We start from the raw sequence: 115743 nt of genomic DNA on the forward strand, positions 1-115743 counted from the left end.
CCATTTGCCCATTCAATATATTGGTGTTGCTCATAAAATGTATCATAACTTCAAAAGTAGCAGAGAACCAACTCTGGAAATGTTATGCACTTGTAGAGTATATTGTTTAAAACAATATGCCAAAAAATGAAAATCAAAAAGGGTACCTAAGAAATGTAGGTTTATATTTTTAATGAACCATAAATTAATGTACAGAAATGGTATTCTTAATCTCAACACTACTCATATTTCAGAGCACACAGTACTGTTTCAAATGACACTAAGTCTGGCTTTGTAGCATCTATAGACTCATTGTTGTAGTGTCTTAAAGAAGACCTAGGTAAATCCAAAATGTAAAAAATGTCCCAATTTGAATTAGTTATTTCTCAATAGTTATTTTGGATACAGATTTCAATAGGTACGCCAAACATACATCCCACAAAGGACCTTTCTACGGATTTTATTTCAGGAAGATCCAAAACATTATAAATATTTTTGGGCCAATCTCGTCTGGAATCACCCGTATACCATGTTGGATCTTACCTCTCCATGTCCAGATCACAGAGCTGGTAGAACATCTGCCTGTGGGGAGGCAGGGTCCCATCTCGGAATATATATGAGGACTCCTGGACAAACAAGAGACATGGTAGAGGGGGGTTAGCATATGATGTCTTATTACTGTGACATTATTTTTGTAAGTACAGTGTATCATGTAGAATGTGAAAAAGTTGTGGGGAAGTCTTTAGTCTCTTACCTTGAGCTGGCACCTGGTTATATTTGCACTACGTCCACCAGCAGGGCCCTCAGGGGGTAAATCTGTCACATTAGCAGCCTGGGGCACTGAACAACAAAGAGGGACATTAGTGAGACAATCCTCACTAATACACAAACACACAAACACACACACACACACACACACACACACACACACACACACACACACACACACACACACACACACACACACACACACACACACACACACACACACACACACACACACACACACACACACACACACACACACACACACACACACACACACAGCCCCAGTCACACAAACACCCCAGACATATGCCCAGTTGCTCACCTGCTTTGTTAAGTGTGATTGGCAGGGTATAGTTGAAAGTGCTCCTCTTGGCCTTCACTGGCATGTCATTTATAGTATATCCTGAAGACATTCACAGAGGGGGAAACATGCTCATGAAACAAAGCATGATGACTGGACTAACAAAGCTGTGAGATTAGATTGTATAATGTCCCTCCAGATAAATTTGAACCAAACATCCACCCTGCCCCCACTCCTCACTGTGCTTAGTGCTGCAGCGGATCTTGAAGTCCAGCACCTGGTATTCTGGGTCTCTGGTGTCATAGTCAAATCTCACCTAGAGGCTCCTCCAGGAGAGGTTTTCGATGGAATTTGAATAGCATATAAGAACAATGGGTTGTTCCGTTGACTCAATCTTGATGTCGACCCAAGCATCAGTGCCCAACCTCACTACTGCTATTGTGGCTGAATGGAAGCAAGTCCCCACAGCAATGTTCAAACATCTAGTGGAAAGCCTTCCCAGATGAGTGGAGGCTGTTATAGCAGCAAAGGGGGGGACCAACTCCATATAAATGCTAATGATTTTGGAATGAGATGTTCGACGAGCAGGTGTCCACATACTTTTGGTCATGTAGTGTATTGATCAAATAGATTTTCGTGTTTGCGTCTTCTTTCTCTCTTGCCACCATCCACTTCTACTTCTCTCAAGAGGTTAATTTCAAGTCAAGTGAATTGAATAGGACATGGCATGTAAATAGAGAGATGCCCTATTTCCCTTTATTGACCCCCTGCTGGTCTGGGTCTGCTCACCATATAGATCAGTTAGGTGTCAGAGAATATGCAGACAGCCAAACAATTGGCATCCTGATGAATGGTATACAGGTATGTGACCTTGGGCTGTAGTATCCATGGTGACAGTTAGATAGCAGACATATGCTATTTGTGGAGGTGTGTTTCCTGTTGCTTTTTCCATTGGCTGGTCTAGGTCTCCTCACCATATAGTAGGCCATGATAGGGAGCAGCAGCTTCAGTTTATCAGGGTGGAGGTCCAGGTTGGCCTTGACCGCGTACCCGGACCAGATGGGCCGGCTCTCAAACATCTACACACAGTGTGGTTTGGGAAAAGACAACACAGATGGGATATCAAAGCAATGTAAGTAACATTTCCCATGTGTATATTTTCCATATCACGTCTCAACAACTGCTTCTCTTTGACATATTTTTATTTCTCTTAAAGAGCCTTTATGAGAGAGAAGTCAGACATGAACGAGAACTACATGATTTAAAATAGATCCAATTTATCTCAGGAGATCAGAAAAATACCTTATTGAGCAACACATTTCTCATATGTGCAGACAAATACCTTAGGAACATTCTCTGTACATGGTGATGTAAAGAATATAGGCTAGGTGGGCAGGTAACGTCAGTGATGTAGTGGTAAAACAAGTAGGTGGGTAAACGCTCCCTTTATTTTCAATGCATTTTTTCCCCCACAGAAAACGTCATCAAGGTCTGAGAGCATCCATTGTAATTTCCTCTAAATCATAGAGATAAAATACAAACTGGCCTATAGGCTAGGGATCATCAACTAAATTCAGCCGTCGGCGGATTTTTATCTTGAGCTGTTCGTCAGAGGGCAGAAAGATAATGACAAATAATTTGTAGACTCCAAATATAATATTTGACTAAAACATAATAATTTCAAATCGTGTTTACATTTGTATATGATCACATCTCTCTATTATGTGTGGGAATACTTTGGAACAGATTTCCAAAATTTTAATCACAGATGATTTGCTGGTGTTTTTACAATGTTGTATGTCAGAAACTCTGGAGAGCTCAGAAAACTTTGGGGGCCAAATAAAATCCCCTACTGGCCAAATAAAATCACCTACTGGCCAAATTCGTCCCACGGGCCACCAGTCGGGGAACCCTGCTATTGCCTAACACCCAAGTAAATGTTTCAGTCTTGAAATAGCATTAGGATTAAAAAGCAAAGGCTCAAACTGAAAAAAAGCTATGTTCCTATGCATATGTAATTAACACATCTGTGATTAACAATAATACAAATAGTTTAAAATATCACCCGCTGTGTGTGACTTCCTGCAGTCTTCACAATAACCTCAGAAGCCCAATGCAAAGTGTACTAACCTCCTTCAGTTGTTCCTCTGCCTTTATGTCACTGGGGTGAACACACACTCTCTTCCAGTTGACCTTGGCAGCCTCCAGTTGCTCCGTGGGGATGTTCTGGTCGTTAAAAGTGAGGAAGATGGCATTATGAGGCCGACGGGCTCGACTCAAACCAATCAGATTATCCCTGGAGACTGTTGGGGGACAATGGCCTTCTCTGCACGGAAGACACAAGACCACAATGGTTTAGCTAATAACCCTTATGGGTTGGCCAATGGCCAAATCTATTAGCACCTGCATCTTTATAACTAAATAAGGGGCTTCCTGTCTTGCTCCTCTTGTTGAACACACCATTTTGTAAAGTTGTTGTTGTTGGGAATTCCTACGCATAATTGCTGACACACATGTTGACTTCCATTGGCATATTTGTTTCTGAGCTGAACACACTACCGCTGATGAGGGTGAAAATGTGTAGCGTAACACTGCTCCAATGCCCCTGCTTACTTGTGTTGGATTTCAGGTCGGTAGTTATAGTCCACAGCACTGTCCAGGCGAGAGAAGATGGGTGGAGGAAGGAAGAGGGGCACAGGCTGCTCAAAGAACTCATTATTCTCTGGTTTACGCAAGATGATCTTATCGTAGAGGGATGTGTGTGAGCCGTCCTTTGCTGAATGCACCGCAAGATACTGGAAGTCTGTCACCCCTGCAACAATTAACAATATAAAATTGCACCCCCCCCCCCCTTGCCCTCAGAACAGCCTCAGTTTGTTGTGGCATGTACTCAACAATGTTTTCGAAAGCATTCCACAGTGATGCTGGCCCATGTTTGACTCCAATACATCCCACAGTTGTGTCCAGTTGGCTCGATGTCCTTTGGGTGGTGGACCATTCTTGATACACACGGGAAGCTGCGTTGCCGTTCTTGACACAAACCGGTGCGCCTGGCACCTACTACCATACCCGTTCAAAGGCATAGAGATATTCAACGTCAGATTTTTTTATTTTTACCCATCTACCAGTAGGTGCCCTTTTTTTGCAAGGCATTAGAAAACCTCCCTGGTCTTTGTGGTTGAATCTGTGTTTGAAAATCCCTGCTCGACTGAGACACCTTACAGATAATTGTATGTGCGGGGTACAGAAGTGAGGTAGTCATTCAAAAGTCATGTTTAACATTATTATTGCACACAGAGTGAATCCATGCAAATTATTATGTGACTTGTTAGGCACATTTTTACCCCTGAACTTATTTAGGCTTGCCATAACAAAGGGCTTGAATGTTTATCGACCATAAGATGCCCAAAAGCCTTTTCTCCATCTTTGAACTGGCATAGCATGGGCATCTTATGGTGTGGCATGGCAATGACACACGATTATTGATATACTCGTGGCACACATGCCACAAATATTTACCATGCATTTTAACTGTTTTATACTTGAATTATGTTCCCTCAAAGTTCACTGGAATAGGAAGAGAAAAGCTTTTGTCCATTCTTTGAGCTGGCATAATATGGCAATATTATGGTGTGCCATGGTAATGACAATGGATTATTGATCTACCTCTCCCACACATCTCACAAAATGTCTACCAGCCATTTTGACAGTGCCATTTTTGAGGTAAGGCTCGTCAACATTCACTTTAATGGTAATAACTAGATTTTTTTTTATATGTAAGGAACGTGGAGATAGTAAAATGTTGTTATTTTACAATCATTTACTTCAAATTTTCTTTATTTCTTTAATGAAATACAAAGAAAACATAGAAAAACCTATCAAGCTGACTTATCTTGCTGTCAAGCTGTGTGTGTGTGTGTTTGTATGTCATGACCGTAAACACATGTAAACACAATTTAACATTTGCTAAACAGCACCCCATGTAGTTTACTGCAGCTTCTAGTCTATGCTCACTCTACTGGTGATATAAAAGTTTTTGATAAGGTGTGAAAAGGAAAAAAGCTTTGATATAATTTTTATCATGTAAGATTGAATAAGTGTGCTTCAAACTGTTTGCTTGGAATTACTTGTAGCTATCATCTCTATTTGTGCATATCTTCTTAATCTGTGCTACAACTCAGTTTCCCCACCAGAAAACACACCTAAATTCAGGAGGGGACTGAGGCATGGATAGCTTGACTGCCTTTTGCAAAAGTTGGCTCCAGTGCCGGTTTAATGCAGGGGCTTAAGCTCCTAAGCCCAGGCCTGTGGGGGGACCAAGAGGCAGCAAAACATTTGATTAATTAATTAATTAATAATAAAGGAAATATATACTGTATACAGTGAATTCGGAAAGTATTCAGACCCTGTGACCTTTTCCACAATTTGTTACATTACAGCTGTCACGCCCTGACCTTAGAGATCCTTTTTATGTCTCTTTTTTGGTTTGGTCAGGGCGTGAGTTGGGGTGGGTATTCTATGTTCTATGTTTTGTAGTTCTATGTTTTGGCCTGGTAGGGTTCTCAATCAGGGACAGCTGTCTATCGTTGTCTCTGATTGAGAACCATACTTAGGCTGCCCTTTTTCCCACCTGTGTTTGTGGGAGGTTGACTTTGTTTATGGCACATAGTCTTTAGCTTCACGGTTTGTTTTGTAGTGTTTAGTGTGTTGTCGGCGTATTCACTTAAATAAAGGAATATGTACGCTGACCACGCTGCACCTTGGTCCTCTTCTTTTAACGGCCGTGACAACAGCCTTATTCTAAAATGGATTAAATGGATTTTTTCCCCTCATAATTCTGATGATAATGGCATCGACGGATATGGCTGCCATGCTTCAAGCTCTTAGTAAACTTTGCAATATTTTGTTTTTTATGTGTTATTTCTTACATTATTAGCCCAGAAAATGTTTTGTGTTATTACATACAGCCGGGAAGAACTTTTGGATATCAGAGCGACGGTAACTCACCAGCATTACCAGCAATGCGACCAGGAATACGAATTTCCCCGAACCATTTGTATCCCCCAGGGCAATTAAACTGATCCCAGAGGCTGTTTCAAATCTTCACCGGCAGAAAAGACAGACTCAGAGCTGACTTTTAGTCCGACTCAGGAGGCGGGCACACCACCAACCGCTTCCAAGTATATTACTCGCTAATGTTCAGTTTCTGGAAAATAAAGTAGATGAGCTCAGGGAGAGGATTTTCTTCCAGAGAGCCATCATGGATTGTAACATACTCTGTTTCACGGAAACATGGCTCTCTCGGGATGTACTGTCTGAGTCCGTTCAGCCAGTTGGGTTCTCAGTTCATCGCACAGACTGGAATAAATATCTCTCTGGGAAGAAGAAGGCCAGGGGTGTATGTTTCATGATTAACTACACATGGTGTGATTGTGATACCATACAATAACAAGTCCTTTTGTTCACCTGACCTAGAAAACCTCACAATCAAATGCCAACCATATTACCTCCCAAGAAAATTATCTTTGGTTATAGTCACAGCCGTGTATATTCCCCCTCAAGCCGATACCACAACGGCCATCAAAGATCTCACTGGACATTATGCAAACTGGAAACCACATTTCCTGAGGCTGTATTTATTGTGGCTGGGGATTTTAACACAGCAAATTTGAGGAAAACGTTACCTCGACTACACTCGACTACTGCCACTCCAACTTACAGGATGCCTCCCCACCCTCCCTTAGACAAATCTGACTACGACTCGATTTTGCTTCTCCCTTCCTATAGGCAGAAACTCAAACAGGAAGTACCCGTACAAGGACTATTCAATGCTGGTCTGACCAATCGGAATCCACACTTGTTTTGATCACGCGAACTGGGATATGTTCCGAGAACAATATAGACGAATATACTGATACGGTGACTGAGTTTATCAGGAAGTGGATAGGAGATGTTATATCCAATGTGACTATTAAAACGTACCCTAACCAGAAACCATGGACAGATGGCAGCATTCGCGCAAAACTGAAAGCGCAAGCCATTGCAAGGTGACTGGGAATATGGCAGTGTAGTTATTCCCTCTGTAAGGCAATCAAACAGGCAAAACGTCAATATAAAGACAAAGTGGAGTCGCAATTCAACGGCTCAGACACAAGACTTATGTGGCAGGATCTACAGACAATCACAGACTACAAAGGGAAATCCAGCCACGTCGCAGACACTGACTTCTTGCTTCCAGACAAGCTAAACACCTTCTTTGCTTCCAGACAAGCTAAACACCTTCTTTTAACAAAGTGCCACAGCCGCGGCCCACTACAAAGGACTGTGGGCTCTCCTTCTCCGTGGTTGACGTTAGTAAGACATTTAAGCGTGTTAACCCTAGCAAGGCTGCCGGCCCAGACGGCATCTCTAGCCGCGTCCTCAGAGCATACACAGACCAGCTGTCTGGAGTGTTTAAGGACATAGTCAATCTCTCCGTATCCCAATCAGTTGTCCCCACATGCTTCAAGATGTCCACCATTGTTCCTGTGCCCAAGAAAGCAAAGGTAACTGAACTAAATGACCATCGCCCGTAGCACTCACTTCTGTCATCATGAAGTGCTTTGATAGACTAGTCAAGGATCATATCACCGCCACGTTACCTGACAACCTAGACCCACTTTAATTTTCTTGCCGCCCCAACAGATCCACAGACGATGCAATCGCCATCACACTGCACACTGCACTATCCTATCTGGACAAGATACCTATGTAAGAATGCTGTTCACTGACTACAGCTCAGCATTCAACACCATAGTACCCTCCAAGCTCATCATTATGCTCAAGGCCCTGGGTCTGAACCCCGCCCTGTGCGACTGGGTCCTGGACTTCCTGACGAGCCGTCCCCGGATGGTGAAGGTAGGAAACAACATCTCCACTTTGCTGATACTCAACACTGGGGCCCCACAAGGATGTGTCCTCAGCCCTCTCCTGTACTCCCTGTTCACCCATGACTGTGTGGCCACTCACGCCTCCAACTCAATCATCAAGTTTGCAGATGACACAACAGTAGTAGGCCTGATTACCAACAATGACAAGACAGCCTACAGGGAGGAGGTGAGGGTCTTGGGAGTGTGGTGCCAGGAAAACAACATCTAACCCAACGTCAACAAAACAAAGGAGATGATTGTGGACTTCAGGACACAGCAGAGGGAGCACCCTCCTATCCACATCAACAGGACGGCAGTGGAGAAGGTGGAAAGCTTCAAGTTCCTCAGCGTACACATTGACAAACTGAAATGGCCCACCCTCACAGACAGTGTGGTGAAGAAGGCGCCTCAGAGCCTCTTCAACTTCAGGAGGCAGAAGAAATTTGGCTTGTCACCTAAAACCTCACAAACTTTTACAGATGCACAATTGAGAGAATCCTGTCGGGCTGTATCACCGCCTGGTACGGCAACTGCACCGCCCGCAACCGCAGGGCTCTCCAGAGGGTAGTGCAGTCTGCCCAACGCATCATCAGGGACAAACTACCTGCCCTCCAGGACACCTATAGCACTTGTCACAGGAAAGCCAAAAATATCATCAAGGACAACAACCACCCGAACCACTGCCTGTTCACCCCGCTATCATCCAGAAGGAGAAGTCAGTACAGGTGCATCAAAGCTGGGACCGAGAAACTGAAAAACAGCTTCTATCTCAAGGCCATCAGACTGTTAAACAACCATCACTAGCACATTAGAGGCTGCTGCCCTATAGATAGAGTTGAAACACTGGCCACTTTAATAATTGGAACACTAGTCACTTTAATAATGTTTACATAATTGCATTACTCATCTCATATGTATATACCGTATTCTATCCTATTCTACTGTATCTTAGTCTATGCCGCTCTGACATTACTCGTCCAATTATTTATATATTCTTAATTCCATTCCTTTAGATTGTGTGTATTGTTAGATATTAATTGTTAGATATTACTGCTCTGCTGGAGCTAGAAACATAAGCATTTCGTTACACCCGCAATAACATCTGCTAAACACGTGTATGTGACAAACAAAATTGTGGCCACTCAAGGACATTCAGAGACTTGTCCCGAAGCCACTCCTGCGTTGTCTTGGCTGTATGCTTAGGGTCCTTGTCCTGTTGGAAGGTGAACCTTTGCCCCAGTCTCAGGTTCTGAGCACTCTGGAGCAGATTTTCATGAAGGATCTCTCTGTACTTTGCTCCATTCATCTTTCCCTCGATCCTGACTGATCTCCCAGTCCCTGCCGTTGAAAAACATTCCCACAGCATGATGCTGCCACCACAATGCTTCACTGTAGGGATGGTGCCAGGTTTCCTCCAGACGTGACGCTTGGCATTCAGGCTAAAGAGTTCAATCTTGGTTTCATCAGACCAAATAATCTTGTTTCTCATGGTCTGAGTCTTTAGGTGTCTTTTGGCAAACTCTAAGGAGGCTGCCTTGTGCCTTTTACTGAGGAGTGGCTTCCATCTTGCCACTCTACCATAAAGGCCTGATTGGTGGAGTGCTGCATAGATGGTTGTCCTTCTGGAAGGTTCTCCCATCTCCACAGAGGAACTCTAGAGCTCTATCAGAGTGACCATCGGTTTCTTTGTCACCTCTCTGACCAAGGCCTTTCTCCCCCGATTGTTCAGTTTGGCCGGAAGGCTAGCTCTAGGAAGAGTCTTGGTTGTTCCAAACTTCTTCCATTTAAGAATGATGGAGGCCACTGTGTTCTTGGGGACCTTCAATGCTGCAGAAATGTGTTGGTACAGTTCCCCAGATCTGTGCCTCGCAACAATCCTGTCTCGGAGCTCTACAGACAATTCCTTCGACTTCATGGCTTGGTTTTTGCTCTGACATGCATTGTCAACTGTGGGACCTTATATAGACAGGTAAGTGCCTTTCCAAATCATGTGCAATCAATTGATTTTACCACAGATGGACTCCAATCAAGTTGTAGAAACATCTCAAGGATGATCAGTGGAAACAGGATGCACCTGAGCTCAATTTCGAGTCTCATAGCAAACTATCTGAATACTTATTTTTTAACATTTTTGTTTTATTTCACCTTTATTTAACCAGGTAGGCTAGTTGAGAACAAGTTCTCATTTGCAACTGCGACCTGGCCAAGATAAAGCAAAGCAGTTCGACACATACAACAACACAGAGTTACACATGGAATAAACAAACACAATCAACAATACAGTAGAAAAATATATATACAGCATGTGCAAATGAGGTAGGATAAGAGAGATAAGGCAATAAATAGGCTATGGTGGCAAATAAACACTGGAATGGTAGGATGTGCAGAAGATAAATGTGTAAGTTGAGATACTGTGGTGCAAAGGAGCAAGATAAATAAATAAATTAATACAGTATGGGGATGGGGTAGATTGGATGGGTTATTTACAGATGAGCTAGGTACAGGTGCAGTGATCTGTGAGCTGCTCTGACAGCTGGTGCTTAAAACCTCTAACGAGTCACAAACCCGGATCCGGGATCCCCCCATCAAAAAAGCTGACTAGCATAGCCTAGCCTAAAGCCACAGGGATATCATATAATAAAATGTTCATGAAATCACAAGTCCAAGACACCAAATGAAAGATACACATCTTGTGAATCCAGCCATCATTTCTGATTTTTAAAATGTTTTACAGGGAAGACACAATATGTATTTCTATTAGCTAACCACCATAGCAAAAGACACAACTTTTTTTTCCACCATTTCTTTGCTGCATAGGTAGCTATCACAAATTCGACCAAATAAAGATATAAATAGTCACTAACCAAGAAACAACTTCATCAGATGACAGTCTGATAACATATTTATTGTATAGCATATGTTTTGTTCGAAAAATGTGCATATTTCAGGTATAAATCATAGTTTTACATTGCAGCCACCATCACAACTCTCACCAAAGCAACTAGAATAACTACAGAGAGCAACGTGAATTACCTAAATACTCATCATAACACATTTATGAAAAATACACAGCGTACAGCAAATGAAAGACAAAGATCTTGTGAATCCAGCCAATATTTCAGATTCTTTAAGTGTTTTACAGCGAAAACACAATTTAGCATTATATTAGCTTACTACAATAGCCAACCACACAGCAGCATTGATTCATGCACGTTAGCGATAGCGAATAAACCAGCAAAAGATATTACATTTTTCACTAACCTTCTCAAAACTTCATCAGATGACAGTCCTATAACATCATATTACACAATACATAGATTGTTTGTTCGAAAATGTGCATATTAAGCGGCACAAATCGTGGTTATACAATGAGAATAGTAGCCAAGCTGCCAACAAAATGTCGTGAGAAATCTTGGGAGAGGCACCTAATCTAATCAATAACTAATCATAAACTTGACTAAAAAATACAGGTTGGACAGCAAATGAAAGATACATTAGTTCTTAATGCAACCGCTGTGTTAGATTTTTAAAATTAACGTTACTACAACATACAGCGTGCGTTAAAGCGAGACCGCACCGAAATTAATGGCGGAATAGTAGTTTTACATTTTTCAACAGAACAACGAATTAACATCATAAATAGTTCTTACTTTTTGATGAGCTTCCATCAGAATCTTGTGCAAGTTGTCCTTTGTCCAGAATCATCGTTGCTCGGTTGTAGATTGTCGTCTTCAACTTAGGAATTAGCAGCAAACATTAGCTATGTGGCCCAGACGTGTCCAACTCTTCATAACGCAGCACAAAGAAAGCACAAAGAAAATTCCGAAAATCGCAATATACTGATATAAACTGATATAACTCGGTTTAAAATAACTACATTATGATGTTTTTAACACCTATATCGAATAAAATCAGAGCCGGATATATCTAAGGCCTATAACGAGAGCTTTTCAGAATGCCATCCTGAGGTCTGTCTTGCGCCATGACGAACGTTGAAAAGAGTGCACCCCCGGTTCCAAGAGCCTTTATATGGCCTCAGATCTGCCTAGCAACACCATTCCAATTCTCACTGCTTACTGACATCTAGGGGAAATCGTATGCAGTGCATGTCGACTCATAGATTACATGCAAATTAATAAACTGACCCTGGAACAGAGTGCCCGATTTCAGATTTCTCACTTCCTGACAGGAAGTTAGCTGCAACTTGAGTTCTGTTTTACTCACAGATATAATTCAAACGGTTTTAGAAACTAGAGAGTGTTTTCTATCCTATAGTAATAATAATATGCATATTGTACGAGCAAGAATTGAGTACGAGGCAGTTTAATTTGGGAACGACTTTTTACAAAGTCGAAATGGCGCCCCCCTATTGACAAGAAGTTTTAAAGCTAGTGAGGGAGGTAAGAGTCTCCAGCTTCAGAGATTTTTGCAGTTCGTTCCATTGGCAGCAGAGAACTGGAAGGAGAGGCGGCCAAAGGAAGAATTGGCTTTGGGGGTGACCAGGGAAATATACCTGCTGGAGCTCGTGCTACGGGTGGGTGCTGCTATGGTGACCAGTGAGCTGAGATAAGGCGGGGCTTTAACTAGCAGAGACCTGTAGATGACCTGGAGCCAGTGGGTTTGGCGACGAGTATGAAGCGAGGGCCAGCCAACGAGAGCATACAGGTCGCAGTGGTGGGTAGTATATGGGGCTTTGGTGACAAAACGGATGGCACTGTGATAGACTGCATCCAATTTGTTGAGTAGAGTGTTGGAGGTTAGTTAACACAGTGTCCAATGAAGGGCCATGTAAATAAGGTATTTCTGTTTTTTATTTGTAATACATTTTTTTTTAAATGGAAATTCCACAAATTAACTTATAACAAGGCACATCTGTTAATTTAAATACATTCCAGGTGACTTCCTAATGAAGCTGCTTGAGAGAATGCCAAGAGTGTGCAAAGCTGTCATCAAGGCAAAGGGTGGCTACTTTTGAATAATCTCAAATATATTTTGATTCGTTTAACACCTTTTTGGTTACTACATGATTCCATGTGTTATTTCATAGTTTTGATGTCTTCACTATTATTCTACATTGTAGAAAATAGTACAAATAAAGAAAAACCCTGGAATGAGTAGGTGTGTCCAAAGTTTTGACTGGTACTGTATATATCACAATCTGTTGCTTCATTGGCCCGTGCTTTTGTTTGAATTCAAGACCAGATTGATCTCAGTTTGTCATTGTCAGAGTAGCCACTCATTTCGGCCAATTATGTGGTATAAAAAAAAATCTGTATCTGGTGGGCTCACTTGACCACGGTAAAAAAATCCTACTGATGTAATATTTTGCAGGCTTTTCGTCAGGTGTGGCATACATGTTCTATAGGTCTTGAGGCAGAGTGCCTTGGAAACGAGCTGCAACACTTGGGAGATGGGCCACGCCTCCTACAAGTGAGAAGTCAAGCTTGGGATGAGTCCAACACAATCATCTTTACACCATTGCTTTTACTTTCTGCTTTCATCTCCCCTTTCTATACCCAGCATTGGTGGGTGCTTCTTATTGATAAATGGATCTAAACTCTGATGTGTGAGTGGTTGTCTGAAGTAGGCTATAAAGATGCCACTGGTAAAGTTCCTATACAATAGTTGCAGCTTTTCTCAGTTTCTAGGCTCCGGTTCTACCTGATCCTTCATCCCAACAAATGTCAACCTGCTCCTGGTGACTGTGAGCTACTCATCTAATGTCTGGAACACTATTGGAGGGATGCAACACCATTCTTCCATGATAAATTCCATCATTTGGTGTTTTGTTGATGGAAAACTCTGTTTCAGTCGCCGCTCCAGAATCTCCCAGAGCTATTCAATTGGGTTGAGACCTGCTGATTGACTGACACACACGTTAAACCCCCTATGCTCCTTTGAGACCCCTCTTTCAAAGTCACTTAGCGCTCTTCTTCTAGCCATGGTAGTAGCCAAAACAATCGGCAACTGGGTATTTTTACACATTACCCTAAGCAGAGGTGGAAAAAGTACTCAATTGTCATACTTGAGTAAAAGTAAAAAGTAAAAGCTATACATCCAAATCCTTATATTAAGCAAATCAGACTGCACAATTTCCTTTTTTTGTATTTTTTTGACAGACAGTTAGTGAAGTAAATGTTTTGTCAAAAATATAAATAGTAAAGTACAGATACCCCAGAAAACATATTTAGTACTTTCATTAGTACTTTCAAGTAATTTTACATAAGTACTTTATACCACCGACCCTAAGCATGATGGGATGTTAATTGCTTAATTTACTCAGGAACCGCACCTGCTTTCAACAAACTTTGTATCCCTAATTTACTCAACTGTATCCTTTATTTTGGGAGTTACCTGTCGCGTCAGTGATCTCTGGTGGCAAAACTATTTAATGCAACTAATCAGAGAAAAACAACTCCAATGTAAATTCTGATGACAGAACTTCGATGTATAAGTTTACCCCAACATATTGTTTCTTTCTTTCACCATCGGGCTTTGATACAAATGTGTATATTACTTGGTAGGAGTTCATAATGTTCATTTAAGATAATTTCTTGACAAATACATACAAAATACTTTTCACTGGTGGACAGAGTGGTATACTAGCAAGCAGGATCAATGAGTTAGTCAGCAAACTTGCCTAAATATATGTTTTATTCTTTTGAAAGATAAGCTTGAAATGGGCATGGTCTAATTGACTCAACAACCAAAAACACATATATACGTTTAGATGTATAAATGAACCAGAAAATCTGGTTGTTTCTCAGTTAGCTGGCTAACTCATTGATCCTGATTTGTCGTATACCCCTCTGGATAGTATTAAAAACAGAAGACAGGATAGACTTCTTAATTGCATTAATTTATTTTGCCAACGAAAAAATGGTTACAATGAGAAATGCATCTGGTGATACTGGTAGCCTTGCATTTGTGACATGACAAGACCAATCTGTATATCTGTGAATGATGCATCAGGGAGCCTGTGCTCAGTGAGAGCTTCCTCAGACGGAGGGCAGGCTGGGAAAGATGTTAGACCACCAGTTCACAAAGCGCACCCTCATCTTCTCATGGACGTAGTTCTTGTTCATGTGTGCATTGATCTCCAGGTATTTTTGCCCAGAGGTGGTGTATGCAGGCCAGGTCACAGGCACCTTCGACTCTCCGTTGTTGGGGTCTCTGTGGTGGGAAAGGGGTTGATGGTAAGAAAACATAACGGTGAGAACATTAGATACATTATAGTTTTTGTGAGGAAAACATCACTTATACAGTAATCACATCCAGTGGGGGAGAGATATACATGATTGCATTGCAGCTCTTTTTTACCCGGTCCTGGCGAAGTTGGTCCAGTAGGCAATCAAGTATCTGGAGACGTCACGGTGGCTGGGCCAGTATGCCAGGGGCGTGGTGAAGGGCTTGCCGAACACATACTGCAGGTCATCAGCATGGTCCGCCTCCATCCAGCTGGGGTAAGGTTGGACTATTCCGGGTTGGCTCCAAAAAGAGGTAGGAGTAGGTGCGTGCAGATCTGGGGTAGGGCAAGGAGAGGAGAAATTACTAGATATCAGATATGTAATGCTAGGATGGGAAACAAACTGGGTGAGAAGGGCTGTGCTACAGAAACAATGAGGAAGACTCACTGGGCATTAGAGGCGTGCAGGTAGAGAGCAACCTGGGTAGGAACCAGGAAAATGTAGTCAGTTTCGATCATAACAACGGTCTTCTTGATTGTCTTCTGGCTTGGCTCATCTCCCCAGTCAGCCGTGTACTCTGCGAAAGCGTTGTTTGTAGCGGCCTCTCCCTTTTTAGTCAAAGAACTCAAGAGCAGTTTCACGTCTGACCTGTAGTGAGAAAGAGAAAGAGAGATGCACTATATATACAAAAGTATGCGGAGACCCCTTCATATTACTGGATTTGGCTATTTCAGCCATACCCATTGCTGACAGGTGTATAAAATCGAGCACGCTGCCATGCAGTCTCCATACACAAACATTGACAGTAGAATGGCCTTACTGAAGAGCTTAGTGATTTTCATTGTGGCAGTCAACGTAGGATGCTACCTTTCCAACTAGTCAGTTCGTAAAATTTCTGCCCTGCTAGAGCTGCCCCGTTCAACTGTAAGTGCTGTTATTGTGAAGTGGAAATGTCTAAGAGCAACAACGGCTCAGCCTTGAAGTGGTAGGCCACACAAGCTCACAGAATGGGACAGCCGACTGCTGCAGTGCATGGCGTGTAAAAACTCTGTCCTCGGTTGCAACACATACTACCGAGTTCCAAACTGCCTCTGGAAGCAACGTCAACACAATAACTGTTTATTGGGAGCTTCATGAATTGGGTTTCCATGGCCGAGCAGCCGCACACAAGCCTAAGATTGCTATGCGCAATGCCAAGCGTCGGCTAGAGTGGTCTGAAGCTCGACGCCATTGGACTCTGGAGCAGTGGAAATGTGTGATGAATCACGCTTCACCATCTGGCAGTCTGACGGATGAATCTGTGTTTGGCAGATGCCAGGAGAACGCTACCTGCCCGAATGCATAGTGCCAACTGTAAGGTTTGGTGGAGGAGGAATAACGGTCTGGGCTGTTTTTCATGGTTTGGGCTAGGCCCCTAATTTCCAGTGAAGGGAAATCGTAATACTACATAAAAAATAACATACTAGAAGATTCTGTGCTTCCAACTTGGGGGCAACAGTTTGGGGAAGGCTCTTTCCTGTTTCAGCATGACAATACCCCCGTACACAAAGCGAAGTCCATACAGAAATGGTTTGTCGAGATCGAGTTGGAAAAACTTGACTGGCCTTGACTGGAGGCTATTATAGCAGCAAAGGGGAGACCAACTCCATATTAATGCCTATGATTTTGGAATGAGATGTTCGACGGGCTGGTGTCCACATACTTCTGGTCATGTAGTGTACCTCTATATTGTTTTATGTCCTACGGATTCGTGAAGAATAATGACGAGTTAAACGGAAAGTGACCCTGTCAGGTAGACTTCATTCATACATAGCATCCAGCCTAGCTGATGCGATGCTGTGCAATATTCCTTATTTTTTATAACTTTTTTTCTCTTGCCTCCATTGATTTAGTCATCCTAATGTTGGCCATCCTACAAGGGTAAAAATGTCAATTACTTTTGAATGGATGATGCTAGAAACATGAGGTTTGGACCATTGGTTTTCTTAGAGGAGTTTCTACAAAATTTACACATTATGCATTTTTGATTGGATACCCTAGAGATAAGGCTCAACAGATATAACAACCTCTTCTGAATCTCACTGTGTTAGGGACCTGGCTGAACTGATAACCCTGTCCTTTATTATTTGATTCTACTACCACTTGTTAGACTCAGTTGGTTCTGTAAAATCTGCAGTCCCATTTAAGCTACACCATGCACATGGCCAACGACAAACAGAGTGCCCTCTTCCGCCCAGGGAACCAATCAGCCCTCTTCCTCCCAGGAAAATAATCAGCCCATAGCATAGCCACTCACACAGGGACGTTTGCGCTTGGATTGTTGATGTCCTGGCCAGTGAAGAGGTGGGCATCCATGCTGTTGACCCCGGCGAGGTAGTCAATGTCAGCGGCGTTGTGGAACAGGTTACCTGGGTGATCAGGCAGGAAGTCTCCATCGATCACAGGGGAGAGGACCAGGTTGTCTACCATGGGGGCTAGAGAAAACAGGCAGAGACAGACATACCTCTTGATGCTATCGGCAGGACATGGCCATCACCAAATTACTGTGTAAAATGGTTGGCTGAGGAGACGTGAGCATCAGGCTAATGCTCATCTATACAGGTATCATTACAGGCATCAATGCATGCAAATCACATCCTCCTCAGCGTCTTTCTCACAGTGTGCCACAGCCCCGTACATTAATCAAAGTGAACACTCACTGGAGGGAGAACCACTCAGGGACGTGGAACCGGCCAGAGTGAGAACCTTAGCGTCAATAAGTTTCAGGCAGGCCATCATCTGATCATCCTTGGAGCAGCCCACCTTCTCAGCAACCTAAAGAGACAGAAAGGGGGATGAGACATCCCTTTAACAGCCAATATCCCTCTCTGTCAGTCCATATTCCACCTCATTGTTACAGAAGTACACATACGTTCTCTGCAAAGGCACGGGGGTTCCTGTTGATAGCCCAGGGGCAGAGAGCAACACCACTCTGGGAGATTGCCCTGCGGATCAGCCCTTTGTTATGGGGAGAGAGTGTCTGTGTGGCGGTAAAGTACATTCAAACTCGAATTAGTACATCTGTACCTATCTTTGCTTACAATCATAACAGGAGAACCCTGCTTAATGCTTACACATATCTAACTATCTAAAAAGTTCAACGTTAACAAGGTCTGAAATACAAGTGTTTTCCATCAACCTTTTTAGACACAGGACACAGAGTTCTCCGAGGTCTCAGGAACTTGTGACAAACAGCTGACTATGTAGCGTACAGGACATCATGGTCCAGAATAAAGAAGCAGAAATCTCACTGTTCTCATTGTTAAATGTATCACCACCCTACCAACTAACTTCACAGACACAACAGTTAACAGAAACTAGACACTTTGACAATTAACGTATGCTTTATGGCAGGAAGACACTGAATAATCATGACATTTTAATGAAGAGTATATAACATTGAGACTGAAGAAACATCATTCTACTAGACTTTCTTTGTATTTTTACATCACTACCTTTGCCCTGAGACCTCTGTATTAAAACTGTTACTCTCCTTTTTTAGTCCCACACCTGGAAGCTGGAGCTAACAGCGCCGGCAGACTCCCCGAAGATGGTGAGGTTGTTGGGGTCTCCTCCGAAGGCACGGATGTTCCTGTTTACCCAAGCAATGGCAGCGTGCTGGTCCCACAAACCATAGTTACCTGACATGGAAGACGGCTCTGTTAGCCAGCTGCAGTACTCTACCTACTAATTTCCCGTGGGCAGATTCTGCGTGTCAGGGCCGGCTCCAGGCATAAGCGGTCGCCAAATCCACTGGCTCCAGGTCATCTATAAGTCTTTACTAGGTAAAGCCCCGCCTTATCTCAGCTCACTGGTCACCATAGCAACACCCACCCGTAGCACGCGCTCCATCAGGTATATTTCACTGGTCATCCCCAAAGCCAACACTTCCTTTGGCCGCCTCTCCTTCCAGTTCTCTGCTGCCAATGACTGGAACGAATTGTGGATGAAAGACAAGGGCTGATGCCTTATTAGCTGATGTCCTACTCTAGTGACAGGTAAAGACACAGGCACAGGTGTAGGATCTTAATTTGAGCCAGTTAGCTACAGCAGGAAAATAATTCTGCAGCAACAGCAAATGTAAATTCTTATGTGGATTATAGTCAATGGACATTTTCGTGGGGTTTAATACAATTTTTGTAAGGGAAAATCAAGTCTGAAATTTCTAAGTGAAAATTACAAAAATTTTAAACCTCAAATGGATTACAAGTTTTAGTTCACTGCAACTGGGTGATCAAATTAAGATCCTACATTTGTACATAATATACATCTGATACATGTCTGATACATGCCTGTCCAATATTTATTTTACAATCTGCTTCAGTATTAGTACATTGTTTTGTACAAATAACATGATATTCCTTGCTGAATGGATAGACATCTGAGGCATTTAGTTTTTTGGTACCCACCATCCCATCCAGGGTGACGCTTGGACTTCTCAAACTTGCTGGGCTTGTCAGCGAAGGGGATTCCTTTGAAGACGTCCATGGTGCCGAAGAGTCCATCAGATTTGATGTTCCATGCCTCCCTCAGTGTACACCACTCCAAGCTACACATCCACACCCAAAGGTCAGATACTAACTCATTAAACTTTCAGTAATACAGTGGGGCAAAAAAGTATTTAGTCAGCCACATAACAAGGTGTCTTTTATACTGATAACAAGTTCAAACAGGTGCCATTAATACAGGTAACGAGTGGAGGACAGAAGAGCCTCTTAAAGAAGAAGTTACAGGTCTGTGAGAGACAGAAATCTTGCTTGTTTGTAGGTGACCAAATACTTATTTTCCACCATAATTTGCAAATAAATTCATAAAAAATCCTACAATGTGATTTTCTGGATTTTTCCCCCTCATTTTGTCTGTCATAGTTGAAGTGTACCTATGATGAAAATTACAGGCCTCTCTCATCTTTTTAAGTGGGAGAACTTGCACAATTGGTGGCTGACTAAATACTTTTTTGCCCCACTGTATGTGCATGTGTAAAGTGTGAAACTGTTTTTATAATAGGCACCAATCTATTCAGTGTTGCTGTTTTATGGATGTAGTGTCATTGTTTTTTGTTGTTCATGAGTACGAACTGTTGCAAAAAAGATGTTCAGCTGTTGAATTCACACTGCTTGTCAACCCATTGCTGATAAACATGTGAAAAACCTGCAGCGTGAGTACAAACGCAGGAGATGTTTTTAACTCTCTGATGTTTTAAGCCTTTGTGTTTTACTATTGTTTACCTTCTCAGTATAAACTAAATACTTAGTAGCCTTTTTTTGTCCAACTACATTTCTATAGTATCTTCTTCACCTCAACGAGGTGATCAAAACCACAGATAGTAAGAAAAAACACAGCTACATTAAAACAGCTACATTAACAAATATGATATTTGGACATTTGTTTTACTAAAAAATATAATTATTTATTTAATTACAGTAAAGATGAAATGATCAAAACCAAATCAACTAAAATGGACTTACAGTGGCAGCAGAGGCGGACCCCAGGAACAGGGCAGCAGAAACCAAAATCCGCAGCGTCTTCATAACGGTCATCCAAAGACACCTGTAAGCAGGAGACCCCTCCCATCTCTCTAGCCATATTACACGATCACAGAGCATGTTCTGTTCCAGACAGAGTTTCACAATGTCCATAAAGGCGGTGCAGATTAGGTTCTCACTGCTTGTAGCAGAACTCGACGAAGCTAAAGTGAACATCTGTGCTCGCTAGTGCAGAGCAATTAGTGCTTTTTGAGTTTGGTTTCTGTTCGATTATGAAAAGATTTGCACGGTTTTTGATTTCAATAATTGTTTTATTTTTTATTAAGTGCACTATGCATTATGTGAGTTAACAGTCATTTATTCACATTACTTTAAATTACTTCACTTTAATAACATATTTCAGTTGTGTATATTACATTTTATTTTATTTCAATAATATTATTTCATTCCAAGTCATCATCTCATTTCTATAGAGCTGCTGCCCAGTGTTTCCGCTGCAGGCATTTATATGTGGCATTGCACCACGGGAAAATTATTGCCGCCACGGCAAAGAAAATATGGAACATGAAAAAATATTTCTGCAGAGGTGCACATTGAAGATGCTAGAACAGTTCTCATTTACTCAGGATTATCCGTAATTATGGCGGCATCCACATTAATGTAGAAGTGTTTAGAAACATATTCTATTTTTAACTTGAATAAAAGTGACTCCAAAATTACACAATACATTATTTAACATTAATTTCTATAGAACACAAAATAATCTGAAACACAACCAAAATAAACAGTAAATGCATCCAAAAAGCTTGACATAATCATTGTGTGCTAGGAATATGGGATCATTTCAAATCCAGAGCTAAAACAACGAAAAAAGTTGTCACTCTCCCAATACTTTTGGAGCTCACTGTATTTACCTAGTCAGCTTATTGTTGTGTGTTTTATACAAGATAAATATTCCTCTCGAGGCGCATTCAGGAGTGCCACAGGGAGGGAGACATGCATTCTGACAAACAGTCAATGCACTACAATTCTTGAAATAGAGGAGGAAAAAACAGCAGTTTTAACAGCCTTTGTTGAAAGGAGGGGGATACCAGCTTTCCATTCCTACTTGATTTATTTCTCAACTCATAAATATGCTGGAACTGCACCATCTTAAAGTGGGAGTTGTTAGCAGCAGTGTAACAATTGTCATCTGGAGAAGGAGAGGAGGACCAAGGTGCAGCGTGGTAAGTGGTCATATTTTTTTAATAAAATACGAAAACACTTGACAAGCAATAAAAAAAACGACAAAACGAACAGTCCTGAAAGGTGAAACAAAACACTAAACAGGAAACAACCACCCACAAACAAAAGTGGGAAAACAGGCTACCTAAATATGGCTCCCAGTCAGAGACAACGATAGACAGCTGCCTCTGATTGGGAACCACACCAGGCCAAACACACAGAAACAGAAAACCTAGACCTATAACATAGAATACCCAGACATAGAATACCCACCCACATCACACCCTGAAAAATAGAAACATACAAAGCAATCTACGGTCAGGGCGTGACAAGCAGCATGGTTGTGAGTGCATAGGGGAGAGTGGGGCTAAATGTAACAGGGGTCAATTGTAGAGTAAATTGGGTTCAAATACCTCCTACTTTTTTTTGCTGCCTATGCTGTCTGACAAAATCACTATTTTAGTTGTTTTTCTAAAGTAAATAAGGCATACTTTTATGACTGCTGAATAAAAAATAGCAATCACTTAGATCATGTATTTTCAGGTAGAGATATCACAAAGCCACTGCTGTCTATTGCGTGTCTGCCTCCACACAGACCGGACAAGTAAGAGCACAATTACTTATGGTCATTGTAGTTAATAACCATGTTTTTTCCGCTAAACTATGTAGAATATTGGCCTGTTGGAAACTACAACTCCCTACTATATTGCACAGGTCGGGCTTGATCTGATTTATATCTAGAGAAACTACACATTGAGCTCACAGGGAAAAAAAATACGAAATGGTATTCAAATAATTGAACCCAATGTTGGTCAATTAATTGTTTCAAAAAAAGAAATAATGTGATTTCGGTTAATCGCTCAGCACTAGTGCTTCCATACTCCCTTAAAAGACAACTTAAAAAAATTGAAAAAAGCTCAAATATTACTGTAGCAACATAGCCAGTAACACTTCCTCAAAATAGTCAGAATTGATCTAAGATAGATCGAGAAATCTGTAATAAATGTTGAAATTGTGACAAGGAGGTCTTAGTCACACAATTTTACATCTAAGATGTTTGATGCAGTATTTCTCAAGTGAAAAGATTTGCATGAAAACTAGTAGTCTCTCTTTGAATGACAACAAATACCTCATTAAAGAATTCCGTCCATAGTTCCCACACCTACTAGGAGTAGTACTGTTGACCAATCACCAACGAAAGGGCATAGACTTCAGCTACCGAAATTCGACTTGCCTCAAGAAAAAATGTTGTGCAAGAACAACCGGGGAAAGAAACTGCCGAAGACCAAAACGAACAAAAACGTCACTAAATGGCGTCATGATATACAGTACCAGTCAAAAGTTTGGACACACCTACTCATTCCAGGGTTTTTCTTTATTTTTACTATTATTCTACATTGTAGAATAATAATGAAGACATGAAAACTATGAAATAACACATATGGAATCATGTAGTAACCAAAATAGTGTTAACAAATCAAAATATATTTTATATTTGAGATTCTTCAAAGTAGCCACACTTTCACACTCTTGGCATTCTCTCAACCAGCTACATGAGGTAGTCACCTGGAATGCATTTCAAGTAACAGGTGTACCTTGTTAAAAGTTAATTTGTGGAATTCCTTTCCTTCTTAATGTGTTTTAGCCAATCAGTTGTGTTGTGACACAGAAGATAGCCCTATTTGGTAAAAGACCAAGTCCACATAATGGCAAGAACATCTCAAATAAGCAAAGAGAAACGACAGTCCATCATTACTTTAAGACATGAAGGTTAGTCAATACGGAAAATTTCAAGAACTTTGAAAGTTACTTCCAGTGCACTCGTAAAAACCATCAAGCGCTATGATGTAACTGGCTCTCATGAGCACCGCCATAGGAAAGGAAGAGCCAGAGTTACCTCTGCTGCAGAGGATAAATTCAGTAAAGTTAACTGCACCTCAGATTGCAGCCCAAATAAATGCTTCAGAGAGTTCAAGTAACAGACACGTCTGAACATCAACTGTTCAGAGGAGACTTCTTGACTCAGGCCCTTCATGGTCGAATTGCCGCAATGAAACCACTACTAAAGGACACCAATAAGAACAGACTTGCTTGGGCTGAGAAACACGAGCAATGGACATTAGACCGGTGGAAATCTGTCCTTTGGTCTGATGAGTCCAAATTTCAGATTTTTGGCTCCAAACGCTGTGTCTTTGTGAAACCCAGAATAGGTGAACGGATGATCTCCACATGTGTGGTTCCCACCGTGAAGCATGGAGGTGGTGGAAAGATTGTGTGGGGGTGCTTTGCTGGTGACACTGTCTGTGATTTATTTAGAATTCAAGGAATACTTAACCAGCATGGCTACCACATCATTCTGCAGCGATGCTCCATCCCATCTAGATTGCACTTAGTGGGACTATCATTTGTTTTTCAACAGGACAATGACCCAACACACCTCCAGGTTGTGTAAGGGCTATTTGACCAAGAAGGAGAGTGATGGAGTGCTGCATCAGATGACCTGGCCTCCACAATCCCCTGACCTCAATCCAATTTAAACGAGTATCAACCCCGTATCCGGGATCACCCCCCACCCCCCCCACACTGATTAGCATCGCTAGCATAGCTTCACAAGTAAATAGTAGCATCTAAATATCATTAAATCACAAGTCCAAGACACCAGATGAAAGATACAGATCTTGTGAATAAACCCATCATTTCTGTTTTTTAAAATGTTTTACAGGGAAGACACAATATGTAAATCTATTAGCTAACCACGTTAGCAAAATACACCATCTTTCTTTGTCCACCATTTTCTCTCTCCACCACTAGCTATCACCAATTCGGCTAAACTAAGATATTGATAGCAACAAACCAAGACAAAAACTCATCAGATGACAGTCTGATAACATATTTATGGTATAGGATAGGTGTTGTTAGAAAAAAGTGCATATTTCAGGTAGAAATCACAGTTTACAATTGCACCGACCATCACAAATCGACTAGAATTACTAGATAGAGCAACGTGTATGACCAATTTACTCATCATAAAACATTTCATAAAAATAGACAAAGCATAGCAATGGAAAGACACAGTTCTTGTGATTTCAGACCATATTTCAGATTTTCTAAGCGTTTTTCAGCGAAAACACAATAAATCGATAAGTTAGCATACCACATGTGAAAACGTTAGTAGAGTATGAATTCAAGGCAAAGGGAGCTATAACGTTATCATCGCCAAAATATATTAATTTTTTCACTAACCTTCTCAGAATTCTTCCGATGACACTCCTGTAACATCATTTTACAACATACATATACAGTTTGTTCGAAAAGGTGCATATTTAGCCATACAAAACCGTGGTTATACAATGGAAATAGTCACAACTCAAGCATCAAAATGAGGGACGTCAGCTTTCAGAGTGATCTAGTTTAATCGAAAGCTAATCATATACTTGACTAAAAAATACAGAGTTGACAGGAATCGAAAGACAAATTAGTTCTTAATGCAACCGCTGACTTACATTTTTAAAATTATCCTTACTTTTCAATACAGGGTTCGCCAAGTGAAGCTATACCAAACAAAATGGCGAAATATGCGTTTAAAATATTTCGACAGAACAACGATTTATCATATTAAATATTGCTTACTTTGAGCTGTTCTTCCATCAGATTCTTGGGCAATGTATTCTTTCTTGGGTTTAATCTTCTTTTGGTCGAAAGATGTCCTTTGTCCGTCTAAATGCCCGCTAACGTTCGACCGGGACCCCGAAATGTGCCCGGTGCTTCACATAGAAATGCATCAAAATCGCACTAAACGGATATAAATTGCTATAAAACGGTTTAAATTAACTACCTTATGATGTTTCTAAGTCCTATATCGAATTAAATTACAGACGGATACATTTTACGTTGATAACCGAGCCTTTGAAAATGGCATCCGGAGGTGTCTTCCTGCGTAAAGGCGAGCGTCGAAAGGGGGGCTACCCTCACTCCTTGGTCCTTTATAACCTCTGAGAGCTACGCAGAAGGCCCATTCCACTTCTCATTGGTTACTGACATCCAGGGGAAGGCGGGTGCAGTTCGTGTCGTTCCATAGGATATACACAGACTTTTAAAACTGATCTGAAATCAGAGCTTCGCTCTCAGACCTTTCACTGTCTGTCATGGATTTCGCTGTAGAAAGAGTTCTGGGTCACCCACAGACATCATTCCAACTTTGTATGAAACTAGAAAGTGTTTTCTATCCAATAGAATTAATAATATGCATATTGTACGAGCAAGAATTGAGTACTAGGCAGTTTAATTTGGAGACGACAAAATGCTAATTCGGAACAGCACCCCCTGTAGTCGCAAGAAGTTAAATGGTTTGGGATGAGTTGGACCGCAGAGTGAAGGAAAAGCAGCCAACAAGTGCTCAGCATGTGGGAACTCCTTCAAGAGTGTTGGAAAAGCATTCCAGGTGAAGCTGGTTGAGAGAATGCCAAGAGTGTGCAAAGCTGTCATCAAAGCAAAAGGGTGGCTACTTTGAAGAATGTAAAATCTAACATATTTTGATTTGATTAACACTTTTTTTAGTTACTACATGATTTCATGTGTTATTTCATCTTTTTGATGTATTAACTATTATTCTACAATGTAGAAAATAGTCCAAATGAAAACCCTTGAATGAGTAAGTATGTCCAAACTTTTGACTGGTACTGTATGTGCCAACTGTTTTGACTGAGAGCCATACGGTATCTTCCCCTAAACCCATACAGTTGGTAACAGAGAAACATAAAATATGGGAGGGACGCTGTCACTGTAGCTTCCATGGTGGGCTCTGGTATATAACATGTTTATTTTCAACTGATTCAAGATGACCATTTATACTAGTCTACCCTCAAGTTCAAATCTGGACCTCGAAGGCGTTTTTTCATTGTTCCCCTCTAATCAGGGACGAATTTAGACCTGTGATACCAGGAGGGGGCAATAATTATCAGGTAGAACAGAAAGACCTTAGGGTAACATTTGAATACCCCTGGTCTATAAGATGTTCAGTCACACACACAATAACGTAATTTCCTGTCACAAACTCAGATACCTCCAGCGCCTCGAGCTGTTGTTTCTGAAGTTTCACTTTTTATTTTATTTTTTATAAGTGTTTGTGTCAACACCTTATACCAACTAGTCAGCTAGGTTGCAATGGAGCCCGCATTGCCTGGAATAGCTAACAAACGTTTCCTGCGCTGTAGAAGGTGTGTTTATTACACAATATTGACAATCCAGAGTTCCAATGTGGCAATTGTTTGCTATTGGAGGATTACAGGAATGAGGTGGCTACGCTTATCAAGCAAATCTCAATTCTGTCCAAATATATGGGAAAAACGCAAATTGTAACTTTCTCGTTCTCAACTCCTACGGCTGGACGCTGCTCGGGCCTTATGGATGTTTCCCCGCCTTGTCATTTGTCCCTATCCGAATGGCCTGTGCTACCTGGAACTCGCCTGCCAAGGAAGTCGCCTCCATCTGCTTATCCTGCTGACTCCAACTACGCTGACAGTAGCGGCTTTGTCGTTGAGTTTGGCTCTTTTCCCTCTTTCTGGATCTGACGGGGCACTGCCTGCTGTGGGAGGTCTGGACCTATCGCCGGGATCAGCGGCCGTACGCTATCCTGCTTCTCGTGGACCCTTGAAAGATTCAACAAATTATGTGAGGGGTAGGAATGGGCAGATTTCTCTATTCCCTTCTCAGGCAGTTGTATTGGGCAGTTCAATGGTGAGAAATGTCTCAGTCCCTGGAGTAAAAACACTGTGCTATCCAGGAGCACGAGTACAGGACATCAATAAGCTGCTCCCCAACATTTTAAACCAGCATCAGGAAATGTTGTCTATAATAGTTCAGATGACATTATGAAGGGCAGCTGGATTTTAAAGAACTGATTGGGTCCCTGCTTGACACCAACAAACACCCCATAATATCTGGCCCTCCCTAAATCATGGCATTGAACGTTTGAGCAGACTTATAGCTCTCCATAACAGGCTACGAGACTATTGCAGCTCTGTGGGTGTAACATTTATTGACAATTGTGATACTTTCTGGAAACAAAGTACACTTTATAAGGAGGATGGGATCCACCTAAATCATTTGGGTTCCTGGATTCTTTCACAGAATTATAAGGCTGCGTTTAGACAATGACTTACCAATGACCCAAACCCAGCTCAATTAATTCCTACCATTGTATTGCTGAGTTATCATAATGCCTCAGCAAATGTACATTATCCCAGGGACGTTGGAAGACACAATGTAAGTAACCTAATTCATGTCCCTCTAACTGCCCTGAATGCCTCTGCTGGTCCCACAGCTAAAGTATGCAGTATGTGTGCCTATATCATGTGCATATGAACTAGCTATACTGTTAGCACTGAGGCGGTGTGCCCTAGTAGGAAGTCCACTCTGTGCAGCACACTGGCACTAACATAAATATTACGAGCATGTCTACTTCTGCTAAGCTTTCCAGTAAACCAATGAAAACAATCAAGCATCTCAGAAAAGTGCTAAAAATAGCCCACGTTAACATATGTAGCCTAAGAAATAAGGTTCATGAAGTCAATAACTTGCTAGTAACTGATGACATTCATATTCTGACAATCTCTGAAACACCTTTGATGATACAGTGGTAGCAATATGGTTCTAACATACACAGAAATGACAGAAATGCCAATGGGGCGGTGTTGCAGTCTATATTAAGAACCACATACCTGTAAAGCTTAGAGAGGATCTAATGTTAAATACTGTTGAAGTAATATGGCTACAGGTTCATCTGCCCCACTTAAAGCCCATTTTTGTGGGAAGCTACCATCGACCACCAAGTGCTAACAGTCAATATGTGGAGAATACGTGTGAAATGCTTGATAATGTGATCCCAACAGAGAGGTATATTTTCTGGGTGATTTCAATATTGACTGGCTTTCAACAAGCTGCCCACCCCCCAAGAAAAAGATTCAAACTGTAACCAGTGCCTGCAACCTGATTCAGATTATCAGTCAACCTACCAGGGTATTTACAAACAGCACAGGAATTAAATCATCAACATGCATTAATCACGTTTACTAATACTGCAGAAATTGCAGAAACAAATCGATCGGATGTAGTGATCACAATATAGTAGCCATATCTAGGAAAACCACATTTCCAAAGGCTGGGCCTAATAGTGTATAAGAGGTCGTTAAATAAGTTTTGTAGCGATTCTTATGTTGATGATGCAAATAATATTTGCTGGTCTGTGGTGTGTTATGAGGAGCAATCAGACGCTGCACTTGACACATTTATGAAATTGCTTATTAGTTACTAAAACATGAACCTACTGTATTAAGAAAATGACAAAAAAAACTTTTGAATCGACTTGGATTGATGAGGAATTGAAAAATGTAATGGTTGAGATGGATGAGACAAAAGGTATGGCAAATACAGTGCATTCGGAAAGTATTCAGACCCCTTGATTATTTCCACATTGTGTTACGTTACAGCCTTATTCTGAAATGGATTACATTGTTTTTTCCCCCAATCTACACACAATACCCCATAACGACAGAGCAAAAACAGGTTTAGAAATTTTTGCAAATGTATTCAAATTAAATAACTGAAATATCACATTTACATAAGTATTCAGACCCTTTACTCAGTACTTTGTTGAATCACCTTTGGCAGCGATTACAGCCTCGAGTCTTCTTGGGTATGACATTACAAGCTTGGCACACCTGTATTTGGCGAGTTTCTCCCATTCATCTCTGCAAATCCTCTCAAGCTCTGTCAGGTTGGATGGGGAGCGTCACTGCACAGCTATTTTCAGGTCTCTCCAGAGATGTACGACCAGGTTCAAGTCCGGGCTCTGGCTGGGCCATTCAAGGACATTCAGAGACTTGTCCCAAAGCCACTCCTGCATTGTCATGGCTGTGTGCTTAGGGTCGTTGTCTTGCTGGAAAGTGAACCTTTGCCCCAGTCTGGGTCCTGAGCACTCTGGAGCAGATTTTCATCAAAGGATCTCTCTGTACTTTGCTCCGTTCATCTTTCCCTTGATCCTGACTGGTCTCCCAGTCCCTGAAGAAAAAAAACATTCTGCCACCACCATGCTTCACCGTAGGGATGGTGCCAGGTTTCCTCCAGATGTGACGCTTGGCATTCAGGCCAAAGAGTTCAATCTTGGTTTCATTAGACCAGAGAATCTTGTTTATCATGGTCTGAGAGTCATTTAGGGTGCCCTTTTGCAAACTCCAAGCAAGCTGTATGTGCCTTTTACTGAGAAGTGGCTTCCATCTGGCCACTCTACCATTAAGGCCTAATTGGTGGAGTGCTGAAGAGATGGTTGTCCTTCTGGAAGGTTCTCCCATCTCCACAGAGGAACTCTGGAGCTCCCTGACAAAGGCCCTTCTCCCCCGATTGCTAAGTTTGGCCATGCAGCCAGCACTAGGAAGAATCTTGGTGGTTCCAAACTTCTTCCATTTAAGAATGATGGTGGCCACTGTGTTCTTGGGGACCTTCAATGCTGCAGAAATGTTTTAGTACGCTCTGTGCCTCGACAATCCTGTCTTGGAGCTCTAGGGACAATTCCTTCGACCTCATGGCTTGGTTTTTGCTCTGACATGTACTGTCAACTGTGGGACCTTATATAGACAGGTGTGTGCCTTTCCAAATCATGTCCAATCAATTGAATTTACCACAGGTGGACTCCAATCAAGTTGTAGAAACATATCAAGGCTGATCAATGGAAACAGGATGCACCAGAATAATTATGTAAATAAGGTATGTTTTTTATTTTTAATAAATTACCTAAAACTTAAAAAAAAAAAATATATATATATTTGTCATTATGGTATATTGTGTGTAGATTGATGAGGGGAAAATGTATGTAACCAATTTTAGAATAAGGCTGTAACGTAACAAAATGTGGCAAATATGGTCTAAATACTTCCCGAATGCACTGTAAGGCTGGCTGCACAACCGATTTTCAAAAGTACTGCAAATTGAGAAATTATGTGACTAAACTGAATAAAAAGAAGAAACTATACGATGAAACAAATATTAATGATATAACGAATGATAGTAAAAAGCTTTGGAACACCTTAAATTACATTTGGGGCATAAAGGCAAACTCCGCGCCATTATTCATTGAATCAGGTGGCTCATTTATGACAAAACCCACTGATATTGCCAACTACTTTAATGATTTTTTCATTGTCAAGATTAGCAAAGTTAGGCATGACATGCCAGCAAGAAAACGATGACACTATACATCCAAGTATATTTGACCAAATTATGAAAGACAAGCATTGCAATTTTCAATTCCATAAAAAGGAAGAGGTGAAAATATTATTGTTGTCTATCAACAATGACAAGCCACCTGGGTCTGACAATTTAAATGGAAAATTACTGAGGATAATAGTGGACAATATCTTCAATTTAAGCCTACTAGAAAGTGTGTGCCCTCAGGCCTGGAAAGAAGCAAAAGTTATTACGCTACCTAAGAATAGTAAAGCCCCCTTTACTGGCTCAAATACCCAACCAATCAGCCTGTTATCAACCCTGAGCAAACTTTTGGAAAAAATTGTGTTTGACCAGATACAATATTGTGGTGGCTGTTTTATTAGACTTCAGTGCGGCTTTTGACATTATCGATCATAGTCTACTGTTGGAAAAACTTATTTAGGACTAACTTATTCCTTGCCAGCCATTCTTTAGCAAACTGCAGCTCTTTGTGAAATGTTGCAGTCATTTCAGTTGCTGCAGTAGCTGACGTGTATAGTGTTGAGTCATCTAGATACATAGCGACATTGGCTTTACTCAAAGCCAGTGTCATGTCGTTAGTAAAGATTGAAAAAAAGTAAAGGGGCCTAGACAGCTGCCCTGGGGAATTCCTGATTCTACCTGGATTATGTTGGGAAAGGCTTCCATTAAAGAACACCCTCTGTGAACTGTTAGAAAGGTAACTCCTTATCCACAATATAGTGGGTCTATCGGATGACTCAACACTATATACGTCAGCTACTACAGCAACTGAAATGATTGCAACATTAAACAAAGAGCTGCAGTTAGTTTCAGAATGGGTGGCAAGGAATACGTTAGTCCTAAATATTTCAAAAAACTAAAAGCATTGTACATGGGACAAATTATTCACTAAACCCTAAATCTCAACTAAATCTTGTAATGAAATAATGTGGAAATTGAGCAAGTTGAGGTGACTAAACTGCTTGGAGTAACCCTGGATTGTAAACTGTTATTATCGAAACATATTGATACAATAGTAGCTAAGATGTGGAGAAGCCTGTCCATAATATAGCACTTGTCTGTTTTTTTAACAACACTATCAACAAGGCACTAGAGGCCCTAGTTTTGTTGCACCTGGACTACTGTTCAGTCGTGTGGTCATGGTGCCACAAAGAGGGACTTAGGGAAATTGCAATTGACTCAGAACAAGGTAGCATGGCTGGTTCTTGGATGTACAGAGAGCTAACAATAATAATATGCATGTCAATCTCTCCTGGCTCAAAGTGGAGGAGATTGACTTCATCACTACTTCTTGACATGTTGAATGCACCGAGATGTCTGTTTGAACTACTGTCACACCGCTCAGACACCCATGCATACCCCACAAGAAATGCCTCCATAGGTCTTTTCACAGTCCCCAAGGCCAGAACAGACTATGGGAGGCGCACAGTGCTACATAGAGCCATGACTACATGGAACTCTCCCACATCAAGTAACTCATGCAAGCAGTAAAATTATTTTAAAAAACAGATAAAAATACACATTATGGAACAGCGGGGACTGTGAAGAGACACAAACACAGGCACTTGCACACACGTAGATTTTGTGTCGTAGATCTGTGGTAGTAGTGGCCTGAGGGCACACAATGTGTTGTGAATGTATTGTAATGTTTTAAAAATTGTATTACTGACAATTTTGCTGGACCCCAGGAATCCATAATAAATACAAATCAGAGCTTATCGCGTTACTAAATATTTTGCAGCTCATGTAACTCAATCTATACAATTTAGAGATTAGTTAGGTGTCAGAGAATATGCAGACAAGCAGCAAAACAAATGGCATCCTGGTGGATGGTATACAGGTATATGACCTTGGGTGTAGGCAGCAGTATGCATGGTGACAGAGTTAGATAGCAGACACATGCTATTTTTGGAGGTGTGTTGAAAGTGTTTCCTGTCACTTTTTCCATTGGTTATGTGTACAGCAAGAAACTAACCAACTGATAGCATATTGATAACTGATACACTTCTCCTGAATACATTTTTCCATTGTGGACAATAAAAGGGGGAAAGATCACTCAACTTAAAAACACATTTATTCACACTAATTTGCAAATACACAAAAATGTACGTTTGTATAGTGAACGAAGCAAGTTTGTACAATTCCAGTCCATTTCTCAGGGCAGGGATAGACCGTGTCCATCCTCACATATAATCCAGCATCTCTGTCTGCATCTCATTGTCACTCCCCTCTGAGGGATGAAACTCATCTTCCTCATTCTCCTCTTCATCATCCTCTCCACTTTCTGGGGTCTTTCGCCTGGTAATAGAACTCTCAGGTCCAGAAGAGTGTGGATCTGCAGAAAGCACAGATATACTGTATGATGGACTAAAACATTCATGATCCCCATAATTGATTAAAATCTTACAGCAACAAGTCAAAAGATACACACAAACTCACTTATTTAATGGATTCATTTCATTTATGGATTCAATTCATTTATGCACACGTTATCTAACATACTATACTGAACAAAAATATAAAACACAACATGTAAAGTGTTGGTCCCATGTTTCATGAGCTGAAATAAAAGATCACAGAAATGTTCCATACGTACAAAAACATTATTACTCTCAAATGCTGTGCACAAATTTGTTTAAATCCCTGTTAGTTAACATTTCTCCATTGCCAAGTTAATCCATCTACCTGACAGGTGTGGCATGTCAAGAAGCTGATTAAACAGCACGATCATTACACAGGCGCACCTTGTGCTGGGGACAAAAGGCCACTCGGAAATGTGCAGTTTGTCACACAACGCCACAGATGTCTCAAGTTGAGGGAGTGTGCAATTGGCATGCTGACTGCAGGAATGTCCAACCAGCTGTTGCCAGAATTTGTAATATTCATTTCTCTACAGTAACTTGCCTCCAATGTCATTTTAGAGAATTTGCAGTACGTCCAACTGGCCTCACAACAGCAGACCACGTGTATGGCGTCAAGTGGGCGAGATTTTTGCGGATGTCAACATTGTGAACAGAGTGCCCCATGGTGGCGGTGAAGTAATGGTATGGGCGCGGCCTAAGCTACAGACAACGAACACAACTGCATTCTAGCAATGGCAATTTGAATACACAGAGACCATGACGAGATCCTGAGGCCCTTGTCGTGCATGGGTCTGTGCATGATAATGCATGTCGCAATTAACTGTACACAATTCCTGGAAGCTGAAAATGTCCCAGTTCTTCCATGGCCTGCATACTCAGACATGTTACCCATTTAGCATGTTTTCACAGTGTACGACAGCGTGTTCCAGTTCCCGTCAATATTCAGCAACTTCGTACAGCCATTGAAGAGGAGTGGGACAACATAGTACAGGCCACAATCAACAGCCTGATCAACTCTATGCAAAGGAGATGTGTCGTGCTGCATGAGGCAAATGGTGGTCACATCAGATACAGACTGGTTTTCTGATCCATGCCCCTAAGGTATCTATGACCAACAGATGCATACAAACTCAGCAAAAATAGAAACGTCCTCTCACTGTCAACTGTGTTTATTTTCAGCAAACTTAACATGTGTAAATATTTGTATGAACAAAAGATTCAACATCTTTCTTATTTCACCTTTATTTAACCAGGTAGGCAAGTTGAGAACAAGTTCTCATTTACAACTGTGACCTGGTCAAGATAAAGCAAAGCAACACAAACAACAGAGTTACACAGGGAATAAACAAACATACAGTCAATAATACAGTAAAAAAAAGTCTATATACAGTGTGTGCAAATGAGGTAGGATAACGGAGGTAAGGCAATAAATAGGCCATAGTGGCGAAATAATTATAATATAGCAATTAAACACTGGCGTGATAGATGTGCAGAAGATGAGTGTACAAGTAGAGATACTGGGGTGCAAAGGAGCAAAAATAAATAAAATAGATAACAGTATGGGGATGAGGTAGTTGGATGGGCTATTTACAGATAGGCTATGTACAGGTGCAGTGATCTGTGAGCTGCTCTGACAGCTGGTGCTTAAAGCTAGTGAGGGAGATATGAGTCTCCAGCTTCAGAGATTTTTGCAGTTCTTTCCAGTCATTGGCAGCAGAGAACTGGAAGGCGGCCGAAGGAGGAATTGGCTTTGGGGGTGAACAGTGAAATATACCTGCTGGAGCGGGTGCTACGGGTGGGTGCTGCTATGGTGACCAGTGATCAAAGACTTATAGATGATGACCTGGAGCCAGTGGGTTTGGCGACGAATATGAAGCGAGGGCCAGCCAACGAGAGCATACAGGTCGCAGTGGTGGGTGGTATATGGGGCTTTGGTGACAAAACGGATGGCACTGTGATAAGTCAAGGATCGGTAGGATAGTCAGTTTTACGAGGGTGTTTGGCAGCATGATTGAAGGATGCTTTGTTGCGAAATAGGAAGCTGATTCTAGATGTAATTTTGGATTGGAGATGCTTAATGTGAGTCTCTCACTCTCTTAAGGAGAGTTTACAGTCTAACCAGTCACCTAGGTATTTGTAGTTGTCCACATATTCTAAGTCAGAACCGCCCAGAGTAGTGATGCTGGGCAGGCGGGCAGCGATCGGTTGAAGAGCATGCATTTAGTTTTACTTGCATTTAAGAGCAGTTGGAGGCCACGAAGGAGAGTTGTATGGCATTGAAGCTCGTCTGAAGGTTAGTTAACACAGTGTCCAAAGAAGGGCCAGAAGCATACAGAATGGTGTCGTCCCAGTAGAGGTGGATCAGAGAATCACCAGCAGCAAGAGCGACATCATTGATGTATTCAGAGAAGAGAGTCTGCCCGAGGATTGTACCCTGTGGCACCCCCATAGACTGTCAGAGGTCCGGAAAACAGGCCCTCCAATTTGACACACTGAGCTCTATCTGAGAAGTAGTTGGTGAACCAGGCGAGGCAGTCATTTGAGAAAACAAGGCTGTTTAGTCTGCCGATAAGAATGTGGTGATTGACAGAGTCGAAAGCCTTGTCCAGGTCGATGAATACGGCTGCACAGTAGTCTCTTATCGATGGCGGTTATGATATCGTTTAGTACCTTGAGCGTGGCTAAAGCCGGAAACCAGATTGCATAGCGGAGAAGGTACGGTGGGATTCGGAATGGTCGGTGATCTGTTTGTTAACTTGGCTTTCAAAGACTTTAGAAAGGCAGGGTAGGATAGATATAGGTCTGTAGCAGTTTGGGTCTAAAGTGTCTCCCCCTTTGAAGAGGGGGATGACCGCGGCAGCTTTCCAATCTTTGGGGATCTCAGACGATACGAAAGAGAGGTTGAACAGGCTAGTAATAGGGGTTGCAACAATTTCGGTGAATAATTTTAGAAAGAGAGAGTCTAGATTATCTAGCCCGGCTGATTTGTAGGGGTCCAGATTTTGCAGCTCTTTCAGAACATCAGCCATCTGGAACTGAGACAAACTGAACAAGTTCCACAGACATGTGACTAATAGAAATGGAATAATGTGTCCCTGAACAAAGGGGGGGGGGGGGGGGGGGGGTCAAAATCAAAAGTAACAGTCAGTATCTAGTGTGGCCACCAGCTGCATTAAGTACTGCAGTGCATCTCCTCCTCATGGACTGCACCAGATTTGCCAGTTCTTGCTGTAAGATGTTACCCCACTCTTCCACCAAGGCACCTGCAAGTTCCGGGACATTTCTGGGGGGAATGGCCCTAGCCCTCACCCTCCAAAACAACAGGTCCCAGCCGTGTTCAATGGGATTGAGATCCAGGCTCTTCGCTGGCCATGGCAGAACACTGACATTCATGTCTTGCAGGAAATTATGCACAGAACGATCAGTATTGCTGGTGGCATTGTCATGCTGGAGGGTCATGTCAGGGTGAGCCTGCAGGAAGGGTACCACATGAGGGAGGAGGATTGTCTTCCCTGTAACGTACAGCGTTGAGATTGCCTGCAATGACAACAAGCTCAGTCCGATGATGCTGTGACACACCGCCCCAGACCATGCCGGACCCTCCACCTCCAAATTGATCCCGTTCCAGAGTACAGGCCTCGGTGTAACATTCATTCCTTCGACAATAAACGCGAATTTGATCATCACCCCTGGTGAAACAAAACCGTGGCTCGTCAGTGAAGAGCACTTTTTGCCAGTCCTGTCTGGTCCAGCGACGGTGGGGTTGTGCCCATAGGCGACGTTTTTGCCGGTGATGTCTGGTGAGGAACTGCCTTACAACTGGCCTACAAGCCCTCAGTCCAGCCTCTCTCAGCCTATTGCGGACAGTCTGAGCACTGATGGAGGGATTGTGCATTCCTGGTGTAACTCGGGCAGTTGTTGCCATCCTGTAACTGTCTCGCAGGTGTGATGTTCAGATGTACCAATCCTGTGCAGATGTTGTTACACGTAGTCTGCCACTGCGAGGACGATCAGCTGTCCATTATGTAGCGCTGTCTTAGGCGTCTCACAGTACGGACATTGCAATTTATTGCTCTGGCCGCATCTGCAGTCCTCATGCCTCCTTGCAGCATGCCTAAGGCACGTTCACGCAGATGGGACGGGACCCTGGGCATCTTTCTTTTGGTGTTTTTCCAGAGTCAGTAGAAAGGCCTCTTTAGTGTCCTAAGTTTTCATAACTGTGACCTTAATTGCCTACCGTCTGTAAACTGTTACTATCTTAACGTCCGTTCCACAGATGCCTGTTCATTAATTGTTTCATCGAACAAGCATGAGAAACAGTGTTTAAACCCTTTACAATGAAGATCTGTGAAGTTATTTGGATTTTTACGAATTATCATTGAAAGACAGGGTCCTGAAAAAGGGATGTTTCTTTTTTTGATGAGTTTATGTATTCCCAGTTATGTGAAATCCATAGATTAGGGCCTAATGAATGTATTTCAATTGACTGATTTGAAACTGTTTGAAGTTGCCCGTTGCATTTATATTTTTCTTCAGTATAGATGCACTCATTGTGCCCACACTTGCACACCGGCAGTGGGGAAGTAACCAAAACCTCAGACAGACAGACTGTTGTGACCAGAGCTAGAGGAAAGTATTCTCATGGTGACTGGGCCTACAGTATGGTTAATCTTGGACCACACTAGTTCACTTCACATCAGCAATAGCGTTAGTAGGGTCGCTGAAGGTGTGGCCGAACCCCCTGGTCAGCGAACCGTTGAAGTTCAGATGGGTGAAATGGACATCGACTGTAGGCCTATAACCTCTCACATGAAGCATAACATAATATTAACTCCTGCTGAATTATGCATTTCTTGCAGTAAATTCATAAACCAAATGTTAATTTTGTCTCGGGAGCAGGAGTGTAGAAATGCTATCTTTTTCAGCAATATAAAAGCTGACAGTATTCCAACCAACCACATAAAATATGCATCCAAGTAGAACTTAATATTATCAGAAACAAGTTGGATCGTTTTCCCAGCCTTTCATTTCCTTAAAACCAGTCAAACTGAGGTTATTTGGAAATTTTGAACAGAAAATCTTTCCGCTATTTTAGAGTTATTGCATTTTCTCCCCAATCACTTAATGCCCTCGCTCCGTGAGAGAAGCAGGAATGAAAGAGAATCCGATCGATTTTACATTACTCGGGTGAGCAAGCCTTTATTTAGTCGTCTAGGGCAGGGTTTCACAAACTCGGTCCTGGGTTGTTGGTTTTTTTTTTGGAGGGGGGGGGGGGGCTGAGTTTTGGAAACTCTGGTCCAGGACAGGGAGAAATGGTAGAAGAGAAGCTGCATCTATTTAAATATAGGCAAGTTGAGTAAAAAAATTGCCTACCAAATGTCGGAAATGATATGCAAAAAAATATCTAAATTAGGCATAACAACTATTTTTCCTGCACTACATCTGAACATTAATAAAAAGCAGCTTGACCTATGAGAAAGACTGTAGTCATCACTTGTTGTGTATTGTAACAGTTTTATCCCTCCCCAGGGGGTTCTCCTTCAACTCTTATGAAAGAACTGCAATTCAACACACACTCAAAACCACCTAAACACCATTAAGTCAAACTCTGCCAGGTCGATCATAGGTGAATGCTGCACCAGTGTTAGAGAGAGAGGTCTCACCTGACCTCTTGGCACGGATAACCTGCTTGATCATAGAGGACATGATATCTCGGAGGTCATCAGAGGTGTGGGACAGACACCAGCCATCCCTCTCGTCACACTCCTCCTCCTGGCCATCGTTCCGACTGATCACGTTCCTTATGCTGAGCCAGGAGCAGGGTCATAACATTAGACACAAATGGACAACATGCAGAGACCTTTGCCACTGCAATTCCAAAGGAGATTGGTCCAAATATACAGTGCCTTCAGAAAGTATTCTCTCCCCTTGACTTTTTCCACATTTTGTTGTTACAGCTGGAATTTAAAATTGATTAACTTAAGATTATTTTTGTCACTGGCCTACACACCAAAACCCATAATGTCAAAGTGGAATTATGTTTTTCAAAATGTTTACAAATTACTTACAAACGAAAAGTTGAAATGTCTTGAGTCAATAAGTATTCAACCCCTTTGTTATGGCAAGCCTAAATAAGTTCAGGAGTAAACATTAGTTTAACAAGTCACATAAATAGCATGGACTCACTGTGTGCAATAATAGTGTTCAACATGATTTTTTAATGACTACCTCATCTCTGTACCCCACACACTCCAGAGTGGCGCAGCAGTCTAAGGCACTGCATCTTAGTGGTAGAGGTGTCACTAGACCCTGGTTCGATTCCAGGCTGTATCACAACCGGCCGTGATTGGGAGTCCCATAGGGAAGCACACAATTGGCCCAGCGTCATCCGGGTTAGGGTTTGGCCGGGGTAGGCAGTCATTGTAAATAAGAATTTGTTCTTAACTGACTTGCCTAGTTAAATAAAGGTTAAATACGAGAAAAAAAAACACAGATAATTGTTAGGTCCCTCAGTCGAGCAGTGAATTTCAAAACAGATTCAACCACAAAGATCAGGGAGGTTTTCCAAAGCCTCTCAAGGAAGGTCACCTATTGGTAGATGGGTAAAAAAAAAAGAAAAGCAGACAATGAATATCCTTTTGAGCATGGTAAAGTTATGAATTACACTTTTGATGGTGTATCAAAACACCCAGTCACTACAAGGATACAGGCATTGTTCCTAACTCAGTTGCCAGAGGGGAAGGAAACCGCTTAGGGATTTCACCATGTGGCCAATGGTGACTTTAAAACAGTTACAGGGTTTAATGGCTGTGTTCGGGGAAAACTGAAGATGGATCAACATTGTTGTTACTCTACAATTCTAACCTAATTGACAGAGTGAAAAGGAGGAAGCATGTACAGAACAAAATCAAATAAAAATCAAACCTTGCATCTCGTTTGCAACATGGCACTAAAGTAATACTGCAAAAATAATTAACTTTTTGTCCTGAATACAAAGTTTGGGACAAATCCAATACATTACAGAGTACCACTCTCCATATTTTCAAGCAGTGGCTGTTGCATCATGTTATGGGTATGCTTGTAATTGTTAAGGACTGGGGAGTTATTCCAGGAAAAAGAAAGAATGGAGCTAAGCACAGGCAAATTCCTAGAGGAAATCCTGCTTCAGTTTGCTTAACCAACAGACACTGGGAGATGAAATCACCTTTCAACAGGACAATAACCTAAAACACAACGTCAAACCTACACTGGAGTTGCTTCCCAAGAAGAATGTGCATAGTGTGGCCGAGTTACAGTTTTTACTTAAATCTACTTGAAAATCTATGACAAGACCTGAAAATGTTTATCTAGCAATGATCAACAACCAATTTGACAGAGCTTGAAGAATTTTGAAAATAATAAAAATGGGGAAATGTTGCACAATCCAGGTGTGGAAAGCACTTAGAGACTTACCCAGAAAGACTCACAGCTGTAATCAATGCCAAAGATGCGTCTACAAAGTACGGACCCAGGATTGTGAATACTTATGTAAATTAGATATTTCTGTATTTTTCCACAACAAAAAAATGTATGACTGTCATTATGGGGTATTGTGTGTAGATGGTTGAGAAAAATAATACATTTAATTCCTTTTGAATTCAGGCTGTAAAACAACAAAATGTGGAATAATTCAAGGGGTACGATTACTTGCTGAAGGCACTGTAGTTATGTTTAGAATCTATTAAATAAATCCATAGAAAGGTCCCTTGGGGGAAGGATGTTTGGCATACCTTAGAATAATTGATTAAGTTAGGCAATTTTTCACATTTTGGCCTTACACACACCTTATTTTAGACGCTACAACAATGACTCTGTAGATGCTAAAAACACATTATTGGTGTCATTTAAAATCTTACCGTGTGATCAAACCCATTTTATTTATTGAATTTATAGGCCAATCAGAGCTCTACTTTAGGATTGCATATTTAGTAAGTCACCAGCAGAGGGAGTTCCTTTGAATCCATTTTCCCATTCAATGTGTTGGTGTTGCTCATAAAATGTATCATAACTTCAAAAGTAGCAGAGAACCAACTCTGGAAATGTTATGCACTTGTAGAGTATATTGTTTAAAACAATATGCCAAAAAATGAAAATCAAAAAGGGTACCTAAGAAATGTAGGTTTATATTTTTAATGAACCATAAATTAATGTACAGAAATGGTATTCTTAATCTCAACACTACTCATATTTCAGAGCACACAGTACTGTTTCAAATGACACTAAGTCTGGCTTTGTAGCATCTATAGACTCATTGTTGTAGTGTCTTAAAGAAGACTTGGTAAGGCTAAAATGTTAAACATAATTATTTTGGATACAGATTTAAAAAAGGTATGCCAAACATCCTTTCCCCAAAGGACCTTTCTATGGATTTCATTTCAGGAAGATCAAAAACAAATATTTTTGGGCCAATCTCGTCTGGAATCACCCGTATACCATGTTGGATTTTACCTCTCCACATCCAGATCACAGAGCTGGTAGAACATCTGCCTGTGGGGGGGCAGGGTCCCATCTCGGAATATGTATGAGGAATCCTGGACAAACAGGAGACAGGGTAAAAGGAGGTTGGTATCTGAGGTCTTATTACTGTGACATTCTTGTTAGTACAGTATAATATGTATAGTGAGTAAGTCTTCAGTTCCTTACCTTGAGCTGGTATCTGGTTATATTAGCACTACGTCCACCAGCAGGGCCCTCGGGGGGTAAATCTGTCACATTAGCAGCCTGGGGCACTGAACAACAAAGAGGGACATTAGTGAGACAATCATCACTAATACACACGGACACACACACGTACGCATGCAAGCACAGACACAGTCACACACACCAGACATATGCCCAGTTACCCACCTGCTTTGTTAAGTGTGATTGGCAGGGTATAGTTGAAAGTGCTCCTCTTGGCCTTCACTGGCATGTCATTTATAGTATATCCTAAAGACAGTCACAGGGAGGAAAACACAGTCTCATAAAACAACGCATGATTAACAAAGGCTGTGGAATTAAATTGTCCCTCCAGATTAGATTGAACCAAACCTCCACCCTAACCCCACTCCTCACCGTGCTTGGTACTGCAGCGGATCCTGAAGTCCAGCACCTGGTATTTCTTGGCCTCTGGTGTCTTGCAAGGGTCGTAGCCAAATCTCACCCAGAGGCTCCTCCAGGGGCCTGTCACCTAGAGGATACACATATCAGATTTCAATGGAATTTGTATGGCAAATAAGAACAATGGGCTGTTCTGTTGACTCACTCAATGATTATATTGCGAGGACTCGTTCTGTTTTTCCTACTACACTTTTATTTAATATTCTATTGATCAAATAGATTTTTATGTTTGCGTCTTCTTTCTCTCTTGCCACCATCCACTTCTACTTCTCTCAAGAGGTTAATTTCAAGTCAAGTGAATTGAATAGGACATGGCATGTAAATAGAGAGATGCCCTATTTCCCTTTATTGACCCCCTGCTGGTCTGGGTCTGCTCACCATATAGATTAGTTAGGTGTCAGAGAATATGCAGACAGCCAAACAATTGGCATCCTGATGAATGGTATACAGGTATGTGACCTTGGGCTGTAGTATCCATGGTGACAGTTAGATAGCAGACATATGCTATTTTTGGAGGTGTGTTTCCTGTTGCTTTTTCCATTGGCTGGTCTAGGTCTCCTCACCATATAGTAGGCCATGATAGGGAGCAGCAGCTTCAGTTTATCAGGGTGGAGGTCCAGGTTGGCCTTGACCGCGTACCCGGACCAGATGGGCCGGCTCTCAAACATCTACACACAGTGTGGTTTGGGGAAAGTTAACAGAGGGTATATCAAAGCAATAGACTTAACATTTCCGATGTGTACATTTTCCATAGAAAAATACCATAGGAACATCCTTTGTACATGGTGATGTAAAAAAAAAAAATAGGTGGGCAGGTAACGCCAGTGATGTAGTTGAATTTTTTTAAATAATAAGTGGGTAAACTCTGATCACCGGTCACAGTGAAAGAAGTTACGCTCCCTATACTTTCAATGTACAGTACCAGTCAAAAGTTAACACACCTACTCAATCAAGGGTTTCTTTATTTTTAGTATTTTCTACATTGTAGAATAGTGAAGCATCAAAACTACACATGCGGAGATCATCCGTTCACCTACTCTGCGTCTCACAAAGACACGATGGTTTGAACCAAAAATCAGACCAAAGGACAGATTTCCACTGGTCTAATGTCCATTGCTCGTGTTACCTGGCCCAAGCAAGTCTCTTCTTATTGGTGTCCTTTAGCTGTGGTTTCTTTGCAGCAATTCAACCATAAAGGTCTGATTCAGTCTGCTCTGAACAGTTAATATTGAGATGTGTCTTACTTGAACTCTATGAAGTATTTACTTGGGCTGAAATTTCTGAGGCTGGTAACTTTAATGAACTTATCCTCTGCAGCAGAGGTAACTCTGGGTCTTCCTTTCCTGTGGCGGTCCTCATGAGAGCCAGTTTCATCATGGTGCTTGATGGTGTTTGCGACTGCACTTGAAATAACTCAATGTTCTTGATGATGGACTGTTGTTTCTCTTTGCCTATTTGAGCTGTTCTTGCCATAATATGGACAAGGTCTTTTACCAAATAGGGCTATCTTCTGTATACCAACCCTACCTTGTCACAACACAACTAATTGGCTCAAGCGCATTAAGGAAAGAAATTCCACAAATTAACATAAGGCACACCTGTTAATTGAAATGCATTCCAGGTGAATACCTCATGAAGCTGGTTGAGAGAATGCCAAGCGTGTGCAAAGCTGTCATCAAGGCAACAGGTGGCTACTTTGAAGAATCTCAAATATAAAATACATTTTGATTTGTTTAACACTTTTTTGGTTACTACATGATTACATATGTGTTATTTCATTGTTTGTCTTCACTATTATTCTACAATGTAGAAAACAGTAAAAATAAAGAAAAACCCTTGAATCAGTAGGTGTGTCCAAACTTTTGACTGGTACTGTATTTCTCAACAAAAGGTGGGTAAACTGTTGGGCAACAACAACAAAAAACTGTGTAAACTGTGTTCACCCTCCACTAGCACACTGGGTATCGTCATCAAGGTCTGAGAGTGTCCATTGTAATTCCATCTAAATCAGAGAGACCAAATACAAACTACCCTACAGGCTAACACTTAAGTAAACACTTGTCTTGAAATAGCATTAGAATTTAAAAAAATGCTCAAACAGAAAAAAATGCTATGTTCCTATGCATATGTGATTAACATAATAAAAAATTGTTTCAAACATGAGAACATCCCCCCTGATTTTGACTTCATGCAGTCTTCACAAGGGCTTGTGAATAAACCTCAGTAGCCCAATGCAAAGTATACTAACCTCCTTCAGTTGTTCCTCTGCCTTTATGTCACTGGGGTGAACACACACTCTCTTCCAGTTGACCTTGGCAGCCTCCATGGGCTCCGTGGGGATGTTCTGGTCGTTAAAAGTGAGGAAGATGGCATTATGAGGCCGACGGGCTCGACTCAAACCAATAAGATTATCCCTGGAGACTGTTGGGGGACAATGGCCTTCTCTGCACAGAAGACACAAGACCACAATGGTTTAGCTAATAACCCTTATGGGTTGGCCAATGGCCAAATCTATTAGCACCTGCATCTTTATAACTAAATAAGGGGCTTCCTGTCTTGCTCCTCTTGTTGAACACACCATTTTGTAAAGTTTATGTTGTTGGGAATTCCTACGCATAATTGCTGACACAAATGTTGACTTCCATTTGCATATTTGTTTCTGAGCTGAACACACTACCTCTGAGGAGGGTGAAACTGTGTAGTGTAACACTGCTCCAATGCCCCTGCTTACTTGTGTTGGATTTCAGGTCGGTAGTTATAGTCCACAGCACTGTCCAGGCGAGAGAAGATGGGTGGAGGAAGGAAGAGGGGCACAGGCTGCTCAAAGAACTCATTATTCTCTGGTTTACGCAAGATGATCTTATCGTAGAGGGATGTGTGTGAGCCGTCCTTTGCTGAATGCACTGCAAGATACTGGAAGTCTGCCATCCCTGCAACAATTAACAATATACACTGAGTGTACAAACATTAAGAACACCTTCCTAATATTGAGCAGCGCAACCCACCCCGGCCTAAACCGGATTTGTCGTAAGCATTCTACAGGGATGCTGGCCCAGGTTTTAGTCCAATGCTTCCCACAGTTGTGTCAAGTTGGCTCGAAATCCTTTGGGTGGTGGACCATTCTTGATACACACAGGAAGCTGTTGAGAGTGAAAAACCCAGCAGTGTTGTAGTTCTTGACACATACCTACGACCATACCCCCGTTCAAGGGCACTAAAATCTGTTGTCTTGCACCTTCAACCTCAATTGAGACATACAATCCGTCTCAAGGCTTAAAATTCCTTCTTTAACCCATCTCCTCCTCTTCATCTACACTCACTGAAGTGGATTTAACAAGTGACATCAATAAGGGATCATAGCTTTAGCCTGGATTCACCTGGTCAGTCTGCCATGGAAAGAGCAGGTGTTGTTAATGTTTTGTACACTCAGTGTACAACTTACATCAACAACAAATACACAATTAAGAGTAATAGCAGCACAGATCAGAGTAGGGAGGCAATGGGAAGCAATCATAAAGGGGTCACAGACACTCAAGTGTTTGAAGTTTAAGAAGTTGAACCTTGGAATTTGTATGTTGTCCCGATGACACCCAGGATGTCCATGTTGATTTGGGCTTCCTTGGGGTTGCCTTTACGCACCCTCCTTTTCATGCGCAGCAGCAGGTTGGTGGAGGGGTAACGGTTTCCACAGACAGGGTGACAGAACGGGTCCTGGGGACGAAAGCGAAGTTCCAACCGTCTGCTGGGGTCAGCATAGGTCTGTGGAGAAGCACTTCCTTTTTAGTTCATCATCATTATTATGAACAACGCAAAGTGGTGAATTATGGGAACAACAACATGTGAGTAGGTATGTATGTCTGAAGTAGCTAGCACCTGTTACCTACAGTAAACTAATATGATGTGAATGATCAAAAGTATCATTAAAACATGTCGCTAGCTAGTTATATATATATATATAGATGTGGGTTTTTCACTCTCAACAGCTTACTGTGTGTATCATATATATATATATATAACTAGCTAGCGACATGTTTTAATGAGAAATGTATATATATATATATATATATGAATAAACATTGCAAGCAGAGTAACGTAGCTAGCAAGTGACTAGTCGCGCATGCGCTGATCGGCGTGTGTAGCTAGCTAGAATTGCTGGCTCACCTTGGACATCCCTTGTATACCCCCAATACTTTCCAGCATCTTGTCCACATTGGAGATAATACCTGGATATTCCACACAGACGAGTTTATTGTCCTCTGATAGGGAAAGAGTCGACGAACTCTCAGGCACAACACTGGCAGTGAACGTCTCATCACTTGTGCTGCCCGAGACAGACTGGCGCGTGCCGGTTATCTCTTTCATTGTAAAATTCAAATCGTCTAACCCGGATGCTGCCATCTCACCTTTAGATAAATAACTGTCACAGTTTGAGTTGATTGCGTTATTTGAATGCACTTAAGTTGACTAATTAGCGAAACAATTTACAGATTAAAGTGTGGTTTTCTGGTTCGTAAAAAGCTCAAACATTTTGACCAATAAATCCCTACGGGTGGAAACAATTGGACGTGTTTATAGTTCCGGCCGGCCAGAGAGAATGATTAGACTTGACGAATATAGGCTATGGAAGAAGCATGTTTGATGTCAGCCACAATATTTAGTTTATCCATATAAACCCCTTAGGCTATATTCAGCCAGGTCTAATAATTCTCACTACGGTCAGTATTATGCGTGATCCTTGGAACAGCCCAAACTAGATCTGAAGTCTAAGCAATTTCAAGCCAGAAGGGGGCAGGAGAGACAGACTAGTGTAACGAGTCTGTACTGCAAGAAAAAGGCTATACAATTAAGTTAAGGTCAGGTTTTGGTTTAAGCATCAGGTGTGTGTCCTTGTAGTCTCTCTCGTGTTGCTAACAGCTTAGTTTCCTTCACCTACCCCATACTGGGCTTAAACCAGTGATCCTCTACTTGACATTCCAACAGGTTGAACCACCTGAAAGCTATCAACTGGATGGCTCCATCCAGAACATTTCAAGCTAGCTGTGGAGTGAGTGTATGGCACGTTCTTAATTGCGTTACACTAGCAACAAGTCAAAAGGACAAGTCCACCACTTAATAAACAGTTATTATGCTTTTAATATATATGCGATAAAGACTTCGTACACATTTTGATGTTTTATCGTTTTTGTTAGTCATACTGCACGATTCCTCGGACAGAAAGATGGCGGCGATATCTTACGAGCTCCAACCCAACTTTGCTATTAAGTGACTTTTTTCGTGTTTAGGTGGGCCATCTGGTACTCACTTCCGGTGTGCTCCCACGCAAGTCAAGTACTGTACTTTGGTAAAAAGACAAATAAGGTTCCGTTTGCAACACTGATGTAAAAATGGTATCCACAAGTTAATTTGACTCTGGGGAAGTAGATAAAGAGCCTAACTGCCAAAATCCTGAAATCTCCCTTTAATGTATACTTCTGTCTTACACATAAAATTGAAATGTTTGGATATTGTCTCAGATTGATAAAGCCACTTGTAATTTGCCTCACCCTATTGATACAACTGCTATATCAGTTGTATCACCATTTTAAAAGTTTACTTTATGCTAAACTCCAATTTGGGATCCTGCCCCCAGGGTTTCCTTGTTATTTAGAAAAGGAGTGATCTGGTCTTGCTGTTAGGAACTTTGAAACAGTGGTTTGTGCATTTGTATCATGTCCTCCCCCCTCAAGTGGTGTAATTTGTATAATCTCATAACATCCTCCATCAGAAAGAGAGAATCTGATTCTACAGAGGAGAAGTAATATTAGATCAGCAAAGCAAGTTGTGTTAGAATATGTTGGAAAGGCCTACAATTTAGCAATGTTCTATTTAGTGATAGACATTTCTGTTTACTTTTGAAAAATCCGACTTCTGTGCCTTAAGGGCAATATAAGATAATATGATGTGACTCAAGATAAACAGTATATGTTTTCCATTGGCTTCTTGTTTTTTTTGTAGGCTTGATGATGGCTGGTGTCCTTCTGATAGTCAAGTCGTGAAACTTTTGTTTTGACATCCTGTTTCAGTTTTACCACTTTAGATCCATTCCAACACAGTCACAGTGTATATTACAAATAACTACATTTCACTCCATCCCCTGAAATGGAGAGGAATTTGGTGTGTAACAGCTATTTGAATAAGAACCCTAGTGCCATGCTTTTCTAGAGTAGAGCCAGATAAGGCATTTGTGCTTCCTGAGTCGGGACGTATTATGAAGTTCTGTGCTTTGCGGGAGATGATGAGACAGCAGAAGAGGTCATGCTGGGAGAAACAATTTGTCATGTGGTGTGGTGGAGCCGGGGTGTCACACGGAGTGGGATCTAGCACCTCTGTCTATTGGTCCGTGCTCCTGTGTCTCCCAGATTACGGCTGTGTTGGGTGCTATCTCTGTGGAGGGACTGTTCACTCCTCCCTGTCGAGACTCTGGCATGTTTCCGACCGTTACAGTGTGGGGCAGCCATGATAAGACTATCATACACCCACCATTGCCCGGCTTGCCCAGCAAGGCCTGCTGCATAGCCCCAGATTTCACCCTCTCTCTTTCCACCTCTTTCTCTATATCTCTTTTTAATTTTCACTCTCTTTCCTGGTTGACCCTGCTCAGTCCTTCTCACTCCTTTTTCAACTTCTCTCCCTTCCCTTCCCTCTCTCCTCTTCTCTCTCTCAGTGCATCATGTGCAGTCAGAAGCCCATGCTTTGCAGCTGATTGTGTGGCGGTTGGAAAGGCAAAGCCATTTTTGGATGATGAACTGCCTCAGAGCTGCAGCGAAGATGGCTGCTGCCATTATTGTCATTCTGATCCACTACACTCTTCCCCCTGCTAACTGTCATTCAAATGGTATCACCAGCCCGCCACTCTCATGTGATCAGAGACCTACTTCCTGTGTTTAGGCAAATGGAAGAAAGCTGCCTCAGTTTGGCTTCTTCTTTAGTTCACTAGTCCAATAGCATTGAGAGTCAAGGCTAAACATAAACATGTAAACGTCAAATAAATTTATCAAAAGGATGATATGAATGTTGTATTAGCAAAAGTAGATCAAATCAAGCTTCATGCCTCTTCAATGTTTTACCTCTTCAGCTTTCCCAGCTAGGTTCTGGAGAAGAGCATGACTTTACCTCTAATTTGACGCTTTACACAAACAAATACACCACTCCCTGGATTTAAATAATGATTGCCTTTTATCTTCTCTTCTTTGGTAATCTGCGTGTGTTAGACTTGGCCTGGTCACTCCTCTCCTTCTCTGTCTCTTCTCTATCTCATACCATCCAGTACCTGGCTCTGAGGTCATAAACATGGATGATAGGGTTCTTTGTCCTTCAGTTGATTTGGAGCGGGGCAGTTCATGTAGCTAGGGGTGTGTAACTTAAAAATATATATATATTGTCAATTAATACTTTCCATGGACTTTCTATGTCAAGCATTGCTAACTGTAAATATAATACTATATGTCTGTACATCGATGTTATAGCTTCCATTGCTTGAAATAGTAAATACTCAGTGTATGCTAATTAAAGTAGTACATAAAATAGTACATATTTCTTAAGATAGAGCAGCCCATGGGAGATATCCGTTCTTCAACATGTCTCCCCTAGCTTTTAGCCTCGGGCTGGCACACCTTTCCACCTTCCAACCCTTTACCAGGGCACAGACCAGGGATATTTTGCATACTCATTTGCAAGACAAATTTAAATTCATCTTCTGGCCTACTCTACCTGTGTGTGTGTGTATGTGAGTGTGTGAGTGTGTGTGTGTGTGAGTGCTTGGTATGGTTAGATTAAGAGTGTGTGCAGATGTGTGCCATGATTTTCTTGTGCTTTACAGGGTCTTGGCTGGGTGGAACAGATTTTGAGTTTTTTTCTTGTTTTCTGTTAATGTGTTTGTCAGTGTTAAGTCGGTTTCTGGTATCTGATTCCTCCACAAGCTTGCTGGCAAGGCAGCAGGCATGGGCCGTTAGACGAATTAGTGCTGCACAATTGAAAAGAAAGCAGTTTGCTTTGTTGATTTCACCTTTTGTTTCATTATCTTGTAGTTAAAAAAATTAAATAAAAAAATGAGGGGAAAATAATTTGTCTTGATTTAGCTTAAGTTTGTTGTTGAGCTGGAAGTGTTTAAAGATGTTAATTTTATCTTTACTTTGAGTGGACAGTTTAACATTGAAGTTCTAGAGAAACGTACAGTTTAGTTCTTTGAAGGATTAGGATGCCACTGTGCCCCAGGCCGGCACAGGAGATGCAAATGAAGAGGGGGAGGAGAGAGAGAGAGCATAAAAGCATACAATAATTAATATATGCTATTGAGACGTTACTATATTGTGCTGTTTTAATTAAAACCCTGCGTTGTGTTGTACTAAATGATAAGAAGCACAGACACACACCTGTATGCGAATGTTGAAAAGGGAAGTTCAGCTCAGGTGCGTGTGGGTGGACCTGGTCCCCTAATTTCCCCAGTTTCCCCCCAGGCTACAGTCTGGGCCCCACCCCTCCAATGCAGGACCCATGTCCTGTTTGTTTAGGCCCGCTCGTCCTGCTCCTCTCTCTGCCATTGGCTGCCTGTGCAGCATTTTGTTTTGCTCTGTACCCTCACACCAGGATGCAACCCTAACTGTTTCTCCTGAGCACAACGGACCCTGTTGCCTGGGTTATATAAACACTCATTTGCATGGCACCACAGATTTGTTTACCAACTGTACCAGACAGTGGACAGGATGTATGTTTCATTCCGCACCTAGACACTGATTTCTGTAACAAACCCGCAACATAAACTCATACTGCTGTTGTGACCATGTACGGGTGTTTTATTTTTCACCTACTGATTTAACTCAGGTTGAAATAAAAAAAATTAGGCAAATCTGGAACCCTCCAAACAGGATTTCCGGAACACCAGGGAATTTATTGAAAGTTCATGGAATTCTTCTACCCTGCAGCATAAAGTGGGAATTTAATATATTTTTGTTAGAAATTAGCAAACAGTTGTGGACAGTGGTAGGTCTAAAACCTCAAAACCTGATTCAACCCATAGTTGTACTTGGCCAGCTACTTATACAGTATTTGATAACAGATTTTACTAAGAAATGGTCTGATTTGACTAACAGCTTAAATGGCCTAACTGGATTTGGTGTTTGAGGAAGGTGTTGTGTCTTCATGAGAAGTGCAATGTGTATGTCAAAGCAAACCTGTCAGAATGGATGGGTGTGGTACGGTCACAACTTGCAGACTTGTTTACGTGCTGCTGTGCGTTTTGTTGCCAACCCTACTTTGCTACCTGACAACTTTACGGTTTTTACTTTTTAATTACCGTTTATATTTTTAGTTTTTCCCTCACTCAACTTTTTTCCATTCAACTTTTTCACTCCGGACGTTTGATCTGGACATGGTTCGCCAGGACTTCCAGCAGCTGAAGCTAAGTAGTAACATTAACATGATGCCTTCTACTTGCAGTCGCTGTAATCATAATATACAGGAGAACGATCGCCTTGCGGCGAGGATAGCTGTGCTGCAAGCCCAGCTTCAGACGCAATCGTTAGGCAAGGGTAATTTCAGTGTAGGAAAGGAGGAAACAGCGTCTGTGCCACCAATAAGTACAGATAGTAACGTTAGTATAAATCCCCTCGCACAGTCCCCGCAGCCGGACAACTTTCTCATGGCTTCTGGAGGGAAATGCTGTAGGAATGCTCAACTGGTGTCGCTCATTCAGCCGACAGAAACTTTCAACCTGTTCTCCCCATTAAGCAGCGAGTCGGAGTCAGAGGCCGAGCCTTCTCTGGTCTCTACTCCTCCCGTTACGGGGTCTGAGACGCTGAAGGCTCCCACCATTAGCTCTGACAAATTGAAAACCCTAGTCATTGGCGACTCCATTACCCGCAGTATTAGACTTAAAACGAATCATCCAGCGATCATACACTGTTTACCAGGGGGCAGGGCTACCGACGTTAAGGATAATCTGAAGATAGTGCTGACTAAAGTTAAAACTGGCGAGTATAGAGATATTGTTATCCACGTCGGCACCAACGATGTTAGGATGAAACAGTCAGAGGTCACCAAGTGCAACATAGCTTCAGCGTGTAAATCAGCTAGAAAGATGTGTCGGCATCGAGTAATTGTCTCTGGCCCCCTCCCAGTCAGGGGGAGTGATGAGCCCTACAGCAGAGTCTCACAACTCAATCGCTGGTTGAAAACTGTTTTCTGCCCCTCCCAAAAGATAGAATTTGTAGATAATTGGCCCTCTTTCTGGGACTCACCCACAAACAGGACCAAGCCTGGCCTGTTGAGGAGTGACGGAATCCATCCTAGCTGGAGGGGTGCTCTCATTTTATCTACGGACATAGACAGGGCTCTAACTCCCCTAGCTCCAGAATGAAATAGGGTGCAGGCCAGGCAGCAGGCTGTTAGCCAGCCTGCCAGCTTAGTGGAGTCTGCCACTAGCACAGTCAGTGTAGTCAGCTCAGCTATCCCCATTGAGACTGTGTCTGTGCCTCGACCTAGGTTGGGCAAAACTAAACATGGCGGTGTTCGCCTTAGCAATCTCACTAGAATAAAGACCTCTATTCCTGCCATTATTGAAAGAGATCGTGATACCTCACATCTCAAAATAGGGCTACTTAATGTTAGATCCCTCACTTCAAAGGCAGTTATAGTCAATGAACTAATCACTGATCATAATCTTGATGTGATTGGCCTGACTGAAACATGGCTTAAACCAAATGAATTTACTGTGTTAAATGAGGCCTCACGTCCTGGTTACACTAGTGACCATACCCCCTGCGCATCCCGCAAAGGCGGAGGTGTTGCTAACATTTACGATAGCAAATTTCAATTTACAAAAAAAAACGGCGTTTTCGTCTTTTGAGCTTCTAGTCATGAAATCTATGCAGCCTACCCAATCACTTTTTATAGCTACTGTTTACAGGCCTCCTGGGCCATATACAGCGTTCCTCACTGAGTTCCCTGAATTCCTATCGGACCTTGTAGTCATAGCAGATAATATTCACATTTTTGGTGACTTTAATTTTCACATGGAAAAGTCCACAGACCCACTCCAAAAGGCTTTCGGAGCCATCATCGACTCAGTGGGTTTTGTCCAACATGTCTCTGGACCTACTCACTGCCACAGTCATACTCTGGACCTAGTTTTGTCCCGTGGAATAAATGTTGTGGATGTTTTTCCTCATAACCCTGGACTATCGGACCACCATTTTATTACGTTTGCAATCGCAACAAATAATCTGCTCAAACCCCAACCAAGGAGCATCAAAAGTCGTGCTATAAATTCTCAGACAACCCAAAGATTTCTTGATGCCCTTCCAGACTCCCTCTGCCTACCCAAGGACGTCAGAGGACAAAAATCGGTTAACCACCAAACTGAGGAACTCAATTTAACCTTGCGCAATACCCTAGATGCAGTTGCACCCCTAAAAACTAAAAACATTTGTCATAAGAAACTAGCTCCCTGGTATGCAGAAAATACCCGAGCTCTGAAGCAAGCTTCCAGAAAATTGGAACGGAAATGGCGCCACACCAAACTGGAAGTCTTCCGACTAGCTTGGAAAGACAGTACCAGTACCGTGCAGTATTGAAGAGCCCTCACTGCTGCTCGATCATCCTATTTTTCCAACCTAATTGAGGAAAATAAGAACAATCTGAAATTTATTTTTGATACTGTCGCAAAGCTAACTAAAAAGCAGCATTCCCCACGAGAGGATGGCTTTCACTTCAGCAGTAATACATTCATGAACTTCTTTGAGGAAAAGATCATGATCATTAGAAAGCAAATTATGGACTCCTCTTTAAATCTGCGTATTCCTCCAAAGCTCAGTTGTCTTGAGTCTGCACAACTCTGCCAGGACCTAGGATCAAGGGAGACACTCAAGTGTTTTAGTATTATATCTCTTGACACAATGATGAAAATAATCATGGCCTCTAAACCTTCAAGCTGCATACTGGACCCTATTCCAACTAAACTACTGAAAGAGCTGCTTCCTGTGCTTGGCCCTTCTATGTTGAACATAATAAACGGCTCTCTATCCACCGGATGTGTACCAAACTCACTAAAAGTGGCAGTAATAAAGCCTCTCTTGAAAAAGCCAAACCTTGACCCATTAAATTTATATAAAAAACTATCGGCCTATATCGAATCTCCCATTCCTTTCAAAAGTTGCGCAGCAACTCACTGCCTTCCTGAAGACAAACAATGTATACGAAATGCTTCAGTTTGGTTTTAGACCCCATCATAACACTGAGACTGCACTTGTGAAGGTGGTAAATGACCTTTTAATGGCGTCAGACTGAGGCTCTGCATCTGTCCTCGTGCTCCTAGACCTTAGTGCTGCTTTTGTTACCATCAATCACCACATTCTTTTGGAGAGATTGGAAACCCAAATTGGTCTACACGGACAAGTTCTGGCCTGGTTTAGATCTTATCTGTCGGAAAGATATCAATTTGTCTCTGTGAATGGTTTGTCCTCTGACAAATCAACTGTAAATGTTGGTGTTCCTCAAGGTTCCGTTTTAGGACCACTATTGTTTTCACTATACATTTTACCTCTTGGGCATGTCATTCGAAAACATAATGTTAACTTTCACTGCTATGCGGATGACACACAGCTGTACATTTCAATGAAACATGTGTAACCGATGTGAAATGGCTAGCTAGTTAGCGGTGGTGTGTGCTAATAGCGTTTCAATCGGTGACGTCACTCGCTCTGAGACCTGAAGTAGATGTTCCCCTTGCTCTGCAAGAGCCGTGGCTTTTGTGGCGCGATGCTTCGTGGGTGTCAGTTGTCTATGTGTGCAGAGGGTCCCTGGTTCGAGCCCGGGGCGAGGGGACGGACGAAAGTTATACTGTTACACATGGTGAAGCCCCAAAATTGCCCTCGCTAGATGCCTGTGTTTCAGACATAAGGAAGTGGATGGCTGAAAACTTTCTACTTTTAAACTCGGACAAAACAGAGATGCTTGTTCTAGGTCCCAAGAAACAAAGAGATCTTCTGTTGAATCTGACAATTAATCTTGATGGCTGTACAGTCGTCTCAAATAAAACTGTGAAGGACCTCTGCGTTACTCTGGACCCTGATCTCTCTTTTGACGAACATATCAAGACTGTTTCAAGGACAGCTTTTTTCCATCTGCGTAACATTGCAAAAATCTGAAATGTTCTGTCCAAAAATGATGCAGAAAAATTTATCCATGCTTTTGTTACTTCTAGGTTAGACTACTGCAATGCTCTACTTTCCGGCTACCCGGATAACCACTAAATAAACTTCAGTTTGTGCTAAGTACGGCTGCTAGAATCCTGACAAGAACCAAAAAATGTGATCATATTACTCCAGTGCTAGCCTCCCTACACTGGCTTCCTGTTAAGGCAAGGGCTGATTTCAAGGTTTTACTGCTAACCTACAAAGCATTACATGGGCTTGATCCTACATATCTTTCCGATTTGGTCCTGCCGTACATACCTACACGTACGCTACGGTCACAAGACGCAGGCCTCCTAATTGTCCCTAGAATTTCTAAGCAAACAGCTGGAGGCAGTGCTTTCTCCTATAGAGCTCCATTTTTATGGAATGTCTGCCTACCCATGTGAGAGATGCAGACTCGGTCTCAACCTTTAAGTCTTTATTGAAGACTCATCTCTTCAGTAGGTCCTATGATTGAGTGTAGTCTGGCCCAGGAGTGTGAAGGTGAACGGAAAGGCTCTGGAGCAACAAACCGCCCTTGCTGTCTCTGTCTGGCCAGTTCCCCTCTCTCCACTGGGATTCGCTGCCTCTAACCCTATTACAGCAGCTGAGTCACTGGCTTACTGGTGCTCTTCCATGCCGTCCCTAGGAGGGGTGCATCACTTGAGTGGGTTGAGTCGCTGACGTGGTCTTCCTGTCTGGGTTGTCTCAGGATGGTAAATTGGTAGTTGAAGATATCTCTCTAGTGGTGTGGGGGCTGTGCTTTGGCAAAGTGGGTGGGGTTATATCCTGCCTGTTTGGCCCTGTCCGGGGGTATCATCGGATGGGGCCACAGTGTCCCCTGACCCCTCCTGTCTCAGCCTCCAGTATTTATGCTGCAGTAGTTTATGTGTCGGGGGGCTAGGGTCAGTCTGTTATATCTGGAGTATTTCTTCTGTCTTATCCGGTGTCCTGTGTGAACCTAAGTATGCTCTCTCTAATTCTCTCTTTCTTTCTTTCTCTCTCCCGGAGGAACTGAGCCCTAGGACCATGCCTCAGGACTACCTGGCATGATGACTCCTTGCTGTCCCCAGTCCATCTGGCCGTGCTGCTGCTCCAGTTTCAACTGTTCTGCCTGCGGCTATGGAACCCTGACCTGTTCACCGGACGTGCTATCTGTCCCAGACCTGTTGTTTTCAACTCTCTAGAGACAGCAGGAGCAGTAGAGATAGTCTCAATGATCGGCTATGAAAGCCAACTGACATTTACTCCTGAGGTGCTGACTTGTTGCACCCTCGACAACTACTGTGAGACAACTACTGTGATTATTATTATTTGACCATGCTGGTCATTTATGAACATTTGAACATCTTGGCCATGTTCTGTTATAATCTCCACGCGGCACAGCCAGAAGAGGACTGGCCACCCCTCATAGCCTGGTTCCTCTCTAGGTTTCTTCCTAGGTTTTGGCCTTTCTAGGGAGTTTTTCCTAGCCACCGTGCTTCTACATCTGCATTGCTTGCTGTTTGGGGTTTTAGGCTGGGTTTCTGTACAGCACTTTGAAATATCAGCTGATGTAAGAAGGGCTATATAAATACATTTGATTTGATATGGGGACAGGCTGTTTGAGTACTCCATGCTCTGTCTGTTGTCATACAGTATATCCAATATCATAATACAGAGGGAATACACTTCTTCTTCCCACTTGAAGACCAACAGTGTGACTAACTAGAGATGAAGCTGAATGTGCAGACCTTTGCTTACGGGTGTGAAGAACTGCATCATACATGGGGAAGGCCTAAGCAGTTTGTATATTAGTGATTGAGATTTTGGAAGGATTGGGGAGATTGATCCTCCCTCTCCGCTCTTTGGTGGGCAGTCCATTCCTCTGTGTGACATTTGAAAGCCTGGCGGACTTGAGATTTGCATGGTTTTCCAGGTATAGATTTGAATTATCTCTGACTGGTCATGCTAGAGATTTCAGCCCCAGACAACATGAGCTCAGCCTTGCAGAGGACTGCTACAGAGCCAGTTGGAAGACAGTCTGCATGCAACCTGCGCCATGAGTAAACGGTCACACATAAAGGCTTACCATGAGCCATCTCATCTTACTAAGCTAACATGCTGCTTGTATTTGACCTTTTGACTGTTTTTTTCCCTCTTCTTTCACAATGTTTGTCAACTTGTCACATGACAGTGAATGCATGATTATGTTAAATATGGGCGGAGTGTGAGTTGTCTTTTCTCCGCAAACCACAATGATTACGAGGATTATAATAAAATCTCACCGTTATTTGGAGAGCATTTGTTCATTCATACCATTGCTTCCTTTTATTTGACATAAGATTAATTTATAACTATAGTATGAATGGCAAACAAACTCTTTGTGAACATATAAAGCTTTTTCTTAAATACATTATGCAACAAAATCATGAGACCTATCTCTCTTCACATTTGACTTTAAAGGCCTCTGTCATAAGTATACAACATCACAATGCACCCAAAGGATATCAGTTGAATTAGATTTTATTCCAAAGGGCTGTTCCTCCTTAAGTGATAGCAAATACTTTATGAAAAAAGTATATTCATAATTTGCCTTGTCTAAAGTCTGATTCTTAAAAATGCCTTTTCACAAGAAGGATAAGATTCAATACGATATGTGTAAAACAAAATGATTGTGTCCATAGTGGCCATTTTGTGTCATGATGCTCACCACTAAAGGACATGTTTGGTCGTTCTTTCTCTTTCTTTGCTATGTTGTTTTGCTAAGGCACTCTTTCCTCTTCTTCTCTATCCATTGTTCTCAACCTCGTCACTTCAGGCCATGCTGGCTCTCATGGTGTCTGCGGAGGTCCACCTTGCGTTGGAAGCCCTTGACACAGATCTCACAGCCAAAGGGCTTAAAGCCTGTGTGTTTACGACTGTGTGTGATGAGGTTGGAGCTCTGGCTAAATGCCTTGCCACACACCTGGCATTTGTGGGGCTTCTCACCTAAATAGACACATACAAAGACATGTTTAAACAGTGGCATTATCAAATCTATCAGAATCAAATATCACAGTTTCATTTTGTATTGATGCTCTTGCTGTACAAGTATAAAAAGTATGAAAACGGATAACATGTAACGCATGAGGTATATCTGTGCGGTAAAGTCAGTATCAGTGACTGGGAGGAAAGAATCGTGCCATTGTTAAGATTTGTCAAACATTCATTAGAGACATATTCCACCTGCACAGAGTTCCTTTCACAGAGGCCTTGGCAAAGTAGGAAAACCAGATATGCAAATCAGATGGACATTTGTTTAAGTTTATTTTTCTGATTCATCAGCAGTTATATTACTCTAGGAAACAATTCATGTTAACAGCACCTAGAAAGCAGAGAACTACAGTGTGAGGCAATCACTAACGTTGCTTTTTAGTTTTCTGAGAAATTACAATACAATCAAATCAGTGGTTGGATCCCTAACTTTGGTGCTCTGTGGATGCTCTTCTCTCCTCACCTGTGTGGATGTAGGTGTGTTTCTTCATGTCCGACTTCTGGTGGAACCTCTTTCCACAGTACTGACAGGGGTAGGGCCTGGTGTCGGAGTGGATGAGTAGATGGGTGGAGAGGGTGGAAGAGCGCTTGAATGTCTTTCCACACATCTTGCATTCAAAACTTCTTTCCTTTGTTTAAGGAAACATGTACTTAATTTATCATCTCATCTCAAATATCATTGTCATGAAAGTATGTACGTTAGGCTACTTTTCTATAGAAGTATACACATAATTTAGGGCAATTTGGACAATGTGCCAGATTACACATCTCTGGTTGTCTGTCTTGTCTCCTTAACCATCTCCAACAGGACACTGTGCATTGTGGGTACCTGTGAGTGAACGTTCATGTGTTGCTCCAGACTGACAGCATGGCCAAAGGTTTTCCTGCAGATGCTGCAGCCGAATGGTCTGGTCCCGCTGTGGGAGCGTCTGACATGCACCTCCAAACCATGAGGGGTTGAGAACACCTGCCGTGGCAGAGGAGGACAGGGCTAGGAGGAGCTTTTCATGAAGTCACATGTGTAGTCTTTTAAACAAGTGTTCTGGCAGTCTAATTCTGTATAGGCCCATTAGTTATTGTCAGTTACACAGTGTAAAGAGAAAGCTATGACACCACTCCTGCATATGTACCTTGTCACAGGTGATGCAGTGATAAGTTCCCGAGGTGGGGTAGTAGTGTGTGCTGCAGTCCAGAGGTTGCTGGGGCTCAGGGCTGTGGCTGACTTTAGCCCCAAATAGGCTCCTGGAGTGCTGCAGGAGGGAGGGGAGGAAGCCCATCGTACAAAGGTCATAGGGCGCAGGTACAGAGTCCCAGGTGTAGGAGGGCTTGTAGTATGCAGGGAGCTCTGCCATGTGAGCCTCTGAGGGTAGAAGTAATAAGAAAATTGACTCAATGAACACTTCCTCTGAAAAAACCTGAATCATATGTTGTCCCATTTAGGACCAATAAGGTCCTAAATGTTCTATTATATTCTATTCCCAACGATTTTTGTCTCTTCACAACATCCCAGCCCAGTTGGAGGGTCTCTCACCTGATAAGTAGTATGGTGGTGGAGCAGGGGTAACAGGGTGTCCTGTTGGGTCAGGGTGAAAGGGGACTGGCCGTTCAGGCTCCTGTTCATTTTTCATGTAAGAATAGGTGTCAGGATGAGTGGGCTGACTCAGTGACTGAGGCCTGACTGGAGACTCTGGACTCTTTGGTTCTGACAAGATCAAATCAAATAGAATGTTTTTTGTCACATGGACCGAATACAACAGGTATGGAGTCCTTTTCCAACAATGGAGAGTTAAAAAGTAATAAAATATATTTTTTTATATGAGAAAGGTTTATCTATGAAAATGTACATAAATGTACAGGTAACTGCGAAAATAAAGGAAACACTTGAGTAAATGATGGATAGAAGGTATATTAAAAGCAGGTTCTTCCACACAGATGTGGCTGTGGTTCCGGAGTTAATTGAGCAATTAAAACATCCCATTATGCTAAGGTTCATGTATAAAAATTCCCAGTTTCCCATTATGTTGGCTATCATGGCTAGAAGAAGACATCTCAGTGGTCATGTCCTAATACCCATACTAGCGTACTAAATAGTATGCAAAAAACATTTTTTTTATAGTGTGCGAAATTTAGAAAATAGTATTCCCAATGCATCATCTAATGCACGATTGCGTTGACTCCCGCCATTCGTTCATTTTGGTACAGTGCATCAATTTATCTGATTATCAGCTGTTGTCAAACTGTTGAGTTGGAAAAGACAAGTGAATTAAATTAGATTAAACACCGAAATGAGTATGCAGTTTAAGTATGTACACTGAACTAAAATATAAACGCAGCATGTAAAGTGTTGGTCCCATTCTGATTGGTGGGGCCTGGCTCCCCAGTGGGTGGGCCTAAGCCCTCCCAGGCCCACCCATGGCTGCAGTCATGTGAAATCCATAGATTAGGGCCTAATAAATGTATTTCAATGAACTGATTTCCTTGTATGAACTGTAACTCAGTAAAACATTTGAAAATGTTGCATGCTGCGTTTATATTTTTCTTCAGTATAGTACACTAGTATGGGTATTCGGACACGGCAAATGACTTTGAAACAGGGGTCTCAAAGGGTTTAAAGTGTGTGTGTGTGTGTGTCACCAGATCTCAAGCTAATTGAACACTATGGGAGATTCTGAAGTGGCGCCTGAGACATAGTTTTCCACCACCAACAAAACACAAAATGATGGTATTTATCGTGAAAGAATGGTGTCGCATCCCTCCAATAGAGATCCAGACACGTGTATCACAATCTATGCCAAGGCGCATTGAAGCTGTTCTGGCGGTTCGTGGTGGCCCAACGCCCTATTAAAACGCTTTATGTTGTGTTTCCTTTATTTTGGCAGTTACCTGTACAGTGCATACTCTGACGGCTATTCTTCAGAATTATTTCTCTTTTGCATATCCGTGAAACCAGCCCTAACCGCTCAGTTTCAATAGGCGAATTCCTATGAATTCAAAGAATTCAGTGAATTGTGAACGCATTGACAAATCTGACCATCAATAACAGTCGGAGCATATTTCCCTTGCTTTGGACGATACTTCGTCTAATAGTTCAACAGGTGTTGCCTCTGTCCTCAATTGTATTTATTTTCTATGATGATGTTTAACATACATTTATAAAAGTCCCACTGCATGCTGCAACTCATCATTATGGTTTCACTTTCCTCAAGTCAAATAAATGTAATTTGTTTTTCATTTTTTTTGCAATAGCCTATAGTGGTGCAGATAGAAAAAATACTGATGTCTGTAATGCACAGGGGTGTGAATAAAGGAAATGTAAACTTGTCATTGTCAATTGATGAATTATAAACTGTGGCAATGCATGAAATAACTGGCAAATCATTATACACTTCTCATAATACACTTGTAAAAGTATTGATGAGTCTCCATGATAATCTTGGCATTCTAACTAACCTGTAAATGCAGGGTCCCTCGATTCGGCTTCATCTTCGTGAGATTGGTGCACATTGTAAGATGTGCACCTCTTGTTTTTCACCAAAAAGGATCGTGGCATGACAACGCTGTTGGAAAAAATAATTATGGCAAATGCTTATAGGCATCTCAAAATATTTGAGGTATTATGGAGGCCTAGGCCTAACATGTTATAATGCAGTTTACGAGTCTGTGAACTTTCAAAATGTTTAGGTGGGCTGATATAACATTTTTGAAGGAGTGAGTTTGAGCGAGGGAAACAATGGGCTAAATAAATTATTATATATTTAGGTAGGTTGTTTGACTTTATGCTAACACTAATGTTTTAAATGTAGGCTAAATAAACTGTTGTCCTACATGAATTGTACATTTAAAATAACCAAGCCATACCAACTAATTCCCAGAATATGCCACAAATAAATATGCTGTCAAGTCCAATACAATAGAATGATCAATCAGTATTTGAGTTACCTATTTAAGTATGTAGGCTTATCATGAAATAACGCTGTAAAAGACTGAAAAAAAAGCATATGATAGGCTTGTGATGTTTAAAATAATAATAATACATTACTGACTTGGATCGGCTAATTGTAAAATGCATAAATTTATTTATAACCTAAATTAATCTATCGTAATTTTCTTTATTCGAATTATCAATACACATTTACATAAATTATGCTACAGGAAAAATTCGTTATAATAACATGCACTTGCTGCACTTACCGTTAGTTTATAACAAGTAGGCTAGGTAGGATAGTTGTCATATTACTGTATATTACTGTATATTGGCAATGCTTACTTATTAAAACAATATCCAATAAGTCGAAGTAAAAATATTTCCTAAAATCCTTTCGCAAAACTCAGAATCCAAACCACTGTAAAACATCGCACTTTTTGCTCTTTTCTTTTGCTCCCCTCCCTGATTTTCAATCAGATAGTGTTGTGTTGGAATCTGACTGTGGTTTCAACCAATGAGAGCGCCAACTCGCAGGTGGCAATTTGCGTAGAAAAAACATATATGAATGTTGACACAGCTCCTCGAACTGTTACAAACGATTTTACGTTTCAAACAGTTCACAAATAAATTGAAATAATTATTGAACATCATGTCTCTCACGTGATTATATTTTGTTTGGCATATAATGGTTTTCAAATTGGAAGGAACAAAGGTAATTTCACCAATTACAGAATACTTTACAACTATTAAAATCGATTAGAGAAACAAAAAGAAATCCAATCCAAAAGTTTCACTCATTAGCCTACAACTTGTAATATTTGATTTACAAGATTTACAGTAGTCGTTACATTCTCTGTGTTGTGTAAATAAAATTGCCAATACATAGTCTTGGGTGATTTAAGATTTAAATAAGCAAACTAGACACCAGCTCCTCCATAGATACACACACCAAACCAGTCTCCGATTATTCATGTTTACACAGTCTTGTTTGCACTGGACTGTATTTTGTGTACCTGTCCATCAGTTACTGACATAGCCTAGATTTTTTTTCTCATAACTTTTGTCAGACAGTAGGTCTACTCTATCCAAACTGTCATACATATGTATCTTAATGGATCAGTGCGTTGAAAATAATGAAAATATTATTTTGAATAAAACAAATACAAAGAAGTTATTTTGTGTTACAATAACAGTAAAACAATGAATGTCATCTTTGTAAACTACACTAATATACTGAATCTTGCCAAGACGAGTATTTAAGTGCATGAACTCACACCGTAATGAAGTGTAGAGGCACACTTGCGACATCACGTGGCAGTTTCTCGTCAATACATTTTTCTCATGCAGGACCCTCACATAGAGAATTACACAGATATCATGTTTGTTTTTGTCCCACTCGGGCGTCTGTGAGCGCACGGGGAGCGCCATTGAGGGAGTCTCCTTGTCGAAGTAGTCAATTTTCTACTACTCAGTTGGCAAATAAACTGAAAGAGTGCCTAGTGTTTGCTGGCTAGTATAATTAATTGGCTGATCCCTCCTAATGACCCGGATGGAATCATGTGATCCTGCCTTAACCCAAAGGAAGTCCCACCCAGTTGACTACTTTAAAATGCTTGAAGCCCTCAATGGCGACGTCCATGCCAGAATAGGTTTTATCCATCTGAAGTCCTCTATCTAACTCTATAGAGCCTTCACAAGTCTCTAGTCTAGCGTCTAGATCACCAGTGGTGGTAGTTTGTTAGCTTTCATTCTTGAAAGAACAGCCAGCTGCCACCCGATATAAGCCCAGGCAGGGTAAATGCACTCTGCGAATACCCGTTATAGATCAAGGTTTAATTAGAGCAACCACTCAACTTCAGGACAAATTAAATATAAGGAGAAATAACATCAGCAGAGCTATGGCACCAAACTCTAGACTGAAGAGCTATCCCAGCAACCCCTGCTATTTATACCCAAAGCAACAGTTCAAGTTCAAGTTCAAGATTGATTATTAATCATATATGATATATGTGGAATACACAGTGCAACGAAATTCTTACCTGCATCTTTACCTCTTGACAATGCAACAACAGTAGAATAGTAGGCTAATTAAGTGAATAAAAGAGTACAAAAAATGTAAGCTCAATGGATAGAAATAGGATTATAAGGAGCTCAAATATAATACAAGAAGGCACTCAAACGAATTGAAGTAAGATATTTACACGTGCCGGGGAATTGTGTAATAGATTGTGCAATATTAAATAGACATAGTGTTGTAAAATAAATAGGTGTCCAGTTGCAGCATTCATGTGGTGTGTTGTGTTCGTGCTTATGTGTGAGGGAGTGCATGTGTGTAAAATGCAGGGAGTCAGTGCAAGAGACTGTTGTGCCTGTGGTCAGTCCCGGTTCAACAGCATCCGCTATCAAAATAAAAGTCATCCAATTACAGCCCCACAATAGAAATGTACCTAAGATGATGATAATAATAATTTGGGGGGTGCTTACATTTGTCCTGTTACACGTAATTGTGTAGTGGAAATGTCTAACCCAACTCCCCCAGAGATACCCACAGAGAGTGGGGTCACAGCCAGGGTCCCCATTGTCCACCGCCCCTGGAGCAATTGGGGTTTAATGCCTTGCTCAAGGGCACAGTGGCAGATTTTTTGGCACCTTGTCAGGACCAGGATTTGAACCAGCAACCTTTTGGTTACTTGCTCAAGAAAATGTTTGTGGTTGCTTATGTTTTTCCTATATCACACATATATGTATTATACATATCCCAGTGGGGTCAAAGCCAGGGTCTACCTGAAGCAATTTGGGTTAAGTGCGTTGCTCAAAGGGCCAAGAGCAGCTCAATAGATTTTTCACCTTGTCGGCTAGGATATTGCAAACTAGCAACCTTTCGATCACTGGCCCAACACTCTAACTGCTAGGCTACCTGTCGTCTCATACTGCCATTGTTCGTTCCATAACACGTGTGGACTGCAGCAACTCTAATAGGTTAACAGGACTGTGTATTTTATCCCTTGCCTACTTTGCACTTTTCAGGACACAATTTAGTTAATAAAATGAAGTGTCTATAAAAAGCTAATAGAAAGAGGCTAGAAAGAGGGGAGGCATGGTTTACGGGTGGTTGGTAGCCTAGTGGTTAGAGCGTTGTGCCAGTAACAGAAAGGTACCTGGATCGAATCCCAGAGCTGACAAGATAAAAATCTGTCCTTCTACCCCTGAACAAGGCAGTTAACCCACTGTTCTCTGATAGGCTGTCATTGTAAATAAGAATTTGTTCTTAACTGACTTGCCTAGTTTTATATAAACATAAAACCATGTCTTCTCTCTTTCCAGCAATTTTTTAGGTTGTGAAATAGGGGACCCTGTGTGAAATAGGTTGGGAACTCCTGAATTAGATTGATGTTCACAAATCTTTCTTAATCATATCTGTAGTAACGGTAGTCAAGGAAATCATATTGATGGGCCCCAAAAAGTAGTTCAACTGCTTTGAGTGGAATGCTTGGTTTATGTTGGGTAATGTTTGATCTGTATAAATATGCCTAAGTAGGCTAATAACACCATCAGCTAACATTTTGAAAATATTTCTGTGTTGCATATTTCAATTTGTGAGGTGAGAATGGGATATGATATTGGAGTTATTCAATATAGTGCTACAGATAACTCCTAATGCGTCCATTCTGTTGAGCGCATGCGCTCACTACCTGAGTCACGCGAAAACGCATTACATATAAACTCATCCCTCCACCTGAGAAAAACAATGCTTAATTTCTCGTAGAGTGAGGAAATTAGTAGTTTGGTGCACTAAAATATGATTACAGCAGAATGGAAAAATTTGAATAAGCGTAGCTGTAGCGTTATTTAGATAAATTGACTAGGCAGTGTGCAACTGCAGAGTCTGAATGTCTCAGGGATTACTTTGCGTGCGAGTCAGCGGAGGCTGCTTGCAGAGGAAGGGGCTGTGAGGTGTTCAAGATGGCGGCGCCCTGTGGAGTGCAGCGACTCTGACAGGTAAACAGGTCCATGTATTAAGGTACTTAAATATATAATGGTGAATTTCAGATGTTAAAATGTCATTAATATAAGGCGTGGGCATTATTATGTGTTTCTGATGCTCTTTCATGACTGTCAAATGCATGTTTTGTTTCCCTTCGCCGTAGCTGTTTATAATGACTTGTTTGTTTGGACTGTCAGCTAACGTTAATTCTATTTCTGTAGACGCTGACAATAATGGTTTGAGTCATAGCTAGCTACTTTCATGACCATGCATCTGTTGAAATAGTTTTCAGCTTGCCAAGATTAACTAATGTAAAATACTCGGATACAACAAACCGAGCCCTGCCCATTGTTCCTCCTGAGTTGTTTACGACAGTAAGTGGTCGTTCCAGATAACGTTAGCTAGCTACAGTAGTCTGCATGCTGGCGACACATCTAGCTGGCGTTTAGCCAATAATTCTCAACTCCTCCATAGTGTAGTTGAGAATTCTTGGCTAGTTTGCGTTTGACTGCATAGTGATTTTTACATGGTCAGTTACAGGTGAATGATGTAACGTTCGCTAGCTAGCTATATTTGTTGTATTCAGCTGCAACTTCTTGCAATCTTGCAGCTGCTTTCTGTATCACATTTTGAGCAAAGCTTGAGGCGTAGGCGTCATATGTACTAATTTACCTAGCTAACGTTATATCTCGTTGTATTTGATATTACAGGTACAGTACATTCCTACTTGTAGGCATATTCTGTTGTATAACTAGATGGCCATAGGTAATTCATCACATGCAACCGTAAATAAAAAGGAATAACATAACATTATCTTGTATTTGCTACCTAGCTACTGTACTACTCTAAATTATGATACAAGTTGCATTACTAGGCTAGATAGGGTGTCCCTTTGCAGTTGGCTATTTAGTGCAATAGACTAACTCATTATCCTCCCTCCTGAGCACTAGCATCGAATAGTCCCTGCGATATGCTACTTTTCAGGGAAGTCAGGAACCAATATACACAGTCAGTTAGGAAAGCAAAGGCTATCTTTTTCAAACATCCTGCAGCACTAGTTGCAAAAAGTTTTGGGACACTAAAGTCCACCCCTGCATCAACTGGCCCAAACCCCCGCCTGCTTCTCCTTCACCCAAAATCCAGACAGCTGATGTTCTAAGAAAGCTGCAAAACCTGGACCTGTACAACTTAGCTGGGCTAAACAATCTGGAAAATTATCCGCTGCCATTGTTGCAACCCCTATTACTAGTCTGTTCATCCTCTCTTTCGTATCGTCTGGGATTCCTAAAGATTGGAAAGCGGCGGTCATCCCCCTCTTCAAAGGGGGAGACACTCTAGACCCAAACTGTTACAGACCTGTATCTATCCTACCCTGCCTTTCTAAAGCCTTTGAAAGCCAAGTGAACAAACAGATCACTGACCATTTCGAATCCCACCGTACCTTCTCCGCTATGCAAATCCGGTTTCCGAGCTGGTCACGGGTGCACCTCAGCCACCCTCAAGGTCCTAAACGATATCATAACTGCCATCGATAAAAGATAGTACTGTGCAGCCGTCTTCATCGACCTGGCCAAGGCTTTCGACTCGGTCAATCACCATATTCTCATCGGCAGACTCAACAACCGTGGTTTCTCTGACTGCCTTGCCTGGTTCACTAACTACTTCTCTGATAGAGTTCAGTGTGTCAAATCGGAGGGCCTATTGTCCGGACCTCTGGCAGTCTCTGGGGGTGCCACAGGGTTCAATTCTCAGGCTGACTCTTTTCTCTGTATATATCAATGATGTCGCTCTTGCTCCGGGTGATTCCTTGATCCACCTCTACGCAGAAGACACCATTCTGTATACATTTGGCCCTTCTTTGGACACTGTGTTAACAAACCTCCAAACAAGCTACAATGCCATACAACACTCCTTCCGTGGCCTCCAACTGCTCTTAAATGCTAGTAAAACGAAATGCATGCTCTTCAACCGATCACTGCCTCCACCCGCCCGACTAGCATCACTACTCTGGACGGTTCTGACTTAGAATATGTGGACAACTATAAATACCTAGGTGTCTGGCTAGACTTCCCGACTTATGTCCAATCCAAAATTAAATATAGAATCGTCTTCCTATTTCGCAACAAAGCTTCCTTCACTCATGCTGCCAAACACACCCTCGTAATACTGACTATCCTACCGATCCTTGACTTCAGTGACGTCATTTACAAAATAGCCTCCAACACTACTCAGCAAATTGGATGCAGTCTATCACAGTGTCATCCGTTTTGTCACCAAAGCCCCATATACCACCCACCATTGTGACCTGTATGCTCTCGTTGGCTGGTCCTCACTACATATTTGTTGCCAAACCCACTGGCTCCAGGTCATCTTTAAGTCTTTGCTAGGTAAAGCTCCGCCTTATCTCAGCTCACTGGTCACCATAGCAACACCTACCCGTAGCAGGAGCTCCAGCAGGTATATTTCACTGGTCATCCCCAAAGCCAACACCTCCTTTGGCCGCCTTTCCTTCCAGTTCTCTGCTGTCAATGACTGGAACGAACTGCAAAAATCACTGAAGTTGGAGACTTCTATTTCCCTCACTAACTTTAAGCGTCAGCTGTCAGAGCAGCTTACCGATCGCTGCAGCTGTACACAGCCAATCTGTAAATAGCCCATCCAACCAACTACCTACCTCATCCCCATATTTGTTTTAGTTTCTGCTCTTTTGCACACCAGTATTTCTACTTGCACATCCTCATCTGCACATATCACTCCAGTGTAAATTGTAATTACTTCGCCACTATGGCTTATTTATTGCTTTACTTCCTTACTTCATTTGCACACACTGTATACAGATGTTTCTATTGTGTTATTGACTGTACGTTTGTTTATTCCATGCCTAACTCTGTTGTTTTTGTCGCACTGCTTTGCTTTATCTTGGCCAGGTCGCAGTTGTAAATGAGAACTTGTTCTCAACTGGCCTACCTGGTTAAATAAAGGTGAAATTAAAAAATCAGGTCCATTGTTGCAGATTGTGTTGAGGACTAGGGAACAATGACAGAATTATTATAAAATCCTAGTCCAGTTGAGTCCATAGATCTAGCCTCAGGCTTCAAATGGATTTTGTTTGTGAAATGATTTGTGAGAGAATGGGGGTGGCGCTTAACGGCTTGCACACAGCCAAATGTAATTTCCAGTGTTTACATGGAAGTGCATGGGGATGCATAAAGGCTCTTTGTGTTCTCCAGAGCTGCTGCTGCTTGAGGTCACTCTGAGGGTTGTTCCTGGTTGTGCCACTGACTGTGGCTCTGGCCCTGCAAGTTTGAAAACACCCTAATTCAACACACCCGTTAGGCTCCCGAGTGGCGCAGCGGTCTAAGGCACTGCATCTCAGTGCTAGAGGCGTCACTACAGACACCCTGGTTCGAATCCAGGCTGTATCACAACCGGCCATGATTGGGAGTCCCATAGGGCGGTGCACAATTGGCCCTGCGTTGTCCGGGTTTGGCCGGTGTAGGCCAACATGAAAAATAATTTGTTCTTAATTGACTTGCCTAGTTAAATAAAGTAAAACAAAAAAATATTAAAACCCTAGACCAATGCTAAGACCAAGGAGCTAATTGATCCCTTGGGAGACTAGTGGGGGAGAGCCTCAGTAACAGAGTAGTCTATAGGCTAACAGTTGTGCCTGCCTTCTCAGCAGGGCCACACACTAAAGATCAAAACGGGAGTAGCCTAGTTTCAAGATGGAGTGTCAGAAATAGGTTAGGCCTATAGCCTTCCTCCTCTAAGGTAATGCTGTCATTGGAATGGGAGTAGGAGTTAAGAAAACAATAACATGCTTGCCGTTTTTCTCCCACATATAGGAAGAAGAGGATACCTAGTCATTTGTACAACTGAAATGTGTCTTCCGCATTTAACCCAACCCCTCTGAATCAGAGGTGCGGTGGCTGTGTGGTGTCAGCTCGGGGATTTGATCTTGCAACCTTTTAGGTTACTGGCCCAATGCTTCTACCCACCAGGGACCATGGGTGATTGACATCCGGGTGATATTGACCTGCCTATCATAATTATTTATGCCCACTTGTCAGCTGGAGATTTGGATGCCTCCTTTGGCCTCTTTTCCTTTGAAAGTTTGAGTCACTGAGATGGAGAGAGATTATGTGAACACTCAGAATATTATGTCAAACCACTGTTAGCTGGAGAGGAGATTATTTTCTCTGACTCGTGTATTAAGCATGGTTGTTTAAGTTGTGGGCACAGAGATAACTAAGATTGTGTTTTTGTCTGTTCCATTGGGCCAAGTGTGGTCTGATAAATGTATTTAAATTTGTCAGTGTTTCACTGCTTTGAAACGATTGTGCTAGATTTCTCATGGCTATATTAAAAGCACACTGTGTACCTATCGGTGGCCTTATTTATACCCTTAGCAATTAGGAGATACATATTGGTATTATTAGGCTTGTTACAATGTATCTAGCTACAGTAGGCTAAGTGCCATTAATAACATTGCTATTTTCCTTCATTTTGTCTGTGCTCTGTATGACTTTTTTAGATTAGGCTTTACGAGGGTCATATTCATATGTTAATACAATTGATGCTTTTCTAGAATCCCGGCGGTGTGAAGTTGTATCTAATAACCTACATATCACTGAAGTTCTCTGACTTGTGTTGAGTCAGGTTTGACCCTGTCCTGTTGCTTGCTCTGTCCTGTAGTGGTGCCTGGAGACTGTATTGGCCGGAGGCTCAGGGAGCCCTCCAGGCAGGGCAGCAGGACACTGTGAGAGACACGACTGGGACACCCCCCCCCCCCCCCCCCCCCCCCCCCTCCTACCTCCCCCTCCACCACTGTCACCATGGCGAGAGAGCAGCCCAACGTAGGGGACCTCCTCCCTCTCCTGGAGTCCTCTGACATCCACCAACTGGAGGAGATTAAAGGCCTTATCAATGAGAATCTCAGCACTGGTGATAACTTGGCTTTTTAATACGTTGTTTTTGGACTTGGACAGTCAGCCTTTTATCCTGTACTCTGATTGTATTAGAGGGCTCTGGTCATTTCAATTATGCAGCCATATTGTGGATGTTGGGACTACGTTAAATATTTCCTCCTCTCTGTGCAGAGCGAGGGGCCATGCTGCTGAATGGACTGGTGGACTACTTCCTGGAGACTAATTCGGCCCAGGCCATTCATATTCTCTCCTCTGTCAGAGAGCCACATGATAAGGTGAGATCTGTCGAAACCCACCATCACCTTATATTGCAAAAGTCTGTAACCCCATTTTTTTCATCAGATGTTAATTCAATAACTTAAACTCATGTATTCATTGTTTCACAATGCATATGATTGTCTTATAGCTCAATGTTTTTCATTTACCCACCACAGCACCTACTGGACAAGATGAACGAGTGTATGACCAAACAGGCCTGCCGGCTGCCTACCCTCACCCTGCTAGGCCACGTGGTCCGCAAGCAGCCTTCCTGGATCCACAAGATCGCCCGCTACCCGCTGCTTCTCTCACTGCTTAAATGCCTCAAGGTAAGAGGGAAAGATGGGCCATTAGCCACAGAGGTCTCCTATATAGATGGCTTTTGTAAAATAAAATATATAAAAAAATACTTGGAAGCACAAGCTTATTAAATCAAGTGTCCTGGACATCTTTCATATGTATGCTAATGTTGAATGTTTTTCTTCCCGTTGTGTACAGACGGATTTAGACGTGGTGGTCCTCATAACTGGAGTCCTGGTGTTGATCACTCTGCTCCCCATGATCCCCCAGGCTGGCAAACAACACCTGTATGAGTTCTTTGACATCTTTGGTCGCCTGGCTTCCTGGAACCTGAAGAACCCAGGTAATCCCTGAGAAAAGACTCCGAGGAGCTATTTTATTAAGATAGAAGACAATAAAAATATTGGAAATGGTTGAGAGCCATGCATGGTTTTAGATGGACTGTTTTTGTTCACACTGCCTCTGACCTGACATCATGTTACTCTTGCTTCCCCCAGGGCACATCTCCGAGGTGTACCTCATCCACCTACACGCCAGTATCTACTCGCTTTTCCACCGTCTCTACGGCATGTACCCCTGCAACTTTGTGTCCTACCTGCGCTCCCACTACAACATGAAGGAGAACATGGACACCTTTGAGGAAGTGGTGAAGGTGAGACTTGAGATTTTGCATTTGAGCAATCTTTAATTTAGTTTTTTATTCTATTAATTTTGGCTTCAGGAAGATGTTCTACCCATAGAAATTGATCTAATCCTTTGTGCTTTCCCCAAAATGTTTCAATGTATTTTTTTGCAGCCAATGCTGGAACATGTCCGTATACATCCAGAACTAGTGACTGGAACTAAAGACCATGAGCTTGATCCCACCAGGTCAGTCAATCACAGCTCTCCAGCTTCACTCGTTTATGCACCATATTCTGTCAACCAAAAAAAGCGCTTATCTGCTGACAAATTAGAGATTAATATTATTACATAGTTTTCCTCAATGTGATTGACCGTGCTGGACCTCTGCAGGTGGAAGAAGTTTGAGATTCATGACATCGTTATAGAGTGTGCCAAAGTGTCTCTGGACCCCAAGGAGGCGTCGTGTGAGGAGGGCTATGCGACCATGCCCGGGAACTTCTACCCCCACCCGGAGCTTCGCCCACAAGAGTCCGTCTCCAGCCCCTACACAGACTTCCTCAACAGCTATGGTGAGAACACACCCCCTCCCTCACCTCCCATTGGTGGATAGGAATGTCATAAGTTTGCTTGGTGTTCTCACTGTTCATTGTTCATGTCTAAAATGTGTTGTGTTTTTTTTTCACTGAGTCACGTGAATTCTCAGACTATCAATCATCTGAAATGTGTCTAATGTTGTTTGGCTGCCAGACGCATTAGTTGGATTGTAATTATGACTTGTCATGAGGTGATGGTGTTGTTGATAACAATGGTGAATGAATGGAAGATTTAACACATGGATATGTGAGTCAGACTGATTTGATTATTTTCCTCTCCTCCCCACAGGAAGCTCCTCTTCAACCCCTTTCTCTACCCCCCACCAGCCACTGGCACCTCCCCTGTCCCTGGCCCCTCTCCCAGGGACACAGTCCTTGTATCGCAGCCCCCAGACGTCCAGAAGTCAGGTAACATATAGTCACACAGCATTTCTGTTGCCCAACATTTCACTGCACTGACCTATAGTAATTGTGTCCAGATTAGTCCCTAGATGGAAACAGGGTTGGTTGGAGAGTGTCAGCCTGAGTGGGCAGCCACTGCTATCTGCTGCTTCTCTATTCACTTCTTCTTGTTTTGCAGAGTTTGTTTACACTTGATATATTGGCTGTGTCAGACGCTGGTTAGTCAATTGTCCCTGATCCCACTGCACCCCCCCCCCCCCCTCCTGTCCGGGCCTATGAATTGCCCCCTTTATTTCAGAGAGTGGTGGGAGCGAGTGCTTCGGGGGGGGGGGGGCTTTGAATCATTGGCGCAGGCGGTGGTGTCAGGCCTTAGAAAGCAGAAAACATGCCCTCACGCCCCCGCCCTGCCACTCTACTGTGGTCTGTCACAGGGGCTGGTTGCCCTGGCGACACTGTCTGTCCCTCTCTTTGTGAGCCACCCACGCAGGGGGTTCTGGTGTTGTTCAGCCCTCTGGGTCTGTCTGAGGATTCGTTGGTAGGAAACTGAGATCCTGGAAAACACTAGCCTAATTTCCAGATACAATTTTATAGTATACTACATCTGTCATTATCAAACATTTAATTATGCTTATGTGTAATTATCACTTAACCTGTAACATTGAATGTCTTCCTATAGAACTCTAGCTGTGAACTCGACTCCACCTGTGGGGTAAAGGAACTTTGGAGTCCCTCCTCCCTGTGTGGCATGGCCACTCCCCCTTCCTCTAGGGGCATGTCACCCAACCAAGAGCTCTCCCATAGTGCCTCTCACCTCCCAGGCCACCGCCTCCACAGCACATCAGGTGACAAGGGATCATATTACAACATAGTCAGGTCCATCATTATTTGTACCCTTGATGAAGAGGACAAAAAATACTACAATAAATAATACAAATACTGAGCTATTTTGTATGCTTTTAAAAAAATTGTTTAACAAGTAATAATAAAAAAGATATGGGTCAATGATTGCCTCTCCTGCTTTCAGTAATCTAGCACCCTCCCCTTGCGATAAATGGTTTATTCAATTGGAGAACACTTTGGGAGGGATATTAGACCATTCCTCCATACAGAATCTTTCCAGATCCTTCATTTGTTCTTATGGACTGCCCTCTTCAATTCAAACCACAGGTTTACAATGAGGCTCAAGTCTGGAGACTGAGATGGCCATTGCAAAATGTTGATTTTTTTTTTGTGGACAATTAACCATTTATTTGGATTTTGATTAGTGCTTGGGATGATTGTCTTGTTGAAAGATTCACTTGCGGCCAAGTGTCATCCTCCTGGCAGAGGCAACCAGGTTTTTGGCTACTTGTTAAGGTCAACAGCATCATGAACTTTACCAAGGGCCCCCCCAGGACCAATGGTCTAATATCCCTCCCAATGTGTTCTCCAATCTCATAAGAGATTTTAGAAAAAGTCTGTCTTTACCCTCGCAGGGTGTATTGAAAACAGGGGTGCCAATAAGTTTGACCCTTATCTTTTTTTTAAATATTACTTGTCAAACAAAATATTTCTCTGAGCAGTTGTGTTAGCATAAAATATAATTTCCCCCTTTTTTTGCATACAAAATAGCGCAGTATTTATTTTTTGCTCATCTTTATCAGGTCGATAACTAATGGTTCCCTTGACTGGATTAAGTGTTGTGGGATTTATATAGATTGAATAAACAATATTGATTTGTATGATATAACATGCTGTAGAAAATGATCCCAACATGCGTCTTTACACCTTTTATACTATGACGTACGATCTGTCTTCAACTTTTCTGTGTACACTATTTGTATTGATTAAGGATCCCCATTAGGTCCTGCCAAGGCAGCACCTACTCTTCCTGGGATCCTGCAACGTTAAGGCAGTTAAACAGTTTAAAATATTATGACATTTCATAACACTTTACCCAATACATTTAATGTGTTCCCTCAGGCCACTACTATAGGGTGGCAGGTAGCCTAGTGGTTAGAGCTTTGGACTAGTAACCGAAAGGTTGCAAGATCGAATCCCCGAGCTGACAAGGTAAAAATCTGTCGTTCTGCCCTGAACAACGCAGTTAACCCACTGTTCCTCGGCCGTCATTGAAAATAAGAATTTGTTCTTCTCTGACTTGCCTAGTTAAATAAAGGTAAGATAAAATACTCCACGATCACATATTTACAATACAACATCCGTGTGTGTGTGTAATCGTGTGTGTGTCCACAGTCCCAGCTTTTCCATAAGGTGTATTTTTATGTTTAAAAAAAATCTGATTCTACTGCTTGCATCAGTTACCTGATGTGGAATAGAGTTCCATGTAGTCATGGCTCTATGTAGTACAGTGTGCCTCCCATAGTCTGTTCTGGACTTGGGGAATATGAAGAGACCTCTGGTGGTATGCATGGGTGTCTGAGCTGTGTGCTAGTAGTTTAAACAGACACCTCGGTGCACTTCTTACAAAAACAAGTAGTGATGAAGTTAATCTCTCCGCCACTTTGAGCCATGAGAGATTTAAATGCATAGTATTGTTAGCTTTCCGTGTATATTTAAGGGCCAGCCGTGCTACCCTGTTCTGAGCCAATTGTAATTTTCTGAGGTCCCTCTTTGTGGCACCTGACCACACGACTGAACAGTATTCCAGGTGTGACACAACTAGAGCCTGTTAAAAAGGCAGAGCAGCGCTTGATAACGGACAGACTTCTCCCCATCTCAGGTACTGTTGTATCAACATGTTTTGACCATGACAGTACACAATCCAGGGTTACTCCAAGTGGTTCAGTCACCTCATCTTGCTCAATTTCCAAATTATTTATTACAAGATTGTTGTGGTTTAGTGAATGATTTGTCCCAAATACAATGCTTTTAGTTTTTTAAATATTTAGGTTGAACTTATTCCTTGTCACTCAGTCTAAAACTAACTGCAGCTCTTAAGTGTTGCAGTGATTTCACTCGCTGTAGTCGCTGATGTGCATAGTGTAGTAATCGACATACGTAGACACACTGGCTTTACTCAATGCCAATGGTATGTATTTAGTTTAAGTTTGAAAAAAGTAAGGGGCCTAGACAGCTACCCTGGGGAATTCCATTTAAAAATATATATATATAATAAAAATTGCATGCCCTCCGAAAACTGGTTCTAACTTTGTGATATTAATATTCTGACACTGACAGTATGTAGACTTATTCAGGAAAAGTCACGGATGGAGGGGAACTTAAAAAATGACGGTGTAAAAAAAAAAAAAAGGATATTAATGAGCAGTGAAAATGACTGCTTTAGCAGTTCTAGTGTTAATCCTACATGACATTTTGGTTGTTATTTTCTCCTAATTGCTGGGTTCTGTCAGCAGGTGGCAAAGGCACGCCTGCCTCCAGCACTCCTGTCACCTCCTCCCCACCCCACACCCCCTCTGATTTCCCTATCATCCCCCTGCTCTCCAACACCACCAGTCCACCACAGAAGGTACAATATGACATCAATTCCCACAATGGGCATTCTGGCCTTTTGTAGTGTAGAGAACTTGGGAGGACTTCCTTGTTAAATTAAACTTGCGAATAACACAACTGTTCACTTTCAGGATGGTCACCCTGTAGAAGCAGCCAAACACAGCCTGGTGAGGCAGGAACCAATCAGAGATCCTGAAAAAGATCCTGAAAAAGGGGGAGAAGTCATCAACAGAGGTCTGTGATCATGAAAAAATGTGAAAATGGATATTACAATTTGTATGCTTTTTACAAAGTCCTTGGTTTTTAAACATTGTCAGTCCATGTTCTCTGTTTTACATAAAACAATGTTTATTGGCTGTCTTTTGCATACTAGATGTAGGTGGTGGTGGTGAGATCGTTTCCATGACGCTGTCAGTCTTTATGAAGGAGCATGAGCTTCAGCAGAGGACAGAGAGGGAAGAGAGTGAGTACAAGGATTGAGAATCAGAGTGAGCTGGTCTAAATGAGGTTGACATAACATTTCAGTTAAATGAGAGTGAACCATATACACTACATTACCAAAAGTATGTGGACACCTGCTCGTCGACCATCTCATTCCAAAATCATGGGCATTGATATGGAGATGCCCCCCCCCCTTTGCTGCTATAACAGCCTCCACTCTTATGGGAAGGCTTTCCACTAGATGTTTGGACATTGCTGCGGGGACTTACTTCCATTCAGCCATGAGCATTCGTGAGGTCGGGCACTGATATTAGGCCTGGCTTGCAGTCAGCGTTCCAATTCATGGGTGGCCCCATGTTCAATGGGGCCACCCTGTAGAAGCAGCCAAGGTCAGGGCTCTGTGCAGGCCAGTCAAGTTCTTCCACACCAAACTCGACAAACCATTTCTGTATGGAACTTGCTTTGTGCACAGGGGAATTGTCATACTGAAACAGGAAAGAACCTTCCCCAGACTTTTGCCACCAAGTTGCTCCATAGTCTAATCTTCTAGAATGTCATTGTGTGCTGTAGCTTTAAGATTTCTCTTTACTGGAACTAAGGGGCCTGAAAAACAGCCCCAGACCATTATTCCTCCTCCACCAAACTTGACAGTTGGTACTATGCATTGGGGAAGGTAGCGTTCTCCTGGCATCTGCCAAACCCAGATTTGTCTGTCGGACTGCCAGATGGTGAACCGTGATTCAACACTCCAGAGAATGCGTTTTCACTGCTCCAGAGTCCAAGCTTTACACCACTCCAGCTGACGCTTTGCATTGCACATGGTTATCTTAGGCTTGTGTGTGTCTGCTCGGCCATGGAAACCCATCTCATAAAGCTCCCAACAAACAGTTCTTGTGCTGACGTTTCTTCCAGAGGCCGTTTGGAACTCGGTGTGTGTTGCAACCAAGGACGGACCATTTTTACACGCTTCAGCACTCGGCGGTCCTGTTCTGTGAGCTTGTGTGGCCAACCACTTCGTGGCTGAGCCGTTGTTTCCACTTCACAATAACAGCACTTACAGTTGACCGGGGCAGCTCTAGCAGGGCAGAAATTTGACGAACTGACCTGTTGGAAATGTGGCATCCTATGACGGTGCCATGTTGAAACTCACAAAGCTCTTCAGTGAGGCCATTCTATTGCCAATGTTTGTCTCTGGAGATTGCGTGCCTGTGTGCTCGATTTTTATACACCTGTCAGTAACGGGTGTGGCTGAACTAGCCGAATTCACTCATTTGAAGCGGTGTCCATATACTTTTGTGTGTGTACATTTCATAGAAATAATCACCATTGACTCAAAAGCCTGTTCCACTACAAGCCTCATGTCTCCCGTTTTACTTCTCCAAAAACTCACCAGCTGCCATCTCAGAGGAGCTCCTGAAAATCACGGAGGACAAGCGGGACTTGGCCGGCCTGAGGGGCTTTGATTCCCTGTTCTACCGCACCACCGAGACCCTGACAGGTACCCAGGAGAAGCCCCTGCTCAACCCCCCACTGGGCGGCCCCGTGCCGCCCCGGGACCCCCACAATGCTGTGTCGACCTCAGACAATGCACTGGAGAATACCCAGGGGGCTATTGGTGGAGATGGGGACAGTAGTAGGGGCTCGGCCCTGGACCAGTCCTGGTCTATTGAACCTGTGTGTCCTTTCAGCCCCATCCAACACCATCTCCACCAGAGCCTCTCTGCCCTGGAGGATGAGGTGGCCAAGTTCGGTGGCCTTTTCTCGCCAAGCCGCCCAATGAAGAACCCCTCCCTGCCCTATGAGGCCCTGTTTGACCTGGCTCTGCCCCGGGCTGCATCCCTCTTCGTTGGGAGGAGGACGTCGGAAGCCCGGGGCAGAGCTGCCCTGGAGAGGCTGTGCCAGCGGCAGGAGAGACTGGAGGACCGGGAGGAGGAGGGCGAGGGGATGGTGTCTGCTTCCCCCCTGGAGGTGCTAGATCACCTTGTTCAGCAGGGCAGCGACACCCACGACAAGGTGCTCAAGAGGTGAGGGGGCCAGCTTTTACTATCTATCAGGTCACAACTGTCTGATCAACTTTATGCCAATCAGTCTCTATCAAAACCATTAATAATGGGTTGCCTTAGTACCTAGTCCAAGAACATGAGTTTCTGTGTGCTGGAGGCAAGGGGAAGACCGAGTGTATGTGATGTGAACCTCACTGTGTGGAATTGGGCTGGGTTCTTTCCAGTCCATTGCCCTAGCCCACAGGAAATGCTCAGTGGAGAACTACAGGCATTGTCTGACACTCTCCACTCCCCTCCTGCACGCACACACACACACCGTCCTCGCTCCTAAGCCAATAATACAACAGCAGAGTTGGCGTTCTGTGCAGAACGATCTGGCTTTGCACGTTTCCCCCCCACCTCTTTAGTATCTTCCCCAAAGATGAATGGCAGGCCATGCCCTGTTTGAGGGATGTAATTCACTGGGACAGAGGGCCTACACACACAAAAGTGTGTCTCCAAGCCCAGATGGGTCGAGAAGGCCGGGATCTACCATTCAGGTCTTTTATATGGGGTCTGATGTACTGTCCCAATGCTGCCCCTGTTGAGCTGCCCCTGTTTTTTTTCTCTTACAGATTACCTTTGCCAAGCAAGTCAGCTGACTGGACACATTTTGGAGGTAAAGAACCAGCACCAGAGCACTGCAGGAACACTGGACTAGCTAGTGCAACAGGGGAATGCTGAAAGCTTTCAGCTTATTTAGGCCTCATGATGTGTTTACCATACAATGACGACAATGTAGTTTTCCTACATCATACAGAAACAGAGGGCATCTTACAATATGCTCACACTTTTCTGCCATTGAAATCCTTTGGTGGGCTTCTGAAACGTTTATTTTATTATTATACATTTTTGGGATGGAAACGCCTTCAGTAAACTTAAACAACTAAAACCTGATATAAAGTATGTAGAAAAGATAATGGATCACCAAAGTAAAATCTGGACAGTCATGGAGAATTTTAAAATAAAATAATCCAAAAACACGGCATCCAGCTAAGCCCCTTTTTGATCCTGGAAAAAACCTGGACTCATTAAGTACCTTGGAGGTAGAATAGCAATAATAAAGACAAGCAGAGTTCACATGATCCTAGATGCTATATGAGAATCAGATCCTCTCTGGATGGGTACAAGGGGCTCTGTCTTAACCATCTCTAGCTGCTGAGCACTGTATAACAGCCTTGTCTGGGCCAAAACTCCCTCTCTGCTTGCCAAATATTGGAATTGAATAAGATCCCCTGGTTATACAACTTATAGAAGTAATGTATAAGTGATTGTGAAGCCAACTCCACCAAGAGCTTATGTAAGCTCCCGGAGCCAGTATATTTTATGTACACCTACTCAGTTCCCTCTTTCCTCTTAGTTTGACTACATAGAGTGCACTAGTCATACAGCTTTCATTCATTAATAAAAGATGATGAATAATCAATGTTCAAGATATTTTAGCCCAGAATAGCATTAGAGATGGAACTGTGAGTAGGAATAATCAGAAATAAGGTCAGAAATACAATCAAGCAACTCAATATTAGGTGTTCTTAATGTTTGGTACACTCTGTGTAAATACAGTCTATCCTGATTTATCTGTCTATGACCACACCATTTTCCTGGTCATTAACCCTGTCCTCCCTGCCCCAGGCTCTGCTCCGCTGGACGAGCTGCACACGTTGCGTAGCCAGCTGCTCCTGCTGCACAGCCAGCTGCTGTACGAGCGCTACAAGAGGGAGCAGCACGCCGTCCGCAACCGACGTCTACTGCGCCGCGTCATCAACGCCACTGCACTGGAAGAGCAGAACAATGCTATGGCAAGAACGCTCCTCCCTTCCCTGGATTTGTCCCGTAGCTTCTCAGAACCAGCTCAAATCTGTTTGGAGATTCCAACCTCCCTAACTGAAAGCGGTTATCATTCAAAGAAGCAGGAGCCTGCTCTTGACCCATTTCACTCGCTGACTTTGTTATACTCACTCACACATGCATGTGAGGGTTCAGTAGATTATTGTAGGTTTTCCTCTGTGTTGCATATGGTGGAGGGGGGGGGAAACATGTTTTATTAAATCATATGACATTGTAGATTACTTCAGAAACAGTGAGTGGTGTGTCATCCTGGCTCCCTGTTTTGTGTGTCCGCCTGAAGAAGGACCAGCTGGACCTGCAGAGTGTGGACGTGGTGACTCTGAAGGAGAGTCTGCAGGTGGAGCAGCAGCGCTGCAGACAGCTGTGGGATGACAGAGAGACTGTGGTCACCAGACTACACAGCCAGGTCCGCCAGCTACAGCAGGGCCGGGACGACTACTACACCAAGAACCAGGAACTGCAGGTAGACGCATGACCACATTTACACACACACAGAAGACCGTATATCATATCTTCCATGCACTGTGTTGAATTCTCTCTGCTCTGGAATGTCCTCTCCAGAGTCAGTTGAATGAGTATCAGAAGAAGATGACTGACCTGGAGGCAGACCTACAGAGAGCCAACAACAAGGTGTGTCACACAGGGCACCTTCTCAACCAGATGACCATCAAGGTGAGGCACCTCACCTTGCTCTGCTCTGTAAAGTATCAGTCAGCTGCTTTATGTGCATAGATTAAAGGACTAAGAAGCTTGTTTTTTGTTTCCATAAATCAACCAAACAGAGGGCTTTGTGGGTGTTTGTCTCCCTTCTGATTGGTTATGTGTGTTCTTCAGCTGAGCACCAGTGAGAGCACCCAGCAGCAGATGAGTTTCTTGAACAAGCAGCTGCTGCTCCTGGGGGAGGCCCACAAGCTGGATGTACTGCAGCAGCAGCATACGGGCTCAGACAACACCAAGGTAGGGGGGGGCCACAGACGGGGGGAAAAATAACCGACTCGATAGCATGTGTAGAATCTGAATCAGTGAAAAGTTGCTATGGATTTCTCTTTCTGTAACCACCATGAGAGAATACCCGTCTTCCATATTGTGTTCCATTGTAGTAAAAGTTGTCTGAGGCCTGTTCCCATACGTATGTATTTGGAAAAGAACAACAACCTACAGATACCAGACAATACCAAACTAGTTTACAGTCCCCTGCCACCACCATCTCTCTATCCCTGCAGGAGGCCCAGATGGTGCAGGCGTCCTGGGGGAAGGAGGTTGAGAGGCTGAGGCAGAGCCTGCTGCAGCAGGGCCAGAAGCTGGAGGCAGCGCAGCAGAGGGTGGGTGAGCTGGAGACTCAGCTCACCAAGAAGGAACACCTCATCGTGGAGCAGAAGAAGTTCCTGGAGGATGTCAAGGGCCAGGCCAAGTATGTGCGCTCTGGGTTTAAAGGTGGAAAAGGCCTCAGACTTATTTGGATCAAAGCAGTTGGATTGTGTTTTTCTGTACAAATATATGTGTTAGCATAGCAGCTTGTCTCTGTAAGCGTGTGATATGAACATATCTGTCTGTGCAGGGGTGAGCTGCAGGCGTCAGAGAGCAGGTACCAGGCCCAGAGGAGAGCGACGCAGCTCCTGCAAACGGAGCTGCTGCACCTCTATAGCAGGCTAGAGATGGAGGGTCATGCCTGCCTTACCACAGCCTCAGCAGCAGGGGGCAGCAGTACCGATCCTGGCCCTCCTATAGACTCTAGGTGAGATGGCAGTCAAACTGTTAAAGTTACATTTTCTTACTTTATTGCTGTGAATGCACATGCAGAAATGTGTGTTTATGCCATTGGAAGCCAAATGTATATTAAAGTAATCACCCATGTTTTCCTCTGTTGCTATGGTAATGGCAGTATCATGGAACCAGATGGACCTGTCACATTGGGGACCAATGAGTGGTCTGATGACAGCAGACCATCTCAGTCCCCACGGGGCAACGGCAGCACTTTATTGCCAGGGCAACCAAAGGCGAACAACCAACCCAAAGCGTCCCCTGTCAACTCCGCCAGCAGCATCCAGGACATCCCCCCGCCTCTCCTTGTGGAGCCCTCTTTTTTCTGTCCCCATGCTCCCCTGGCCACCCCGCTGCCCCCTGACGCCGCCCCCCTCACCGTTGGCTCCTACCCCAGCGCCAACAGCTTCCTGGGCATGAGGGCGCGGGAGCTGTTCCGGAACAAGAGCGAAAGCCAGTGTGACGAGGAGCCCCCCCACCTGGCCGGCCTTTCACAGGGCCTGAAGACTGAGCTGTGTGTGGAGCCCTTATTTCCCCCACTGGGGAATGCTCTGACATGTCCTGTCTCTGTCCCTACCCTTGCCCCTGTCCCTGCCCCTGCCCCTACCCTTGCCACTGTCCCTGCCTCTATAGTAGGGGCCCCTCTCACTGTGCCTGCCAAGGAGCACCCGCCTGAAACCAGGCAAAGGGCTATCAAGCAGGAGAGTCCTAGGAGGAAAATGGGAGGAGCAAGGGGAGGGGAAGCGGAAGCGGCAGCGGCCAGCGCAGCACAACCCAAACAGCAATTTAGGATTATGGACTACAACGAAACACAACAAGAGCACAATTAAAGAGACACCAAACTGAGAGAGAAGAGGTTGTCTGGAGCAAGAGCTACAAGCAGTAGAACCATAAGAGTTGAAGACAAAGCTCTGTTAAATTCAGTGTTATCCCATTCCCTCAAGTGGACAACAGGATTTGAACCACTGATTGATTTAATCCCAGATTTAAAGATGGGAATGAAGGTTTAAATAAGGTCATTTAACAATCTACCAGCAGAGACCACATTATATATCTGGTCTGATTGCAGTTATACTTAGACATTTATATACTTAGACATTTGGGAGTTATATTTTCAGGAAACAATTTCATATAAATAGAGACCCTATTTCCAAATTTGTTGTTTGAAGTTATAAGAATATGCCATATTGGGTCCAAAACAAGTTAGACAAGTATAAAACACTAAAAGTATGAGAGGGCCTTTTCATTAGTCTTGTAGGGTGTGAGAAAGGGATGGTTATGAAAGCCTGGTTTTGGTTGGCTATTGTCTTGAGCACCTGTACTGATGTTGTATGAGGGAGGTGGGTTGGGGTGGTGTGATCCTCAAGGCTTGGGGAGTAGCTGTGCCAAGTATGAGATGTTGTCAATGATTCCAACTCCTCTGCTATGCTTGGGGAGGAACCTGGGAGTTTGACTGTTTTCATTGTAGATAAAATATAGGAGGAGGATTGCTTTTTTCCATGCTGGTTTCATTATGTTCCTGACAGAAATGACCTTTAGTATGCGTTGAAGAGGGAGAGTGTGTATGCATGCATGCAAGTGTATGTTTAAGTCATGTTTCAATCATTTAGAAATGCTTTTTTATGAGTAGTGACAAATATGATACTTAAAGTACTTGTAACTTTCTGCAACTAATGTTGCTCATGATAACCACTTATCTTGACTTTAAATCACACGTGTTATGTTAGTTCTGACAAATCATTTGCATTACATCAACCTGTGTGAAGCAGTATTTTCTGTTCGAGTTCACTAACCGAAAGTGAACAGAAAGACAGTGCCAAACATTTACCAGATATTGAATACAACCATTTCAAAATGACTCATTGACCTCACCAAGTGCTCCTATTCTAGTTCGGTGTCTGGGTGTCTCTCAAAAGGGCTGATTGCTGTATAAAAGGTTTGCATGTGTCCTCTTGTCATAGCTACAGTGAGTCTGAAAAGAAAACAAAAAACAAGTCTCTGCCAATTGATTCTTATTGGTCCTACTGACCTATGACAGTCAGAATTGCCTCTTTCTTTTGGGTTCTTCCATGTGTTTAAATGGTCATAAATCCTGTTGTCCACTGTGAACTTCAGCTGTTATTCCCTCTGCCTTGCTATCTAAAGCATGTTCAACAATCCACTTTAATGCCAACAGTATAGTAGTAGGAACTACAACAAACCCAAGATAGAAGGTACAATCAAGCGTGGACTGAATGGAAAGCTTGAACTGGGATTCCTTTTGGAGCTGGAGATTTTGAAAAAAGGCAAAAAAAACAAAGTTCTTAAGCAGTTGCTTGTGTTTAACTGTGAACAATAAAAATCCTCTTCAATGTTTTGCACTACAGATCCTCTGAATGTTTTTCATTTTCTATAGTCACACCACTCGACTTCAAGGCTCAAACGGACCCCTAAACCATTTTCTGTCTCATTCCCCACTAGAGAGCACTGTTGTTCTAAATACTCAGCCTTTTCCTGCAGTGGTTCAATCAACAGGTACGCCAGTCTGGTAGATTGGAGCGAACAAGTCCATAGACAATTATTTTTAAGGTCAAATACTGTCAGTGGGAGCTACAGAATGTATTTGTGTAAATACTATATATATATATATATGTGCAATTATGTTATCTGTTGCATTATTACTCGTCAAATATATGAAATGGCTAGTGGTACAAAGACACAGCATAGAATGTAATAGTCATGTATCAAACTAGCTCAATCCTAACACTTCAACCTTGCTGAAATATACTGATCAAAAATATAAATGCAACGTGCAACTTTTCAAATATTTCTTTACTGGGTTACAGTTCATTTGAGAAAATCAGTCAATTGAAATACAATTTATTAGGCCCTAATCTATTGAGTTCAAATGACTGGGAATCCTGACACTTTAAAAGAAAGTGTCAGGAGTGTCAGGGTCTCATCACGGTATTTTTGTGCATTCAAATTGCCATTGATTAAAAACACAATTGTGTTTGTGCGTAGCTTATGCCTGCCCATACCATAACCCTACCGCCACCATGGGGCACTCTGTTCACAACTTTGACATCAGCAAACCACTCGAACACACGAAGCTGTACACATGGTCTGCGGTTGTGGGGCCGTTTGGAAGTACTGCCAAAATCTCAAAAATTATGGAGGTGGCTTATGGTAGAGAAATTAACATTCAATTATCTGGCAACAGCTCTGGTGGACATTCTTGCAGGCAGCATGCCAATTGCACATTCCCTCAACTTGAGACATCTGTGGCATTGTGTTGTGTAATGAAACTGCACATTTTAGAGTGGCCTTTAATTGTACCCAGCACAAGGTGCATCTGTGATCATGCTTTTTAATCAGCTTCTTCTTATGCCACACCTGTCAGGTGGATGGATTATCTTGGCAAAGTAGAAATGTTCACTAACAGGGATGTAAACAAATTTGTTCACAAAATGTAAGAGAAATAAGCTTTTTGTGTGTATGGAACATTTCTGGGATCTTTTATTTCAGCTCATGAAACATGGGAACAACATTTTGTTGCATTTATATTTTTGTTCAGTGTAGTCCGCCCATTCTGACTATTTCCTAAGCATCAAATAGTTCTAAATTCTTCTCCTTCCTATTACCTAAAACTGTTTTTTGTAGTACATTTCTAATCCATGTATGAATATATTGGGCAAAGCCATAAAATGAATAGTGACCGTTTTATGCAGATATTGTGTGTCGTCGACAATGCTTAGTTCCCTGGGTTAATACTACTTGGTTCTATATCAGTTTGTGAAAGGAAAGGAATCATTGTGGGTATAACTGAGCAAGTATGATTAGTTTATCAAACATGTTCCTATGTATTTCATGAGTGAGTAAAAAAAAAAAGGTGGTATGATTAATTCACCAGTCCTCCACGGGGTCAGGGAAATTGATGCAGGATAATTGGGCACAGAGGGAATCCTTGGCAATTTGTGATTTCAAATTTATTGAGAAATTCGATGTCAGTGCAAATGTGAAATTGCTCCTCAATGTTCTCATAGATTCCATGAACATTTTAATATAAATCTAAAGTATTTCCAGCAAAGGGATTTTTCTCTCTTTGCCAACTTAAAATGAAGCCCTGTGAAAATGATCTGAATGAGGAAAAGAGTTGCAGAGAGGCTATGCAAAGTTAGAATTGGGCTCTAAGGAGAATGTCTATCTCTTGCCAACAGTAAAGCCCTGTGGATAATATTTTTTTTAGAGACAAAAATAGTAAAGTTTAAATTATTTCATAACAATTTTCAGAAATACACCTGTAATGCAGAGTATTACTTTGCTACATTGATTCTTACACAGTTACATTTTAGTTATTTAGCAGACACTCTTATCCAGAATGACTTTCAAGAGCAATTAGGGTTAAGTGCCTTGCTGAAGGGTACATAATGAGTTTTTTCCGCTAGTCAGCTCGGGGATTGTAACCAGCGACCTTTCGGTTTCTGGCCCAACGCACTTAACCACTAGGCTACCTGCCACCATTAATTTCCAAACCTCAATTATACACTACATTACAGATTTTTCTAAATAAGTTAATACAGGGGTGCTAGTTTAAGCAACAGAAAATATTTATGTATAAAATTGCAAGCAGACATAGTTGCATTTACACGGGAAGCACAATTCTGATATTTTTTCCACTAGTTGGTATTTTTTCATATCAGATCTTTTTCAGAGCTGATCTGATTGGTCAAAATACCAATTAGTGAAAAAAATATCAGAATGGGCTGCCTTGTGTAAATGCAGCCCATCAATCTATAAATACAGGCGAACACATCTCTCTTTTACAGCAACTATCTCCTGAATAATATCCACATTTTTAATGAACAGGAGCATCTGTTACATTCATGTGGCCAGTAAAGTTTTTAACTTTTCAATACTTAATGTCCTCCTTTTCCTAATAATATCATAATGACATATTTAATGACCAGGAAATATTCTTTGAAGTTGCCCAGAAGAAGGGTTTCCTCAAGTAAGACTTTGTTTGAAAGTCTATAGGCACTTGACAACATTCTATCCTATTAATATAATGAGTTTGAAATTGTTCTTTCTGTCAATTGCACTGGACATCAAACTCAAAGTTTTGTTAATTCAAAATTATTGCAATAATCTACATGAATTGAAATCTAATTTAGAGACAGAAAATACCGTGCAGCTGTTAAGTATCATAATTTGAATTTGATAAGAATTTATAGGAGAAATATTAAGATAAGGAATTTATGCAGGATCAAGTTAGAATCATGATCATTTTAAGTCTCCCTTTCAAAAGCCTAGTTCTATTTAAATGTTTGTGTTTATTCCACAGTCACACACTGGATGAAAAATCCAAAACAAGAACATTTTTGGTAAGCATACTACATACTGACACTGTGGAAAACGGCTTCATTTGTCCTCATTAAAAGCTTAAAAGTCTATGAATAAATAATCATTAAAGAATATACTTTTTCCTTTTTTTAATACGAGGCCTTATGCAAAACACCCTAAAATAGACTAAATAAATATGCACTATAAAGTCTGTTTAGAACATGTGCCCTTCCCCCACTATCACATTTAGACAGCTGACATGCACCTCCACATCAGACTCTATATTGGTTGCTGTTTTTGGATGAAAAAAATTTGACCTCTGAGAGGAGAGTTAATGCAATTAAATGAGGGTGGTGAGTGTCTCTCTCTCTCTCTCTCTCTCTCTCTCTCTCTCTTGAATCAGTAAGCAAAGCAGATTCAAAACTTAAAAAAGGAGAGAAGAAAAGAAAAGAGAGAGAGAGAAGAGGAGCATGCACAGGCCAATCCCTATGGTTTAATTATTTTAATTATCTTTCCTCTTTCAGCTTTCCTAAAAAAGAGGCCATTAAAGGAAGCCCGTTTGGGTTAATGTGATTTTAAAAAACAAGATGGAGGGAAAGATGAAAGGCTGCAGATGTCAGAGCTAATCAGGGGAGTTAAAACTGCCATTTGTGAACTGGGACGTTTTTTTAAGTGGGTAGAAAGATTTTCTATTTTATTTCCTCACTTCAAAACACCTCTTTCCTCATTCTCTGTTAAACTTCCCTCATACCCGAGAAGCTCTCTTCATTCTCTCGCAGCACACTGCCAGTGTAATGACTGACACAGTGCTTGATATTCTGGTGTGCTCTACAACACTGAGTCTTGGCAGGAGGGAGGGACATGGGAAGATTGCTAAAAGATTTTGAAAGAATGTGTTTTTCCCCTAATGATACTGACTTTTCATTAAAAAAGCAATTATGTGGGCAAGTGAGTAACATTAGCTTAGCAATTAGCATCACTGAAATAGATTTAGTTTATGATAGCAGTATTATCAAATGGAGTGTACACCCCTTAATTCAAGTTATCTCCAACTAATAAGTACACTGAACAAAAATATAAACGCAACATGTAAAGTGTTGGTCCCATGTTTCATGAGCTGAAATAATATACATTTTATAAACGCACAAAAAGCTTATTTCTCTCAAATTTTGTGCAAATAATTGTTTACATCCCTGTTAGTGAGCATTTTTACTTTGCCAAGATAATCCATCCACCTGACAGGTGTGGCATATGAAGAAGCTGATTAAACAGCATGAACACTACACAGGTGAACCTTGTGCTGGGTACAATTAAAGGCCACTCTAAAATGTGCAGTTTTGTTACACAACACAATGCCACAAATGTCTCAAGTTTTGAGGGAATGTGCAATTGGTATGCTGACTGCAGGAATGTCCACCAGAGCTTTTGCCAGATAATTGAATGTTAATTTCTCTACCATATGCCGCCTCCAATGTCGTTTTAGAGTATTTGGTATTAGGTCCGACCGGCCTCACAACCGCAGACTACGTGTGCGGCGTTGTGTTGTTGAGCGGTTTCCTGATGTCAACGTTGTGAACAGAGTGCCCCATAGTGGCGGTGGGGTTATGGTATGGGCAGGCATAAACTACGGACAACAAACACAATTGCATTTTATCGATGGCAATTTCAATGCACAGAGATACCGTGACGAAATCCTGAGGCCCATTGTCGTGCTATTAATTTGCCGCCATCACCTCATGTTTCAGCATGATAATGCACGGCCCCATGTCGTAAGGATCTGTACACAATTCCTGGAAGCTGAAAATGTCCCAGTTCTTCCATGGCCTGCATACTCACCAGACATGTCACCCTTTGAGCATGTTTGGGATGCTCTGGATCAGCGTGTACGACAGCGTGTTCCAGTTCCTGCCAATATTCAGCAACTTCGTACAGCCATTGAAGAGGAGTGGGACAACATTCCACAGGCCACAATCAACAGCCTGATCAACTCTATGAGAAGGAGATGTCTCGCTGCTTGAGGCAAATGGTGGTCACACCAGATACTGACTGGTTTTCTGATCCACGCCCCTACCTTTTTTTTAAGGTATCTGTGACCAACAGATGCATATCTATATTCCCAGTCATCTGAAATCCATAGATTAGGGCCTAAAAATTTGATTTAAATTGACAAATTTCCTTATATGAACTGTAACTCAGTAAAATCTTTGAAATTGTTGCATGGACCAAGCAGACACCATTAACATAGATGGGGCAGGTAGAGAGTGGAGCGGGTAGAGAGTGGAGCGGGTAGAGGGTGGAGCGGGTAGAGAGTGGAGCGGGTAGAGGGTGGAGCGGGTAGAGAGTGGAGCGGGTAGAGGGTGGAGCGGGTAGAGAGTGGAGCGGGTAGAGAGTTTCAAGTTCCTTGGTGTCCACATCACCTCGTTATTGTTATGTAATTTTCTTGTGTTACTTAAAAAAAAATATATATACTTTAGTTTATTTAGTAAATATTCTCTTAACTCTATTTCTTGAACTGCATTGTTGGTTAAGGGCTTGTAAGTAAGCATTTCAAGCATTTCACCTGTTGTATTCGGCGCATGTGACAAATAACATTTGATTTGATTTGAATTGATGTTGCGTTTACGTTTTTGTTCAGTATAGTTTTCTAGTCCGTTATGTTGCCTCTGCTGCCAACTTACATGTTTGGTTCAAGCCTACTTTCTTGTAGAAATACTGTACATCTGTTGATCAGAATATAAGCACCTAGTCATACATTATTGACCATTTGGTGTTATGCTGAATGATATTATGCCTTACTAAATATATTCCGTTTTGAGAGCTTGACATTTGTTCAGGCCAGGGTGGACACAGAACCAGCACAGGTGTTGAGCCACAGCACGGTGAGGAGAAAAACTCCAAAGATCTACTTTCAAACTAAATCAAGCAGAAGGAATTTTCTATGTGTGTAGAGAGATGGACGGGAGCCCATGTAATATTAAAACGCCGTGTCTGCCAATGCCAACAGTGCCACTCCTTTCCACGGCTCCCGCCCTCCCTGCTTCCCGGCCATCGGCTCTTCCCTCAAGGTGACACTTCAAAGCAGGCACACAGACGTGGCAGGCTTGGTTGCCGGCATGGAGCCAGCCCCCACGACTTCGCTTCTCTCCTTTCTGCCACCCTCTATCTTCCCCCCTCCTCAAAGACGCAGCGAGTACCCCCGCTGGGCTAGGTCAGCGCCAAGAATCACACCGCTTTGCACTCTGGAGCCCCTGTCAAAAACTCTACCCACAACCTTAATTAATAACAGCCCATTCCTATTGCAAACACTTGGAATCTAGCTGCATCTTATGGGGAATTCTGGAGCCTCTTCAACAGAAGGCAGGCAAGGGAAAGGGGGATGGTTGGAGGGATGGCTCCAAATCATTATAATTTTTATGATTGGATTTCATATGCATTATTCTCAGTATTTCCATGGCCTATTTTAGATATCTTTCCCTCTAGTCATTCTCTTTGGGGTGTCTGTGTCTGGATGATTGGAACATATTGGGTAGCAGCATCTGAGAGAGACACACACACACACACACACACACACACACACACACACACACACACACACACACACACACACACACACACCACTGTCTGCATCAGCTGGGCCTCGGTCTATAATCACCTCTCAAACCTGGAGAGAGAATTTTACGGAGCACACCATGATCGATATTTGACGATCCGTCCTCCCACATCAACCCCAAATAAAAGGGGAGAGCATGAGACAGGGCAGTGGAGGGAAGTCGCTGGGAGGTCTGTCACGGCCTGTTTGATGTTTGTGCTCATCAGTCTGTAGAGCCGGCCTCACCTTGGCTGTGCAGGAAACAGCGGGTCATCCCTGTGTCACGCCGCCCAGAGCACGGCTGATGGTATCACTGTCAGGGCGGGTGGATTGGTTTTTCCTTGACAGGAAAACATGTATCCTTACGGCAAGCTGCGCTCCAGGTTTATTAGGGCCTGGGCTCCAGCCCTCTCCCCCCTCCCCTTTTGACTTTCACCCTTGCTGCGGTCCCAAACGTCATATATTGATTCTGATAACTATCTGTTTACTCCTCGTAGGCCTCCACTCCAAATAAAGGCCTCCACTCCACCTTGCAGGTCACTCTGCTCATTGCTCAGTTCAGACCTGCAGGTTGATGAGGATTAGAGCTCGTACAGTTTGGGCTGCTTGTAACCTGGAATCTGCAGCCAAACCTTGGCTCGTGTTGTTACTGTGTTTTTATTCACTGCATGCAGCTCAGCTACCTGGAAATTCTTATTTCATTGCATTTTTTGAGGCTCCATTTGCAAGGCTCAATGGAAGTGGTGCTCATGTGAATCAATAGCCATGGTTAATTGTGTTATGACCTATAGACGGGGGCGGACTGGGACCGGAAATTGGCCCTGGCATTTCTAACACATTTGACCGAAATGCCAGATGGCCAATCTGCCCATGACTATAGAGGCTGCCTTTTCACATGATAACCAAAAGGTTGACCATGAGATAATTTATGGTATTTAGGGCAGGATGATGGGCATATAGACACCTTAGCTAATGTCTAATTAGGTCATAATAAGCGTGTAGGTGTACCAGCTCAACAGCACAACAGTGGCCAATGGAGAGAACACCCCCCCCCCCCCCGCCCCGGTAGGGCACCGTGTCCCACTTCCACAGCCATTCAGCCTATCAGGCTGCATTCTCAGCTCTTCCCAAAAGCCCCAGCCCTTAAATGAGTTCCTCTAGCTAGTGCAGACAAACAGTGGAGACTGTAGTAGGCCCTTATCACTGCAATTAGTACACTTACTTCACAGCTAGGGCTGGCATGACAGAGAGCCAGATGCACCCCTGCACTGCAGTGTATTTTATAGTAGTCCCATTTTAGCCAGCATGAACACTTAGAAAATGATTGACTTAATTCACTTTTTGCTTTGTCTGTTTTGAATGTACGCTGTTTTCTTCTATCTGGCATGCATGTGGATGAGAGGCGGCATACTGAATCAGCCATGGAGTTGGAATAAGCACAGTTTTACCTACAGACATCCATCCACCATTAGGATCTATGTTGAGCAAGAGACGTAAACTACGGCCATTGATTCATGGGGCTCATCCCATATTGGAGGGAAAGAGGGGAGCCCATAGATTTATGATCAGGCACGGTGACAAACTGGAGGAAGAGAGCGTGCATATGTTAATCCTCTGACTGAACGATGATCAAAGTCTGGAACAAGCCGGGCCCCGCTGATTGCCTCGGGGCAAACAATGCTCCTCTCCTGCAGCTGGGAGGGAGTGGAGGCCTACGAGGAGTAAACAGATAGTTATCAGAATCAATATGTGACGTTTGGGACCGCAGCAAGGGTGAAAGTCAAAAGGGGAGGGGGGAGAGGGCTGGAGGCCCAGGGCAATTTGCTAGTCAATTTCGGGGGAGTTATGTGTTTAAGTGAAACTGCACTGGGTTTAGAGATAGGAGAGTTGAAGCTTTCCTGGTCAGTTTATTGCGGGAAAAAATATATACGAGCTGCCACGTTACAGTTTCCACCAAGTGGATTAACTCTAATGGCGCGATGAGTAGGGTGTTTGCCTTTCACGTTAACAACTCAGGTTCACTTCCCTTCCACTTCGTTCACTACATTGGTGTCAGAAATGGGATGGCGGCTGTGAGGCCATCGGAATGTACGGTCTGGACATCTGAGGGGGCTTTGGTAGGTCAAAACACAGGGACGTGCCTTCCCGCTCGCAGAGGGCAATGTAGCAATTCTTGCTATATAAGCCACGTTACAATTCCCACCAACTGGGTTGCCGTGATAGTGGTGTTTTTTTCCTTTCATGCCAGCGACTTGGGCTCGCTGTCTTGCCGTTCGCTGCAATACAGTATCTGTTTCAAAGGCAAAACATGTGTGAAAGGACTACAACCCGAGTGCAGTCCAACGGCAGTTCAGCGGGTTTTGATTACTACACATCTTAGTTATTGGACGGAAGACTATCGGCTCATTTGAATTTCAAAGAAAATGGGATTTATTTGAAAATGTTGCACACTGTATGGGATTCAATTTATTCCCTGTCTGTTTTCTCTTGCATTCTTCTGTAGAATTCCCTCCAGAATACTACCTCTGGTTTCTTCACTGGTAGGCTGCTCAGGGAATAAGGGCTGTCCTTGTGGGTAGGTTTTGGGCAGGTTTTGTAGTCCACCCCTCAAATATGACGAGCCTGAAACCACAGTAATGGCATGATGGATAGGTATTCTGTCAGTAGCACTAATCTGTCATCAAGAATAATCATCATCCGTCTGGTGTCTAACTGTTTCTGTTTAAAGAATTTGCTGTCATTCAATTCTGCCCATGATGCTTTTCGTGGTTCCCTAATGAATTCAGGGCATTGCTTTGTCCCAGAGTTAAATAATTAAGACGGTTAAGACAATTTACTTTTTCTACTTTTGAAGATGATTGTTTTGTTTAATCTAGTAGTGATGCTATTGCCTCAGGCTAAAAGCCTGATAGTAGTTATCTGTTTATTTCATTTTAAAGTCTTTATCTACATAAAGGCATGGAGCTCCACCAGGAAACCTCTCTGATGTCTCTTTGTACTTGTCAATCACAACAGGCAACTCTCAGAGCGACGGCTGAATCTGACCTGTTATCACCTTATCAGAGCAGAGGTCTGCCTGACAGTACCCATCCACCTCCTCCCTTTCCTATCACACACTGAGGGAGAGATTGAACACCACTTAATTATCACAATAAATCAACCTTAATACACTACAAGTACTAGTAACTGAATCTAAGAGAAGCTCTTAGCAATCTTCAGTTGAGGGAATGTATATTATTTATAATGAGGGATACCTGGAGAAAATCTAATCTCTCTGGAATTAAACTAATGGTGTTTTCTAATGCAAGAAATAAACCTCTGAACCTTTCACCTATTACTACCTGTCAGGGCAAGGAGATTGAGGTTGTAACCTCATATAAATATCTTGGAATTCGAATTGATGACGGCCTCTCTTTTAAATTACATATTCAACAATTTACAAAAAAATTGAAACTGAAATTGGGATTTTATTTTAGGAATAAGGCCTGTTTTTCTTTTGAAGCCAGAAGGAGGCTAGTATCAGCTACATTTTTGCCTTTACTAGACTATGGGGATATTTTATATATGAATTATTCCGCTCAGTGTTTGAGATCAATTGACACTCTTTACCATGGCACTTTGAGATTTATTTTAAACTGCAAAACCCTTACGCACCTCTGCACTTTGTATACCAGGGTTGCCTGGCGTTCTCTAGTCACTCGTAGGCTCAGTCACTGGTATACTTTTATTTACAAAGCCATTTTGGGTTGACTACCTTTTTATTTGGGCATTTTTATTGTTCAGAAATGTGGTGGGTACTCTCTTCGTTCGCTGGACTTTATCCTGCTAACTGTTCCAAATGTCCGAACTGAATTTGGTAAAAGGTCTTTTATGTACTCTGCGCCATCGTCTTGGAACACCTTACAAAATAATTTTAAACTGGAAGAACTTGTCCCGATTGGTGTTTTTAAATCACTGATGAAGGATTTTGAGGCTGATTCCCTGACCTGTCAATGTTTTTAATTTGCTGTTTTTGATTTTGTTATACTCTTGTGAATTCAATGGTTTTTACTGGATTACTGTCACGCCCTGACCGTAGATTGCTTTGTATGTTTCTATTTTTAGTTTGGTCAGGGTGTGATGTGGGTGGGTATTCTATGTTGTAGGTCTAGGTTTTCTATTTCTATGTGTTTGGCCTGGTATGGTTCTCAATCAGAGGCAGCTGTCTATCATTGTCTCTGATTGAGAGCCATACTTAGGTAGCCCGTTTTCCCACTTTTGTTTGTGGGTGGTTATTTTCTGTTTAGTGTTTTTCGTCACCTTACAGGACTGTTCGTTTGTCGTTTTTGTTGTTTTGTTCAGTGTTCAGTTGTTTTATTAAAATAATGAACACTTACCACGCTGCACCTTGGTCCTCCTCTCTTCCTCCAGACGGCAATCGTTACAATTACTTGTAGTTTTTCATGTTGTCTGTCTGTAATTTTTGTAATGACTTGGTGCTGCCTATCTTGGCCAGGACGCTCTTGAAAAATAGATTTTAAATCTCAATGAGACCTTCCTGGTTAAATAAAGGTTAAAAAAATATATAATAAAAAAAATAAAAAAAATAATGGATGGCCCTCCCTCCAGTAAAATGTATTTTTACCCAACCCTCCCTGAACACTTAAAAAGAAGTGACACTCCCCTATACCCAAAATAATCATTAAAATGTAAAGTGGATAGCAGAGAACATGCCTACCATTTACCCTCACTCTTAGGACTGACCAGAGCCTTAGATATGCAGTTTAGAAACTGTTCTTCATTTTGTAAGCATTACATGGCGAAGTAGCCAAAAGGTTGTGGATTCGCAGACCACTGCAGACAAGGGGGTGAAAAGACTTCCATTCGAATAAAAGTGCTGTATGAATCATCTTTCTTAGAAATCTAACTTTGCCCTGTGCTTCTCCAAGCATGCTCTTCATATAAACTAGACCTATAGCCTGTAGTATAGGCTATGGATCAATATGATATTTAATCGATCACAAATTACATCACCCTCCCCTGGACTAAAAAACTAAACCCTCCCCCATTTTCCTACAGGTAACTATTGTGTAAATGTCAATCTCTCTTAGAGAACATATTGACTGAGGAAAGTCTTCCAACTTCAGACGTGAGGAGGAGTGGGGAGAATTTACATTAGCCTATATACTGTAGCTAAAATGTAACTGACTAGCCCTCCTTCCTGACAAGCAGCCTAGTCATTAGTAAATCCCCAGAATGTTGTCAGGGACCTGTTATTTAGTGTGGTGCTTCAAGCCACTATCCCCTACAGCTGGCCTCTGGTCATTTCATGTACATTTTTACAAATAAAGTGAATGGGAAATATCAACAGCCTCTGAGTAATTGCGACTGATAAAAAATGCATGGAGTGGTGGTGGACTGACTCGCAATGCACTCACTACATCCGTGGTGAGGAAGTTATCTCTCATTACCCACACTGTAATAATGTGCCATAGTGCCCTTACCAGCTATATGTTGCTGTATCTAATAAAGGTTGCTTCCCACAATACACATACACTTGCACTTGTTCACCATATGTGCTGGTTTGTTATCGAGGAGAAAGATAGTGTCTACAACAACCATTAATTATCTCTCTCTGAGGTTTGATGCTTTTCTTGATAGTTAAGAATCACTGCTTCAATGTTTTATTCATGGTTCAATGGTAAATGTAATATGTATACAAATGTGTACGCATATAGCCACTTACTGTATGCCAATCTTTCCTAATTACACTACCTCTGAAACAATGTTTTTGACAAACAACCACCATACTTTCAACCATGAGTATTGTGCTCTGTCCTCTTGTTGATATGTTATCTCACCTGAGCAAATGCTAGACCTCTGTCCTCCTCCTATCTCTCTCCTCTGTGTGAGAAGAACAAACCCTTATTTATTCTGCCATAGAAAACAGCTGTTTGGAGCCAGCGCTTCACTGTATGACAAAATAAATGTGAATGGTAATGAGGATAACACAACGGCTGTCTCTGCGTGCACCGTGGGGGGCCACAACTCCACCAGACAAATACAGAAAACAAAACGAACAGAATCGGGAGAGGAGGATAGAGGATGGTGTTGTGGCAAAGTTGAACATTCTTTGTAATTTCATCTGTGGAGGAGAGATGAGGAGAAATGGAGGGATGGAGGGAAGAGAAAGGAAGCGGGGATATTTGGCTGGTCTCTCTGTCTCAGACCTTTGGGGAAAGGTCAGTCAAGCAGGTTTTTCCCTTCATTCCCATTGAGCAGCCTGGCCCAGGCTTCCCAAACTTTCAGGATTAGATACAGTAGCATACTTTCCTCTGTAAACAAGTGAGCTCAGAGCCTAAGCACTCCCATCATGAGCACAGAAATGGTAGCTGCGAAATCTAAACTGAATCACGTATCAAGATTTAGTTCAGCTATAGAAGTGTGAACATTTTGGGAACTCGTTCAGTAGAAGAGGCATAGAAAGAAAAACTCACTCCAGGCCAAAGGCTTGTGGTTATTTCTGAAAACAAAACCCCCCGCTCATCTCAGTCAAACTTCTTCTCTGTCCTGGGCCCCAAATGGTGGAACAAGCCTTCCCCTAACGTCAGGACAGCTAAGTCCCTGCCAATCTTCCAAAAACGTCTGAAAGCCTACCTCTTAGAACCTACCTTTGCCTTTCTTGCTCTAACACTTGCACTTGTCTTTTCTTACTAGCACTGACAACGTCAAACTCACCACTGGGGTGCATGGATAAGAGCTCTCTTTTCATGTTATCCAACAAATGTAAACGGCTGGAGTTTGCTAAAAGACATTGGCACTTGGATTACAACCGATGCTATGGTCAGATGACATGAAAATAGAGCTCTTTGGCCTTGCACACCATTGGAAGGTTGGCGTTGAAAGGATGCATATGCAGAAAATAACCCCATACCTACTGTAAAATATGGTGGTGGATCTTTAATGTTATGGGGCTATTTTGCTTCCACTGGTCCTGGGGCCCTTGTTAAGGTCAACCGCATCATGAACTTTACCCAGTACTAGGACATTTTTGCCAAATCCTGGTTGCCTGCCAGGAGATTGAAACTTAGCTGCAAGTGGATCTTGCAGCAAGACCAAGAACACACAATGTAAAAAAATGTAAAAAAGCAACATTTGGGCATATATCTGAACCAATGTAAAGCCTACAGTGTTGCCTTCAAAGGGAAAACAAGCCTTTTCAAATTAAATTTTTGGGAGTATACAATATAGCTCAGTATTTTTCTTATTTATTTCATAGTCTTTTTTGCTCATCTTTATCAAGGGTGCCAATCATTTTGGAACTGACTGTATTTTCAACAGAACCCTTTGATGACTCATTGACAGTGAGCGCTCCTGATTGCCACTTGTTCTAAGTGGGGAAACGCCAGTGTTGCACAGGACAGATCATATTCAACCCACCTCAGCTCTGGGGCTGAGGCCAGGAGGAGGAAACAGTCTTGGTATTAATGGATGTGAGAGCCACTCTGACCCTTTCCAAAGACGAGTCTCTCTGTCACAATTAAAGGGTGGCCTTTATATGTGCTGGTGGATCAGTGTTGGCTCTCTCTGTGCCACAGGAAGTGCTGAGACAAAGGCCCTGCATACCTCTATCTCTGCTCTGCTACCTCTGTGTCCCCACACCGCAGCTCTGCGACAGGAACCCCACCACCTCTGTGTCCCCACAGTGCAGCTCTGCGACAGGATCCCCACCACCTCTGTGTCCCTACACCGCAGCTCCACGACAGGAAAAGGAAAGGAAAGGACCCCCACCCTCAGGGAGCACCCATGGAGGACAAGGCTTTTGTAATAGAAAAAACACACTGATAATGATTAGCTTATTAGCACTGGGGTGACTAATTATCTAATTGGACTGTCAAAGGGGGCAGAGGGGGGGGGGGGGGGGGGGCATTGCTGGAGGGCCAGTAGGGGAGGGGTGTATGTGACAGGACTGGGGGGTTTCTCTCTACCCCGCTCTCTCTCCTCTCTCTTTCTCTAGACTTGGCTAGAGGTGGGTGGGTGGTGACAGTCCCTCTCGCTCTCCCTGCGGCCTACCCCTAACCTGCTGTTCAGGTCCCTGTGACATCTGCTCTGCACTCGCCGTACCCCCCCCCCCCCCCCTCCCCCTTCAGAGGCCAGTGTCCCCCACACACCTCCCTGTGCAGATGTTGTTGTCCCTGGGTCCGGCCCGCACGGCGCAAAGAGCGTCAGGCCTGTTTGATGTGTGATGAAACGGAATGGAGCGAGCCGCTCAGAGGCTCAGGGAGCTGTGGGGGGTGTAGAGGGAGAGTCATGTTGAAATGGTGTGGCAGAGATGGGGATGTAGAGGGGATACTGAAACAGGGGATCAGGGTTGGGATGTCAGGATCCTGGGTCCCCCTGGATTAGACGAGAGAGAGGTGTGAGGAGAGGAGCTGGCCACCACTCTACTTCTCTCAAGCTCTTCATCTCTGACTCTCCGAAGTCTTTCTCTTCCATCTCTCTCCTCTTCTGTCTGTACGCACAGAACAGTATCTCCCTGGCTCTCCATACAGTATGCTAATGAATTTTGAGGAAGCAAGCAAGGAAAATAATAATGTTAATGATGATGATAATGATTACCAATTAGGGAAGCAATGCCATGGCATGCTAAAAAGTTGGATATAGGAGGAAGTGGGTGAAGCGTTATCAGGGGATCGGGTGAAACGATGGATAGGTTAGGAGTTAAATATCAAAGTGGAAAACAAAGGCAGATTTCAAACGGGCCCGGAGAGCTTGGAAACAAACCTGCAGCTCCTCTGATAATACTTAGATCTATAAATGTTTATTTTTTTATTTTTTTATTCCCTTATTTATTTTTAAAGTTATTCATCGCCATAATAATTTGGGCCTAACAAGCACTTGAGGGAGACGGTTTCCTTTTGCATCTTTCTCCCCCATTTCTTTATTTCCCACTCCATGTTGCAGGGAGCTTGGGGATTTGGGGGCACTATTCGAAAGAATTTCTTTTATTTGCTGCTAATGAATGATATGCATGCTATTTTCTTTTTTCTTGTGTACTTTGTGAGGGTAACTGCAAGAATTGAGGAAGGAGCTAGAGAATTAGACTAGGTTTTGTTCATTTAACTCGCATCCTGCCTTCCCTGTGAGTGCATAAGGTTGTTATCATCATTACAGTTTGTCATTGTTTGTCTATATTATTGTTGGGGTTGAAAATATTTCTGAGATTGAACCCATGGGTCCAGTGTTGTGTTCGAGACCATGTAAAGCGAGGCCGGTTCAAGACCAAGACCGGCGCAAATCGAGTCCGAGTCAAGTCCAAGACCGGGGGGGGACTGAGTCTATACCAAGATCCGGAGGGGGACAAAGGATGTGAGACCGGGTCAAGACCAAAACCAGAAAAATGCGAGTCCAATCCAAGACCATGATTGTTATTTTGTCAAATCACCACCATAATAATTCAAAATGTCCAGTATTTCTGTGTTCAGATTTCAGAACAACATATGAATTCTTTAGACATTGAGAATAAATGCATGCTGAAGGAAAATAGAGCCACTGTCAAGGGTGTGCGTACTGGTAGCGAAGTCAGGTGCAGGAGAGCAGAGGGTTGTGAACAAGCGCACACTTTATTGAGGCAGGAGAAACCAACAGACGGATGCAACTGTGTCAAAACCTCCAGCCAATTGGCAAAAGTGCAAAAACGAGCAAACAGTCACAAAATATATGATTAACAAATAAACATACCTCGTGAACAACACAGAATATAAGAACACCAGTCTGGCGCGTCACAAAATAACACGTAACACAAACAATATCACACAAAGACATGAGGGGGAACAGAGGAATAAATACATGCAGTGTGATTGGGGAATGTAAACCAGGTGCACAGGGAACAAGACTAAACAAATGGATCAATGAAACATGGAGCGGCGATGGCTAGAAAGCCGGTGACGTCGACCGCCGAATGCCCGAACAAGGAGAGGAGCCGACTTCGGCGGAAGTCGTGACAGCCACTCTACAAATGATTACTAACCCAAATACAGTGGGGGAGCAATGGGCCTTCTACGCCTTCAGAGAAGGGCTAAGGATTTATAAAATAATGATTATAATAATATAATAATAATGATGATAATATTTACATTATTATTTTCAATAATGTTCTGATTTAATCTCTTCAGTTTTTCAGGGGAAAGGAATGGGTTAACACTAAAGAGAAAAAAGATCCAATCAGGATATTTCTTTGCTGGTCTCTGGCGAGATAAATCTAGCTAGCTAAGTCAGCCATTGGCTAGGCCATCATAAGCTAGATAAAGGCATCTGCCATTCAACTGTATTTGGGCAACATTTTGGAGTGGCAGTGGAATCAACCAATCTCATTTTGACTTCATGGGGGGGACCGTTTTTACAAAAAGTAAGGAAACTTCTGCCTTCTTAAAGGCCAACAGGTCAGTAGTTTTCCTACGGTCTAGCTAGCTAGCTTTTGTTGTTGGTTAGTTTGTAGCAGCTGCAGCAGGAGTTATCAAAGGATATTGTTGCTAATTTGTTAGCTTCTCCCTTTTCAAGAATAACTTTCAACAAGAAGTTAAGTTTCAAATGATCATCATGAGTGGAACTTTGTTTTTAATTGCAGTGCGCTTGCTGTTGTTAGCCATCTCTTTGAAAATAACATATGTGTGTGAAACATGGTAGCATTTAACTGGCAGCATTTTAGAAACATGCAATATTATTCAAATCTGTTCATATACACCCCCAGGAAGAATATGACACTTAAATACTTTAGATCATTAGAACGCAATTGACAAAAGCCACAAAATAAACCTGTATGGATTTCTGCAAATATGTAAACACCACAGGAGTCCTCTTACATTTGAGAACTTTACAGTCCTATTGATCAAACAACCATGAAAATGTAGCCTCTCTCTCCCTCAGTTATGCACATCAGGAACAACAAGATGAACAACTAATGCTAGTCAGAGCAAGATGAGCTCAAATCTAACAAAAGAACCTCTGAAACTTTTTCAGCTAGTTGGTCGTCAAAATTGCACTGATAAATGATGGGGAATTGTAGCTTCCTTATCCTTCTGCAGCTTGCCTGCCAATGCATGCTTGTCCCAACCAAGCACCCAAGCTAACTGGCTTGCTAGCTAGTTACTTTCAGACACAAATAAGAGAACGCCTCACTCTGACCATTTTACTCGCCGTAGCAGAGCTGATTAGGCTGTTTACATGTTATCTAGAGCGTTCTTGACTAACTATTACTTTTTCTGCCTACGTTTACTGACACCGGAAATATTCAGCGGGTGTTACGCGTTCGTAAATTCACAAGTTGTTTTGCACTCTGGCACACTCAGACGAGAGTGCTCTGATGTCGGGGGTAGATAGCCAGACTGAATTTGCAAACGCAATAGATATGTTAACTAGATAACAGTTGTTCAAGTTCTTGCTAGCTAATAAAATGACACCTGCATCTCTAGCTGTGTAGCCACCAAAAAACAACATGAGGGGAAAAGTCAGTCACTCACCCTCCAATGACATGACATCCTCCTATTAGGTTCAGTGTTTTTAGCTTGCTACAGAAATACACTGCTCAAAAAAATAAAGGGAACACTTAAACAACACAATGTAACTCCAAGTCAATCACACTTCTGTGAAATCAAACTGTCCACTTAGGAAGCAACACGGATTGACAATAAATTTCACATGCTGTTGTGCAAATGGAATAGACAACAGGTGGAAATTATAGGCAATTAGCAAGACACCCCCAATAAAGGAGTGGTTCTGCAGGTGGTGACCACAGACCACTTCTCAGTTCCTATGCTTCCTGGCTGATGTTTTGGTCACTTTTGAATGCTGGCGGTGCTTTCACTCTAGTGGTAGCATGAGACGGAGTCTACAACCCACACAAGTGGCTCAGGTAGTGCAGCTCATCCAGGATGGCACATCAATGCGAGCTGTGGCAAGAAGGTTTGCTGTGACTGTCAGCGTAGTGTCCAGAGCATGGAGGCGCTACCAGGAGACAGGCCAGTACATCAGGAGACGTGGAGGAGGCCGTAGGAGGGCAACAACCCAGCAGCAGGACCGCTACCTCCGCCTTTGTGCAAGGAGGAGCAGGAGGAGCACTGCCAGAGCCCTGCAAAATGACCTCCAGCAGGCCACAAATGTGCATGTGTCTGCTCAAACGGTCAGAAATAGACTCCATGAGGGTGGTATGAGGGCCAGACGTCCACAGGTGGGGGTTGTGCTTACAGCCCAACACCGTGCAGGACGTTTGGCATTTGCCAGAGAACACCAAGATTGGCAAATTCGCCACTGGCGCCCTGTGCTCTTCACAGATGAAAGCAGGTTCACACTGAGCACATGAGCACATGTGACAGACGTGACAGAGTCTGGAGACGCCGTGGAGAACGTTCTGCTGCCTGCAACATCCTCCAGCATGACCGGTTTGGCGGTGGGTCAGTCATGGTGTGGGGTGGCATTTCTTTGGGGGGCCGCACAGCCCTCCATGTGCTCGCCAGAGGTAGCCTGACTGCCATTAGGTACCGAGATGAGATCCTCAGACCCCTTGTGAGACCATATGCTGGTGCGGTTGGCCCTTGGTTCCTCCTAATGCAAGACAATGCTAGACCTCATGTGGCTGGAGTGTGTCAGCAGTTCCTACAAGAGGAAGACATTGATGCTATGGACTGGCCCGCCCGTTCCCCAGACCTAAATCCAATTGAGCACATCTGGGACATCATGTCTCGCTCCATCCACCAACGCCACGTTGCACCACAGACTGTCCAGGAGTTGGCGGATGCTTTAGTCAAGGTCTGGGAGGAGATCCCTCAGGAGACCATCCGCCACCTCATCAGGAGCATGCCCAAGCGTTGTAGGGAGGTCATACAGGCACGTGGAGGCCACACACACTACTGAGCCTCATTTTGACTTGTTTTAAGGACATTACATCAAAGTTGGATCAGCCTGTAGTGTGGTTTTCCACTTTAATTTTGAGTTTGACTCCAAATCCAGACCTCCATGGGTTGATAAATTTGATTTCCATTGATAATTTTTGTGTGATTTAGTTGTCAGCACATTCAACTATGTAAAGAAAAAAGTATTTAATAAGAATATTTCATTCATTCAGATCTAGGATGTGTTATTTTAGTGTTCCCTTTATTTTTTTGAGCAGTGTATATACAGTGGGCCAAAAAAGTATTTAGTCAGCCACCAATTGTGCAAGTTCTCCCACTTAAAAAGATGAGAGAGGCCTGTAATTTTCATCATAGGTAATACTTATTTTCCACCATAATTTGCAAATAAATTCATTAAAAATCCTACAATGTGATTTTCTGGATTTTTTTTTCTCATTTTGTCTGTCATAGTTGAAGTGTACCTATGATGAAAATTACAGGCCTCTCTCATCTTTTTAAGTGGGAGAACTTGCACAATTGGTGGCTGACTAAATACTTTTTTGCCCCACTGTATACTAGCCTATTAGCCATATTATGGCTGACTTGTGATCATTGCCCTTGCTAGTTTGATTGTATTGACATTCCCAGCCTTAGTTATATTTGTCCGTTTTTGTCCAGAATATTGAGTAATTGAAACTGAAAAAGTGCATCCCGAATGGAGGCAGCAAACAATGTACCAGGCCAGGTGCGATTTATAACCTGATAGTAATATTTTTTGGACTACCAAGAAATGTATTGGTGAATTATATTAATCATGTATTGAACTGCATCCATCTATTCTGACAGCAATGCCTTCGTGTACGTCATGGAACGTTGAGTCAAATAGAACCTATTTTTAAACCTCTTATAAAGTCGTTTTTTTTTAGCATAAACTGGGAATTTTATATTTTTATTGATATTAAGATTGTCTGTTTGTTTCATATCATCAAAGTATGTTAAATCGCTGTCAGTTCCACTTTAAACTTTAGGTCACTGGTTACTTTGTGTGCTAAGCGTGAAATGTGTTTTTTGCAATAGGAAGTAATAGTTGTACATTTTGATTGGGTAATGCTTAATGGTTGTGTTTTTGTATTCTTATGATTGGGACCTACTAGCTTATTGTCAGAGTTTATGAACAGCTTATCCTTTAACATCATGCTGTGTGTGACTGCTTTCTTTCCAACGGCCCTATGGAGTGGTTTAGTGGTGCCTGGAGAAGTGGGTATACTATAATTTTGCCAAAAAGTTCCCAAACGGCCCGCCCAGCAAAGGAAAGGCAGCCTGTGTCCTATGGTTTGTTATTAGTTTTCCTATACATTTTTCAGATTTTCACTCTCAAATTCACACGTTTTTGTATAGAAAAAAGACAGACATTTGATGGTCTAGGTCCACAACAACGCTTAAAACACATTGGAGGTATTTGATGAAAGTCTGTGATAAATACGCCATTTGAAGTGTCTTGTAGAATAATGGCTCTATTTAATTGATGTCAATTATCTGTGTATAGCATCCCTAACCGAGCAGTACTACCCTACCTGCATTTCATTGTATAGTATGACATTGTTCAAGTACAATTCTCACTAACTTTGAGACATTTAGCCTGACTCTCCATGAATGGACACTCCCCTGCTCTGCCCTGCAAGAGGAAAAACCATAATCATCTCTCACACAATCATCCTCTGTGTCTACTATGGCTCACTCAGTACTACCAACAAAAACCACAGCTATAGCAACAACACACACACCACAACATAAGGTATTTTGACTGCAAGGGATGTATATGGAAGCGGGAAATTCCAAATGTTAAAACAGCAACAGACATCAGTGCTTAGACGTAAACATAGCCCGGTAATGACCTCCCAGCTGAATAGAGAGTGCTGCTCCCGGGGTGTCCCTCCACTGTGATGTATGTGGACCTGAACCCGGGGCCCTAACTTTGAAGTTTCCTCCCTGCCATCTCTGTGTAAATAGGATGCTTAAGTGAGAGAGGCTGAAAGCTGGAGAGGCAGCATTGTCTCCCTTTGGAACACACTGCAGGAGAGCGGTGTAATGAATGTTTGAACAGCAGTGATAAAGAGGCAGTTTTCCCCTGCTGAGAGTCATGGCAGAGGCGCCACACACTAGTGGCGTGTATCCATGGATGCCAAGGGAAGCCAGGCCTCCTAAAAAATGGACCAATAAAAAAACATATAAAACAATCTATCTTTTTTCTCCCTGTGTTTCATAATTTTCCTTCATTTCACAAGAGGCTGAAAGCATCCGAGCATCTCTGTATGCGTAGCCCATCTATCTGATGCTGTCTGATCAAAAATAATATGATGTTGTTGCTACCCATAGCATTGAATGCAAAGGAAGCCAGCAGGAATTTGGCCTCCCTTGATAAAAATATTAAATAATAGACAATCAGCGTTGAGCTAAACTGAGTGAGCTTGAGCTGTGAATGGTGCTGGCGCATCAAAAAAAGGTGTCAAGGGAAGTCAGTTTGGATTTTGCTTCACACCAATCACATCACATCAAAAGCCAAATGTCATTACTGACAACAAAAAAATTAATTGTTGCAAATTGTGTGTTGTGCTAGCTAAAATGGACCCTTTCCTAAATTAGCAATGGATGGAGATAGGGATTTGGACTTGTGGTTTTACTTAATTCTCCATACTGACCAATGATTATAACGACGCTTCTGATCCAACCATAAATTCATACATTGTGCTCCTTGCCTAAGAAGATGAAAGTTCAATATGATCAAGTATTTTAGCCAGGTAGCCTAGGACAACAAAAACTAAAAGCGTGTACTGTATGACAGAGTCATAGACCATTTAGGCTACATGAAAGAGGAGGATGGCATTGGCGTTTCTCTACAAGTATGTTGAGGCAACATGTTTTTCTACTTGCACACACACACACACACACACACACACACACACACACACACACACACACACACACACACACACACACACACACACACACACACACACACACACACACACACACACACACATACACATATAAATCATTACCATGGACAGCAACATCATATTTAGCTGATGTTGATTGGACTAAACTGTTTTCGGTATCTTTTAGTTGTCACTGTATTAGACTAAGCAGAGGTGATTCGATGATGTTGAAGTTGAAATGGTGCTGGAGTAGTGGAGGCAGCTCCTGTTTGTTTGAGACTTGCAGTAACTCTTCGTGGTTCTAAATCAATAGTTGTTTAGTGGTCCTAAAATGTCAGAAACATGACCTTGCTTGACCATGCTGTAGGTTATGTAACTGTTTGTTACATTCAATATGTTTTGTGGACTTCACTGGAAAGATGTTGCTCTCCGGTTTTATGATGAAACTAAGGTGTAGTTGAATTTATTCTGCCACTGTGTCTTCTTATTGCCTCGGCCTTAGGTATATATCATGGTCGCAAGGCATATGAACTAACAGGTTGTGGAGCAAACAACGCAATTGTCACAACACATAGGTTGTAATATGGATATTTTTCCTGGCTTGGCTTCCCCAGTGATTTAACCCACGCACCGCTACTTCCACACACAGATCCAGGGCCCAGTCAGGAGGGGAGAGCTGGGGCAGCCCCCTCTGATCTGCACCTCATAGGGTTGGAAGGTTGGAGGGGTTAGGGGGCAGCCCCCTCTGATCTGCACCTCATAGGGTTGGAAGGTTGGAGGGGTTAGGGGGCAGCCCCCTCTGATCTGCACCTCATAGGGTTGGAAGGTTGGAGGGGTTAGGGGGCAGCGGTGTACAAGTCCAAAACAGACATAGTCAAAGAGAGTGGACTTTATAAACGTGTGTGTGTGTGTGTGTGTGTGTGTGTGTGTAAATACACGTGCGCTCACACAAATAGACACACGCCTATGGGTTGCCCTGCACACACACAAGAATACTGTACTTTAAACATGCATCGAGTTAAGAGGCAGACACAAATTCATTTTTAATTCATGTCTATAAATGACCATAGATAATTTGATATTAATTTATTAATATGAACTCTAAACTTCAAAGCCCTCTCCATGTTGCATGAGAAAACATTTTACTTTTAATCTTGCAGGGTGAGTGTAAACACGTGCTTAAAATGTGAATTAAAACATAGTAGAGCTCAAGGCATGTAATTTTGTTTCACAAAAATATTGCTCTTGTTTGCTTGGGATATGTTTTTATTTTTGTTTGATTGTGAAAACATTTTTTTAAGTACATAATGTCTCAGTTCTTTCTGTTTTGATGTCTTCCATTGAAAATGAATAGCGTCAAATCACAGTGTCTTTATTTGTACATGCCACAGCTTGTTGCTCCCCATACCATAACATCTGTGAGGAGGGAGGGGGGTTGATGGCAGCCCTCATGGGTTGGGCCCCTCTGCCTCCCTCAGTCTGTCAGCCCACCTGACTGCTGCTGTGGCAGGCCTGCCCAAGGCAAGACCACAGGCTAGGAGAGGAGGGCCTCCTGTGGTCCTCCACCAGGTCCCGGCAACCTCCCCAAGCCCATTAGAGCACCCCCTCCTACCCCTACACCCTCCCAGACACCCCACTCCGCCCCCACCCCTTCAGCTCTCTGCCCTGGGATGCCACCGCTCAGTCCCACTCTGCACCAGGAAATAACTCTATTGTTTCCAGCGAGCGTGTTATCCCGTTAGGAGGGGGGTTGGGGGGCTTGTCCTCAGGCAGCGTGGTTTGAGATGGGCTCCTGCGTGGCTCCTCTTTGGTGTAAAGAATATTTTTTATTGGGAACAAATCCCAAGTAGGCAGTTTTCCAGTCAAACCTGGTTTGCCTCTCTCTCTCCTTCGCTCTCTCTCTCCTTCACTCTCTCTCTCTCTCTCTCTCTCCTTCGCTCTCTCTCTCTCTCTCTCTCCTTCGCTCTCTCTCTCTCTCCTTCGCTCTCTCTCTCCTTCGCTCTCTCTCTCCTTCGCTCTCTCCCTCTCTCTCTCTCTCTCTCTCTCTCTCTCTCTCTCTCTCTCTCTCTCTCTCTTCGGAGTGCATGCTGGGAGTGAGTCGTCAAGCAGGAGTGATTGTGAGAGCGACTGGATTTCTTTTCACTCTATTGGGTTTTGGTATGTAAATATATATATATTGATTAGTTTAGTTGGTTTAAGGGTATTTTTTCTAAATATTACTAAGAAAGTATAGGGGTGGTGGGATAGTTTGAGGTTGTTTTTTTGTCGCGAGGGCACAACCAGCGGGTGGGGCGGGTTGAAATGGCCACTCGTGGAGGTTTGGAGTATGAAAAACTTAGTCGAAGGCATGGAGTGAAGATTCCAGCCGCGGCCGGCTGTTCAGTAGAAGAATGTAGTCTTGCGGTGGGTGCTATCATTGGGTATGATAGCATCAAATCAGCCTCAAGGATGAATAGCGCTGTAGTGATATTCTTAGATTCTATTGAAAAGGTGAATAAAATAGTCGAGACGGGTGTGGTGTTGCGGGAGACACAGACGCAGGTATTTCCGCTTATGAATCCGGGGAAAAAAGTGATACTTTCTAACGTGCCACCTTTTGTTAGAGATGAAGTGCTGGAGCGAGAGTTAGCGCGTCATGGTCAAATCGTATCTACAATAAAGAAGGTTCTTTTTGGATGCAAATCTCCGTTGCTGAAACATGTCGTGTCTCATAGGAGGCAAGTGCATATGATCTTAAAAAAGGACGTAGATGAACTGAATTTAGCGTTCAGTTTTAAGATTGATGGATTTGATTATGTATTTTACGCTTCGACTGAATCAATGAAATGTTTTGGTTGTGGAAGAGAGGGGCATTTGGTGCGCAGTTGTCCCGAGAATGAGCGCGCTGAGACCGGTAGTAGTTATAGTGCTGGTGCAAATAACGCACCACCGCGAAGGGATGAAAATGCTAAGGGTGCAGGGGAAGGGAGAAGGTGGGCAGATGTGGTTGGAAAAGTAGGAGAAGAAGGCATTGTGGATAAGGTGGAAATTGTGGTAGATCAGAAAAAAGAGGGAGGGGAAATAGGTGGTGAGATTGCGACTGCCGTCGCTGAGGTGGTGCTGGAGAATGAAATTGGAGGGCAAGAGGAGGTCGAAATAATGGAAAAAGAAGCAGATGTTTTCAAAATACCGAGGAGTAAAAGGAAGAATGTAAGGGGGGGTGAAGGGTCTAGTTCTAAGAGAAAGGTAGAGAGTGATAAATCAGTTGAAGATGAACAAGTGGTAGAGATGGTGGATTTTTCTTCTGGGGAGGATAGCGAGAGTGAGTCATCTGACGCGTCACAACAGTATAGCGAGACAAATGGGGTGGAAGGGAGATATGGAATTGAGAAGATACGTCAATTTCTGAAGGTGACAAAAGGGAAGAAATATATGCAGGATTACAATGTAACTGATTTTTTCCCTGAAAGTGAATTGTTTATTGAATCAGCAAAGTTTCTGATGTCAAAAATTACAGGAGGAGGGTTGAAAAGCCCTGAAATTGCTAGACTCAAGAAAGTGGTCACGAGAGTGATAAGTGATGTAAATTCGAAAGAAAATGAAAGAGTTTAGTTGCAGTTTTAACTCTGTAAAGAGATGGGGTGGCTGTATCATCTTCTGTATATTTTTTTCATCCATGAGTAGTTTTAAGATTTCTTCTTTAAACGTAAATGGGGGAAGAGATGGTAAAAAAAGAGCCATGGTGTATGAGTTAATTAGGGGAAAGGGAAGTGACATAATTTTTCTACAAGAAACGCATAGTAATTTGGAAAATGAAGTTATGTGGCAACAGGAGTGGGGGGGACAGTGGTGTGTAGTCATAAAAACTCAAAAAGTGGGGGTGTGGCTATTTTGTTCTCAAAAGGGTTTTTGCCTTTGTCTTATGAGGTTGAGGAGATAGTTGAGGGGAGGTTATTAAAAGTCAGAGCAAGGTATGAAAACATCACTATGTGTCTGATAAATGTATATGCCCCAGTGGTGACAGTTGAGAGGGTATGTTTTTTAGAGACATTATCAAATACAGTTGAGAAATGTAATAAAGAGGATTATTTATTTATTGCTGGGGATTTCAACTGCACAGTCAGCGATTTAGATAGAAATCACCAAGAACCTCATATAGCCTCAAGGACTTTTTTAAAACGCCTCATTGTAACACATGAATTGTGTGATATTTGGCGGAGTCAAAATGGAGGCACAAGGCAGTACACCTGGGCGCATGTGAGAGAGAACACCATCTCTATGGCCAGGTTAGATAGGTTTTATTGTTTTGAGCATCAATCTCAGGTTTGTAAATCAAGTGTGATAACCCCAGTGGGATTTTCGGATCATTGTTTAATAACAGAGGTGGTGTTCATTAATGATGTAAAACCCAAAAGTGCATATTGGCATTTTAATATAACTTTATTGAGTGATGCTCACTTCAGGAAATGTTTCAGTTTTTTGTGGGAGAGGTGGAGGTCTCAAAAGGCTAGTTTTGTATCAATTCAACAGTGGTGGGATATAGGGAAAATCCAGATTCAACAATTCTGTAATCAATACACGAGGAATGTCACCAAGGATATCACTAGATCAATGAAAGCCTTAGAGTTTGAAATAGTGGAACTCATGACGTTGGTTGAGACCACAGGAGATCGAGGCCATACTCAGGCCCTCAAGAGGAGAAAAGCTGCATTGGCAGACCTGCTGGGTATCAGAGCACAGGGGGCATTGGTGAGAAGTAAGTTTCAGGGAATATCTGAAATGGATGCCTCATCCAAGTTTTTCTTTGGTTTAGAGAAAAAGAATGGACAAAGAAAAATTATTCATTGTCTCAAATCAGCTGTTGGACAAGAGCTCACTAGCCCGAGTGAAATTAGAAAGAGGGCAGTAGAGTTCTATGCTGAGCTCTATAAGTGTGAGTACAAAGAAGATAAAACAGTGACACAACAGTTCTTTGATGGGCTCCCAAAGGTGGCTGCAGAAACGCAGGTTGAGCTGGAGCAACCATTGTCTTTGCAGGAGTTATACACTGCATTAAAAGGCATGGAAAATGGAAGGGCACCAGGCATTGATGGGCTTCCTGTTGACTTTTTTAAGTCTTTTTGGGCTATGTTGGGAGAGGATTGGCTAGAAGTGGTTAATGATAGTTTAACCGGAGGGTTACTACCAATAAGCTGCAGAAGGGCTGTCCTCACCCTATTGCCCAAAAAGGGTGACCCTAGGGAGGTGAAGAACTGGAGGCCGGTGGCTTTATTGTGCACTGATTATAAGATATTGTCAAAGGCTTTGTCCAACAGGCTGAGGGAGGTGATGGGGCAAATCATACATACGGACCAGTCCTACTGTGTTCCTGGCAGGCAGATAGGGGATAACATTTCTCTGATTCGTGATTTTTTGGACGTCTCTAAGGCTATTGGGTTGGATGCTGGTCTAATTTCAATTGATCAGGAAAAGGCATTTGACAGAGTTGAACATAAATATTTATGGCACACGCTTGAGGCGTTTGGGTTCAGCTCGGGTTTTATTGCCATGATAAAGGTGATATATGGTGACATTGAAAGTGTATTGAAAGTTAACGGTGGTTTGAGTGCTCCTTTTAAAGTGTGTAGAGGTATTAGGCAGGGATGTTCTTTGTCAGGGATGTTGTATGCCATTGCTATAGAGCCACTACTAAATAGCATTAGAAGTCGCATTGAAGGGGTGTACCTTTCAGAGGATATTCCTCCTATTCGTCTCTCAGCCTATGCTGATGATGTAGTTGTGTTAGTGAAAAATCAAGCGGAGGTGGATAGTTTGAGTATAATGGTTGATCGTTTTAGGGGAATATCCTCTGCAAAGGTAAATTGGGAAAAGAGTTGTGCTTTACAGATTGGAAAATGGGATGGAGGGATCATGGCTTTGCCAGGGGGGCTAGAATGGTGTAAGGGAGGTTTTAAGTATCTTGGAGTGTACCTAGGAGATGAGGGGACTATGGAAAAAAATTGGAGTGGGGTGGTTGAAATGGTGGAAGGGAGGATGAGGAGATGGCGTTGGTTATTATCTCGTATGTCATATAGGGGGCGCACTATTATAGTTAATAATGTGATTGCCTCTGCACTGTGGCATCGGTTGTCAGTTTTAGAACCACCATCTGGCCTTCTGGCTAAGATACAGGCAATTATTGTGGATTTCTTTTGGGATAAATATCATTGGGTTCCACAAAGTGTTTTATATTTATCAAAAGAGGAGGGGGGACAAGGTCTTGTACATCTTGCTAGTAGAGCTGCTGCTTTCCGGTTTCAGTTTATTCAAAGGCTGCTTTATGGACCGGAAAAGGTGGTGTGGAGAGGGGTGGCAGGTCTTGTATTACAGAGGGTTGGAGGATTAGGATTAAAGAAGGCTTTATTTCTGGTTGATAGTAGACAAATTTCTAGGGAGGGAGTACCTCCGTTTTACAGAGGTCTTCTCAGAGTGTGGAGCATAATGAAGGTGTCCAGACGAACTTCAGCGGAGTCAGTGCATTGGTTGTTGGAGGAACCTCTGGTGTATGGGGCAAGACTGGATTGTACAACTGCAGCTGTTCCACATTTCTCCAAGATTTTGGTGAAGGGCAAAATCATCACCTTAAAACAGTTAATGGCCATGGCTGGGCCCGCCTTAATGGATGGAAGACGGTTGGCTGAACATTTGGGGGTGAGGTCGGAAAGGATTGTCGGACAAATGCTGGGAAGCTGCAGGAAGGCTCTGTCAGAGGAAGAGTGGGGAATGCTTAATAGCCACGAGAAGAAGGTACAAGATGAAGACGTCGCATTTCCAAGACTAGGGATTACACCAAATATCCCAGAGTCAGAGAGAAAGGGTTTATTGTTGGATTTGAGAGGGTTGGAGGAGGTGGGTTTGGATGAGGTGAATGGGAAGGACTTGTATAGGGGGTGTGTAAAGGTGTTAAATAAAGATAAATTGAAAAATAGAAAAGACACTCCATGGAGGGTAAAATTGGGAATTGATGACAAGGTAAAGCCAGCATGGAGAGCACTGTACAAACCACCGTTACAAAAGGGTACTGGTGATATGCAATGGAGGGTTTTACATGGCATTATTGCAGTTAATGCTTTTGTATCTGTCATTAACTCAGATGTTAGAGATGGATGTCCTTTTTGTAATATAAGAGAAACCATTTTTCACTGTTTTATGGAGTGTGAGAGGATAAAACCTCTATTGGAAATACTGGAGTCTTTGTTTAGAGCTGTAGGTGAGTTTTTTAATAACAATGTTTTTATTTTGGGGTTTCAATATAGTAAGCAACAGAAAAGAAAATGTCAACTGTTAAATTTTATTTTGGGACAAGCTAAGATGTCAATTTTTTTGAGTAGGAAACATAAGATAGACACGGGATATGAGAAGGATATAAGATGTGTTTTTAAAGGATTAGTGAAAGCAAGAATAAAAGTGGATTTTGAGTTCTTCTCAGCTGTAAAAGATCTCCCATTATTTGAGGAGAAGTGGGCATATGAAGGAGTGCTTTGTTTTGTAGAGGAGGGGAAATTATTTTTTGTTGAGGAAATAAGTTGAATGTATATGTTCTTTTGTATTTTTATTTTATTTATTTTGAGTAGGAATTACATTTATTGT

General features: G+C 42.5%; 3 protein-coding genes and 2 pseudogenes across 7 annotated transcripts; 1 reads left to right on the top strand and 4 right to left on the bottom strand.

Moving 5' to 3' along the window:
- Positions 1–518: 518 nt before the first annotated feature.
- LOC120021007 lies at positions 519–4417 on the bottom strand (annotated as a pseudogene).
- Positions 4418–14873: 10456 nt separating this feature from the next.
- On the bottom strand, positions 14874–19670 carry LOC120021008 (annotated as a pseudogene).
- Positions 19671–33191: 13521 nt separating this feature from the next.
- LOC120021375 (general transcription factor 3C polypeptide 5-like) lies at positions 33192–47169 on the bottom strand. Of its 2 annotated transcripts, none has more exons than XM_038965117.1 (11): positions 46798–47169; positions 46197–46395; positions 45368–45566; positions 44885–45080; positions 43200–43304; positions 42592–42706; positions 42385–42465; positions 42181–42266; positions 41986–42068; positions 39162–39304; positions 33192–33470 (listed from the first exon to the last, which is right to left on the bottom strand). In XM_038965117.1, the coding sequence occupies exons 1-11, from the start codon at positions 47032–47034 to the stop codon at positions 33319–33321; spliced, it is 1596 nt and encodes a 531-aa protein (XP_038821045.1). In that variant the 5' UTR covers positions 47035–47169; the 3' UTR covers positions 33192–33318. The 2 variants fall into 2 exon arrangements, with proteins under 2 accessions (XP_038821045.1, XP_038821046.1); XM_038965118.1 differs by having other exon boundaries at positions 33344–33470; positions 39167–39304.
- Positions 47170–58333: 11164 nt separating this feature from the next.
- Positions 58334–64945, bottom strand: LOC120021344 (zinc finger protein Gfi-1b-like). 3 transcript variants are annotated; one of them, XM_038965056.1, is made up of 7 exons: positions 64824–64945; positions 62310–62416; positions 60391–60561; positions 59990–60219; positions 59689–59826; positions 59323–59488; positions 58334–58814 (listed from the first exon to the last, which is right to left on the bottom strand). In XM_038965056.1, the coding sequence occupies exons 2-7, from the start codon at positions 62407–62409 to the stop codon at positions 58636–58638; spliced, it is 984 nt and encodes a 327-aa protein (XP_038820984.1). In that variant the 5' UTR covers positions 62410–62416; positions 64824–64945; the 3' UTR covers positions 58334–58635. The 3 variants fall into 3 exon arrangements, with proteins under 3 accessions (XP_038820984.1, XP_038820983.1, XP_038820985.1); XM_038965055.1 differs by lacking the exon at positions 64824–64945 and adding an exon at positions 63051–63286; XM_038965057.1 differs by lacking the exon at positions 64824–64945 and having other exon boundaries at positions 60391–60472; positions 62310–62395.
- Positions 64946–66589: 1644 nt separating this feature from the next.
- On the top strand, positions 66590–85787 carry LOC120021274 (hamartin-like). Of its 2 annotated transcripts, none has more exons than XM_038964950.1 (22): positions 66590–66783; positions 71468–71716; positions 71872–71975; positions 72135–72287; positions 72457–72601; positions 72756–72910; positions 73055–73128; positions 73273–73451; positions 73765–73883; positions 74554–74719; positions 77231–77346; positions 77462–77564; positions 77704–77793; positions 79165–79795; positions 80389–80432; positions 81446–81612; positions 81942–82124; positions 82223–82333; positions 82496–82618; positions 82885–83072; positions 83220–83396; positions 83544–85787. In XM_038964950.1, exons 2-22 carry the CDS (start codon positions 71608–71610, stop codon positions 84250–84252), a joined length of 3846 nt encoding a protein of 1281 aa, XP_038820878.1. In that variant the 5' UTR covers positions 66590–66783; positions 71468–71607; the 3' UTR covers positions 84253–85787. The 2 variants fall into 2 exon arrangements, with proteins under 2 accessions (XP_038820878.1, XP_038820879.1); XM_038964951.1 differs by having other exon boundaries at positions 66591–66783; positions 77234–77346.
- Positions 85788–115743: the final 29956 nt, after the last annotated feature.

This window comes from Salvelinus namaycush, chromosome 26, assembly GCF_016432855.1.
Source record: "Salvelinus namaycush isolate Seneca chromosome 26, SaNama_1.0, whole genome shotgun sequence".
Lineage (NCBI taxonomy): Eukaryota > Metazoa > Chordata > Actinopteri > Salmoniformes > Salmonidae > Salvelinus > Salvelinus namaycush.

Excerpts from the sequence above, each read along its gene's own strand:
- LOC120021375 (XM_038965117.1), bottom strand. The coding sequence starts at position 47,034 with ATGGCAGCATCCGGGTTAGACGATTTGAATTTTACAATGAAAGAGATA. Across the intron at positions 45,081-45,367 it reads CGACCTGAAATCCAACACAA|AGAAGGCCATTGTCCCCCAA; the intron begins GTAAGCAGGGGC and ends TCTTCTGTGCAG. Across the intron at positions 42,069-42,180 it reads TAACCAGATACCAGCTCAAG|GATTCCTCATACATATTCCG; the intron begins GTAAGGAACTGA and ends CTGTTTGTCCAG.
- LOC120021344 (XM_038965056.1), bottom strand. The coding sequence starts at position 62,409 with ATGCCACGATCCTTTTTGGTGAAAAACAAGAGGTGCACATCTTACAAT. Across the intron at positions 60,562-62,309 it reads GAGGGACCCTGCATTTACAG|AACCAAAGAGTCCAGAGTCT; the intron begins GTTAGTTAGAAT and ends TGATCTTGTCAG. Across the intron at positions 60,220-60,390 it reads ACCACCATACTACTTATCAG|AGGCTCACATGGCAGAGCTC; the intron begins GTGAGAGACCCT and ends TTCTACCCTCAG.
- LOC120021274 (XM_038964950.1), top strand. The coding sequence starts at position 71,608 with ATGGCGAGAGAGCAGCCCAACGTAGGGGACCTCCTCCCTCTCCTGGAG. Across the intron at positions 72,288-72,456 it reads CACTGCTTAAATGCCTCAAG|ACGGATTTAGACGTGGTGGT; the intron begins GTAAGAGGGAAA and ends CGTTGTGTACAG. Across the intron at positions 79,796-80,388 it reads CACGACAAGGTGCTCAAGAG|ATTACCTTTGCCAAGCAAGT; the intron begins GTGAGGGGGCCA and ends TTTCTCTTACAG.